Source organism: Pelmatolapia mariae, linkage group LG16_19 (genome assembly GCF_036321145.2).
Source record: "Pelmatolapia mariae isolate MD_Pm_ZW linkage group LG16_19, Pm_UMD_F_2, whole genome shotgun sequence".
Taxonomy (NCBI): domain Eukaryota; kingdom Metazoa; phylum Chordata; class Actinopteri; order Cichliformes; family Cichlidae; genus Pelmatolapia; species Pelmatolapia mariae.
The window spans coordinates 25,448,489-25,592,667 of NC_086241.1; the positions used below are offsets into that span (position 1 = coordinate 25,448,489).

Below are 144,179 nucleotides of genomic sequence, written 5' to 3' on the forward strand. Positions count from 1 at the left end.
ACAGGACACAGGAATCTTTGGGAGCATTCTAATGTTTTCTAGCTAAACAGATAGCAAATGTTTTTGGGGACACAATAATGTGACGGAACATCAGCGAAACCAAAACATGCAGCACACTAAAAACACTGTTGCATCACATTATTGTCTCCCCCAAAACATTTGTGTTGTGTTTTCTGAGTTGAATCTGCAAGATGATTCATTCAAACTGAAAGTATCCCTGAATGGAGCCTGCTAACAAAGTTAGTGAATCTAATTTCACTGTTTACTTTTCATCTGACTCTAAAATAAACATTTTAACATGATTTATGTAAAAATCACATTTTTACCTTCACTACGACGGTTCTGTGATTGATTTGGTTTGTTTGTCTGGCTGCTAGCAGGATTACTCAAAAAAGTTAAGACATGAAAAATGTGCCTGAGGTGGAGCTTAATCCCACATAGAAGTGATTAAACTTTGGAGTCATTCTTTATCCGGATCTGGATCCAAGAATTTTTGGAAGCATTCTTTACAATTTCAAAATCTAACATTTGCTCTTTAAACAGATTCAAAGCAAATGGAAATAAATAAATAATGAAAAACAAAAACTAGGGGCTGTTTTCTCACAAACTAGTCCAGATCCACACACCCATTTGCATCTTGGGACTTCATTTGTGCACTATGTGGAGGGAATTTTCAACCTTGTGATGCAGTATGATGCAGCCAGTGGCTTGTTACCCAAACATATACATTGTTTTTCTTTTTGTTTCTCCAGGTCTCTGCTATACAGTAGCCCAATTAATGGGACCTAGACCAGATTAAAATAAACTAGAAATCTCCGTTGTCTACGAGGCTGACCATGGTTGGTTAATGCGCTCTAATAAGATGATGTGACACTAATCTAGATTTAATAGTGTTTTCTCTGGATGTTACTGTTGTTAAACTCTAAAACATCTTTGGTAAAAGAAACACATTGCAGTAGTGAATATGGTTCCTGCATACTGGTGTGATGAAGCAGTTCATTGTCCATCTGTCTTCTGTTTAACTCGCTCCATCTGGTACAGCTAAGCAGCTACAGAGCAGCTGATTCATTGTTTCCTGTTATTCAGTGTTTCTTCACTGTTGGATATTTTTATTTTCATTTTTTTACCAAAAAATGGAAAAAGACATTTTTAAACTGATGTAACACCAAAACTGTTTACCAATCACTGTTCAGACTTTGATCACGGAGCTTTGTGGGTAAGAACATGATCCTGGTCACTGCAGGTGTTACACTTTGTGCCTTTAGAAACAATCGCAACATGATCCATCACTTTGGGGAAGATAAAAGGCATCTCTGTGCGCTATCATCTTGGCACTTATTATAATCATCACTAAGGGCGTTAAGCAGGTGGATCAAAATCAGTGTTTGCACACAAATGAGCACTTTTGCTGCTTTTATGTGCTCTGCTTTGGGTAACCTTTAGGTTTACATAACAGCTTATGAAAGTGAGAATTAACCTTGAACTCATCCAGCAATAAGCCATACACGCAGTCGCACACACACACACACACACACACACACACACACACACACACACACACACACACACACATATGCACACAAATTTCCAGGAATCCTCCCATCCCTCCAGCTCACCCCAACTCAGATGTCATATGTGTGTTCTCCCCGGATCAAAGGGTGGTCATGTTAATTAGCGAATTTCACACTTCTTTGCCAGCACGCACGCACACAAACACACACATAGACACACACACACACACACACACACACACACACACACACACACACACACACACACACACACACACACACACACACACACACGCATGCTCCACTGTCACACAGACATGTTAATTAAAGACTTTAGAGCACAGCAGTGAGCGCTAATCATTTCCCATAGTCCAGAGTAACACGTCTGTTGTACGATGAGTTGTATACGATGAAGTCAAGTCTGACTGTTGATCAGGTGTGACTTAACCTGACATTTCCCTCAGCTGATTCTTCTTTCCCTAGTTAGCAACAATCATCTGTGTCGGCATTCACAGGTATTTTTTTCCTTGTTGTTTCTTATAGAACAATAGAGAAGTGGAGAAACAAAGATTACATATATGAAGTCCTGCAGCGCTGTCATAAAGCTTTTGCCTAGTTATTAAAAGGCAAATTATGTGTGCTGGTGTTATCCTTGCGCTTGATCGGGTGTGCCAAAAATGAGGTCACAACTTTGGGCACGTGGTGCGCTTTAGTGTTGTTTCGCCTTGTTGGCAACGTCCTGATTTCTGTAACCTGGGGTTAAGGTCTCTGTAGGCACCCATGACCAATCAGGGAAGGAGGACAGAGATGGACAGATGGAAGAGGAAAAAACTTTCTGCAAATAAACCCTTTACAAACCCCTCTGTGATCGCTTTGTTTCCAGTTTTCACTTCTTCTGCTCCACCTGTGAAGTTTTTTCTTTTTTCTGGGCAGCAACATCTGTGGTTAGAAGTCCGCAGAGAGGCAGAGCCCAGGTGTGAGTGTAAATGGTTACTGGCACTGTGAAGACATGACTTTGTGCAAGGAATGGCCAATGTGACCATAACCTCGGAATAAATGTTTGTTTGTTTTTAATATTTGACTGAAAGTTAAATTGAGGTATTTGTATAATACCCTGATAATCGTGGGTGTTCAGTTTAAACCTGGTTATGTCTATGGCCTGTCAGGTTCAGTGTATTGTAGAGGCATTTATTGAAAACATCATCCTAATGGAAATATATTTTACTGATATTCACTGAATGCCAAAGAAGTTATTGATATACATAAAAAATATGCAGAAATATATCTGCATAGGGCTAACAACTGCTACAGAAAACTGCAACATCATGAAGTTAAAACCACCAGATCTGACAAATCAATTTTCCAAATTCCCTCCCAAACAAAAGAGTTTGAAACCAATATGTGTTTTCAGAAACGGATTCAGATTAAAAACGAGAGTTTTGGAAACCTTCCCTCAGAACATTGAACTGTTGTTTTTACATAAACTTCTTTTGTCATCTAAAACTTTTTCAATTAAGGCAGATTTTTTAAAAAGTATGAAAAATAATAAAAATATGGCAGACAGTTCGCATGCCTGCTGCATGATGCTGTTTACACATGTGCATATGAAAGACTCTGGAGACTCTGGCCATCTGTGCATTTGTTGTGTCTCTGCAGGATCCACACCTGGTAAACACTAAACCCCTCTCTCTCTCTTACACACATTCACCTGCATGCATAAGGAAACAAAGACATGTCGAACATAGATATGTGCGCTCACTGAAATCGGGATTTTCTCTGTTTTATGTTACATTTCCAATATTTCATGTGAGATTTTGCTCGCACGCAAACTCTCACATCACCTACACGGTCCAGTTCTCTGAAAGCGTGAGTGGAATCAAGTCAAACAAGGCCGAGCTGCATTTAGTGAACTTGATATGCCTAAAAAAAATATTTACCCTTTCACCATTACTAAAGTGTGCCCTCATTTCTACAGTATACTGAATTGTGGTTTTATTTCTCTAGGTTTATCAAAACTCCAGAAAAGTATCTGCTTTTCCTTCTGAACACATTTCTTAGTAGCTGTTTAAAATTTGAACATCTCAAGGCAAGGCAGAGAGATATTTAAAGAACACTTGGCCACTGATGAGGTGTGTGACGTCGCCAATATAAACTAAGGCCTCAGGCGTATATACTTGAGAGAGGGGTTTCAAGTGGGCCTCTGTAGGACTGTGAGATAAATCCAAACGGTTCGTGAATTGCATAAAAAAGCAGAGACAAAAGAAAAATGGTTCTGCACTCCAATTACTTTCTTTCTTAAAATATGTTTGTCTTCTGATTCATTTTATGATTAAATAAATTATTTAACCATTTGAAAAATGAAGAGTCATCTTTGGTTGAACTGCTTACAGCTTATAGATAAATGTGACCTACAATCAGGCGATATAATTACACTTTACTATCTATGTATCGACACATGACACAACAAACCAGTGTCTTCTCCCATAATACTAATATTGCTACGAAGAAAAAAATTAAACCCCACATAAGTAATGACTCTTAATGTTGCAGCTATACTCTGAGCTCTAAATCTGTAGCATGTTAGCTTGCTGACATTAGAATTTATCTGAAAGCATCACCTTGGCAAAATACAGGCAAACATAGAGCTAGCAAATCTAGAAAAAGAACTACACTTTAAATGAGTCTTATTACCTAACATATGGTGCTTTACATGCGGTGCGGATTTTGTGCTATGAGCATACTTGTTGGTAAATGCAGTGGTCTGATTGCTCAGATCTAATTATTCAAATGCGAAAAATCTGACAAAATGAGCTTGATTCGAAAAATAAATGCTGCAAATTTATCTTGCAAAATTACTTGGTCGGTGTGAATGGATGCATTAAGAACAGGTCAGTCCCCAAAATATTTTTAATACACATAATATTTGCACGGATTTTACTCATTTGGTGTGTAAAGGCCTTTACAATTAAATGCTTCAGTTTTGCTCACATTTCTGCAAACCCTCCATTTTTTGTCTTGCATTAAAACTGCATCAGTAAGCTCGGCCTTCAGTCCTGATTATCTGTGGTATCACAAGAATCTACAGTCTGTGTGAGAAGCACAGTCAAAATGAATTTTTCACCAAAGCTAATATATTTTAACTCGTGCAAATGTGGATTCCCCTCTATTTGTGTTGTGTGGTGCAAATTCTTGTCAAATCACCTCAATGCATAGACTCTGTATGTAAGTGTGCCCTGCAAAACGTCCCTTTGCATTATGTAAAAACACAGAAAACAAATTAAAGTTGAACCTTTTATGTCCTTTCATCTTCTGTTTGTCTGTGCAAAGTTTAGAACTTAGAAAATTTTCCCTCAATATTCATATAAATATTGGCTTAAGCTGTCTGTCAGACACATGGCTTTGTTTAACAATGAAATAAAGCACTAAACAATATTTATCAGTACTGAAAGCTTCATCACCAAATACAAAATTGTTATGTGACTATAAAAGCTCACCATGCTTTCTGTATGAAGATGAAGCACTGCAGCTAAATTCCAGACATGTTCCCTCATTGATCCTGCCAGCTCTTCTCTGCGGTGTCTTCACTCATTTTGCCGTGTTAAATTGAGTGCTGTAACATAAAGGTCAGAGGTCAAACCCTCAGGATGCTAAACAGCCTCGTGCAGCTGCTGCTCCCTTCGACCCGGGGACCTTGATGAAAAGGCCCAGAGGATGGAGACCAAAAAGGGGGACAACAAAGCACGGAGAGGGCAGAGAGGAGTGACTGATAATAAATCAGCAATGTGTGTTCAAACACAAAAAAACATAAAACATTGTGATCATGTACACAATAACACAGATGCGCTTTAAAATGATCATTTTCTCTCCAGTTAGGCCTCCAATCATCGCTCAGTGTGCAGAAGGTACCCCGAGCTTTTCAAAAAAGCTCCTCTTGAACAGATGTACTCTCAATGGAGACCAAAACATATCACATGAGAGGAGTGGATTATAAAGTACAAAGCAAAAACTGAATAGGGTTTAATATGTTTTTAATATATATTTGCAGTACTGTGCCTACAGCCATCTGTAAAACACAATAGAGGTGCCATTTTTCAGCTTGACAATGACAAACACATTGACAATGCAGGTAAGAGCTTTCCTTATTAGTAAAAAACACACACAATGGAACACTATCAGTCATGGATTGGCCTCCACAGAGCCTGAACCTCAACATTATTGAAGCAGTGTGGCATCATCTTGACAGAAAACTGAATATAAAGGAGCCAACATCCAAAGAAGAGCTTTGAATGTCCTTCAAGAAGTCAAACGAACTATTCCTCAAGACTACTCAAAGACATTACAAGTTTGTTAGAATTGTGACTCTGGTTTTGCCTCATATACTGCATCTCCATGTATGTTTGCATTTTTTCAATAAACTGCTTCACCTGTTTTCCATTTTCCTAGCAAAATATAAATAAAAGAGGGGTAGTTCAAGGCTTCCACTCAGTACTGTGTCTATTCAAAGTGTCCTTGTGCCTCAGTACAGTTACAAGTAACCATTGGTAACAGGATACTGAGAGGCAGGGATAAATCAATCGTACTCTGGAGCAGACCAACAGTTATATATGCAGCAGATGTGCGGGGAAACATAAGTTACAGAGAAAGGTGGAGACACACTGAGGACATCTGCTGGACAGGTGGAGAATGGAATATGTGTCTGGTTACACCATGATAACGTAGCAGGTATTTCTCCAGTCATGAAAAGTATCTACCAGCAGGTTATTGAAACAAAAGTCAGTCTTGGGAGAAGACTAATCCTAGACTGGAATCAAACTTTGAGCTGGGACAACGGGCCTGTGTGGCAGTGCAGGGCAGATCCATAAGTAAGTATTTTATCTGTTTGTTATCTGGACCATTTTCTACAAGGGCAAAACACGAGTAATAGGTCTGCTCCTCATTCAAAGATACAAGGATAAGCATTGATCTGATCATATCAAACTTGTCTCTATAAAACTTTTATTACTGGAAGTGAAGGGAATGCGGATTTGACATCATACGTTTGGAAGAAAGACAAAGTGTGGACGGGATGGAGAATTTCTCTTTCCAGCTGATTAAAATTAGTCTTCTCATAACAAAAGAACATCATGCTACGCTGCTTTTTCGACAACTGCATGTCTGAAATGCTAACACCAAAGCATCTGTGAGGAGCCCTCTCCAGACTGTCAGAGAAGGATTTTCTGCTAAAAGTCTCCTACGTTAGAGCAGCTCCACCACATGTAAGTGAGTGATACCGGCATCAATCTGCATCATCCATGCCTTAAAACTTAACCGAGTACAGTGACTGGCATTAATCATGCTTTAGCTGCCAGAAACAAATATTCTATGGAATATAAATGGCACACTGTATATTGTCCGTCAGCATTTACGGATATGTTGCTATGAAGATTTTGAAACTTTGCACATTTTCTCATTATATTGATTATATAAAAAAACGGTTCAGGCAGCATCATCACTTCTTGCAAACTAAGAGCATAGAGATGTAATTTCCATAAAACAGAGCTGACAACAGTGGAGCAGAGACATGAATGCACAGCTCAAATAAGGAGGGGCACAATATAATAATGCAGTCTAAATGATATTAAAGTAATTGATTTTAGTGTCCAGATTTCCTGTTGTAGTGCTTTATATTCTTAAATAAGAAAAACACAAACACTTAGAAAAATCTGGGCTCAAGGCTTCAAGTCCCACTGTTGCCTTCTTTGCTGATTTTAGCCGAAAACAGTGACTCTTAAGAAACAAAATATAAAAATGCATGAACATCCTACAAGCTTTGGTTTAAAGCTCTGATGGTACAGCAAACTTTAATGGAGCAGTTTAAAGAGAGAAGTTTCTTCATCTCTTCTTAACCTCTCATTCAACACAGGGCTATACTGGAGCTGGAGCCTAGCTCAGCTGACTTGCACTATGAAACGCTTTGCCAGCAGTGCTAACCACTGCACCTCTGTCTCTCCTATGCCCCTATCAGATTACATAACATTTGTCTCCGCTACCATGGTTACAGCATCAGATTAAATGGCCCTAAAATCACATAATGTTGCTTTTTTGACTGACAGGCATGACATTTTCTTCATTGTTCCCCTATCAACCATATGGAGAGCTATAAGTTGTGGATTGGCCTCCCACCAGTCTGAACCTTAACATTATTGTGGGATCTTCTTGACAGAGAACAGCACAGAAAAGTTTTGAGTGTCCCCCAAGACGCCCAGAGAACTATTTTGTGAAAACTACTTGAAGAAAAATTGACTTTCAAGCTCGTTAGAATTGTATAAAGTGTGTTATTGTTTTATATACTTTATTATAGGAGACGTTTTAATACATTTCTACACCTATTTCCCATTTTCCAAGCAAAATGTAAAGAAACGAGGTGTATCTCAAGACTTTTGCACATTTTAGTTTTGTATAGCAGTGAACTTGTGTGAGTGGCTTCAGCTGACCTGTATCTATTTCCCTTTAATTTACTCATATCTTTCAGCCCGACACTTGAGGCCAAACAGCTTGTCAGGCCACCAGTCTGTGCCCCAATGACCAGTCTGCTTTTAAATGTAACAACAGTTGACATGGTGTTTGCACTTGTTGCTGTACTCTGAATTAATGTGCGTGCTCATCCGTGACTTCAGTACCCGATTAAAGCTATAGGAATGCTTCACAGCTTTATATGTACCTTTCAAACTGCAGTCCTCACCCAGCAGTGGAAGGCATGGAGTCAGAATGCAGAACAAGGTTACTGAGCTGCAGGAGCATCAGACTGGTAATTACTGAGGCAGCTACACAAATACACACGCATTCAGACACACACACACACAGGCATCCGACATCTGCAGGCAACTGGTGCCATGGCAGCTAGCAGCTAATTGGATCATTGTCTGCAAAGGAGAGAGGAGGAGCGAGGGATGAGGGAGGAAAAAAAAGGAAAAAAAAGAGTGGAAAGCAGGCAGGGGAGAGAAAACGAGATTAATGAGACCAACAGCTCTCAGAAGACTGCTGGGCAAGGTGAAACTCACCAGGGATAACAAGTGCTGTGGATTCATCTGTTTTCTACCAGTTATACGAAAAATAATTTATATATGATAGCCACGCACATCACCTGGTTTTCTGCTAAATATATGCGACATTTAATCATTCCGCTTGGTTTGATCCCAGAGAAGCGGCGAGCTAAAATACAACGAGATTACTGGCTGAGCAAAGAAATATGAGAATTTCACATGAAAAAATATGCAAATGCACCGTTACTTAAAAGCTCTACCAATCAATATTTTTCAGTGAATCGAGCAAAAGTGGCGATCAGATAATCCCACAGCTCAGTGTAGCTGTTCGGGCCTCTTTTGGTGAGTGCTTTAGGTTTTATGACACATTTACTGTTTCAGTCTCATAATGCTCGTCAACATTGTTTACGGCAACAGCAGGCAACTCTTTTCAGCAAACAAGCTCTGTTAAGCCCACTATTTTCTGTCCAGCGCCAAACAAACAAACAAATAAAAGCCTATTGAATGGCCATAGCATTTGTGTACATACCGCCATATCGTCCACCAACCAGCAGGCTCAGTGGGCAGTTATTACCTCATAAAATGAGTAGTGAGAAAAGCAAGATGAGAAAAAAAAAGAGCACAGGGAGGGGAAAAAGCAAGATAGTGGTGAGTGGAGTAGATAATAACAACTAAATACAATACTAAATGCTTTTAGTCCAACCTTAACTGTGAGAGAGACATGGATAGAGACTTGGATAAAGTTAAATTTGAATAAACTAATTCTTTAGTTGACTTTGTTTAGCATTAGTTAACTCAGATAGTTTGTCCACCTCTTCTGACCATGACTGATTTTAATGTTCACAGCTGAGAGTCAGAGTTGGGGCACCAACACTCAACCTGCTAGCTAGCTAGTTACAGTATTAACACTTCATAACCAGCCAACTTGGTGTTGGGTGTTATAATTCAATTCAATTCAAGCGCCAAATTGCAACAACAGCTGCCTCAATGCTCAATGTGCTTCATATTGTAAGGTAAAGACTCTACAATAATACAGAGAAATCCCCAACAGATAACCCCATATAAGCAACCACTTGGCAACAGTGGGAAGGAAAAACTCCCCTTTAAACAGGAAGAAACCTCCAGCAGAACCAGGCTCAGGGAGGGGCGGCCACCTACGGCCACCAGACTAAACATGGCCTCTGCCATTTATGGAGTAATATTTTCATTGTTGCTATTTTTGTTGCTTGTCAGATTGTTTATAACATGATAGTGATTAGCGCACATCAGGGAGTGCCCCCTGGAGTTTTTGTACGGTACTGACACTGTATAAGTGCTACTGAATTGAGATAAACCTTCATTTAAGGGCTACACTGATTATAAATAATTTCCAGCCAGATTTCACTAACAAAACTTCAAATGAGTCATTTTATAATCTTTCTGCGAAAAAAAAGTCTAATCCAATAAAATATGAATGACATATTGAAATTCACTCACCAGACAATTTATTTATATTGGATTGAGATGTGGTGACTTTGGAGGACATCTGAGTACAGTAAACTCATTGTCATGTCCTAGAACCCAGTTTGACATGATCTGAGAGCAGTGACATGCTGCCTTATCCTGCTGGAAGCAGATGGGTACACTGTGGTTGTAAAGGAACGGTCATAGTCAGCCTACCAACAATACTCAGGTAGGCTGTGAAAATTAAACAATACTCAATTTGTACAGAGGGGCCCAAAGCTTGCCCCCACACAATCACCCTACCAGCATCAGCCTGAGCCACTGATACAAGGCATTATGGATTCATGCTTTCATGCTGTTTACACCCAATTCTGACCCTGCGATCCAAATGTTTGAGCCAAAATTGAGGCTTATCAGACCAGGCCACATTTTTCCAAACTTCTGTTGTCCAGTGTGAGTCAGTGCAAACTATAGCATCAGTTTCCTGACAGTGATGGTGCTGTACTCCTTCTGCTTCAGGGGTTGACTTGTTGTGCATTCAGACGATGCTCTTCAGCATATCTGGATTGTAATAAGTGGTTAAATTAGTTATTATTTATCTATTAGCTTAAAACAATCTGATCATCCTTTTCTGACTTCTGGCATCAGCCAACAGAACTGCTGCTCATTGGATAGTCTCTCTTTTTTGTCCACTTCTATGTAAATCCTGGAGATGGGCAGGAAAATCTGAGTAGAACAGCAATTTCTGACATTCTCAGATCTTTGTTCCTCATTCCGATGCTCGGTCTGAACACCAGCAGGTTGTCTACACGCCTTATTGCACAGACGAGCAGTTGAACATTCGTACCAGACAAAATGACTGGTGAGTTTCTATTAAGGAGACAACTTTGCAGTTTCTGAAAGGTTTATACGAGCTACACTAGCATCTTCATATTGTGTCCCTGTGTGTGTTCTCTTTTTGAACTGTCTGACATTCACAGGAATCACCTTTGAGCAAGTAGTGTTCTTCATTAAAATCATTAAAATCTTAAAGCAATAAGCCACAAACACGATGGCTATCATACTTTCTAGTCTCATGATACTGTTGTTTCTGGCAGTAAGAGGGCCCAGTTTCACAGAAACTGTGGAAAGTGAAGCAGACAAAAATCGGATTTTGACAAGTGAGGAGGAAATACCCACTGCAAGGGGAAATCATGCCCTTGTATGCAGTCTGTAAAGAGCTTATTTTGACTACAAGTGTTGATCTTTATTGTTAGTGAAAATAAGGGACAAATTAGTGTATGTGTTTTTTTCTGGGAGCTGTAGGGGCAGTGTGACTCATATGGATCGTCTAGTGAGACAATGAGGCCCGCTGGAACCTCCATTTGTGTGTGTGTGTATGTACTTGCGTGTTGCAGTGCTGATTGAGGGAATGTCACAGAGCACTGAGAAGGAACCAGGCCAACTGCCACCAGAGTGCTGGCGGTCAGCTTTGGACGGACTGTCACAGAGGCCCGCTTCTCTTCCACATTGCCTCCTTCTCCCTGTTGCTCTCCAAGCGCTAACAGCAAACTGTCTGGATGATCGGTGTGTAAGTGTGTGCACGTGTACGTGTGTGTGTATGTGTGTTCACTGGCCTATATTTGACATCGGTATAGCCTTATAGCCAGATGGTAATGATGCCCCACTGGCCTCCATGTGGAAAAGAAACGCTGACACGTTGTGAGCGCTGTGAATGTGAAGCAACTATGAGCAGTGACAGGTCCAAAGCTTCTGCTGTCACCGCTGGACACAGCAAGGACAGACGGACGGCACACACATGCACCAACAGCACACACACTGACCGAACAATTAAACTGATATGTGTTTATTACTGTTGAAACTCCATTAAACTCATTTTGTTAAAAAAAAACAAAACAAAAACACAATACGCAAATCAAGTAAATGTCTAGAAACTAAAAGCCTTGCTGCAAAGCTGTATCTCTGGTTCACAGGCCAGACATGAATCAAGATGATTAGCTTTCAGTTCCTGAAATGCTGGCCTTAAAAAGGAAATGATGTTTAAACGTTTTCCCTTTAAAGTTGTGTCGCTCTGTTCTTGTAGTTTCTCATGAATTCTCTGCTCTGAGGTCGCACGAGGTCAGAAGCCTGACAGTCTTTGCTTTTAAATTCTGAGTCAACTTTAGAGAGTTAAAGGGCCACACTGACATTTGCTATGTTTTGGAAATATAAATGGAGGAAGTTCCATCACCTTACATCTGAATATGCATTTTGTATGTATTGCCCAGTGTATGGTTAGTAGTTCATAAATCATTTGCACTGAAGCAAAATTAAGATTTGTGCACATTTTTGTATTTGGGGTTCTTTATTGTGTTGCTGTAAGTGATTGAGGAAGCAGGAATTCAGAACTGTATACAAGTTATTGGCATTATAAACTCTGATAATACTTCTCTTCTTTCTTGAAGTCTTGAAAATTACTTGTATGCTCAACTTATATGTCATATTAGTAGGACTAATCTCTTCCTGTTTGTCTCTTGAGCAGACCGTGGGACAAGTGCACAGTATTTTGCTGAAATAACAGTCTAGCAAAATAAAAAAGAACTCATTTGTTGAGTTAGTCCAGCGAAAGAGGATTCTTTAAGATTTCACTTTTTTGAGTACCTTGCATCAACCTTGATTATTCTGACGGAAAACAGTTGTGTAGGGGAGATTTGTGTTGTTGTGCGCTTTGTTCCAGTTCTATCAGAGCAGATCCTCCATCGCTGACCTGAGACCGGAGACCCTGACTCAGAAGCAGAGGATCATGCATGCATGTGAACCGAATCGCTCTGTGTGTTTGTGTGGTAGAGCATGCTTCCTCTTCCTTTTCCTCTTCAGTGAGGGCCGACACACAGGAAGCACCAGGTGCAGAAAACAGACAAATGGACTCGCTCTTGCGCTCTCTCTCTCTCGCTCTCTCTTTCTCACACACACACACACACACACACACACACACACACACACACACACACACACACACACACACACACACACACACACACAGTGTTTAAAATCTGAACAAATTATCAAACGGTTCGTCTTCCTTGAGTTTCCCTGTTAGACCAAAGAGCGGCTCCTTCTCCAGATTAACATACCTGTCCCCCCGCCGAGCTGGTCCTCCCTCTGTTGAGTCCTTTATCTGAGATCTCGCCACATCGACTCACCTGCCTGCTCACCCTCCTATGACTCTGTTCACCAGACTCAATCAGAGCAGCGGTCCCCTTCTAAGAGTCCTCCTCCGATCGATCAATTAAGCAATCGCACATGCCTCAGACATGACACACAAAATCTGGAACATTCTTGTGGACCGCTTGTCTGTAGACTCACTTAGATTACCTTAACTTCTCTCTGTCAGTGACACCAGTCCCCATAAACCAAATTGTCCTCTGGAATCCTGTTGTCCTGTTGCTGTTGTTAGTAAATCCTCTGAACCTTGACTTGGTCTGCTTTGCATTTTGCTTTTGAGTCCACTTTGCTAACTGCCCTTTGGCACATGACATCCTCTGCAGCTAGAAAATGTTGGCATGATGAGCTTCTAAAGCTCAAGCTTCTGAAGCCAACTTTGTCTAGAAAGAAATACCTGTTTCCCTTCAACCATCTTCCTGTGAGGAGAACCGGGTTCTTCAGTAGCTCTTTGGTTTCCTCTTTTTTTTTTTTTACACTGTTTCAAGTTTGATGATTACAGACTGACAGAAGAGACACAAAGAGCTCGAGGCTTTTAACTGCACAGACAGGAGGAATTCACAGTGCTCTTTCAGGTCTTTTATCAAAGGCTAGAGTCTGATGAGAATCATTACCTTTTTGATTAAAGGAAAATTCCCGTGTTTCTTTAGAACCTACAGGCTCTAACCTCTGCAACAGCGCTAGCACCAAGTCCATTAGGGAAAGTAAAGCAAGCTGAGAATCGACAAGTCTTAAAGAAATCCTGGCCTTGGTGAAGAAGACTCTTCCCTTCAAAGCCCCACCATCATTAAAGTGATGTCCAGTGTTGTGCACACTGTGGCTACAGAGTGAGAGAGTTTCATTTCCATGATGGACCACAAGCTTCTGCTCAAATGCAGTTATCGATTCAGCCGAAAGTACCACAGGGCACAGAACACTTTACAATATAGTTCGTAAGTTTCTCAAATACAGTTTGGTGCTTATAGCAGAACGGGCATTACCTTGTAAGTTTAGCTTGTTTTTGCTTTTTCAAGCAAAAAATAGGCTTGTCTGTAGACAAATATCACATTTTCACATGTTTTAGCTGATCTGCTGTGCAATGACTTCTATGTTTACACCAAATGTTAGCTGAACACAGTGTTTGCTCCACATGAACGTGCATGTTAAGTAAATTAGTGGCTATGAATTAGCAGCAGGAGTGAATGTAAGCCCGTTTGTCCACGTCAGCCCTGTGATGAAATCAGTGGTTGGACAGATTATAATAAAACTTGCTAAAGAACACTATATATTAGCAATTATAACTAATAATAATAATAATGTTACAGTTTTTATCTATTTATATCCAGTTAATTGTTAGATGGTTTATAACTCAGTTATAAACTAGCTACTACACATTATTAGTTATGATTTAATTGTTTTTTTGACAATAAGCTGGAAATTAAGTAATAAGGCTCTCTTCCTCAGCATATCTTCGTATTGTCATCCTCTCCTCACTCCAACTGCTCCCAACAGATGGCTGCCCCTCCTTGAGCCTGGTTCTTGGCATTTCTTCTTCTTAAAAGGAAGTCTTTCCTTCTCATTGTCACCAAAGTGCTTGCTTTAAGGGGGTCATATGATTGTTGTGGTTTTCTCTGTTTTCTTTGTATTATTGTAGGGTCTTACCTTACAATATAAAGTGTCTCGAGGCAATTTTATAAATAAAACTGAATTGAATTGAATGTTTAATGTGCTTTTAATTTCCGATGGGTGTTACTGCAGTTTATATATTTGATGTTCTTGGAGCAGTGGTCTAAATGTCGATGGTCTGAAACACTTGGAAAATAGGAATCACAATACTTTATTAATCCCTGAAGAAATTAAGTTTTCTCAGTCATGCACTGCCGTTCCCTGTAGTGTCCATTGCTATGTCCATTGGTAGGTTGCAATGACGCTTTGACCCCCAGATCTCAATGCCAGTCCATGAGAAAGCATTATGAATTGCATTACAGTCATTAAAGTTCTGATAAGCGTGTATGGAGTAGATAATCCACAGCTGTTGAGTAAAGTTACCACTTCTGCTGGCTATGGATTCATCTCCACCGAAAAACAAGGAATAAGAAACCACCCAGAAGACAGGAGAGAAGAGGAAGGAGGACAGGGTTTATTCTGGTAAACACTGTCTGAACTGATGTGCAGCGAGACGGAAGAGGAGAAAATAGAAGCTGTTGTTGAAGACAGCACCTCGCCCTCTTCCCTCTCTCTCCCTCTGTCTCTCTCTCTCTCTCTGGATCTTGGCATGCACTGAATAATTTAAAGCTTTACAGTACAGCCGGTGATAAAGTCAACCAAACAGCAGCAGCTCTGACTGAGACAGAGAAATGGAGGTAGAAACATCACTGCTCGATATTTGACTCTCTGTGATAAGCAGAACATGTCGCGCTCATCGTCTGCACAAAGAGGACAATTTCCAAGATTACTGTTCTAGATAAACCTGTAATGGCACCATATCAAATCTCAATTTTACCTTGTCATTTTTGGGAGCCTTATTTGAGCTGTGTGTCTGCTTCTGGGTGTTCGTCCTGTGCAAGGTGGAATGAGAACAGTATAACAATACTGTGCAAATACAAAAATTAAAAATGAAATCTTTATATTTTTAATTCATTTTAAAAAAATTTAAAGAAAAATGAGAGATGAGGACACAAGATTATCTTGGGATTAAATGTGGAAAGAATTTTTTTGCTGTCACTGATGATGACTATAATTTTTAACTAATGTGGTTAATATGTTTCCTGCACAGAAGACTGAGACCCTTTCAGACTGATGCTCTGGTGAGAGCAGACGCTCAGCAGTGAAAGAGTCCACAGGTTATCCTTTTTTTTTCTTATTAAAAAATATTTTACTGTGGAAACCTTTAAGTTTTAGATAAAATTGAGGTCCCTTTGCCGTGTACATGAAAAATCCTCAGGTTGAAAGCTGCTTGCATTAACAGAAAACCTGCGAATTTGACTGAAAGAAATCAGAAATTAGTTTTTTTTTGTTGTTGTTTTTTTTAAAAAAAAGACTGTTTTGCAGGAAACCAAAGACAAACTGGCTTTTCGAATGACATTCACGCACCACGTATGTGCGTGTGTTTAGGTGTGTGTCTCTGCAAGAGAGTGTGAGAGAGCTATTGAAGTGGAGTGAGGAGGAAGAAGAGACTGACAGGGAGACAGAGATTAGCAGTGATAGCAGGCTAATGTGTGTTTGACCTCCTGAGTGGCTGTAAGCAGCAGATAAGGTAAAGACTTGATTGCCTGTAGACCTCTGCAGACACTCACTGTAATTAGTTCATCTATCTGAACATGTAAAGACAGAATTTACACAGACCACTTCTCTCTGCTCCAGTGGCCCATGGGAATACACACTCCTGACCTTTGGCCTCTGCATAGTTAGCCGCTAAAGTCTCAGAAAAGTTGTTTGACCCTTTTTTTCTCCCACTGTTAGCATCCTTATTATACAGGCACACTTCCATATGTATAAAAAGAATAAATGGTGTTGGAAAAATCTAGAGAACACTTTTGTTTCAGAGTATAATGACTGGGCAAAACTCAAACCAAGAGACGAGCAGTTAGATGCTGTCAACCTTGACTTCTTCACCAAGCTTGTGTTTAAAACTTAGGAAGACAGAGTCACAGCTAATCAGAGTTCCCACCTTCAGAGGCTGGCAGGCGCTGTATTGAGTCTGGCAGCGAGAGATGAACCAGAGCACCAGGAGACCAACAGCAGAGAAACACACCTGTCCAAGGGCAACACAGTGGGAGCTCTGGGTTCATTTATTGACTGCAAACACTTTACAAGGGCAAGATACTCCTCCGCAGGCCAAAGGAGTATTTTATTAAACAAACTGTTAGTATAGCTTAGAAAAAGTTGGGTGGAATCGACCTCTAAATTTTAAAGGTCAAACTGACCGTCAAGCTACAGAGCATCTGGTCAAAAGATTTTTACTAATGTTTCACATTATTTTTAACTATTAACTTTTAAAACTGTAAATGGACTGATATCACTCACTGCCATTACTGCCCACAACCCAGCTGTTTGATTTTTTTTGCAATTAATTCTATCTGCTCACCAGTTGTTAATCTATGAAGATTTAGTATCATCACATATTTCCAACGGTTTTGAAGAAAAAGCTAGAGCCCACAGAAAGTTAAGCACTATTTAAAAAGTTGTGGTCAGTTCATCCTTTGCTTTTCGTGCCCCATAAAGACAACATTTGATGACCTCCCCTGTACTTGAATTGATGCATTTTGACACCTCAGTACATATCAACAAAGATGTGGTTTAATAACCATCAGAATAGTTTCTGGTTTTTGCAGATGTAGCTGCTAGCAGAGTCCACCATCACTAACTTCTGATGCACACTCAGTCATTTTGTTCTATAAGCAGGCTCGAAATGTGACAGAAAGCACTCAAGGGCTTCAAGGGTTTCTCCTTAAGTTAAGCGAAGTTAAACTGTCTTTGGATTGGTTGCCCCTCCCAAAAAGAAGGTTTGAAGAGCAGGTGGGTGGGTCTGCTGTGCTCACATGCAGAGCTGTGTTCCAGTGATTAGGGATGTCCACTTCCTTTGACGTCATTCCGATGCTTTTAAGATTTTTAAGATGTCGATGACTTTCAAATTATAAACGAGAGTACCTGATAAATATCATGGTTTGCAGGGTTACACAGCTGGCCCAACATGTTTGTGCTTTAGTTCTGGTGAATATAATTCTAGTATTTTATCTGTATTTTGTGTTGCTACCACCTGTTTCTGTGTGATGCACCTCAGTGTATGGATGAAAGTTACTAATCAAGCTTTACCTGCTACAAGTGAGAGACATGAATAATTATGCTTAACTGACTCCTTACCTATCTCTCTGTCTTTCTTTCCCTTTATCTGCAGTGGAGGATGCCTCAGGGTATAACTATCCACCCCAAAGCGAGATGCTGCAGGAAGAAGCTGAGAGTGAAGCAACACCTGTTGGTCTAATTGGAGGTTGTTTGTTGCAGTTAATTTCACTTTGATCTGGGCAAAAACTAAAGAGACCTCCATATCGCCTCCATGAGGTCACAGGATGCCAGATCTGAATGCACTGAGGAGCCTATAATGTTTACATGTATAATGTTTGACGTTTAATATCTAAATAGCAGCTTCCACAGCAGACGGCGTCCTGTCATTGGTACTTCACACATCACTAGGCATCTCTAGGCAAGAAGACCACTTGTCTGATTTCTGTGGCTTAGCAAAGAAAGCTGATAACCACAGTTCTGAGACCAAATATCTCGAAATGGGCTTTTAGGTTTTGTCAAGCTTAATGCAGGGAAACCCTGGCTATGTCAAACTTGCTTTGTAGTACAGTCTCTTACTTGTGGCTTATTTGTGGTTCCCGGGATATTTAAAAGTATTTTACATTTTTCTTCTTCACTCAGTTGTTTTTGCTGTCTACATGTTTAATGCATTGAATCATTAGTTATTATTAATCTCTGGCTCTCTTCCACAGTGTGTCTTTTGTCCCGTCCATATTGTACAATATCTGTACAACACATGTATGATCCTCTTTCATCAGTCCTACTAATAGGATTGTTGGTATTTGTTTACTGAATGCAGCTGGACACAGTGGCAGGATGCACTGATTCCTGATCCTAAACAACATCCACACGTTACAAAGATCAGATTTAGCCATTGTGACATCACCCACTGGTTTCATACATTTTTCAGCCAGAAGTGATCATATTTCCAAGAGAGGGTGGGCGATAAGTTATCAGCCAACTCATTATTGATTGTTTATAAGTTATACACGTACAATACAAAAACACAAAGCTGTTTTCGGCTGCTCCCTTATTTACAAGGAGTCGCTAACACGGGCAGCTTTGCACATTTGATTTACACTAAAACCCCAAGACATTTGTGTCTCCTCCTCACACCAGAGATCTTTTGAACTGCAGCAGAAACTTCTTGGGCTGATGGTACCTTGAAATAAGCCCCAGTATTTGTCAGATAATCCTATTAAAATGCTCCAAAGGCACCGACAGCACAAACAGCTTCAGAGACTCCAATTAGTGGAAGTGGGGCCTAGTAGACGCCAACAGGCTACAGCTGAATGTGCTGGGACACCTTCCAATCAAGTCAACCACACCGCTAACTCCAGTTTTCAGAGCTATAACCCCTCCACCCCCCAAAAAATAACCCCTGTTTTTAAACCAGGTTGTAAACATGCTTTATAATATGAAGTTCGATATGGACTGACTTGCTTTGCCTGACAGACTTATGTCATTTGCGCTATAGTTTTTGGCATAGGCAGTTACTCTGACATGCCATGTGAAAAAAAGATGATCGGTTGAGGGTACATTCATTATAGCAGTCCCTTTGTGTGCTTTCTTTTTATGCTACAAGCTAGGCTAACAAGTCTCAGACCTGTGAGCCGAGCACACAGAAATGACATTTGTGCTGATATATTTTCATCAAACTCGTAGGAAAAGCTTACTTCAGAAATTTACAGCGTGTTTCCTTTTGTTGAGCAATCAGAATTCACTTTCTCGTCTCACCAAGGCCGCTTTCTGTATAAACAAATTAAAACAAATGTCGTGCTTCTTACTGCAGCGCCCATAATATGCACCAACACACTTACTCTGGCAAATTTCACAGCAGGCTGACTCCTTTCTATTAGACTCCAGCTCTGAGACAAAGAGCTGAGAAACGCTGCAAAGCTTCAGTGCTAACATATTATTTAAGAAGACGAGCATGCAGCGTGGTAGAGAACTGTAACTACTGTCTGTCACTAAAAGTTCATAATTAACTCAATTTGCAAGCATTAACTGTATGAACATCTTTGAAATCACAGCCACAGTCTTCGAGACATAGTTTTGACCTTTGAACCAGTTAGATGCCCATCATGGCTACAAAGTAAAATAGAACTTTATTATATTAATATTATTGAAATAAAAAACACTTATGTATTCCCTGCATCTCAGTCATTGCTTAGTTGGAATGGAGCAGATATGAGGGGCAAGAAGACGGCACATTTTGAGGTTGACTAAAGGATTTGTGCAAGTTCAGTAGACTCGTATCTTTCCATTACCTAACTTCACTAATCCGAACAACTGCAATCACTCTAAGTGGTGTCATGGCGGTCTTTATCAACTCATTAAGAAAATGAAGGGTTTCTAAATCATGTAAAAAAAGCCATTGGGTCTATATGACCAATCATAAAGGCTGACAAGCGTACATGCTTCATCTCTCTTCATTCTTTACTGTCATTGCACAGTCACACTTTGTAATCAGTACAATGAAGCTGCGGTATTGTCCCACATCAGTGCTCAAAAATGCAAGCAAATGACAATAATTAAATACCATGTATACAGAGTGGTTCATAGCCATGTCAATATCTCTGCCCTAACATTCATCATAATTACAAGTCTGTTTGCAGTTAAATGTATGTGTACTGTTGACAGTGAGACAGTTCATACTTTCACTTGCAAGCCAGGCAACATTCATCGGTCTAAGAGTTATAAACAGTAAATCAAGTAAAAGTAGGTAAAAGTAAATAAAAAAGAAAAAATAGTGATTCACACTGGTAAGTAAGGAAAAAAATGTATGTTCAAAGTTCAAAACATGCTTTGAAATGTTGCTTGCTTATAAAGATTAGAATCTAGATCTCCTACTGCCTACAGTTAGTTGTGAAGTAAAGCCAAAGGTGTGTGTATAGCTTTGTACACCACAATCCTTGGATCTTTGTGAATTATGGTGCCTTTTTCCAAAAAAATCAAACAACCAAACAAACAGCCAAACCCTGGCAGGTCAGTAGGCAGTGCTTTTATACAACCTGGCGTAATATCGCAGATTTAACATGTTTTGGAACAGGGTGAGACATGGTCTAATTACACTGGCTCTTTATATAAAGAACAAAAAAACACATACACATTAGATATTTCTGCCTGTTATGATTTAAGTTCTGTGTCATTACAGGAAGTGATGACACGCTGATTTTACTTGAAGTGGGAGCTAAAAAGAAGGGTGTGGCGATCTCGGGCTGCAGATGGTGTAGTGTTTCTTCCACATTCTCTGAAGTGTTTCAGTTGCCTCGTCCTCACAGTGTAACAGTAATAACAGCTACTCCTTGTTGCTGAACCTCTCATTTTCAATCTAAATACTTACATAGCAGTGTTGCTTGACAGATCTTCTTTCTGCTGCACTAAAGTGGCCAGAAGTTGGACAGCAATTGCTGGTCTGTCAGTACTAGACAGTGTATAAAGCTAGCATTTGAGCAGTGGTGAAACGCAACATTGAAAGTAAACTAAAGGTTTTGAATAATTGTGCAATACTTAGTGACGTTCCTAAGCATGTTGAGTTACTTAAACTCAGCATGCTTTTTTTAAAAATAAAAAATGCACTAGCATTCACACTATTTCAGCTTGTTTTCCCACCATCATGAATAATTTTAAATCTGCTGCTGTTGTTCTGTGCACAGCTGTTGTGATGATTTCCTCTTTTAGTACAGAGCAGCATTATACTGGGTGGCTGCTGGTGGGCAGTTGGGTCTAAGAGTCACTTAAATGAGCTGACACGGTCCTTCTGGGAGATAAGTATAGAGCGTGCTATGGGGCAATTCACCACATTTCTGTTTATTTCTGCTGTTAAGAAAGGCTGATGGTTGCTGTTTCTGTAAACACTACACCAACACTACACGGGCTAATGCTGCTGAATAAGATTATAAACAGCTCGCTCGCCTCCCTTCCCCACCTCTGACAAGAAGTGAATAAGCTTGCAAAACTTCAAAATGCCCACACTAATCAGCATTGTGAATTCCCATTTTCTAGCCAACACAGCCCACTGCTGAGAAATGATAATAATCCTCCGTGTTGGCTCCGCTGAGATGTCTTCATCGTCAGTGCTCTGTAAGCAAAGAAAACATGGGCAAATGTAGAAGTGCCAAGTCTGTATTTACAGTAAAAGACCTGTTAAGATGATTTAAATCCAAGGAATGAGCGTCAAGTCTGTCCTGCCAGGAAAATACAATCACACTTTGGTCCCTTTTAATTAGTTAACTGGCAATTTCTATGTAAGAGGACAAACTAACAGAGCAGATATGCTTTCTATGAGCACCGTATCTTCTGCTTAATTGATCCCCAGTTAGCCATTAATTATTTGATTACCTCATTTAGTCCGCATGACATCGGTTTGTGTCAGCTCAGTCACTGACAAGTTAGCTCTAATTAAAAACCATGAAGCCATTTACCAGGAGGGGCGCAATAGATATTCATGAGATTGTTTTAATTTGTAATAAAGAGCGAAATTATCACCAGTGTTGAGACTATGAGCTGTTCTGTCGCAGCTACGTGCCATTGTTCCTCCATACGTCTGTGCTCTCGCCTGCGGCCTGACAGGATGTGTCCATCTGCCTTAAATGGCCATTACGCAGGAGTAATGTGCTACCATGTTACTCATAATTACATCTGGCTGGCCACACCGGGGTGATTTCAGTCATTTTGTAGAAGATGTTTTCTTTTTTGCCTGTCTTGTCAAAGTGCTCTGGAACCGAACCCTTTAACAGAAGAAGATTTCGCTGGTTTTTACAGCTGCATTGAGCTTTATGGGGTACATAATATGGAAATCTCAAGAGTTATATTGGAGAGATGATGTTTATGTAGAATTTCAAAGCAAAAGGAAATCATCCCACACCTGCACTGTAAACGTGAAAGCCAGATTCAGACTCTGAAAAAAGGTGACTGAAATCAAACAGACCCAGTGCGGCCCAAGGGCATCCTGTACCAGGGGGATTTTATATTTCCTGCAAGCTAAAATTAAATAAGAAACGTCTCTTTGATTCTCTTAAGGATGGATGGATGGCTGTTGTTTCCTCGGTCGGTTCGTTATAATCTGCTGCTGAGCAGTCACAGACTGAAAGTGTTTCCGGAGAGAAAAATTATTATTCACAAACGTTTCTGACATTATCAAGGAACAGCTTTTCTGCACTCTGGTACATTGTGTTGGATTTTCCTTAAACTGATCGGGAAAAACGAGGTTTAAAGACATCATCCTGAGTTTTCAGAAAAACTGTGATGAAATATTTTTTTGTTTTCTCCCATTTCATGGATCCTAAAATGAAATCGGAAGATAAATCTGTAATGTAAACAAACAATAGTTTTTTCTTGTATCTGAACAGGAAAAATAAGTCCTGCTGTTTGTTGTTGAGACAAATCTTTTATTTGCTTTTTCTTCTTCTCTCAGCTACACTAGCATGACATAAATCCCTTTTTGTGTGTGTGAATCACAAAGTGCACAGTAAAAATGTCATTTTGACACCCGCAGCAAGCAAAATGTGTGCGTTATACGCAGGTACAGGGGCACAGTACAGAATTCGGGGTCCCATACATAAGCAGTCTCTGCGGGCCCCCTTACTTTCTCGATCTCTCGCACATCGTTAGACTGCTTTTGAAGAAATAATTGAACCAACAACTCAATATTATACCTTGTAATATAAAATGTCTTAAGGCGACTGCTGTTGTGATTTGGTGCTATACAAATAAAACTGAACTGAACTGAGCCTGCTGGCACATCACCTGCTGCTGCTAGCTCTCTCTGGCTGTTACTGAAATTAAGGCATTTCATGGTGCTAAGTTGTGTTGTTAACATTTGGCTTCCCTCAGTTTACTTCCCCTTGTTGCCCTTTCTTTCCTTTCATTTTTGATTGTATTTCATCAGCCCTCGGGCTGTTTTCACAGAGTGTGGGTTAACCTAAACCATTTAGCCTCTGTAAGGAGTAAAAAGGCCATCAGAGAACCCCCCACTACTTTTTTGTTTGGTCACCCAACCAATTTATTCAACAAATTTAATCGTGGCATTAATTGCTTAGAAATAAAAAGTTGTAAAACAAACTTTTCATTCCAGGAGTTAGGACTGAATTATCAGCTCATAACGCCATCTGTCCTTCAGCACATAAATGCATTCCTGTTTCCAGTACCATATCAGTATCAGATTGTGCAAAATAAATAACTAAATAAAAAACTGGAATTTTATGTTGATGTCATTGGTGATTCAGTTTGGGTCACAATGTTCAGCTTTTAATAGGAATAACCAAAAGAATATTAAAGAAAAGATTGTTCAGTATATTTGTCATTACAACAATAATAACCACTCTAATTAAACAGCAACATTAATGTGTATTCATGCTGAATCCTGCATCAAGTATCACTGTGTTTGTCTTTTAACCAGGTGTGTTGGGAGAGGACCAAACATTTCCAGGCACCGGTAACAGCATGCAAATAACGTGATAAATTTCAGGTGCCGTATTTTTCATTTTAATTTGAACTTCACCAGATGGGATCACTTTTTGCTTTGAATCGTCTTCATTAATGTTAAACGCTTATGTGAGGTTTGACTGAACAAAACCGAAAAGAGCCAAAAGCAGATTCTACCATTTATTACACATATTACATTCTTAAATAAAAATGCTCCACTTAACAGTTCTTGCATAGATATCTTACAATACCAATTTAGAAAAGAATTATGAAACAGACCAGTAACAAAAATAAATTTTCTTCTTCCTTAATAAAGAACATTACCATACTAACATCATATAATACAAATAATATTTTAAACACTTTGTACAGCAAAAAATCGTAAGTAAAACAAGAGAACGGAAAAGAAACTCAACTCAACAGAGGTGACAGTGAGAGAAGAGAGGAGGGCGGGGTGGAGTGAAGGGTCATGGATCCAAGGTTGATATGAACGGAGTTACAGAGCCCTTGCAGGGCAGGTGAGAAGGATGTCGTGATGGTGAAAACACATCTGCTTGTCTTAATTCACTTTTCTACATGTCCATTCATCCCAGAAAATATATAAGTGGGATCCCTCAACAGCTGTGGTTTGAGTACACACAGTGGGTCATACAAAGGTGCTGAAATACCACTTACAGTTAATACAAATATTGGATTGGCCACACGATATGTGGCACAAGGATTGGAACCAAATAAACTTTCTGTTAGCGTGGACGGTAATACTTGAAAAGTGCATGTCATTTCTACCATGTTACTTACAACAAAGGCATATAAATACACAGTCACTTTGAACAAGTAAGATCTTTTCTGAAAGCTAAGGTTAAACCTAAATTACATAAGTCTTCTGTCTGGCACTTGACCTAAGATTTTAGGTTGCCTGGCAGCATGATTGCATCATTTTAACAATTACGTTATATTTCCTTCAAAATCATTTTGCTGTACTATTTCAGAAATGTAATCTCTAAGGAATACGGTTGATAGACTGCTAAAGCTATAGACTTTTGTAGACTGAAATGTTGATGGGAAGTCTTCAAAAGTGACTGTAACTAAAATAAAGATTGTATAGATTGCATCTGATTGCATAAAATTGTCATAAAATAACATTTTTAAATTTTTTTAAACAGACAATAGCCATTCTGGACTAAACATTTTGATATCCTAAAAAAACATAATGTGCCAAAAATCAAATATTTCAACGCAAACTTGTTAGTCAGTGAAACAAATATTACCTTGGCTGTGACAGGGCACTATTTCCCATAACAATATAGCACAGAGAAACCTAATTCTTTGGTACCAATCCTTTTGCCACATACATACTGACAGAACAGGACAGACTCCAAGAAGGAGTCTGTTAACTAAAAGCATCAGGCATCAGGCCAACTGAGCAGATGAACTGACAGAGTGTGTAAAGCACCTACAAGGATGGGTCATTTGAAAAAAAAAACAAAAAACTGTACCCAGTGAGGACATTAAGCTGGTAAAGTTGAAAAGTTATTGCAGTCTCACCAAAGAACTGCTTGGGGATCCCAAGCTGCATAGCTCTTGAGAATACTTCTCAGAACAGCTGGATATCTATGAGCGTGTTGGGTCCCAGAGGGCTCTGATGGTTGTGGTTTTGGTAGAGAGGGTTTGGTGTAGGTGAAGTGAAACATACAGACACAAGGAGAAGGGTTAAGATCTGTGAATCTCTTATATACTGACACATCAAGCATGGACAAACACAGTAGTTACAGACAGCGTCACTCTGGGATGCCACTGATACCAAGAAAGTTCAACCAAGTCACAGCATGACTGAGTGTTTTAAGAGTACGACATATTCCTCCAGAGAAAGAGTGATGAAAAAGGCATTTAACTGGAGTTTTAAGCAGATATGTCAGTCTGATCTGCTGCAAGGTGACCTGTGGAAAATAGTTCTTGGTGGCCATGTGCATCCTGGTCATGTAACAAATGTTAAGTGGATATTTGACAGAGTGCTCCAACAGACTATGCTAGCAGTGCGCGCACATGAAGAGTGCAATAGCTAAGTATGATCATGTAGTGCAATGTTTGCAAGAACTAAAGCAGATCTATAGAAACGCTGAAATGTCTGAGCGATGCTGTTCGCCACATATGGTTAATTACAGACAGAGCGGTCTGCATGAAAGATCTCACGCTATTTACAAAAGCTGCCAGAAGTGACAATCCTTCATCAGGACGATATGGTGGAAAACTGTGAAAACTGAAGCCTTATCCCTCAAAGGACTGTGTCTAAACAACTAACTGTGGCTACAGAGAATGTCTGAAGGTTGTTTTCACACTGGGTTTGATGCCTTTTTCTCTGGTCTGCTTTTATGCTTTTACACTTGTACATAATCAGTGCTCGCAAGCTAGTTCTCTAGCTACATATGTTTTTATATAGCTAGTGCTTTTTGGTATAAAAGCACTAGTATTATATATAGCTAATGCTAGCTAGCTATTTAGCCAGCGAATACTAGCTATATACATAGCTATTGCTCTCTTACTGAAAAAGCTTACACTTAATTTAAACAGCATTAACAGGCTAATCATCTAAAACTGAATTTCAGGTCACTAAATTTAGAATTAGTAAATTTTCTTTGTCAGAGAAAAGGTTTATTCCCGTTAACATAACCAAGGCTTTTAGAGAGCTAACAAGATTCAGACTCTTCCTTCAGTGTGAAACCACCTTCAGCAAATTCTCCAGATTCTCCCTAAACTCTATCCATTTAATGAAAGGGAATGGAAAACCTGTCTGAAGTTGCTTATATAATGGTTAAACATTCCCAAAGACTCAAGCCCACCTTGACTTTGAAATGAGACTTGACAGTGCTATCTGCAGTGTGCTAAGAAGCTAACTTAAACTAAAGCTACTTCACTCCTGCTTAAGCTGCTAGCGCCACTATACCAGGCACCCTATAAGACCATGAAAACGTTATTTTACATTTGTGAACAATGAGTTCGGCTCCAGCTGACAGTAGACGAGAGGACCGAGAATGTTATGAAGCATGAAGCGTTGGAGCATACCAGTAATTAAGCTTTAACAGGAACGGTTATGTAAGATCAACAGTCCCTCTCCTCCCACCGTCCATCCATCACTCCTTTTCTGCACCTCTGCATCTCAGCTCTTTCCACTACATCTACTACATTCACAGCAGTTAACTTGCAGATATGCAAATCTTTGGGCAAAACGTGTAAAGTGTGCATTCAGCATTCCCGCAGCTGATAGTGCATGGACAACTGCTGTGGACAGAAAGGGAGAGATGGGGTGAGGATGGAGGGAGAGAGGAAAATTAGAATGGCACTAACTGTGAACCACGGGGGAGGATCGGGGGACGTGGAGTGGATTAAATATCTGTTGGGACTTTGCAGATAAATGGTAATTTATTTTATCTGTAATCCATGAGATAAAATGCAATGGCTGATTTAATGATCTGGATATTCATGTAGGTAAATGATTTTTTTTAATCTGTTTTTTTCCATGAAAGTTCAGCCTCTTCAGTGAGTATCTCACCGTCTCCTGATATTTCTCTGCGCTAACAGGACTTTCTGTTTGTTCTACATCAAATGTGTCCACTGGGTGTAAGTCGGGCTCAAGGTCCCTGTTGTTGTTTTTTTTTTCCTCTTTCTCCAGACCACTAAATTTCCCTGTGACCCAGAGCTATCTCATTAGCTGAACTGCAACTTGAGAAGAGGACCCGAGAGTTAATGCTAATCAGAGCTGTGGGACGGCAGCTAGCCGGGCCTGGAGGAGCCTGAGAGACGACAGGAGACCCGGGCAACACTGTGACAGAAAACCTGCTTTGACAGGCTCAGACGTGAAGGGAATGAAATGTGAATTTGTATCTGAAGTGACTTTGCGATCTGTCAAATGTCAGGAGGGGTTATGATTTACGAGGAGATGAACTGTGAGTTGCAATCGCTTCATGCTGGCAAGCACTACAATCTTTAATTTTGTTTTTGTAACAAACAATTTAGCTTTTTTGCCTGTGTGGCGAGTGGCACAACTGCTCAAAACCAACACAGAAATGTGCTCAAAGCGACAAATCCTCTTAGAGAATCCTTTAAGCACAATGTTTTTGCTTTTTAGCATTTTTTAATTCAAAGTTTGTGAAAGATTAATTTAAGTCAAGTTTAAATTAGCATGAATGCAAAATGCTGCTTCCTATTTTTTATAAATAGGCACAAAAACCACTAATTGATTTTTTTTTTTTTTTTTTTAGTTTTTTTATAGTTACATATAAACATATAAACGACAGCCGTCTTCCAAATAATTTGAACCGAATGCCAACTAATCTGTCAGGCAGTCTGATTTTACATGGTTTAAGATAAACCTGTGTAGTGCAAGGCATGACTTAGTATCTCTTTAATGCGATGCAAGTCATCAAGCTCAATGACTTGTATGCATGGATGAATGAATAACTGGAGGGTCAAAAGGAAAGAAAAAGAAAAAAAACCCTAATAAACACATTGTCAGCCATTGCTTTGACCAAAGAAAAAAATCCAACAGCAAATTCATCGACCAGTTCTTCCCTCACACAGCCGCACACTTGTTTACCAGTTTAAAAAGTCAGTTATAAACCTCTTTGCTGAATGACTGCTTCCCATCACAGTATGCCTAACAGGGACACATACATGCACACATAAACACATTCATGCCATCAAAAGCCTCACAAAAGTGCTACAATCCTGATCCCTCTATGATTGTACGTTGTATGGGAGGGCCTCTTTGCATGCCTCGACGCCGACGGCATGACTTTGCATTATCCAAGAACGACGAACACGACCATCGACACAGCTTCTGTAACGGAAACCAGCAAACGGGGCAAATGAAATCAAAAGTGAAACACTGGATTCGCCTCCCACACGGGCTGCTTTGTCATATTTAGAAAGAGAGAAAGTTAATAGTGAAAGCTGCCGCTAGATACACAGAATTCATATGGAGGCGGTCTCCCACTGATCTCTCCTGAGCGGTGAGACTCTGCCCGTGGCTGAAGGGCAGTTCCACGCTGGAGGTTTTTGGTATCGATTGTTCGAAGCTGCACCATAACCCCCCCCCAACATTCCCCATCGGAGGGGAATGTTTTCGCTGTTTCACCTAATGAAGGCTGGCGAAGCCAACTGGCACGATGACTGGGTACACTGGGATGTGAAAACCTCCTGCCAGCTTCAGGAACCTGCACCCTCACCCCAACTGCACCCAGTCAGTAGCAGTGAATAATGGACTGTTTGCACGTGCTGCGGGGCATATACAGTGGGTGGTGGTGGGCGGATGCAGCGGTAGCGTCTGTCGGTGCCGAGTGCCCCGATTGCAAGGGGAGTGCATTTGTTCTTTTTTATTTAATTTTTTTCCCCGTCAACTATTGAGCAAAGGAAGCAGGCATTGTGGACACACGTTTACCTCAGTTTTCTCAGATCCATCTTTTTTTCTTTTCTGTTTTTTTTACATTAAAATTGTTGGTGATTACTTTCAGGGCACAGATAAAAGTCAGTGTTTTCATTGCACATTATGAACCTCAGGTGATTCAAACCTTACTGCGTGTGTTAAATCAGTCAAATAGCATGAAACGGATGCATCTATATGGTTGTGGGTGCTGAGTATTTTGTCAAAAATAACATAGTTTTTACACAGTACCATCAAGTTGGAAAATAAATTTGATTTGCCAGATCAAAACCAGAGCTGGAATTTCTGCACATCATGCTTTGACATCCCCAACAGTCTAGCTAACAGCTTCAATTTTCAGGCTACATCAGGGGTTATCCTGAACGTTTCAGGCAATTTTGTCATCTTGAAGCACTTTTTCCCACGAGCATAAACCATCTTTAATAATAATACTACACGCCTGCTGCTGGTTTAATGTTTCAGATCTGCCGCAGCTTATGATTATTTCCGATGAAAACATTGACCACTGACTCAACTGTAACCAACAACGTAACCAAAGTCTCTGAAGTAAAAAAAAAACGACCAAAAACCAGAAAAAACGCTGATTAAATGAGAGGCACAAGCTGTAGTGAGGGATATGTGGGTGATTGTTGGAACTGAGAACAAGCTGATTTCTCACTTCAAAGGATTTGGAATCATTTGTTACCTCCAGCCGAGAGCTAAGATACTCTTCTGCTAAACAACAGTTGCTAAATTCCTACTGTGAAAAAAGATTTGGGAGCAGAACATATAATTCCAGGAAGAGTGTGCGTGCGTGCGTGCATGTGTGTTCATGAGCTAGTGTGTGCGTTTGCAACAAAGCCTGCCATGCAGTGTGTGTTGTTTCCCCCAACTCTGTTCATTAGTTTAATAATTATTTTCCTAAATCTTATTAGTCTTATCTCAAGAGGAGCCGTGAGCGTAAGAACTGCAGTGTAAGTGTGTGTGTGTTGACGGAGCATGTGTGCTTGTTCTGTATGCAGCGTGTAGAGAGAGACAGAATTGTTTTTGTGTTGTTTTTTTTCCAAGTCTTTTATGATTTTTTTTTCCTTTGTGTTCCTTTTATCCTTATTTTTTCGCCGTAGAAAAAGGAAAAAGCACAGATAACATTGGAAAGAATTAAAAAAAAAAAAGTCAGTGCAGTCAGTGGATATGAAACAGGCAAAATTTGACGGGTCGATGTGACCGTGTCTATTCAGAGCCACCACACAAAGGTCGGCTGGCATCTTTAGTTCCACGTGAATAACCAAAAAGCAGCTCTTGAGCTTCCATTCTCGCCCCGCAGTGCTGCCAGGGAGATGAGATCTCAGAGTCTGTGAAAGCGCTCGAGGATGACTTTCGGAATCAGAATGAAAAAGAAAAAGAAAAAAAAAAAACGAAAGAAAAACAAATAACCAAGAAACATATTTCCAGTTTTTAAGCAATCCTCTGCCCGGCTGCTGTAGAGTACGAGACCACAGAGGTCATAACAAGGTTTTGTTTTTCAGCTGCAGGGAGTCACAGGGCAGAAAGAGCAGCACACAAATGAAGACCTCTCTACTTTCTGCTTTTTATTTTAGTCCAAAAAAAAAAAGCACAGACACAAACCCCTTTTCTGAGAGTCTGTGTGATTCTGTTGTTTGTTCATCCACTGATTTCTTGCAGTCTGCAGATGCAGAGTCGGTGCACATGGGGATTATAAAGACCAACAACGCTCTCCTTCTCATCCCACACATTCTGTTAAAGTCTTTTTTTAAAGATTTTTTTTTTAGTTTTTTTTTTTTGTAGTTTTTTTCTTCTCAAACACATTGCTGTGAGTTTTAAGACATTTTTTTCCTCACAGAGAGAAAAAAAGTGTCATTCTTTTTTTTTTTTTTAAATAACAATAAGAAGAAGAATTATCGTCCTCTAAGTAGAAAAAAGGGAAGAAAGTGTCGCTGCGCATTTCTGTCAGATGGCCTGCGGAGGCGGCAGGCATCTCGGTGAAGGTGAGAGATGCAAAACACCCACTGGAGGAGAGCCTGAGAGCTGCAGCGGCACCCGCTGACCGAGGCCCCGTGGGCGCACCAGCGGTGTCCCGGGCCCTGGGTTCGATTGTCACCCGTGTTGGGAGTCAATCCGTACAGTCTCTCTCCTGCAGATTTGGCATTGTTGTTTTCTTCACAATGAGTACTGGAGCTGACTGCGGCAGGTGATGGTTCCGTGTGTTCCGTGTATGAGAAACGTCGATAAGAAAAGAGCAAAAAAGCTGAAAAAGAAAAAACAGTCGAATATCTGATTTCAAAAGCCGGTAAAGCACTAACAGCTGACTACATGGATATTTAAAAGTTTCTGCTCATCCAAAGTGACTCGATAAGTTTAACACACTGACTACGGAGAAAGTCTCAAAAAAAAAGAAAAAAAGAAAGAAGGCGGTATAATGTTTTGTCAAGCAAGTTGAGTACATGTTGATCTGGCAGTGTCCAAGCCCCCAGAGCTGCATGAAAGTGTCCGGGGTTCACCGGGGTGATGCATTCAAAGACGGGTGTGTGTGTGAAGTGTTTACTATTGCAAACGTGAGTGTGTAATTTTAAAGAAAAACAACAATCTAGCTACTCCTCGTTTTTTCCTCCTGCCCAACTTTCCCCCCGATGGCTGTTTGAGCCTACTGGTGTTTGGATTGGGGGAGGGGCGGCGGGGGGGATATGACGCAGGCAGTCGATAGCATGGCTGCCCATCCTTCTGTCCTCCTATCTCTCCTCCTATTTCTCCTTCTGCTCCTCCTCTTCCTCTTCGTGCTCCTCCTGCTCCTTTTCTTTTCTTTTCTTCTTGTCCTTCAGATGTGCCTCTTCATGTGCAAGGCCAGGTGATCCGACCTAGAGAAACACCTGTGGAGAAACATAGAAATGTTCCTTTTAATATCCAAAGAAAAGCATAAAATATGCATGTGAAATGAGAGCTTGGGCAAAGCAGAAGATGAATTTTTAAAAATGAATAAAAAAACGAGTTATATAAATGACAAATGTGCAGCTGTGCAAAGGCTCAGTTAGCCCTCTTTCGTTGTATATTCGCACTAAAATAACCACAATGCATCAGGTTGGCAAGTGTTGCTAATTGATGCCACCGGCTCTGTTTATTATCTGAGAATAAGCCACAGTCCCAGGGCCCTGAAATACCCACTGGCTCTGTGTAATTTTTGGAAAATCCCTATAATCACAGGCTCCTTGAACTTCCCACTGGCAATGTGTACTTGCTGGAAACTCTCCACACGTTTCGCACCCTGATGATAACCCCCACTATGCTAATGTCTCTGCTAGCTTCTCCTCCTTAGGTTACAGCTTCTCCCAGAAAGGATAAGGAGGGGAGAGAGAGAGAGGGGGGAGGAAGAACACACTTATTTCTGTGCTCTAAGAAGCCTCTGTGCTGCTTGTCTCTATGAGATGCATTTAAGGGTTTGGAAGTTTCTTCAATGATGGCAGAGGGGATGTGAGGACGTCAAATGAAAAGCATCAAGTCTACAGACCTCAAAGTCCACTAAAATACTTTTCTGTGTATTTACAAGGAATACTTGAAACCCAAACTGGCAGAACTACCCAGCCTCTACTGTGTTATCCTGTGTTTTTCTACTGTGCAGTATTAGAACTTCAGTCCTACGTGACCAATGATGCAAAGTACCAAGTTATCTTTATTACTATGACTAGCCAGGCCTGTGGCACTTTTTCAAATGTATGAATATACAATAGCAATGGAATTAGTTATCAGTGTTCCACCAATGATGGAAATAATTTTATCAGTAGAACAACTTTGATGATCACACATAATTGTTATTTCAAAATACGTGAATTTTCCGTTATTCTAAGTTGTAAAATTCTTGACGTTTTCTTTTTTTTTCAACAACAAATCAGCATCAGCTTTCTCCGACATAGAAGTAATCATTTTTTCTTTTCATTTCTTTACCAACTGTTGTGCAAATGTTAGCATTTAACACTTACAAAACTCTTGACCAGTGTTATTGCAGTTTATCCAAGTCTGTTTAAGGTGATGGAGAAACATGTACCCAAGAAGGAATTACCTTTGGAACAGGCCCCAGTCCCAATGACCCTGAACTGGATAAGTGGTCAAGAAATGAATGAATGAATATTGGTTTCATGTACAGTTCTAAACACTGAATTTCAAACTATTCATTTTGCAGTCAACTGGATAAATTCAAATAGATACTTTCTTAAAACATGGTTTTGACACCTCCAAAAGCTCTTTGTAGAGAGTCGCATCTGAATTAGAGGTAAAAGTAAGATTTCAACATGCAACCAGAGAGACACAGACTAAGAGAAGAAGAAAGAGAGCTAGATTACTACTTAACCACAAATCTACAAGTAAAGAAGCACAGTACTTCATTTCAACACCATGGTGAATTTAAGCGCTCTCGCTTCACCGGGTCACACCAGTGAAGCTATGATGTAAAGATGAATAGAGGCCAAGCCAGCCTCGGTGATTTCCTAAATGCGACTCAAACACCGCCATAAATCACAGCCAGACCTCTGAAGCTGAAGTCAGTCCTCCAGCTCAGAGTAAAACAGTACTGTAGAAACTAATTAGATATGCACCGTGAACATGGACACTAATGCAGACAGGCTGGCAGTGCTTTCTGATGCCGGACCATTTAACTCAGTACTGGCTGCACCTGATGCAAGAGAGGGACACAAAACCAGGTGCTGGCGATTCATAATATTAAAGTGACAGTGTCACAAGTATTTTCATTTTATTGCCGGTACTTTATTAATTGCGAGGACATTAAAGTTGAACATCCAGTATAGAACAAATCACAAACGATATGACTAAAGGAAAGGCAAAACAAAATGTGGGCGAGACTAAAATGAGAAAATTAAAAATTCAATTTGCCAGAGGCTTTATTCATTATTAATTAGTCAAGCCTATTCTTTGTGCGAGCGTGTGCACGCGTGTGTTGTGTGTATAGGTAGTTTGTTGTTCGTTCCAGATAGAGACAACCAGACACAGCCAAACACCCAAATCATTAAACTGCAGCACGACCTGCTTCTGCTGAGATTTATTCTGTGAATTTCAGCCTTTAGATTCTTCAGCAAACCTCATTTGAAGGACGCTAAGTTGTGTGCTGCCTTGAGCTGGATAAGCTGCTAGAAAGCCAGATGAAAATAGCAAAAAAACGAAAAGATCCCAATATGAACTGAAAGCCAATCAGCTCAAAGTAAAATACGTGATCAGACACTTTCACTAAGGGGCGAGTGATACATTCTACATATATTGCTGTTTTCTCATACAAACCTCTGCTCCCCAGCTCTAATAAAATAATAATCTCTACTTCAAGGTTTGACAGTAAAAACAACAAAAAATAAGAAAATAAGAGAAACACTGTTCCATGAAGCAACAGTGTTTGATGCAGAGAGATGCCAACAACAGGTTGACTAGGATAAGATGCCAGCCGCATTCGCTAGAATCGTAAACCTGCCGCTTCCTACTGGGTGTCATTAAATCCCTCTGACGATTGGTTTGAGTCACACCATCTGTCAGCCACTTTTGCTTTTTCATCTCTGCTCCTGTGTGAGATCCTTCTAAGTTGATTTTAATAAAAGTCATTTTCTCTCTCTCTCTCTAGTTTTGGCCTTTCAGTCCACAGGATTCAATTTTGCTTGCAGACTTTACCAACGCACCAGTGCGCATTTAGTCAAGGTTGCTGGGATGCTGTTGAAACAAAACGTGTACGTCTAAAAAAAGAAAAGAAAAGTCAGCTTTTAAACTCATGCCAGAAGAAGACTACTTCTTCTTGTATTTTTTTCTTTTCTTTGGTTTTTTGCTCTTTGCTGTAGGTTTTCTGTATACGTGGACCAGCTGTTAATTCACCTAAAATCTAGCGCGGAGTGAGTGTGCAGCTGAACTTTGCTCCTTGTTGCTTTGTGGTCTAGTGTTTCCCCTCAGCTCTAAGCTCGCCGTGTGGTACCTACTGTACACCTGCACCAGTCTGTGTGTGTGTGTGTGTGTCTGTGTGTGGCTGGACAGATGGCCATGTAAGTTACTTTGTCAATGTTGGGGGGGTGGAGTCTCAGGACCAGCTGGTAACCCCCCACTCCCTTGTTTCCTCCTCAAAACTCTGCTTTCTCCCTTTCTCCTCCTCTTTTTCCCCCCCCACCTCCTCTGTCCAGCTCCAAGGAAACATCGGGGGGTCCCCGCTTGATTAGGCAGGATTAATAACAGACCGCCGTGTGTATGTGTGTCTGTTTCCCCAGGAGAAATTGTGTCAGATTGAACATTCTAGCTAATGTTAACCTCTCCATGCCTGCCACTTCTTGCCATTCTCATGGTAATATTTGGCTGGCTCCACCCACCACAGATGTGTGTGTCTGTGTCTGTGTGTGTGTTTGTCCACTACTGTACAGATCAGGGTGCGCCCTCGCTATGTTAACCTTGTAATTTGAACACTAAAAAGCCAAAAAAGGAGACGTGAAAACACGAGTAAGACGAGCTGGTCTGAAAGGCAGTGACTTTTTTTAAGATTAACAAAGAGAAAAAGAAAAAAGGAAAGTGTTGGACAAATTCAAACTTTTACCTAAAGATGGAAAACATGCACGGCGCCTGCTGCACAAAGAGTCTGAATCCACGTCTGTAGTTATATTTAAAGGCAAGGACTTTTAATCAAAGCAGCTGCTATTTTTTCAATGTGGCCGTTCATGCTTTGCATTGATGACTCACTTTGGAGAGCCTCAGCAAACATCTGCGTCAGTGCGGATGAACGGCGCCCTTACCTCACGCACTGAAAGCCCTCACTTCAGGTAGAGCCTCAGCTGTGCTTATGACTGAATCGGCTTACGTCTGCGCCATTGTGTGTCAAAAGTGTTGCGTTTATACGCCCGGACATTTAAATATTCATGCAAGTCGATATGACTTTGCATCTAAACATCTTTGCGCTCAATATGCATGCGAGTGTGAGGTGTCTGCATACTGTGTTTGTGCATTTATGCATGTGCCAGAAAAGAGCTAATACAGTCCCAGCTCTCAGTCTGGATTAGGAAGCTTTCCAGCAGGTTTCTGGGGGGTTTATGTCTAAAATCCTAACTAGAGAGAACCCACAACAGCCAATTACACTGTCTCTAGGGCAAAAGTTTGCATGTGTGCGTGTGTTTCTTTCATTCGAAAGGTATTACAGGCGCATACACATTCAGAGAGAGTGAATGTTAAAGTGGAGCTGGCATCTGGTGCCACTCAATTAGCTGTAGCCTGCTTGCCAATAGCCAGAATCCATTTAACTGCCAGCACAGAAGCATGAGTAAGCACACACACTTTCAAACACACACACTCTCTCTCCTCTAAGAAGCAAACACAAAACAGTGACAAGATGACTCTCAACAGACTCACAAACACATCCCTGGTTGTTTTCTAGCAGGAGACTTAGACTTTAGTTTAAAGCGTACGCCCTTTCATCTGGTTCTCTTTTGTTTTCCTCTGTCCACATCAGACATGAGTTGGTAAAGCAGGATCAACACACACACACAAAAAATACAATTTAATACATAACATGACCTACAAGTTAGTACTAACATGTATTCCTCTGGGAACTGATTTAATTTAGCATTATAGCATATTTCACCATTAAATTGACGATGCTATAAAATAAAGTCGTGAATCTTCATCCTGACACTTTATCCTGTTGTCACCTGAACTCCTCTTGCACACAGCTGCTCACGTTCCTTTAAAATCTCTTTTCAGCATTTAATATTTGTGCTTATTACCCCCTTGTTTGTAATAAAAGAAGGTAAAATTTGTTAAAGTTTAGATCTACAGTAATTGCAGGAAAAACATGTTATTTATTTATTAACTTTTTAAAAAATGACCTGACTTCGTACTATTTTGGATGTAACAGCCAGCAATGTTCAGAGGTCATTTTAGTAAAGCACTGTGATACTGTAGCCAACTTTTCCTGCATTTGACAGTGAAGATGAAAAGTAGAAAACTCATTAGCAGCTCTTGTCTTACCAGATGCAACTTTGATCATTTTAGTGATTCTGATAAGGTATCTCTGTGATATATTTAGCCTACATTCAATGTGCTAAATGGTCTCAGTTATACTTTTCGAATACGTGAATCCACCGAGGTCCACTCATGTCCAAATGATGTAAATTTCATCATCAGACGTGAGCGTGAGGGTCTGTTTTCTATATATACAATGCACCAAGTACTCATCCGCCCTCTGTGGAGGATTTCAAGCGAACTTCACAGAAGCATAACAGGAATGACTGCTCAGCTGTCATATCTCCAGCTATCTGTGTCTGTGCCCAAAATGGAGTATAATCATGACTTTACATACTGGAAACATCTTTTTTGGAAACTATAGCAATTAAAAAAACAAACAAACAACAACAACAACAAAAGTTGATAGGAAGAACTAATATAAATGGTTCCATCACAGGCTACTGCTCAGACCTTAAACATGCCCTTAGGTACCAGCTGTTGCAAATATGGTTGGCTAGCAAACTGTTGAGGCTGGGAAAAATGGATCTCAAGAGTCAAGGTCCAAGCCTAGCTTAGTATAGTATTAGTACTAAACTGTTAACCTACTAGTGAAAGACTAAAACATTATCTTAGTTTTCATACACTTACATCAGTGATCTCACCTCTTCTGCGAGAAGGTTTATAGTGTCATTTTCCCAACGTTGATGGATGTGTACTAGATGGCTCTGACTCAAACTGATAAAGCTGTGCTTCAACTTGAAGACCTATTCATTTGCAACTCTGCAAATGAATAGGTCTTCATCTAAGTTTTGGACTGCTTGAACATACAACGTGGCCTATGGCGAATCCTGAGAACTTCCTACCGGGACCGGATAACGAACGAAGAGGTCTTACAAAGAGCAGGCACCCGCCCTTTAGCCGATGTTGTCGCAGAAAGGCGCTTTGCTTTGTGGCCCATTTTCTACGTCTATCCCCTTATCGCCCGGCCATGATTGCCATTACATGGTTCCTGCGCGCTGGCAAGCGAAAGCGAGGCTGACCAAAGATCACATGGCGTCGAACGTTTATGGATGATCTGAAAACTGTCGACATGTCTGGGGATTGTTAGCTGCCCAATGCGCCGCTCAGTGTAGGTGGAAGTTCTAAGTAAGTGAAAGTATGACTAACAATCAATGGATTTAGAGGTTTTTGGTGGAACCTAACGAGGGAAATAGCCTTTTTTTTCCACTAGGCATCTTGACTTGTCCCGGCAGAAGAAGCCTTCAAAAATGCCAGAAACCATGACATTGGTCATGTCATGGGTTACACTGAAACACTGAAGCAGCTCGATGGAATCACCATCTCTGATTTGGCTTTATGGAGGCAGAAGAGACCATATTTGGATAAGACAGTAGTGTGCAGTCAACTAAGGAAGCTAATTTGTTTTGCAGGGTGCATCAATTGACTGTATGGGTGGTTCGCACAGGAAGAGATACCTGCTAATTAGTGCTAAGTTATACATAGAAATGTGTCACAATGACCAAAAACAAGCTGGAAATAATTAGTTGCAAACAAAACCTTACAGATACACAACTCTTTGGCTTGTATATTAAAAACTATTTTTTATCCTGGCCAGATAAAGGACATCAAAGTCCTCCAAATGTAAACTGCACTGTGTGTTTGCTGTGTTTGTGCCGCCTATCCGTTTACCTGTCGCAGTGGTTGCACTTGAATGGCTTCGCTCCGGTGTGTTTGCGGTAGTGTCGTGTCAACTCGTCACTGCGGGCAAAGCGCCATTCGCAGCCCTCCCATGAGCACTTGTAGGGCTTTTCACCTGCAAAGGAGAGACAGAGAGGAAGAGAGAGGGGGAAGGTGTCACATTTTATAATCATTTTTACATCTAATTTCACACGTCTAAACTACAGCTGTTCGCTAATGTACAGGTTACCACCCCTGGCTTTTTCCAAACACACACACACACACACGCACCCAGACAGCCCAGAGGCCAGCCAGGCAGACAAGTTTTAACACAACAGCCATTTCAATGAGCCAACACACTCAATTAGCTGTAAATGAAGTCTTTCAGCACAGCGGCGTGTTAATTCATAATCCCAAATTCACCCTGAAATGAATCTCGTTTTGTTCCCTCTATTACCCCACAAACTCACCACCTCCATCCCACCACACACACACACACACACACGAACACATATGCACACCCTGAGGTGGGTTGGGGTGGGTCTGAAATGTAAATGAAGTTTCATCCCCCGGTTCACCAGATGGGAGAAGAGATGGTCTATTGTTCTCAGCCTGTAGTTATCTCTCCATGATAGAAAGCCTTCCAGCTGTGCATGTGTGTATTACGCTGAGAGGTGTGTGTGTGTGTGGTGTGCAGGAGCAGACTGCCTTCAGATGGGACCTGAAGATGTCCGACTGTGTACATGCTTGTATGAGATTTCTCTCTCTCCGTGCGTCTGTGCGGGATGAGCAGATAAAGCAGCGAATCTGGGCCTTCTAACAAAATTCCCCTGCAAACTTCCACAAAAATAAATAAATAAATACCACAACTAATAATAAAATGAGTATTTAGCTATGTTAAAACAGAGTTTCAGAAGTGTACATGAACAGCTCCTTTATTTATCTCCTTTGAACATGGAATTCATACTTAGGATCCTAATAGCATCAGTGCTAACGACCGGTTCTGGATTGCAGTAAATGTTGCTTTAGTGTCTTTGTGTCTCTGTTCTGTACATTAGGCAGGCTGAACTCAGAAGTTTTCTTCTGGCATTACCCAAACTGTGAGTTCAGTTAGCGTGGATTGCTCTTTCATTTCATCAGTGCCTTGGACTTGTAGCGGTGCTGGTTTAAAAACTAAAGTAGTTTGATAGCTGCTTACTAGTTATCTAATGTCCATATGCTGTGTTTTGTTGGAGGATTTTGGCTTGTGATAAAAGCTCAGCGAGGCTCATTATTTTTGCAGACGACCTTGAACTTTTATTTTGTTTCAGCGCTCCTCCTGCTTCAGTCCAGTATTTAAAGAAATGCGGGACAATGCTTTTAAATATAAACCAAAACTGGGTTTTCTCCACTGCACCCTGTGCAGGAAAAAAAGACTGTCTGAATGTAATTGCAGACCCCCGGTGTGTGTGCGTGTGAACTGTGGGGTGGTAACTATAATTGGGGTCTTAATGACTCTTAATGGGAAGTAATACAGCAGCTTACAGTCAGTTAGCCAGATGTCCCTGCAGCCCCTCTACTCTCCTCACAGCACACACCAATCTTCTTAAGGAGACAAACACAAACACGCACCAATTCAGAGCTAAGTGGAACTAACGTGAAGCCCGAGCAGTACACAACATGGACCTGAAAGTCAGCTGTCACTGCCATCAAAATTTAGAATTTTCAACCTGGAAAATCAGACTAGAAATACACAAAGCCAAGATGGAGAAACTAGTCTCATGCATATATTTAAAAGAAAAAGAAAAAGAAAACCTGGTGCCAGACCCACCCACAACTTGGCTTTGTCAGTGATTCAAATAAGTCTGGCGTTACAAAAAAATAAAAAAATAAAACCAATCAGAATTTTGTTGGCGGGATTCACTTTAATCATCATCATCCTCTTGTGTCAGAGCCAGAAAAAATGATGAAAAGCTTGAGCAAGATTGAGACAAAGTAACTGCTGGAGGAACAACAGATTCTGCCTTAACTGAAATGATGATGGTGAGACGCTAAGTTGCTCGCTTCTGACGGGCCGAGGGATGAAGAATGCGTGCAGCATGAAAGACGACTAAATGGTTGGTTTACCAGGCTGCCCACTAAGGTACCATTTTAGGTGCCTAGCACAGAACTGCGTGAGTTGAAATGGCAATCTGGTTTGAAAATTAAATTTGAGTAGTTGAAAGAAACAGCAAAATTTCAGACATTTTTACATATACAGCTTCCTTCCTTTCTCTCAAGTTATTTATCTTTTTTGCTTTTTATGTCCTCAGTCTTACTGCAGGCCATAACGTCTCTGTCTTATAATTTTTTTATGAAGTTTAATTGTCTCAATTCATCACCTTGAATCATTGCAGCAGTATAGTACAACTACAAGAAAGTACACCTTCATGCGGACCAGGATGTGAGGTGGCGAGCCGCTCTGACAGCAAGGTGATGCAACGAGAAGTAAAAGATGATGCGCTACAGGAACATCCGACTGTGAATGATGCCCTTCTTCCCCTTTATTTCCCCACAGTTAGCGCGTCTCTTTGATCGGCGGCGTCTTTTCTCCGTAGACACAACATGACTGCAGTTTCAGTTGGACTAAATTAATTCCAGATCACGAGCTCTGCTCTCCAGGATTTGCATATTCAAATTCTCCAGTCAAATCTCATGCAGCCTGACGATGATTCCCACAACAGGGATCTGGGTTTCGTTCCCGTCTCTCTGCTGTAAATTTTTAGCGACAGCTCTTCTTAACCACTGTAGTTTCTGATGTGTTGTGGATCACTGTGGACAGAGTGTCTCGGGGGGCTCAGAGCAGGGTAATCTCATCTCTCCAAACTTCTGCAGCTGCCATCTGTATTTCATTGTGTTTTATCATTAGGAGTTCACTATAATGCTGGAGTTTGTTTCCATAAGTGACACCACATGCCTTGAGACAGTACAGCTTGTTGGCTGGACCTAGTAGGGTTCACAGAGCACATCTACCAATGGTACTGCTATAACTGGTCTATATGAAGATTTAAAGTTTTTTTTATGAATGAATCAGTGCAGTTTCTGATTTAGAAACTATGCTGATGACTTTGGTGTAAAATTCATTTGATCATTTAGTCTGAGAAGTGGCGATGACTGAAGGTAGCATAAATAGTAGAAGGAGGTATGACTAAAAAACGTAAGAGCAGCTCATTTAAAATACAAGCTACTGCATTTCACTCCTTGTAAATTAAACTCTCACCAGGGCACTTGAATAAATGCATAAGCACATATATCACAGGAAAGCAGCCCATGAGCTGTGATGAAACAAAAACATGCTGAACATTTCCAGACCAATTATGTCAGATGCCAAAAGTAAAACCAGGCACTTGGACTGGATCATAGTTTTGAATAGATTTAGCGCGTTTGACTATCTAATTCAAAATGCCACCTAAACTGGACAGGTACTTTAAAATATGTGAACAACACATAAAAAAGATTTTGTACCAACAAGGTAAAAATCAAAGGGCTATTAGCTGAAAACATGGCATATCTTGCCATGGTGTGCAGTGTGTCCTTAAAAGATTTGAGGGAGCTGGACAAGTGTAGGACAAAAGAAGAAGTGGCGGAACTAAAAAAAAAGAAAGAAGAAAGAAATCTATGGTAGATGTGTCATGTTCTGAGTGAGTGTCTGCTGTTTTGGTATGTTTTTTCGTGCTGGCTTGTTTCCAGACCTGCATCACCCATCTGTGATGCCATCAGTGGCAATCAGCAGGCCACCGCAGCCTTCTACTCATCGCCAGTCCGTCAGCTACTCCTATCGTGGTAACTCAGCTCTTCTCTCTCTTGTTATTTGCCTCTTCGTATTCTAACTGCTGTTTCCTTGTGTCTCTACTTTGTTTTTGCCGTTCCTGGAACAATACTCAACTCCCCTGCAGTTCGCTTCGGTGGTCATCTGCCACTACTCACCTGCTCAGGCTGCATAACCTTCGCTGGCTGTCCGTCACAACTCATCCATTCAGGCTACATGCTTCAGCCTCGTTCACCTCACCTCCCTGCCCTTCTGCCTGCTGCTTCTCTCTGGATCTCTGGAAATAAATGAATGGATAAACCAACTCTCTCATTCTGCTCCTCAACCCAACACTGACTCTGTACTTCAAGTCATTCCTCCATTTACAGGCCAACTCTTTAGTTTGGTGTCGATGAAAACATGATCATTGGCCCGGTCTTGTCCCCCTGTCGTGGTTTGGGAACGAGGGTGCACTGGGCACGATTCAGCTCTGGCGGAGTCTGCAGCACTTGTTCCCCAAATATCTTCATCGAGACTTTAGAGAAAAAAGTTGAGGGTCGGGGTCCCTCGATGAACTCTGACAGGCCAATAATCCTGATGTTGTTCCAGCGAGTACGTCCATCTAAGTCAATATTCTTGTTCTTGAGTTTAGCACAAGCTTGAAAAATGGTGGCGCATGATGGTTCGAGGCCTGGATGCGTTCTTCTGTCAAGCTGGCTTTGGCCTTCAGGTCAGTCAGTGTAGCTTGTCCGTGTCCAGTTTAGCTTTAAGAGAGGCAAGCACTGCTTTAATGTCGGAGGACACGGTCGTTGATATGGACTGTTGGTGCTCCTCCAGTAAGCTGGCCAAGGCGGGCATGCTCATCTGGCTAGCTGAGGAAGGCGAGTCATTTCTTTTGTTGTCTTTTTATTTCGTCAGCCTGGTTCCAGAGGCCATGGAGCTTTTCAAAGAAATACTGTTCATTTAAATAAGAAGCCGATCAAGTTTGGGACGAAAAAAAGCGATGGTTTTCAGGTCAGTGCGGAAAAGCAAAATATATGCGCCTACTCCATTCTTCACTCCACCAGAAGTCAATTGATCTCAACAAGGAGTATGGGATTATCTTGACAGAGAACAGAACAAAAAAACCCCAACATATTCCTGAAGACTACTTACAGAAATTACAAGAAAGCTGCCTAATGCTTTGTTGAAGAGTAACGGTGGTCTTAAACAATCATATTTAATGTTAGAAGTGTACAAACTCTGTTTTTGTGTTTATATATATATATATATATATATATATATATATATATATATATATATATATATATATATATATATATATATATATACCTTTTACCAGTAAATATTTCTATTTCCCTCAGGGGTTCATAAGTCTTTGTTACAGCTCTGGTACAGCTGTAAAATATGTGAGTACATGTGATTCTACAGCAGATCACTTCAAGCTCTGCAAAGAACCAAAATACCACCCATGTTCAGCAGCAGTATCTGAATGTGTGAATCCTTCTACTTCACTCCTCAGAGTCCTCTGTGGTCTGACTATGGGACCAATATTTTCTACATAGAATAGAAAAGCACTTGGCAGCTTATCCTCTAGGCCTGTTGAAGAAATGTTACAATCTCAACCTACATGTATGTGCTTGAGTGTGTGTGTGTGATACGGGGTATGAGTGCGGGCCGCAGGTGCCAGACAGGCTGCCGTTTCACACTCGTTTTCTGTAATTGGCCCAAGCCCCTCGTCTTCCTTCAATAGGACCCCCCTCAAATACACACACACACACACACACACACACACACACACACACACACACACACACACACACACACACACACACACACACCATAGCACGCACACAGTGTTAGAGGAATGAAGCAAGGCCAGCTTGGGCCTGACGCCACAGCAACCATGACGCCAGCCAATTATAGCACGGCAAGGCAAGGATGCATGATAAAGTCACCTAGCAACTGAGAGAAAGAGAGAAGAGAGAAGGGGGGTAGTGATGTGTGTGTGTGTATGTGAAAGAAAGAGAGAGAGAGAGAGAAAAAGAGAGAGTGAGAGAGAGACTCGGAGAGAGATTAACAGGCATGGACAATCCACCAGCCACCAACCAATTATGGAAGAGTGTGATGCAGTTGCTTGGCAACCCAAACTGAATAAGCAAAAGGGAGAGAGAGTGAGAGAGAGAGAGAGACAGGTTGGAGTTTTGATTCTATGGGGATGTCGAGAGGTTACAGCAGGGCTTCTCCTGACTCCACATGAGGTTGTGGTGTCACCTATATTGGGTGGGGGTGGAGGTGGGGGGGAAGTGGAGGTCTCGACTTAAACCGGAGTGACCAGTGTTTTAACCTGCATGACAGAACACAGACAGAATACACCTCACATCACGTAATATTGAGTCACACAATACAAGCATCATAATTATGAGGTTATGCAGATTTCATTGAACATGCACCTCATTTCCATGGAAAGCTTCACAAATGTTAATGCGGTCCCACTTCTCTCGAATGCAGTGACTCAAGCAAGCTACAACAGTATGCTAAAGAAGTTTCCGAACCACACAGACCCGAGTGGAAAATAACGCCTCTCCTTAACTACATGAAACTGTAACCTACTGATTTGTTGTTGAGGAACTGCTGCATGTGAGATAGGACTGTTAAGGAGTGTCTGACTCTGCATTTACACACTGTCACCTACACCCGCCTGTGATGAACTTGAAAATGTTGACAAGTTCAGGACCCAGTCTGGGCGAAACGTGGCCAGCCGAAGTGTCACCCTGGTTAATTTTGTTTTGTAAAAGAAAATCTGATGGAGGTAAATTTTTATTTTATTTAAACAATTCTATTGCTTAATGTTTCCAAGAAATAACTAATTCTACAAACAACAAACTAACACAGGTAACTACATGCTTACCGAATCGTACGACATTCAGATATGAACTATACTATTGTACTATTTCTGTACTATTTCAAACTGCACTATAACTGTACTATTTCAAAATAAAAAATGTTATCTTGGTAAAAATGCACAAATTCTAATATTGTAAACAGTTCAGGATCACCACTATTGATACAGCTCACTTATAAAGGTATTTGTTGCATATTGTAGCTGGTGGTTGGTTGGTAGTGACATTCTGTGCTCTGGTTACACAGGTATAATAGAAAAGGTATAATGCAATTTATATAATTCATAATTTATTTACCATTCTATAATACGTCAATTGGTTATATACTCCCCCAATTTAAGGTTACATACTGACTTTACGTTTTTTTGTCGTTCTCCTCTCCTCCTCAGTAAAAATACTTCCAGGAGCTACTTTATTGCACACTGAGTTTATCTGTACACTTTATGGCTGTAACAAGGCTGCTATTCATTTGCTTCATTAACTATTTCTGTTGCTGCAGCTGCATTGCTCGGATACCGTGAAAGATTCAGTTAGCGCAACATACCTGCTAACTTGCACTAAATCACTCACACAGGTTTGGTTAGGCTGCTGTTACACTGAGTGAGGTGCTGGAGACTGCTGAGAAATTCATTTTCACTTTAACTACCATTTTTTTTTCTCTTCCTCCCTTGCTGAACTTATGTGGCCTGTGGCTGACAAACAGGCGTTTCTGCAGTTTGACGTTGGTCTGATTGACTCACTCATCTCTATTTTATACAAAAAAAAAGACACCAGTGATATATGCTAACACTGGTTCAGCCAATGTATCTTTTATTACTTTGTTTAATCAAACAATGCATTAATAATTGTAACTAAATTAAGTTAGGAAGGATTTTGACTGATTGCCTGCAAAAGCTAGGCATAAGATGATAATGACAATCAGCATTCCAGCGAGCTACAAAGTAATGCATGCAAATCCACATATTTTATTGCTCTTATGTATTTATTCATTTACTTTTTTGGCTGTAGAACAAAACTCCTCCACACTGAGCTCGTGCTCCTTCAAAAATGTGCAGCAAAGACTTTTGAAAGGCAAAGCCTCTTTCCAAAACTGGCCAACTATCCTGCTAACTTGGCTGCCAAATATGTAGTTAAGTATATTACGTTGAAGTGCAAAGTGATACAATTAGCTGTGTACTGCTTTTAAAGATCCAACCACATCCAAGAAACTGAAAAGTAAAACAGAGGAGAACTAGAAAAACCCTGGCTGCGACTCAGAACAGCGCCGGCTGGGCACTTTAGAGATTAAGTGAATTCATTTGCGTCTATCTGTTGCATCTATTAATGTTTCTGCTCACCCCTAATTGAACATTTCCATATAAGAAAGGGAAAAAAAGGAGAAATTGTTTTCAGTATGAACGCTTTAATATGTTTTCTACAAAAAAAAAGGAAATGAAGCACACGTGCAGCATAGCCGCTGACAGACCTCAATATAATGATGTTTCTAATGGCCTCTGGTGTGCACTATGTGACAGTAAGTGTATTGACACTGTGCAGGCTTTCTACTGCTGCTCCTCCCTGTAGTTTCTGCTATGCTAATCCCTCCCTACATGTATGTTCAATGATTTATGGTTATAATAACCCAAAAAGAGGATTAAGCTAATTAAACCACAGCACTGCGCTTGTAATGAACACATCGGGAGGGAATACACCACCCCCACATTTATGCCACACACGCGCGCGCACACACACGTACAGAGTGTGGAAGCTAGTGTGTCTTCAGGGTGTCCTCTTCGTCTTTTTTTCCCACAGTGAATGATTCTGCCTTTAAAAGCTCATCGTTGGTTAGCATGACTCGTCTGTGGAATAATCAGAAGATTAAAGATACCCGAGCTCGCGGTCAGGGCACCAGAAAACTAGCGGCTCCACTCTGGATTAGCTACAATAAAGCTACAGTGGTGGGTTCCCCCAGCTATGCCAGGTGCTGCCCTGGAATGTAATGCTATACTTAAAGCCATGCAATGGTTGCTGGGGATCATATAAGCCTGTAACATGCTGGATTTATGATGCCAAAGTTGCCGGTATTAATACAGACGAGGTCTTCAGGCTACGTACTGTGATCCTGGTGAAACTGCTAACACTGTATGATGACAACTGGAGGACATAAACCGCTACAGTAAATGATGGTGTGGTTAAAGCTAAAGTTGAATAATACTACCTTCAGGTGGTACAAATCTGCACATCCCCTATGCTGCAGATAAATGATGGGTTCAGCCCGAGTCACTCAGGCAGAAGTTTTTAAATCCAGGAGGCTTTTTTTTGTTACCTCGAAACTGATAAGTGGATTTGTTAGAATGTGAAAATCAACCGTGCACTGGTTCCTGTCACTAAAACTAGAGATACACTATGCTGCCAAAAGTATTCACTCACCCACCCAAATCATTGAATTCATGTGTTCCAATTACTTCCCTGACCGGAGGTGTATAAAATCAAGAACTGGGCATGCAGACCGCTTTTCCAAACATTTCTGAAAGAATGGGGGGCTCACAGGAGTGCCAGCAACTCAGCCATGAAGTGTTCGGCCACGTAAAATCACAGAGTGGGGTTAGTGGATGCTGAGGTGCGGAGAGTTTTGTTGAATGGGTTTCTACCCTGGAGCTTAATGATCCAGGTATGAGTCAGGTATTTATGAGCCATAAATACCATATTTCGGTTATTTATCTGTTATTTGTTATGCCTAATGATAAATGTCTTGGTAAAATGCGAAATCTTTTAAATCTGAATAACCTTCAGAAACATGGATCTGCTTCTCTGTCATAATTTACTTTGTGACCTATACAGATGGATTATTACAGAGTAAAATACAAGGAATATAAAGTTTATTCATCTTAGGCTACATCAGTCAAATCCATCTTTGATTATGAGTCTACTTCAACAAGCCAAAGCCTGTCTCCTCATGCTTTCACTACAGAAAACCCGCAGCTCCCTGCCCCTTCCTGGTCGCATTAGCCGGCGTGTGTTCTGTTTGAGGGTCACAGATGGGGCAGCTGCAGTAAGCAGCTAAAGCTGCACGTCAGACCCAGTTGGACACGGCTGAATTCGCAAAGTAATTTACTACCAGTCTATCAATCATCAGGCAATTACTGAGGCAGGGCCTTTCTGGCACTGAGGTGATATCAAGAAGCAAATGAATAATTCTGGAGGATCATCTGAGAAGCACAAGAAGAAGAAAAGAGCTTTTAATCTCTTTTAAAAATCCATCAGATGTTTTCTTTGCAGATTTCTGCGGAAACTCAACCAAATCATAGTGTGAAACATCATAAAACAGCACGCTAAGCCTTACTCAAAGCTTCCAGCTCCAGGCTAGAGTCTTTAATTCAAAATCAGAAGCTTCTAACCCACAGACATCATCAGACAACACCTCTTCCCTCCCTTGCCAGTCAGAGTTGTACTTTTCTTCCGCTTCACCAACTGAGGTCAGTTAAACAGTCAGGCACGTTTGTCCGAAACTTCTTAGTTGCCACGTCTGTGTACTGCACTTTACTAAAATCATGGGGAGCATTTCACAGTGACAACTTTGAGCCCACTCTGTGCCCTGATCAAATTGTTTTCAGTGTCGTGTTTTACAAGTTCTTGCATGCTTTCAAACTGCAGGAAAAGACGCCACGTGGAAAACTTTAAGTTCATCAGAAACACTAGTGGCATCGTGAATTGAATTCCTGGGAATGCAATTAAGGTTTTACCTGTGTGGGTCCTCTGATGTGCCTTCAGGTGGGAGCTCTTGGTGTAAACCTTCCTGCAGCCATTAAACTGGCACCGGTGGACTCTCTTCTTGTTCTCTGGTACGTCTCCTGCCAGACTTCCCACCCCTCCCTGCTCGCTGTCACTGAGGGCTCCTCCTCGGCCTGGTGGGGATGGTAATGCTCGCGCTGCTACCAGCTTAGCCGCCCCTAATCCCACCTTCTTTGCCACCAGTTTGAGCGTTAATGTGCCGTCTGCTGTTGCAGTGAGCGTCTGTGTGGGCTTAATAAGGTGTCGGCCAAGCTCCGGTGATGATGGCGGTGTTAGGGAAGTGACAGCGGCACTAAGCTGAGCGGCACTGACTCCTCCGAGGACTTGCTCCTTGCCTGTGAGGGTTTCAGGCCCAGCTGCTGTCTGGTTCTTGTTGGGATTGGGAACGTGTAGAATTTTGGCTTGCACCTTGGGGAGGGTCACAAGTAGCGAAGGTGGACTGGGCTGGTCAGGGAGGCTGGGAAGGAGGGGGTCCATCAGGTCTTCATCACTGTCACCCCCCTGCATAAACGCCGGCGTTAAGAGACAGTCCAGCTCATCGTCAAAGAGCTCTGAGAGTCGCTTGGGCTCGGTCTGTAGATACCGCTCCAACTCTAGACACGTCTGCAAGAGAAGCACAAACCGAGGGTCAATATTTGTATACCTTTAAAAAAACACAGTTTATCCAGGATTATAACACAAGTTTCCCATTTTACAAACGCTCTTTAAACGACTGTAACTGTTACCGTTAGTGCTAAAACGCAAAGGGTTTTGGAAAGAAGAGAAGACAAGATTTACGGAGGTTTACGGTGTACCAAAGCAACACAGGGGATTCACAAGCAGACAGAAAAATCTGCCCCACATGACTGTAACTCCTCAATCACTCTGGGCAAGAGAGAAATTCAAATGCTTTCCTAAAGATGAAAAATCATAAATAAGTCCTGCTGATCTCTATGACACTTGTGTGATCAAGAGTTTAAAAAAGTACATTTTCTCATGTCCACAACTGACCACCTTGAGATTTTTGCCTATCCTGGTACTTTTACTGCTGACATAAAGTAAGGACAGTTATTATTTTCATGCATGAAAAAGTTTGGCGTCAAATATTTGAACAAACAGCCAACGCACTGCGTGAGAAAAGTTTTGCCTGGCGTGATTTTTTTTGTTTGTTTTTTTGCACATTGCAATACTCAGTACGTTTTTCCAAACTGTAGACATTTCAGAGACCTTGTTTACCAGTCTATTTAAGTTCAGGTACCTGCTGTAGGCTTAATATTTCTCTGCAGCTGTTGACCATGTTACCTGGCACACGGCGGTCCTGCGAGAGGAGGGATTTAGCCTGTGATTGATTGCTGCTGCCCGGCCAAGCTCTCTGGAGCCCTGAACTGTGGAAGCCTTTCCTGTTCCCACCCCCGCTCACCCAAATCAACCAACCATGGACGTTATATCGCAAGACAGGGAAAAGAAGGGAAGTCAGATGACAAGAGGACAAGTCCAAGAAAGAAACAGAGGAAATAATGGAGACGAGGAGGGGAAAAAGTAAGGAAAGAATAAGCGAGTGATCCTAAAATTCTTTATTTATCAAGCAACAACAGAGACATCTGCACTTTTTTTAAAACCACTGTTCACTTGCTGTTGGCAGAGCACCATCACCACAGTTGTTGGTCTGCCAGCCTTCAGTGCCTCGGTCAAGGGCACCTGCCACATTATCTCAAGGGATCTGAGCCAAAAACCTTCCAGTCACTAACCTACTTTTACTACTGCGAGGCTGCACTTCTCCTTTGAAAACTTTTATGCTTTCTGTGATTCTTGTTTTGTCTCTGCTAAAAAACTACCTACTGCACTTTTCAGGTCTCAGAGAAGCTGTTCGATTGATCTTGTTGTTGCTTTGAATGTTCCGACCCGCAACACAGGTTACTGCCGAAATCCCGCCTGCATGTTCAGGCATGAAAAAAAAAAAAGACATGTGTACCACCTATAGAGGTGCATGATCTAAAGAGATACAAGTAAAGCTCGCACACCTGCTAATATGGGGGTTAGCTAAAAAAAACAGCCTTCATTAAAGAGTAAAAAGAGGGTAAAAGGAGAAACACTGAGAAGTACATATTACTGAATACAGAAACGGATACAAACCAGATGTTAGACCATAGGAGTTCAAAGCAGCAGCTACATTTTTATGATGTCTTATCACATTCTTTCATGTTTACAATAATAAGGCACTTTTGGTTTGGAAATGTAATCCTGAAAATACTTAAGGATGGAGTTCGTGACTGCTCAAAGTCAAATCTGATCCTGTTTTCATGAGCAAATGTTTTTGCTCTCTGTATTTTACTTTTTCATATTGGTGACACATCTTTCAATACACAACTTTAAACAACAGAAGCTAATTTGGACTAAATTGTAGCTTCCCTTCAGCTCAGACTCAATCATACTGCGGTAACAAGCAGTAAGTTAACTCAATTAAATTAATGTGCATAATTTTGGGGGCACTGAGGACTTTTACTCTCTATAAAGACCTTTGACTTTGTCTCTATTCTTTAACTTCTATTGGAATGATTTTCCTCATAACGGTGAAAAGTTTACGAACACCATCCACAAAATGGGATGCTTATCTCGGAAACAGTAAACACTGGATGCCTGGACACTGGTATATGTAGAAGATCAGACTGTGATATGATAAATGCAGCTAGTTATGTATCTCATCAGAATGTGTTTCATAGAAAATACAGTTGGAAAACCCGGGTTCAAACCATGTAGTAGACAGAAATATGTTTTCAATGTCTGTGTTGCTGTTTGGTCTCACAGGAACTAAACAATGTTTTGATCTTTTTTCTTTATGTCAAAAGTCCCCCACTCTGTCCACTCAGCACTTTCTGAAAGCTACCTGGCTGTGGCACTGTCTGTCCTGCTGCATGATGCATTTAATGTCTCCTCTTGGAAAATGAATTTCCTGCGTTTGGCCAACGGCCTTTGGCAGCCTCAAAGTTCTCATCCTGATCCTCTGGCTCCTTCCACCTCTGTCATTGAAGCAAATTACAGCTACTAGATAAATGTGTGTGTGTGTGTGTGTGTGTGTGTGTGTGTGTGTGTGTGTGTGTGTGTGTGTGTGTGTGTGTGTGTGTGTGTGTGTGTGTGTGTTTTAGCTGCAGCTGGTTGACTCCGTCCATTCAGACGGGCCGGCTCTGGAGCTTTACTTCGCTCAGCCTGAGTGATGAGACAAACCAACACATTTAGTCACAACATCTGTTGAGTGGTGATAAGCTGAACTTCCTCTCCGTCTGTCTTTTCCCTTTTTTTCCTTCTGTTTAAAAGAATGCCCTTTTCCCCCCTAAGGATGCACATTTGCATTTGAATAAAAATCAAAGATATTTCTTAGGGGGTGGGGTTGGGGGGGGCTTCCATAAAGAAACTTGAAAATGATAAGCATGTTTGTACCGACATCTTGCAACAATGACTTTTGTAAAGCTACCAGTGCTGCGAGGAAAAAACCTTCTTGTTAGCCTTTTGTCCAGACAGTTGCTTTGTTTTGTTAGCATTTGTGTTCAACTCATTCATTGCTGTGTGCAACACAACAGAGCAGGGCATGCTAAAGGGTCTGTTATATCTCCGTTTAAAGATTAGGTACCGCTAATGGTTCAGGAAGCAAATCGAAACTCAGGCTGCCAACTGTTTTATGGTGAGATAAAAGAGCCCCATGCCAGGATATTGGAATAATGATTACAACAATAGGAAGCTCTACAAGAAAAAATAATGAAATGACACATTAGTCACCTTCAATGAATTGAACAGGAAGAGGTTATTTGAGATGGCTTTTGATCTTTGAGAAAGCATTTAATTTTTTAATTTCTAAATAAAGACCAAACCAATAATTGTGGTAATTTAAACTGAATTTACCGTTCTTGTTTTTTGTTGTTCTGATTGGACATTAAGAACGGCTTCTGAGTTTAGTTGCTGAGATTTTAAGTTTTACAACAGAATCTGGCAGGTGCTGGAGAACTTGGTGCAATCCTGGTTTAATCCTAATGACACCCCTAGCATGAGCGACTGGAAGAAACAATTACTTATTTTCAACAGCATGAAATGAATTTGGAAATGCTTAAAAAAACCTTTTTCCTCCATCTCCACATGGATTTGACAAATGTGACAACGCAACGTTTGATAAATACTGAATGGAGAGAGAATATTTTCATATTTTCATGACAGGCCCTACTTTTTAACCTTTTTTTCTGTGCTTTTGCTTCTTTATTAAAAAAATCGAGTCTGTCTGAGTTGATTTTAATAACATTTTATAACTCAACGAGCTTAAGATGATATCGAGTTGTAAAGGTCATCTAAATGAGGAGCTCTGAATTTATGGGCTTCTTTGTTTGTGTGTTTGTTAATATTATTGGAGATTATGCCTTCATCCTGAGGGATTAGGCTCTTAAAGCTTGCAGAGTACATGCAAAGTATTACTAGAGATAAAAAGAAAAGTTTTGCAAGATTTTCACTAAAACACTGTTATCCTTTCCGGGTCTCAGCAGAATAAAGTTTGGCTGCTGTACTGTATGTGTTACATACATAATTCATCATCCTTGAACACAGCCGCCGAGCCATTAATATTAGCTTGCTTTGATACTGTAAATACAGCCTCTGTCAGTGATTTCTGAGAGCATGCTGTACTATTGTTTTATCTTGGACTAGAAATCAAAAATAGAAAGGTCTGCTTGTCTCCTGGTGGGGGCTGGACCGATGCTGACGATAGTGGGAGGTGGGTGGGGAGGACAGAGGGTAGAGGGAGCCCGAGGCTGTGCAAGAAGAGCGAGCGGCAATCAAACCCACGGCCAGCATTGAACGCGCCGCCTCTGACATCACACACATGACCTTCTCCTTCATCTGTCTCTCCTACACACCATGAATATCAGGTAACAATGACATGTTGGGCCTGCAGCATATTAGTGTGTGTGTGTGTGTGTGTGTGTGTGTGTGTGTGTGTGTGTGTGTGTGTGTATGACTGTGGATGCTGGCTAACAGCTCAGACTGATAGCATGTGCAGGGCTCACCTCCTGTTTCCCCGCTTAGTCCCACACCATATGGAGAAAGGTCACATCGAATAACACATACAAACACACACACACAGACACACACAAGCACAGCGTGGATTTTACAACGAAACTCTCCTTGTCGAATCATCAGTGCAAACAATGCAACGCGGAGCAGAAGAAAATCTCGTTTACTAAGAAAAAAAGTTAAAAACAAGCAAACCATTGCAGGACAAAGCCAAAAAACTCACTGTAGGATGGAGTTTCTGATCAGCAGCTAACACTGCATCCAGAAAAAATGAGCAGATGAATGGGAAACAAAGGTATTTTAACTTGCGAGCAGTTATTCCATTAAGATGCACTGCACAATACACGTCAAATTGCTTTACTTAAGTACAGCTGCAAGCAGCAAGGGCTTTGCAAACAAGTACGACAGGTAATAAAAGTCACTGTAAATGTGCTAATGCGACGGTAGAGCTACAGATTGGCTTCTTATCATTAGCAAAGGAGCCTCAATAATTTACAAACATTGTTGAATGATTCAGGATTGTCAGGTGTTTCTGTGAATTTGGAAGAAATACTTCCAGAAGCAGCAGCTCTGCTGGACGCACTGTTCATTTTGCTTTTTTTAGTGTTCCTTCATTGAAGTAAATGAAGTAAGATTCAAAGTAGTCAAGTCAAACAAGGTTAGGGGCAAATATGGGGGGCGCCGCTGCCGTGAGCACGGACCAATTTATTTGAAAGCCGTTCCGAGATTCTACAATTTATTTATCTGTAAAGTCAACTGCAGCGCATTGGAGTGAGATCAGCGAGTGGATGTGCTCCATGTGATCGAATGAAACAAAACAATCGGGAAAAAAAAAATTCAATCTTTGTCCCCCTTGAATCCTCTATTTTCCCTTTGTATCTGAGTGCCTGATTTAACATCTCTTCTAAAAAAGCTAGCACTAATATGCAGGTCCTGCCTCTGTGTGTGTGTCCTCAGCCTGCTGAGGTCCATTAATAATGAATGCAGAAAGCAGAGGGCTTTGGATGGAAGCGCTAAGAGCTTTTGACAGACAAAGGATCATCGAGGACGCAGCTCAACAAACAGACTAAAGTGGATTCAGCAGGAGATGCTCCGTCTGTGTTTACACGCGCACGGTTATCTGACTATTACCAACATTTCCATTAGGACAATGGCGAGATGCAGCCATTTATGTTATTCTGTAAAGTGATACTTCCAACAACGATCTGCCTCGCATGTGGTCAATGGCTGACTGAACGCCACGACAAATACGAAAGGCTCTTTGCCCTACGAGGCTTTAGATTTCACAAAGCACTGAAACTGATTAAGATACACAACATGTACCAACCAGTCATTAACTAGTTGGTGGGTGACACGACCACACAGTCTTTTACACACTCTATCATCTATTAGTCGAGTCAAATGAAGCATCGTTTTGCAAATTCTCAAATCTGCCCGGTTTATTTTCCAAACAAATTTTTTGATGGAGCAGTAGAGAGCAAAGAGGGCATGATGTGACCATTATTATCACGGATGTCAGCAGGCGACACACACACACGCACGCACGCACACGCTATACAAGGAATCTCAGTTAAAACCTCTTAATAGAATGAACAAGCAAATCAGGGGCACTAAAAACACAAAGGGTTTGACACCAGTTTCCTTAAAGCTCAGACTTACAGCAATAACAACCGAAGTCTTAAAAAAACCCTTGTATTTTTTTATTTATTTTTTGGTCCCATTGTGAGGGTAAAGACATCTGTCTAATGACAGACAGAATGCAGAGCAGCAGCTCAGTCAGCAGGGGATAAACATGCTGCGAATCACATGATGCAAATGTGGAGGTTAGGTAAAAAAATTTAAAAAACAACAACAAAAAACAGCCTTTTTGTCAAAGAGAGGCATTATTTCTTGTGATAAGCTGAGTAGCCATATTAGTTTTCCACATTCCAGCTCCTGCACCGTGTCCATACCTGATGGATTCACCAGTGAAACGTGGATCTTGTATTTGCTTGTAGCTCTTACATCCTTACACACACATTCCCAGTTAAACACAATGATATAAAACATGTTGGGTATAGCCAATATATCCACTCCAAATGTCTGCTTCAGGTACGTGAATGCAAAGCAACCACCTGGGTGATGTGATCATTTTAAAGTTTGCTGCGTTTTCTTTTTCTAATGCTTCTGGTTTAAAAGAACCCAGGGTTTGCATGATTGTTCTCGCCTCAGTCTCAGTAAAGCCCAGTGTTTTCTCTGCTTCCTCACATTAGTCACCATAAATATAGTGGTGCGACAGCTACTCTTGTGTAAACCTCCCCACAGACTGTTACTGCCGCTCCGGATTGTGGAATCAGTTTCCTCTCATGTTGCTGTAAAACACTTTCTCTGGTCTGATCCTTTCAGTTGGTTCCTGTCTCTCTTTATCTGCGCGTGTATTCCAATATGTTTATTCCCCTCCACATTATACAGCTTGTGGCTTCAATTTATGTTTTTCTCTTTACTTTCTCATACAAAGAGGTCCTAATTAAAGTGCTTTGGCTCCCATAAACTGCTCTTTGAAGCGCTACCTCTTGATGGATCTCGGTCTCTCCACGCAGCGGGCTCTGATGGCTAATTAGCCACTCAAAAGAAAAGGCAAAAAGAGGCTCTTTATTCAGTTAATTTGCTGATGTGACTGTGTACACAGAGGATGTGCATGTTTGTGAGAGTGAGAAGAGCATAATGACTTTTAACTGATGTGTGTGAATATGAGACGCCTCGTGCTCGAGAGTGCTTGCGCGCAATATCAAAGCTTCAGTGTCGGCAGAGTAGATGCGTGCTTGACGTTTCGTTGGAGACTGAAGCCGAGCTTGTGCGATGTGACGCTTGTTCAGCTGTGTCTGCACGGAGTTACGGTTTATAACTAGGCGATGGTGGTGATGTGGCCATAAAAAAATCATCCAACAACCTTCCAGAATCATTTCTTTTAATTTAGTGTGGCAATTTAGTAAATCTTCAATCTTAAAAATGTGAAACTTGGACAAGGAGTCTAAGATTGTTGAACGAGGAGCATTACTACCCAGGTGAGGGGAAGAATGGTGAGGGATGGAACAGCTTGACTTTTCAAGCTATTTTCCTCACACTACAGTTACGATGTGCATCTTAACACCTAAAACAGCTATTTAATTTTATTTATGTAGCGCCAAATCACAACAACAGTCAGCTCAAGGTCCTTTAGGTTGTAAAGATCCTACGGCGAAACTCCCAACAAGCATGGCAAGCAAGCTCTTGGTGACAATGGGAACGAAAAACTCCCCTTTAACAGGATGAAACCTCAGGCAGAATCAGGCCCAGAGGTTAGCCATCTGCCGTGACTGGTTTTGGTTATTTTTATGCTAATCATGCAGCTAATACAAGTCTCCAAATAAATAAATAAATCAAATACATGGACACCTGAACATCCCATATAAGTGGCCATAGATGTAATTTCAATGCCATGCATATTCACGTGCTGCTGTAACAGCCAAAACTCTTCTAGTTTCACTCCTGCCACATGATTTCTGAGCCTGGCTCTGCAAATTTGTTCCCGTTCAGTTACAAGAGCATTAGCGAGGTCCAACACTGATGCTGGGAGATAAGGCCTGGCTCACAGTCAGTGTCACAGATGTAGCTGAGGTCAGGATAGCACAACATCTTCTGGCATGCCACTTTGTACTGTTTGATTTTATAATTTTATAATTTCCTAAAAAGAAAAACTAAAATAATAATCCCAGACTAAATCTATATGAGCAGAGGTGGTCAAAACCATTGCAAACCATTGCGCTACGAAGTGTAACACAGCAGCATAAATAATGCAGTCTGCACCTCAGCATGCACACAGACAGCTGCCATTTTGGAGACACCAGTTTCCTCATGCCTGCACTGCACTGGCCAGCTGCAGTAATGAGCCAAAACTGCTGGATGGTGACCATTCCCACATGCCCCTGCTTCCAATAACAACACTGCAACTGTTTCCAATAGCAGTGAAACCTCTTTGACCGGGTCGCCGTTCTGACGTATCTCATGTGCATCGCAGAGGTAAAATATTAGAACGCAAAAGCCATCTGACTTTTAAGAAGTCTTACAAAAACCTGAAGTCATTTCTTTATTTTAATACCAGTGGGTGGGATTTCATACACTTTTACTTAACTAAAGCAGCAGGAAGCCTTTACCTTTACTGGTAAAGGGAAAGCTGAAGGATAGATTTTCATTCTGGTAGCACAACTTGAATCTTTATGTATATAACTTATTTATTTATTGCATATATTTATTAGAATCATAACACATAAATCAATTAATAACCAATCTCACAATTTGTAATACTAATGCAGCATAGTTGCCTAGGAACTGTGTATAAAAATGCTTTTTCCTGCTTGAGGATCGAGGCTCCTCCCACACAGATCTCACATCTTAAGACACCATTAAATCCACAAACACCACTGATTACTGGCAGTAAGTCCAAAAGAGGGTTCAGGTTCATCCTACCAAGCACACACACACACACACACACACACACACACACACACACACACACACACACACACACACACACACACACACACACACACACACTAATGAGCAAAGAAAAAAAAAGACACCACTCAATACTGCTACAGTGACAGAGCCGACTGTGTTTGCGCGAACACCTGTGTGTGGTGTTAGTGCATTCAGCTATCCTCTCACTCCGCCTTGATTGAAAACGCAGCACGATAAACAGAGAGTCCTGTGGGGTCTGATTTGAAAAGCAGGAGGAGGCTTCAACAAAAGAGGTTAATAGAGACGAGACCCGACGGAAGAACAAGGCGACATGAGTGAAAATCGCTCGGATCAAAGTCTGGGCAAAGGTTAAGGTAGAAAAACACGGCTCAGTCAGTCAGGGATTGCTATGAATGTATATTGTCTTTTTTTGGTTTTAATCGTTTAGTTGTAAATTTGCAACAGCCCCACTAGAGCAGAATTTCAAATATGCTTTTTTAAAAAATAATTTCTATATTGTCAGAGTTGAAATTCTAGCATTAAAACTGTTGTTGTTTGTGCAGATATATACTATAAATTCTTGGGTTGGACTAGTCACTAGTGGCAAAAACAAGTAACGCAAACGGCCATGTTTAATCTAACATAAGACAGATCGAAAGAGATGACTCGAACAGCTGAGAGGAAATTAAAAAGCAGTGAGCTCCAAAGAACGAGACAAAGAAATGTAATTAGCCAATGAGAGCGAGAGAGAGCGCCGGAGTGAGCGAGCGCATGAAGGCGGGAGGCTCTAAGCTTTTAGCGCTCACACACAGATGCACACACGCACACACACACCGCATCACCTCTGACCTCCAGCCTCAGCCAATGAAATTTTAATCAACGGTCTCTGATGGAGGAGAGCACTCAGACTCTCCTGCTGTGTAACTGCTCTCTCTCCCTCTAATTCCATCTTCCCTCTATTCTCTCCATCTTTTCATGCCTTTGAGCAGCCCGTCCCTCCTCCCTCTCCTCCCTCTCACCTCTATAAACTCCATCTTTCTCTCTCCCTCGCTCTCTCTTCATCGCGCACATTTCACTCCTTCCTTTCTCATTCACAAAGCAAAGGTCACCTGCTCCACTTGTCTTCCACTTCTCTTTAGCCGTCTCAGCCTCTCCGGTTTCTCGTTCTCGCCCCCGCTTTATGTCTCCCTCTGCCTATTTCTTAACATTTGAAGAATCTCATTATTCTTCTTCTGCTTCTTTTTTTTTTAACTTACAAGCATTAAAGCAAATCCTGCCTTCAACTTTAAATGATAATTATTAAGTATGATTGCTTTTTTGAGTTTTTCCATATGCACTCTGGCTGCAGAGTCACAAATAAATAAAAAACAAAACAGCCAAAAGCCAATTATGGATTTTTGTATAGAACTTAAATAAAAATTATAGAGATTTATGGGCTTTACTGCAGTGAAGGTGTCAAAAAAAGAACCCAAAAACAGATCGTATATCCAGTCAACTCCAATTTAAAGACTGTAACTTTAGGCTGTGGTCTGCTCGCTGTTATCTCTGAGTTATTAAGTCTAAATCTGCACATTGCTCCACATCATGACACCAAGAGTAACAAATATATCCCAACATCGATATCACTGCTACACAATTGCTCCACTTATTTACAGGAGAGGAAAAAAACACATTATCCTTCAGTTTAACTCACAACAGTAACTTCAAAATGATGCCGTGGACACACAAGTTAAACAGTTAAAAAAAAGCCCTCAGAATATAGTGTGTGTGTGTATATGTGTATGTATGTATGTGTGGGATTTTTGCACTCCAAACTGTCATAACAGACGCTCACCAGAACACACTCATCATCTCGTTGTCTTTCGAATAAATACACACACACTCACACACGCGCCATTTTCACTGCCCGTGGTAATTAAATACAAGGACATAAAATTAATTAACAGCTTAATCTCACACACACACACGTACACACACATGCGGAAAGAGAGAGGAAAAAGGGAGAGAGGGAGCTCTAAAAGGACAGGGCAGGTACAGCCTTTTAATTTGAGGAATAATTTAATAATGCTTAACCAGGCTTATGGCCTTTGTCTCCCTTTGTCTCCCTCAGTCTGTATATGACAGTGTGTGTGTGTGTGTGTGTGTGTGTGTGTGTGTGTGTGTGTGTGTGTGTGTGTGTGTTCTAGCTATTTCATTAATTGGCTAAGATGGAGGGATTGAAATCTGTGGCAGAATCATCTGTTCCTCTGTCTGTTGTGCTTTCTGTTAATGAAGCTGCTCTCTCTCTCTCTCTCTGTGTCTGCAGGTCATTACTCATGTCGGGCGGCCTGTCCTCCACCATGAGGCATTTGTCCAGGCTGGAAAAATTATGGGGTAGCTGTCCACACGTTACATTCGCACACATGCATGCATATACACACAGACAAACGCACACTGAGACAGCCGTGTAACCTTTAAGTGGCGTGGGTTCTTTCAGTGTTTTTGCATCTGAAGTTTAAAAAAAAAACACAAAAAACCCCTCAAACAACCCAAAACCCCTAAACAAGTATTTTCTCTTTTCTGTTATGCACATGTACTGAAAGATATTTATGTCTGAATCCCCCATTAACAACATTCTTATTTATATTCTATTGTCTTTGCTGCATCTCATTCCAGTATTCTGCTACAGTGACTCGATTTCCCCCACAGGGATCATTAAAGCCTGCTCCTATTTAATTTGAGAATAAAGCACTGAATAAAGCTTACCCATGTTTTTTCTCATGTAAATACCCTTTTTATTAGCCAAACAGTAACTGAGATACTTGAAACACTGAGTGGTTTTTCTCTCTGAGGGCCTTCGTTCTCTTTGATTAACACTACAGTTTGAGAGCCACACCCTGAAAGTGATTGTGCAACACTTGACTTTAGGAAAGCCATTGACTCCAGAACTTTAAAAAGAGTAAATGTGATAGCTAAAGAGTCACTTATGCCAAGTGCTTTGATAGAAGCTTCACGCAGCTCCCAGTGGAGAACAAAAAATGATGTAAATATAAAGAACATAATGTTTAAGGTTAGATTAAATACTATATGGTTTGGACATTACAAATGTATTAATTTACATTTAAGCTGCTGACTTTTACCCCACTTCTTGCACCAATTTACAACCAATTTACCACCAATTAACATCAATGTAAATTGGTGTAAATTTACATTGCAAATTAACAGCAACTGAAAAAATTAGCTTTGTCAGTGAAAGAGTTAGCTACTTTTCTCATCATGGCATTAAAATGTTTTCTGAACTCGACAAATTATTCTAGAAAAAATAGCTTGCAGCTGCTGAGATTTGATACAAAAACATCATGGCCTGAAGCAGCAACATCATGGGCCCAAACCTATGAGCCCACACAAGGAAATCTCAGAAGTTAACTGAAAGGTAATCATGCAGCAGCTTACTGTACATGCTAACTGTATGCTAACTGCCTAGCATGAAATGACGGATGATCCTTGATAGCTAATCGAAGGAAGGTCCGGCAACTGGTAATTAAGAAAATGAAGATATACAGACCTTAAGGGCAATGAATATTGGACAATAATTAATCATATGGATATAAACATGACCCTAAATCAATGGTAATGTGTTCAATGCTGGCTGTGCAGTAAAGCTTCATCATTAGCATGTTTGCTGTTAGCCTGAAAAAGGATTTAATCAGTCTTTCTGAAAAGCTAACAATAGCGCCATGTTTTTCTGTCCATATTCTACAATTAATTCGTGTTTGCTACAAGACAGGACATCTTGTTAACATCCAGAGTTGCATGTGACTGCAACAGCAAGACATGGCGAGATAGCAAAGATTTCTTGTGATATAATATTATTTACGTTAATAATACGGACAGTTGTTTGTCTTGTATTTGATGAACTTTTAAATTGAAATGAGCACATGAACAGCGATAACCCCCTGCCGAGGTCTATGTTGTGATTCACCCTGCAGGGTTCATTGAGTCATTAGGGCTTCCCATTAAGCTGCTGTTAAAACCAATGAACCGTTTCATTCAAACGTTTTTTCTGTGAATGTATTGTGAGAAGGCGAGAGAGGGTGGCGGGGGGAAACTGTACAACTCGATTCTTTTTCAGCAAACTAAAAATATCCTCCGCTGACTCTGCCTGCTGCAACAACTCTCTGAGGAAAACTGCAGTAACACAACAGAGAGACGATGCATAGGTTGAGAGTTTCTTTGTGTGCACGTGAAACAGAGAGCAGCGTATGCACGACTCAGAATACCGAAAGACGTGTGCCCATGTACTCAGGTTTAATGAATTGGCCATTCCCATAATTTGTCTGGGCTGATGGTGATGATACATTTACATTTACGGACGGAAGCTGTCACTACTACTAACAAAAAATACATACAATCGTCAATTTTAAGATCTTGTAATTTTGGTTTTACATATGCTAAATCAGTCTGTGATTCCAACTGTGTACACAGAAACTAAACTTGACACAAGAAGTAAGGAAATATATGTTTGGTCGTTTACTTGTCAATAAATCTTATTCTGTTGGAAAGCCCTTAAATGGTGCCACATCTGTAAGGAAAATGCATTTGTGAGTTGAGCAGCAGAGTTCAGTATGTGGGTTGCGCTCACGAAAACTTGACAAAGATCTTACTCTTTTGTTGACGCTTGTTTTGGGCTTTGGTACCCCAGGTATTGACAATCAGGTACGTACGGTCCATTCAGACTTGAATCATGTGATCTAATAAACAACACCAAACGACAGTGCTTTCTATCTAAGGCTACGTTCACACTGCAGGCGAAAGCGCATCAAATCCGACTTTTTTGATCCGACGTTTTCGAAAGCGACTGATGTTTGAATGGTCATGTCGCATTAAATCCGTCTTTTACGTCACTGACACAAGACAGACGCCAATTATCAGCACTCGAGAAGCGCCCGAGAAGACTGTTCGGAAGACAACGTTGGAGAAACGTGAACATTTTATTTGTACTGTATAATCTGCAGATTCTGACTATCCTCTCTAAAACAGCAATAAGGATAATTATTGGGCCATATGTAAATAACAAAATAACTTTATAACTTAAAGCAAAATTGGGAAACGTAAAGTCTGAAACAAGTCTTTATATTAAGGGCCATCAGTCAAACAATACTGTTTGGTCTTGGTCTAAACAGAGCGCGTTGTGTGTGACGGCTTCTTTTGTGCATGCGGGCCGCTTTGAGGGTTCACACTAGAGCGCGTTTGCTGTCACATTTTATTTGTAGTGTGAAGAAGCAGACAAAAAAATCAGATTTGATCAAAAAATCGGAATTGAGCATTAAGACCTGCAGTGTGAACGTAGCCTTAGAGTCACACTCTTACAAATGTATCAGGACCAACCTTGGCTTCAGCAACTTGCCCAAAATCACCTTGGCATGAAGACTGGAGCAGCCATGATTGAACCACCAACCTTCCAATTAGTACCAGCTTTACCTCAAGTGCCACAGCCAACTTGGCATTGCCTGCAGAATTCTGTGGAGAATTAACATGAGCTACTATTGTTTCCTAGTCTAATGGAAGCAATCGCAGTATTAAACCACATCCATTCTGTTAGTATAGAACTGCCCTATGCTGTAATGTGTTCTTTCCAAATCTGTTTAACTGTAGAGCTCCTGTGCAACAGGCAGATTTGTTTTGACATGAGCTGTGACAAGTCCGCTTTTGTGACCAGCCGCAAACTGTTGAGCTGTTTCACTATCACCAGTTTTAGGTAACCCCTGCAATGCCCTGCTCCAAAAAGCGTACTTCCAGTGAGTCAACTACATTAACCTAATGTCCCGTAAGCACCTGAGGGCACACACAGTCAGCATGTCACTGAGCTACCACCACCGTCTGTTTGAGTATTTTCTTTTTTCAAGCTTTGGTCAAAAAGCATTTCAGTATTTCAGGCAGTTCTTTTTTAAACTGCATTTTATTTGCTCTAATCTGCTGACTTCCTCTACTTTGTTTCTTTTTATACAAAAATTTAGGGGAATAGTAGTAAATGACTGAAGTCACTTGAGAATGTTAACTCAGTTCACCGTGCCTTGGGCAATCTAAGAGGAATAAGGTCCTACAGAAGGTTCTATTTGTCCAAATTTATACTTTGTTGCTTCTAGTCCATGATTACCAAACTTCTCTGGCTAGCTGGTGGCAACTAATTTTGCTCCTCCGCATAATGTTAGCACCTGCCAACAGCAGCTGTTTAGGTTTAGTTGGGTCAGATTTAGGTCAGGTTTTCACCACAAATGAACTGTCCCAAATTTTTGTTTTCTTTTTTTTAATATAATGCTGAGGCAGCTTCCTCTAAAAGACCTCACTGCTGTGTTCATCTGCAAGCGACGACCCTAAGAAAATTTATAAACCAGTTGTCATGGTTTCTGTTAAGTGCATTTTACAGGATCTGTTACTTATTCTCCTTGCACTGGATTACTTTTAAGCAAAGAACACATTTTCTTTTAGATCCATAATCACGTTTTTGTTTTTACTGGCGTTGAGATTTAATCGGCCAACTCATCTCTCCAGGTCAGATCTTTAAAATTTTATATATGACCCCCGAGGGCCGAATCATCCGGACATATTTGAAGATTAAAGGACATTTGGTCACACCTGCAGCCAGCTGTGCAAGAAGTAATAAAGAAGGTGATAAGACGGTTCCACGGGGAGATCAGATTTCATAAAAATAATGTCAGGCTTTATTATCCAGTCCGACATACCGGGGTCTGCAGTATTCCCCGGTGACTATTTTCACTGATATTAATCCTTAAAACTGCCCTGTCACATGACTACCTTTTATATGACAGGGATTATGACCTTTGATTGTCAGAAAATTTATTGTGCGGGTGTTCAGTCTATCTGCTGATCACATTTGTGAACAGCATGACCGCACTGGCACAATCACAAGTAGTGCAGCTCAGGAAAATATTGACAAAAACAGGCGTAACCCTGTCTAAAGCTAATAAGCTCATATCGCAGACAAGAACACACGCACACACGCTCGCACACTAACCTCCCCTATCAGGCCTTTCTCCTCTCTCTCCAATCCTAATTGACCATGAAAGTACCCCATAAATCGAGTTACTGCATTGTGCCTGTCTACTCATATAAAAGTGCTTTAATGGTTTTGCTAGAAGCTCTGTTGGGAACATTAGGCAGAACTCTCCACATTCATTAGCCCATTAGCCTGTTTCAATATTGACACTGTCTCATTTGTCCCCTCCCCTGTCTGTCAAGGCCGAGACACTCTGGGACCAGGTCGGAAATCTGCCCCCTGGCTCTTCTCTGGTCCGAATCAATTGGTGCTATGCCGCTGTTTGTGAAAGGATTTAACGGTATCGAGTTGGGAGATGTTACACAGATGAATACTGGTGAGAGAAATATTAAAAGAGACATTTTTTGTGTGATGTTGCCTGTTTTTTTAAGCTGAATTGAGGATAATTAAAGAAAGAAAAGGATTTATGCCATTTTTAATCACTGATGTCATCTGGTTTCAAATGAATATTACATCTATGAAACTGTGTAAAAAAAAACCTACTGGACTCATTTTCACACAAGTGCATTTTGTGCGTGCATAATGTCGGTGATGATGACTGAATAAGCCTTTTCAGGTAGAACTTGTCATGTTTTTATCAACCAAAAGGAAAAATGACCCGCAGTCAGACTTGATGTGTTCTGGTACTTTTTTTCTTAAATTCACAGCGCTTTAGAAGAAATTATGAACGATTATGTGGGCAACTGTACTGAATTATGTACAATTACACTTTAATGTGTGATGTGTGCAGTACAGACTTAAAATTTGAGCATGGCAACAGGTGGCCCATATCAACCAATGACTCATCTGAGAGCCTTCTATGCAGCTAATTGGCAAATCTTATATAAGCGCCACTGTTTAAGTCACTTCAGCCTGCCCGCAGTTACTGCACATCTGCAAACATGCACCCTGCTTCGCAGCCTGCCTCCACCCCAGCTCCAACTCAATCAGTATCATAATGATTGTGATTGTAGCCTCCTCTGCTCTGTGCCAGGGTCTCGATGCCACTTAACCACCACTGCCTTTCCATAAATGCACATAGAAGAACAGGAATGTGTAATTTCAATGCCTCATGGTTTCCATGGACGTGTTAAAACCTGAGAAAAGACATACCTCGACATATGAATTACTGCACAATCTTCCCTTGACTGTAGCGCCACTGACTGAACTTTTATTCAAAGGTCACACTGCATGTAATACAGTACATACAGTTTGTGCACTATAAATATAAATCACATACACGTACACAATGCCTGCATCAAAGTGTATAAAATGTGGCTTAATAAATGGCGTCTAAGAGGTTCAAAATTCCATAAAAGCTTCAGTACAGAATGATATATGAACGCTCTTTATAAGAGACAATCTCTCCTTTGCATATATATGCATATGATTATATATTTTTTCAAAAGAACTCCTCATTATTACAGTATATACTATAGATCCATCAAATAAAAGAAAATCTGAATCACGAACAATGAAAAAATGAAGCTGCGGTCCACAAAGATCGTTTGTGTATCCGCCAGCTTTGCTGAACTACGCTGCAATGAACCCAATGAACCCTCTGGAGTGGAGTGGTAATGCTGACGTATGAGCCTGAATTCCTGCCAACCAGCTCGGGACGAGACTGCATGCATGTGACTCTATAAGTAAAAAAGGAAGAAAAACCAACCCACACACACTCGCACATTATATCTTCTACACCCATCTACAGCAGGTTTATTAAGGTGTGTGAAAAACACACTGCAATATGTGAATGGCAGCTGGCCCAATCATGATAAGTATGCAAATTATATGTGAAACTTTTATACTTGTGCTTTGTAGATTGCGGTGAGTTTGAGTCCATTATCAGCTGCTGTCAGCAGGTAGCACTGCTTTGAGCCCTGCTTTGGAAAATGCTGATATTACTGCCGCATTTTCTACGGTGTGTGACAATATGACAACCCATCTATAACTGAGTATGTGTGTGTGTGTGTGTGTGTGTGTGTGTGTGAACTACACGCCTGTTTAAGGTCAGTCAAGCTGTGCTGAGCGTGCCCTTTACTTTCCCGTCCCACTGAGGAGGGTCCTGGAGGGCGATCTGCATTGCGTGACCGAGTTCACGGACATTTTTTATGCCGTGTCGGTGTCACGAAAAAGGAGCGAAAGCGTCGGGCTGAGCCACCTGAGTCCTGCAGATGCTGTCAAAGGGCAGGGCCAGTGTTACATGTAACAAAGCCTAAGACTACAAACCTATCCGTGACCATACCACCTTAGTGTTCCCTAAGCTGGGGGATTTGGAGAGGTGAGAGGTTACAGTATTTGTTTTCCCAAGGACAAGTAACTTTACACAAGCAGCAGTAACAGCTTCAAAAAGTTGGAAATGAGCCACAACAGAGTATCTTCAAGTACTGTTACCGTAGAGTGACGACTGCCGCTTTAATCTTTGTATCTTTAATGAAGACACTGATTAACCCTGTAAAGCCTGAGCCATGAAATAACTGCCAGAAAAATTTAAACTGGTGTGTTTATTGAACCTTCTGACTCGATGACTTCGATTAAAAGCACTCACAGAAAGGTTAATCCGCTCCAAGACAGTAAGCTTCAGTTCCTGATTATTATTATTTTCCTCTTGCTAATTCTTCAGTTTATTAATGTGAACAAGCAGACGTGGCCCTGCACTCGCACAAACCAGCGACGCAACTGTATCCCTACCCTGGAGTGAGCGAGCTATAAACTAATGCATAAATAAAACAGAAAATTATAAATCCATTCTTTTCCAGCTGCAGCTCCAACTTTCTTTTTAAAAACGCCACACTGGCAGAGAGCTCATTAGCTCACCCTGCAGTTATTTGGTGAGCTGTCGCTCATCACCCATTTCTCACTCAGTTAAATGAGGTTATTGTTGCTGATGCTCATTTAGTTCAAATGGCTGCTACTCTGAACAACAAGCCTGATTTTATCACCCACACATCACTCTCAGACACCACAAGCTGTTAAATGATGTTCTTCATGATGATGGTGTTTATATATGATGTCAGCATTGTGGTGCTGTGGGTGCGTGTGGGTGCGTATGTGTATTTGCGTGTGTCCATATATACTAAGGCACACATGCTGACTTTTACCCCTGATGTATTCCTGGTATATTGCTGACAGCCTGCAGTCTGAGGAATACCTTCCTTTAATGATTGCTGGGTGTATACTGTATGTGTATGTGTATATCAGCAGGGCCAACAACAGCCTCCTAACTGCTGACAGAACCGCATGCGTGAAGGTCAGAGCACAGAAATCCGACTGAAAAAGATGGAGGAAACTAAACTGAATGAACTAGCACCAAGAACTCTGTAATTAACATTTGGGTTTTGCTTCTGGAGCCATTTAAACAATTATATTTTCAAGTAATGGAAGTGAGACTGTGTGTCTGTTTGTCAGCCTTTATATTACATCACATGACATAAATTAGGAATTATTCATAAAAGCACTTCTAAACATCACAAAGTTATCTATTCCCAGGACCCTGTGCTTGCCAATAGACGTGTAATTCTAGCAAACCCCGTTAGTCCAGCCAGTGTGTCAACGCAATGAGAGGCTGCATTTGATCTTCTTTCTTGGGGGGTCTTTTGTTGACCTGATTTCAGCCTAAATACACAGAGATGTTGGAAGTCTTCTAGTGCATAAACACTGTTCTGTTTATACAAGAGTTTGCATACACTCACGAGTTCACACAGTTGATGACACATAAGGTACCACAGTTGTGTATCTGGAGCATTGATTTGGGCACTCATGGCCCCTCGTGTAAAAGTGGAAACTATAATTTAGGCGTCATCCTGAGTTTGGAGAGATCGTGTAAACTGTGTCACAGTTTGCAGATGGTAAGAATTCTAAAAATAAAGCTGAATCAATCAAATACATAAAAGTCATCGATGCCCTCCGCATGACTGGTGACAGCAAAGACTTTGCACGCTTCTTGTCATTTCTGTACAGTTGGTTACCAAAACACAAAAGGCAAAAGTGCTATAAAAAGACATCAGTGCCGTTTGAAACTCTCTGAACACCGTCACAACGACAAGCAGCCGGGAAGAAGAAAGAAACATCCCAAACTCTTAATAACCCGAAAAACAGACAGAGACGAGCAAGGGGTAGAGTAAATAAAGTACAGAAGTGCGGGATGAAAAGGAGGTACCTCGTTGCAAACGTGCGTGTGTGTGTGTGTGTGTGTGTGTGTGTGTGTACGTAATCTATTCAGGATATGGAGATTACCATTAAATCGTCCGGCAGGGATTACACTCCCTTTCACTGAGCTGATTTGCAGGCCACACTTATAAATGGGGGTTAACAGCTTGTTATAAGACCCTCGATCGTGTGTGTGTGTCTGTGTGTGTCCCCGTGTCCCATGTGTCAAGCTAATCTTCATTGCTCAGAGCGATGTGAAGGCCAAAGAATAGCAGCCGGCAGGGTGAACATCAGTGAAACAAAGACGTGACGAGAGATGGGAGGAGAGGGAGCAGAACAAAAGAAAACACACACACACAGAAAATTAGTTGGATGCACTCAGCCAGGTCACATCAACAGCTCTGCAATGTCTGAATTAGAACATATAACTTTGTTACTTCATGCCTGCACTAATGAACATGTCTGCATCTTATAAAAGAACAGTTTTAAACTCACTCCTCACAGCAAGTCTTTGATCCTAACAGGACTGCTTATTCCTCAGACACACACACACACACACACCCACACACACACACACACACACACACATACGCACGCACCCACACACACACACACACACACACACACACACACATACACTCACACACACACACACAAATAGGTAACCATCTTACAAACAGTTCAGCAGTATTCATATCAATTTCATGTAGCTATGGTTACATGGGTAAAACTTGTGCTTGTTCCACAGTTGCTGACGTGTGCGTTAGTGCTGTGCTCTCACCTCCGTGGGAGCTGCAGTCCAACAGTAGTTTGCATTGTAAACAAATCTACAGGAATCACAGCTGAAAGTCATCTGCCGGGAAGCATCTATTTGCAGGCAAGCTGGATAAGAGAAAATTGTTCTGTGTGGCAACTAATCGACTGGCCGAGCTGGACACCAAGAGCCAATCATCTCGAAGGACTGACTGACTATTGTTTGCCCTTTTATAACCTTTATAATTAATCTGCTGGGAAAAGGGAGGAGGGTTCTGTTTAGAAGTACTGCTACAAGTAGAGAAGACAGACCCGCTCCCCTGTTTACTTAGACACACATTTCCCTGCACTTATAAAAGCAAGGCTAACAGGGGGAGTGCGCAGAGGAATTGCTGATGTCTATCAGCGCCAGCGAGTCAACAACACCGCTGACCTGCCGATGATGCTGTTTGAACTGTTTACAGATCAAAGAGGAGGAGAGCGAGAAGCTTTAAGTCAACACTTGAACCGACTTGAAAATCCGGGCGCGTGTATTTGTAACGCAGCGCTCCATCTCGACATAAGCCGCTACCCTGATTTCGGCACAGTCTGATCGAAAAACAAGAGCCAAACTCTGAGAAGCAAAGTTATGGAAGCTTAAGCACGCTTCCAAACGCTCCTCCAGTTTGCGAAAATGTTAAGTCTTTCATCCCAAACTGTCTTTCTGTCCTTTTCATAAAGCAAAGCACATCTGGGTTCACATCTGTGCTCTGACTCAGACATCACCTGGCAAACACATGCTGCCGCTTCACGCTCGATAACAGAGGAAAACAGAGTTTCCACTTAGCTTTCACATGCTGAACTGTTGATGGAAAAAGCAAACTTTAATAGTGGTACTGCTGCCAACAAATTAAAAAACGAGCATAAAGTCAATCAAATAGGAAATGATACAGACAAGGCTCGCTGCAACATGAAAAACCAAAATAAAAGGATTATATAAACATGTATGGTCCATTCAAAGTGAACACACCCTTCAGTATGTAAAATAATTGAGAAACTAGTTCCACCATCTAGATTGTTCCAATTAGATTTGCATCACTCACAACATGAAAATATCAAATCCCCAAATTATCAGATTCATCTCAGCTTGAAATGAGTTTATAGAAATGTAAACGGTGAACAGCTGATCATAATCAATAAACTTTTGCCACGTGGCACTAAATCTGGACACGCAACACTGCAGTTTTGGGCCTTCTCACGTCTTTATTCACGCACCGAAGCTCAAGCAAAACTGAAAAAAGCTCAAGTTTTTCTTTCAGGCACATAGATGTCAAATTCACAATAAGCATCATAAGTGACGTGTGATCGTGACTTCCTTTGTTTAACAGCAAACAACAGAAATAGGTAATGCATCATATTATTGGACGAAGAATCATGCAGTAGCTTCCTTGTGTTTTGAAGTTTTGTGAGAAGTGTCCTAAGCAACCGTATCTGATTTGAGCAGAGTAAAATAAAAATGTGATAAAGTGACTTTTTGTTTATGAAATAAAGATGTCAGTTATGACCTCAGCGTCCAAAATCGCTGCGATAAGACTAGAAAATTCTCTTTGTTCTTTTTTTTCTTAGCCTTCAAAGTGGTAAACACACACACGCCCTCACACACACACATACACACACCTAACACTGATCATAAATAAATGCATAACGAATGAAGTCATCATTTATACACACACACTCACTTTCAGACGCCTTTATTTCACACACACAAAGAGTCACGCATGCTCACACTACACTATGACCTCATCCCCCACATCATCCCTCCTCCATCCCATCCCATCCCATCCCACCACACACACACCCTCATACACAGAAAGGGTCAATCCATTAAGACGCAACAGCAGCTGATCCCTTCCTTTATTTTCCGCTTGTTTCATTTCATTGTCTGCGCTAAATGTAAATATATCAAAGAGAGTGCTTAGGATATCAGGATTAGCAGCTGAGTTGGTCTGAACCTGAATATGTAATCACTAACATGATGTCAAACAATTTCATAAAGCGTGATGTTGTTTTTGCTTTATTACAGCACAAACTGTGAGCGGGGGGGCGGGGTAACAGACTGGATAGATTAAAGGCACCACGAGCTTCAAAAACAATACATCTTATCACACTGAATCATTTAAAATACTGTTACGACTTCAAGAAGCTCCAAACAGATTTTTATCAGAATCTCATCCCAGAGCGCATAAATTAACCAAAATCACCAAAGTGCTGCAACAGCGGAGCAACCACCACCTACCACGCCGAGACATCCAGCGTGTTTCCATTCTGCTTTTACTGCGCTGACAGGCGGAGGAAACTTTTCATTTTCCTGTTTTTACTTTCGTTTTTAAATGCACCAGTTGTAGCGAATGACTGTTTTCAGCTCTTTTCGGGTTGTTTTCAGTATCAGCCTTCTGCTCGTTGGCTGTAACTTGAATATTCTTGCTTTGGGATGATTTTCGAATAAAACAAAGCACAGATATTTAGTGTCATAAACACCAACTCCATATTAAGCGTTTTAATGATGGGTGTGGAGGGCACAGGTGGTGAGTTCCTTTGAGATCGTGACTCACATTATTTTCCCAAACGATTCAGGGAGCCCTGGTGCCCACGGGGGTTTGTTAGGGTTCTTCGCTCAGCTTTTAGTTTTCCCCCGTTACTCCTCTGTGTTCAGGTACTGTATACGAGAAGGCTTCTTTTCTGCACTGATACTAGTACCAGTAGGGATCTCAACACACATGAAAAAGATATTTCAAACCTGATCCTGGGAGAATGAAGAGCCTTCTTAATGCTGCAGTACTTGCATCCCTGCTACAGATGTGTCCATGTAAATTCAGCCATGGGCTTTCTGAGGAAATGCATACATCCTTTCTTTTTGCCAAAGTATATTAAATACATTTTATATGTAACTGGGAGTGCTGGAGCTCTGATAGATTGTTTTTTTTTTTTGTTCATTCAGCACCTGTTAAGATTCTTTTATTTTGCATTTACATATGGGTGTTTGCCTTTTAACACAGATGAGATTAAGGCATTAAAAATGAACATTAATACTGTTTTGCTGAGCATTTAATGGTAATAAAAACACCTGAAAGTAGTCTATCCATACTGCACTGATTTCATGTTTCTCCCTTTTACACGGCAGCTACTTTAACAATAAAAGTTATTGCTACAGGTTTAATAGTAGAGGAAAGTTTTTCACTAGAAAGCCATCAGGGAGGATACATGTATGAGATTGTGAGCGTGTGTGTGCATTTATGACTCCAGGGAAGCTGCTACTGTCATCACACTTTTTCTTTTCTTCGCTGGGGTCTCTGTCTCTGTTTTTTACCTCCAGAGGTTTTTGTATTTTGAGGTAGTCGCTGATCTCATTGGCCTTGCTGGAAAAGCCAGGCGGGTGTACGCATGACTCATACATGCCTGTGTGTGTGTGTGTGTGTGTGTGTGGTTTACAGACCAGGCCGATAAAATCCTCTCTATATTACAAAGTCTTGGGGGTAAAAGAGAAACACTCTGTTTCTCCACTTTCCTGTGTCCTGCAGTTCATCCCTGAATAATTCAGATGTCTTCCCTCTTTCCCTCACTTGCACTCAGACACACACACACATCATGTCTTCAGTTGGCATCAAAGTTAATTTTCCTTTGATCTGGATGGAAACAGAGGTCATGTATGAATCGGAAAATCCATCTTGGGTCATAATTTTGGCTCCAAGCTGTTTTCTCTGTAACTCCTTGTAGTACTGCCACACTGGTCTACACTGGTAAGACTCAGTTTTTTAAAATAGGATTGATTGATTAATGAATATATTCACTGATTAACTGATCTAAAAAAAAGTATGCTTTTATTTTTCAACTTTCAGTGTTTGATGATTAATCTATGGAAGAGGATTAGGGCCACTGGAAGAAAAAAAAACGTGGGCATGTCTTTTTTTTCTTCTTTTCCAGAATTCTGAGAAAAAAAAGTCAAAATTCTGAGATTAAAGTCAGAATTCTGACTTTTTTTTTTTTTTTAGAATTCTGACTTTTTTTTGGAATTCTGACTTTTTTTTGGAATTCTGACTTTTTTTTTGGAATTCTGACTTTTTTCTCAGAATTTTGACTTTTTTTCTCAGAATTCTGGAAAAGAAGAAAAAAAAAAGACGTTCCCAGTTTTTTTCCCCCCAGTGGCCCTAATCCTCTTCCATATTAACCAGACCAACAGCCCCAAACTGAAAAGCTTATACGAACATAAAACAGCCAAAACCTTACCACTGGTACTCTCCCAGTATGTAAGCACATCATTAAAACATCTGTAAACTTATTTGACACATTTTAAAAATGAAGAAATGAAGAGACTTTCCTCTAATGCCACACGTTTTCTCAGACATAAACTGCCTGTCTCTCCTCTGTCCTTGGCCCCCTACATGCACATGTATATATGGATTGGATACACATGTACCCACACACACACACACTGCAGCACTTGTCTATTCCCCCAGGTATTCCTGGCAACATTGTGGATTAAAATAGCTGGCGACCCACATATCCCCTTATAGCAAGCATTGCAGTGTTTCACCAGACAACACAAGTATTTGTCCACTTACAGCAGCACAGCTGGCCCGATTCAACGCCTGCTATTTTTAACTAACACTGAAAAATGGTGTTGCTCGAACACTATTATGAATAGATTTACTTTTGATATTTGCTGAATTCACATTGGTTGGTACGTGGAGATTTAGGCCTTAAAGACACAGATGTGGAGACTGGTCTGTAACACCTTGGTAACTTCAGTGTGGAGTGTGCTAGCACTCCACACTGAAGGTTGCTAGCAGTTACTAGCATGAAACTGGTTGGAGGTTTACAGTGCTGCATGAAAAAGCAACGCTCCTTTTGATTGCTTTGGTTGCTAGCAAGCTGCTAATTTGAGTTAAATGTGCAAATGTTTAATTTTTTGCTCTTCTAGCATTATTTATACGTTAGCACTAATGCATCCATTCAGTCTATGGATGTGCCTTGTTACTCATGTATGGTTGCATTTGTTGATAATACACAAACTTCACAAACAAATGGGCTGACATCACCGAGTCTTTGCCCATCGTTTATATGCTGTCTATGATAGTCTATGATTAAGCTTTGCTAAATTAACCAGTCAGTTATATTTTAGCCCCAAACTGAAAATTTTTCATTCAAAACATGATTACATGGTAATGATAAGAAGTCAACTTAATGACTCAGACATTTTACATTGATGGCTCTGGATTTTTGTTCATGTTTAGTAGTTATTTGAGGAGATGAAAACGTGAAATAAAAAAAGCCAACACGGCTGTTTTAAAATGAAATCAAAATCATGTAGTCATAGTTTTCTTTATTTAGTTTTATTTAGCTTTTTTAAATTCAAAGCAGGTAGAGGGAGAACGAGACCGGGTTTAGATTTACTTCAGCACAACAAGACTGTTGGCAACATGAGAAACCCCATCTTCAGTTTGTGAAACGATGGTCTGCGTCTCTTCTTCACTGTACTCAAAGTTAAAGGAAATCTCAATGCTACAACACACAGTTCTACACAGTCGACATGTTTCCAGCTTTGTGGAAACAGTTCAGTCAGCTTTGCGTAGCTCTGGTGAATCTATTGTTTCTGAGTTGTCTTACCTCCCACCACACCCCCAACCCTAACCCAAGACAAAGAGTACAGTCGTGAAGAAAAACAAGACAAATTCCCAAGGTCATCCCCCTCACTGCATCTGACCCATTTACTGTCCCGCTCTGCGCACTCACTCACACACCAATCATGCATGCATAAAGGCGCACTGAGACCCTGGCACGATCCGTCCCCACTTCAACTCTGTCTCAGCCTCAACACAGACATCACAGTCATACCTACACACACACACACACACACACACACACACACACTCACACACACACACACAAACACACACACACACAGAGCTGTGCTGGTATACTTTATTATGGCCTGAAATCTCTAATAAAAACTTCATACAGACACATTTTAACAGTGGCTTTAAGTGGGGTTTGCTAACTATTCAATATTTTTTTTTTTTTTTAATCTAACGCATGTTTCTAAATAACAGTTCTATTCAGATTATGTTCAAATATATATTGTTAATCTGGACTAAAAATTGCCCTGCTATAAATGTGCCATTCATATATACTATTTTAGTGAAATCATGCTAATAGATTTTTGCCAGCCACCCTCATATGCAGCAAACAAATGTCAGATGGCTGTTTGTCACTATCACTCAAGAGATATGTGATGAACTCTAATGTGTACTGGTGAAACCCAAACAAGAAGATGTCAGGAATAATCTGTCATTAACCAACCGAGGTGGTTGTTGCAAAGGACTTTCCTTCAACAGCTGGATGAACCTGCACATGTACATTAGTCTCAAACATTTAGTTTTTTGCTAGTCTGTCTCAGAGCTTGACTGGTGACACAACAAAATACAGTAACAGAGGATGGTGTCCTTTGACCTTGAACATAAGTGGCCAGCTGGGTACCTTAAAGACACGTGACTGACAAAGGTGTAAATGGCCACGGATTGCAGCCGTCCACTTGTGAAAAGAAGCAAACAAGTGTTGATATGGTCCATAAGTTGACACTGATGTGTAGCCACGCCAATGCACCGGTGTAGGTGGGATTTGGGGTGTGCAGAGAAGTGAAGTAAAATCAATAGGAATAGCAGCAATTCGTGGTCTCTTCTTCTTCTTCTTCTGCTGTTATTGCTCCTCCATTGTTCCAGCTGTTTCATACCTCAGTGTCAGATAAAATAATTCAACTTGCTGGAGTACACATATTCAAAGCTGGAGCCAAATGGCCATCTTTGATGATATTTTGAGTAACTGAGAAGTAGTATAATCTATTTAATATAAATCAGGGTAAATCTGACTATATTCAAGCAAAATGGGAAAGACTTCATTCAATTTAAGTGACTTTCAACATAGCATGGTTGTATTTCAGTATTCAGAGTACTTCAGAAACTGCTGATCTGCTGAGATTTTCCCACATAACCATCTCTCTGGTTTATAAAGTAAAAAGAGAAAATATACAGTGAGCAGCAGTTTTCTGGAGAAAAAACGTCTTGTCAATGCCAGAGTTCTTCGAGCTGCTTGGAAGGCAACAGCGACTCAAATAGCAACTTGTTACAAGCAACACTTAACATGTCAAACTTTGAAGAAGATGGACTATAGCAGCAAAAGACCACACCAGGTGTCACTCCTGTTAGCTAAGAACAGGAAACTGAGGTTACGATTCTTAAGAACTTAAAAACAAAAACTGGACAAAACCTGACGAGCCTTGAAAGAATGGATCCATCCTGTCGTGTATCAATGGTTCAGGCTAGTGTTGCTGGTCTCATCTGTTGAGGGATTTTTTTTTGGAACATTTTGGGCCCAAAGTGAGAATTGTTTTCTTACATAACTTCATAAATTGTTGGTTTTTTTAACTAACAGACTGAGTTACAATTTAATAAAAAATCTAGTGGCACATTTCAAAGCCATATTTTGGTGTAAGTCTTCACTCTATTATTGTGAAATCAGCGGCGATGCATGCATGTGTAAGTCCTTCCTGGATGGTGTACTGCCAGCTGTTGGCCTTGGCAAGCTAGCACACACATACACTCATTTCCTCAGCCACTGTCAACATCCTCTGCACACTACGAATGATGTCATTGCCCAAACACACACACACACAAACACACACTGACTGCATGTGAGCACCCAGGTGGCTGATGGTTAAGTACAAACTAAAGGCTAGAAATTAAAAAGAAGCGAAGAGCATGCAAAGCTTAACAAATCTGGAAAATAGTGCCATACAGTTAAAAGTAAAATTTGACATTTTGTGCATTTATTGGCTAAAATAAAAGGGAGACTCCCAGAAAATTGCATTATAAAAGAGCTGCAGCAGCACTTCTGGAACATCGTGACATTTCAGTGCTGCTGATTTCAGTGCACGAAAGATGTTTCTGGCCAAACACGGCATGTTTTTGTTAGCTGCCCTTTTTGGGATTTCTACCAATGTTCCACTTTTGTAGTAATAAATGAGAAAAAAAACCAGAAGAACAAAGGGGGAAAGGGAAGCTGGCCCCACAGTGTCATTGTTTATTTGGAAAAATAGGTTTCTGTCTGTCTTTATATGACAACTTTATCAACTTTTCCACCTCGGTCCAGCGGAAAAACCCTTTCGCTAAAGTGAGGCATTTCCTCGAATTCCTAGCATCGCACTTCCATTTTAAATGTGCAAATTCAAAATGTGCATAAACAAAGAGGCGTCTGGAAGAGAACGGGGGGAGCAGTAAAGGAGGGAGGTAGGCAGAGAGAGAGAAAGAGAGATGGTTGAGTAGAGAATAAGAGGCCTGGATGGATGCCAGGTCACAAGTCTTTATCCCTGAGCCAATTGGTCTGCAAACACTAGCTCAGCAGGATGTGGAGACACAAACACATACACAATACAACACACCTGTGTGTGTGTGTGTGTGTGTGTGTGTGTGTGTGTGTGTGTGTGTGTGTGTGTGTATGTGTGTACGGGTTCGTACTATCCTGGTGGGGACCAAAATCTGACTTTTACTATCCTGGTGGGGACTTTCTGCACCGTGGGGACCAAAATCCAGGTCCCCTCGGGGTTGAAAGCAATTTTCACACTCAAAATGCGGTTTTACTGTCAGGGTTACAATTAGGTTATGGTTAGGGTTAGGCATTCATTTTTAATGGTTAGGGTTAGGGTAAGGGGCTAGGGAAAGCATTATGTCAATGGGATGTCCCCACGAGGATAGCAAACCAGACATGTGTGTGTGTGTGTGTGTGAGAGAGAGAGTGCGTCTCACCCGAGCTCAGCCTGTGATCACCACGAGGACTTCTCTTAATAAAAGCGGATAAAATCAGACACTCCTGGTTTTTTTATTTTCAAATAACATCCCGAATACAAGTGCATTTATCTACAAACTCCATTCTAAAAGCAGAAAGGAGAGAAGCTAAAAAAACAGACCTGCTTATTGTAATTATTGCGATACACTGTATCCTGTAATCCATTTAAACATCTGACAGAAAGAGCTGCTTTGCAATTAAACTGACATATTTTTCTAATGTAAAAATCTGCTTATTGAAAGATAACAGCGCTATCAGTTACTGAGGATGGAGTCATAAAGTTTTCAGGTGTCAAATCAAGCTATAATTAAAAGAAGGCAATGGGAACGAGGCACAACATCATCAGTTATTTCGATGGGGTCTATTTAAATAAACAGCTTCTGTTTTTGTTTCTTTTTAGTTCTGATGTCCTACAGAACACAATTATATAGAATTTAAATGGTTATAAATCGCAGGCTGTTCTCAGGCTTAGCACCTTCAGTGCTGCAAAGCGTGTTGTTAACTTAGCATCTTAGCACCCAGTCTCCCACTGCTTCCAGTGCTCTCTCCACCAGAGCCACAGGAAACCGATAGCTCTTCAGATCTGAAGGCAGGTAGTGCAGCAGACAAGAACCGATCCTAAAATACCACAAAAAAGCAAGTGGGAAATCAATATATATGCAACACATGACATATAATAGGATGATTCACTACACAATAGCACATTCCCACTGTGCGCTTGAAGCATGAAGATATGAATGGGTAAATCTCCTTGTAAACTGTAGTAATCGCGCTCCATGGTGAATACTGCTGGAGAGTTGCCCTCCATAGAAAACCACTCATCTTGAAAGATCAGGGCTATGGCTTTCACAGTATAAGCTCTCTCCATCACGAGTGCAGTTCATTTGTTCTGCTTTCCTGCCACGGCAGTCTGACTGCTCACTTTCTTATCTAATCTCTGCCACCGTAGACTGAATGCCTTATTCACTTACTGAATTATGGGTTCCCGGGCAAGTGCCTATGTGTGTGTGTGCGTTTGACTCGAGTGATTTCAAATTATGAGGAAAAGACAATAACTGTGTGTGTTTGGAGCACGATAAAAAAGAAAGTGAATGAATGCAGTGATTAGAGCGGCTCATACTGAAGGCAGAATTGGCACCAGCTTCCACACTGTAAGAAGTGGAGCAGCGTGCTTGTGTCTCAATGCCTCTGTTTACTGTTACAGCCTTAAATGCTTCTCTGATTTGTGCCGGTCACTGGATTGTAATATCTGCAAGTACTTCCTAATTGTGACTGTGTCAGAATTTCATAGTGGGGTTCCTTTTAATCATCTGTTTCCAAATTTTACATGTTTGCCTTCCATTCTTTGCAGAACACCAGGGTATTGTCACAAACAACTGTGCTGTGATGGTGTTGGTCCTTCAGCCAGCTGAGGAGAAGAGCTGAAGTGAAACGGAGTGTTAAGAACAACGAAAAGTGTCACTTTTTCACCCAATCAGCACTTCACCTAAACGCATCATCTATGCCGAGCTACGCGCTGTTGGTTTTTTGGAGGACTGCAAACAACTCTTCTGCATAGGCAAATACCTACGCAAACAGACACAGCCGCTGTACCATAAAATTCCCGGGTAGTCCATCCCAGCATGCAGAGGGCTAATAGTAGGTCAGCCTAGACTAGTCGCCAGGATGAAAAACGAAGACAAACAGGGCTTCTGCCAATCAGCCTGAGAATGGCAAGTTTCAGTTAGGAATGGAAACACTCGTATTAACACGATGAAGTCTGGTGCTTCTAAAAGTTGTAGCTGCAGATGTGAAATATTTCTGACAGCTACAATATCAGCAAAGGTGTCGAAAAAAAGAAGTGTAAGAGATGTATGAAAATTGACAGAAGCACTAACACAATTCAGCTGGAGCGATCACGTTTTATATATCGTGGAAGTCACAGCTGCTTTTGGTTTCATTTCCAGTAACACAATCTTCCATCACAGAAGAATTCTGGTCGGGTCCACTGGAACTGGAAGAGTGTACACCTGGACCTACTGGTGACACAAGGCTCACTGGCGCACGTGAGGAGTGAAGGCTGTACCGACCGATTCAAAAGATGAGCTACTGTAGCTCAAGCTGTCGAAAAAGGTGATGCTGGCTCTGATAGAAAGGTGTCAGAATACACAGTGGATCACAGTTTGCTGCTTATGGAGTTGCATAGTCACAGACCAGTCATGATGCCCAAGCTGGCCACTGAAAACACCAACATTGGGCACTTGAGCATCAACACTGGACCACGGAGCAATGAAAGAAGGCAGCGTGATCTGATGAATCATGTTTTCTTTTGCATCATATGGAAAGCCGAGAGCAAGTGTGTTTCTTACCTGGGACCAGGACACAGTATAGAAAGAAGGCAAGCAGGCAGAGGCAGTGTGATACTTTGGGCAATATTCTGCTGGGAATCCTTGGGTCCTGCCATCCATGTGGGTGTTACTTTGACATGTACTACATACCTAAGCATTTCTGCAGACCATGTACCCCTTTCATTCCATGAAGACTACTGTTGAAAGCTAATTATAATGTACCTGGATAATGCACCTTGCCAGAAAGCAGAAATGTTTTAGGAATGACTTTGAGGTGTTGACTTGGCATTCAAAATTTCAAGATTTCAGTCCAATCGAGCATCTGTGGGATGTGCTGGACAAACTAGTCCGATTCACGGAGCCTCCACCTCACAACTTACAGGACTTAAAGAATCTGTTGCTAACATTTTGGTGTACCACAGCACACCTTCACTGGTCTAGTGGAGTCCATGCCTTACAGAGTCTGAGGTGTTTTGGCAGCATAAAGGGGGACTAACACAATGTTAGGCACATGGTCATAATGTCTGATCTGTTTCCCTCTAGACTAAAGGATGGATGCTGTATGAACAGCAAAACACTGTCAGGTTAAGATGTGTTAATAAATAAGCATAGCCTAAAAAGAGAAAAAGAAGGGGTGAAAGGGATGAACTGTAAGGATAAAAGAACATTAACTAATGTTATGCATTAAAAGCTGTAACCGAAACATCACAATTTTTATTCTTCATCTCTGTCTCTCTTCCACAGTGCGTCTCCCTCCTCTAACTCCTCCAGCCGGTTATTAGAGATGACTGTCTCTTCCTGAACCTGGGTCTGCTAGAGGCTTCTTCCTGTTAAACGGGAGTTCTTCCTTCCCACTGTCACCAAGTGCTTACTCATAGGGGCTCATCAATGTATCAGTACTATTCTAATGTCTTTATCTTACAATATAAAGCATCTTGCGGTGACTGTTCTTGTCATTTGTCGCTATATAAATAAAACTGAATTGAATAGAACTTATCAATTCTGTTTTAAGTGGCTTTTTTTAAAAAGTTGATTTTCCGACATTTGAATCAGGCATTACACAAGCCACAGCTAAATTTCTCTGTTCTGTTGTCTCTTTCTTTTTCTCTTCATTTCTTTGTTTTTTCCTCACTCATCTTCTTTTTGCGACTATGAGGAAGCAGCTGTGTTTCACATACAATTACATAACTCTGTGTGTGTGTGTGAGTGTGTGTGTGTGTCTGCATTAACACACGCCGGGAAATGACACAGGCAAAAAGAAGATGAGAGCAGAAAGGCGATGGACAAACATCTTCTCTTCTCTCTGACTAACTTTCATCTGCCTTTATTCACTTTATCTGTCTTCTGGTGTCTCTCTCATCCTTTCCTCTCACTCCGTGTCTCGCTGCCCCTCTGTCCCCTCCATTCTTTCCTCCACCGCCACATACAGAGTTACTGGGCTGTGAAATGTGAAAAACTGCAGCATGCATGGCAATTCATTATCTTGTCAAACTTCCCCGGGCCTGCCCCAAGCCACGGGCAGACACAGAGAGACGAAAATAGGAGTGAGAAAGAGACATAGACAGAAAAAGGGGTTCATGTAATGGTCCATGCAGTAGGTTAACAGGTTACCAAGAAGATGAGGAGAAAGACAAGTTTTCGAGCCGAGTCGGTCAATTATTACTGGCGTGAGTTTTGATGTTCACGAGTAGTGCTAATACATTTTATGATTTGAATCTCTGCTTCTGAATTTTATTATTTCATATTAAGGCAAGCAACGGTTAGATTTCTGAGGATTCATTTTGAAAAGGCACGGACTGATTGGCCAGAGCTATGTTTCATGGTTAAATTTACACACACATAGGCACAACACTGGCAGACAGCATCCCTGAAAAAGATACAGGGTTGTAGGCTGGCCTAATGGAGACACTGTATCTCAGTGACACTGAGCTTGCTGGGCCAGCATAGTGCTGTAATGGTACCACAGCAAATAAATCAATCAGCCTGAAAGGAATTATGGACACACAGAGCATGTAAACTAAGGGATGAGATGAGAAAGAGACCGTGCGAGTCGGCCAGTTAAAAGCACCGTTGGGCGTTGGAATAGGCTCGACACCTGCAAAGATTGTCGACATAGCGCATTAGACTGTAAACGCAGATTTACAGTAACCACATGAAACCTAAACGTCTGCTCCAGGGTTCAGTTTCGTCGTCCCTCTTTTCTCACTGTGTCCATTTCCCCCCTCATTCATCAGATTTTGGTGTAGCCTTGCTTTGAAATAAATGGATTACATCTAATTGGGGAGCCTGCATTTGCTATTTGATCCTTGAGCCACTCGGCACACACTCACAAATCCCTAAAGCCCATCACATCATCCCAAACCTGCAAAGATGCAGCAATTACACACAGACCATGGGCTCAATACTGTCAGAGGCACTAAGGCGGATAGGCAGGAGAGAGAGAGCGAGAGTGTGTTTTCCACATGTTTAGCCATGATGCAAAGAGCCTGATAAAAGAGGCCTGTATGAGGAAACAAAGACCAGGAACAGGGACAGTCAGGAAAGATAAATGACATCCACAAATCTGCTTCCTTGTGTGTGTTGTTTGCCTGAGTGTGTGTCTGTGCGTGTGTGTTGTTCCGTCCATCTGACAGCAAACGGCCAATTACTGTCGAAAGTGGCGGGATGAGTCCTGCCAGACCACAGCTTTCCATTAGTGCATGCCAGCCAAGCGTGTGTGTGTGTGTGTGTGTGTGTGTGTGTGTGTGTGATGGAGTGAATAAGGGGATAGAAGAAGACAGAAGGAACAAGAGTGGAAAAAAAAACGTGGGTGTGCCTGGTTTATGTGTGTGTATGTTTGTCTTTCTCCCCTCTGCGTCCCCACTTGTGCAGATAAATTCGACAAAAACACATTTACATTTTTTTTCCTCCCTCTTTCGAAGCTTTGGCCTTCCATCCATAATCACCCAGCGCTTTCCACAATGAAAACTGAGTTTTCAATCAAAAACGCTCCCTTTGATGAATATGAACTCTTACATAGCTGTTTGTACGGCTAAACAGCCGCAGGGTAAGTAAATAAATTCTTAATATTTTGGATGCTGTTTGAATGTCTTACCTGGAGGCATAAAATAGTATTTGCAATTGTTTCTGTGTGTTCTGTGTAGAGAGAGGTCAGGGAGGTTGCTAGCATAGCTTAGCACAAACACTATGAGCAGGTGAAAACTGCTAGCTTCCACCAAAAGAAAAAGCTTCAAGTTAGCCTTCTTTTCATTTAAAATGTTCCTACTAAGAAAACAACAGCAAATGCTTTGTACATCAAAAAGTAGCTCTAAGCTATGTAGCTTGCTATTTGCTCATTAACTACAAGAGACTTCAGTATTTAAAGCTAATGAGACATGTACATGTTATAACTTTGATAACTTGGAAGGCAACTTTGCCTTAAGTATTGGTGATGGGCTAGGCTAAGCATGTTTGGAACAATCACTGCAAAAAAAAAAAGAAAACCTACTGATTAATTTATATGTTATTACTAACCAGTCCTGCTGATTGGCAGGAAGTGGCTCAAAGCTAACTAGCCATAACAGGAGCGAGCTAATTAGAAGAGCCTGCTTTAGACTGGCTCAGTAATACTGTAGATATGAAGTGGCTGACCTACGAAAGGCTTTGAGTCTTCTACACATCTTGTAAGCTAAGTAATGAATGACTACATTTCTGTTGCATTTAGCATCAAGTTAGCGCTTCTGTCTTGGAAAAGCTTTAAAAAAATCTCTTGATTACCCTAATTAACCTGATTACTGTGTGCATTACCTTGCACGTACAGTTAAGGACTTTTATATGCTCAGTTTGTAACACAAGAATGAACATGTAACTATGATTTTTGGTATGAAGACACCACATACACTTCAATGGCAAAGAACACAACAACCAGTACAAATTTTACCCCAGTGTGAAGTACAGTGGGGGGGGTAAAACTGCTCAGCAGAGGGCAGCGTCAGCTCTTTTTGTGTGGCAACTATTTTATTTACCTAGATGGTATTGCTTTTGTTGCTGTGGAGTAGCTGTGTGTGTGTGTGTTTTATGTATGTATTAACCTTTATTTTTTATTTTTGCCCCAGATATCCAAGCAAATATTTGCAAGAAAATCAATAACTCAGGTGTCCAAGACACGATGGCCTGGACAGCAAACAGGAATAAAGACTGCTCCAAGCTCACCAGACTAGTCCTAATTAGTTTTCCTCCTCAACACTCTTAATCAATTAACGATATAACAGACAGAAAAAATAGGTTACTGTGGCTGGAAGTGTGTGCTGTTTGCACTAAAAATAGGACATTGTGAATTTGTGTCAGTAAGACAGTCATAGAGGAGAACCGCAGTTTGGGCTTTATTCAGCACCGTGGGAATTATCATGGTTCTACTACTCAAATACATGAAACAGAGCAATCCGGCATTGTCGGAGTGGACTGTGCCATGCAGGGGTCCACTGGGGGATTTTTGATGGACTGATTTACTGAACATTAGATTTCATATAAAGGCACCCACACACTTACAAGAGGCTGTAAGGTGGATTCCAATTAACAGAAATTTCCATTTCTCAAATTCAAGCAGGGAAAACTTAAGTGAAAATATCACCCTGTGATTGGTTAGCAAATCATAAAACATGACCCATACGATATACTGTGTTGCTTAGCCTTTTAAACATTGCCTCTGTCTGTGAAACAGAAAGAAATGAAAGATGTGGTACATCTTTCATTTTGTGGTACATCTGGACCCACAGACCACAAAACTCGCGTGGCTGTACGTACTCCGCGCAGAGAAAATCGCGCTTGATCTGTTTCATGCCATTAAAATGAAGATTTTACATTTGAATAAAAATGTTATAAAATAGTCTGCGGGCTCGCATGAAGGGTCCACTGTATGTTCTATAGAGGGTGACGTGCTTAATGCATAATTCAACAGGATTATCTGCAAACAAACAGTGGCAGATGTGGATATATTATTTAAGATCAAGTCACTTGTTATTAAGCATGTGTCCATTTTCCACAGCTCCCCTCTCTCTCCTCCAGTGTGTGTGTGTGTGTGTGCGCGTGTGTGTGTGCGTGTTAGTCCAAACATATCTGATCTATCGATCACATCAGCCACACTAAAGCGGCATCACGCTCTCGGATTCAGACACTTAAATGTTCCATCATGGGCTCAGACTGCAAAGACACAAATTTCACTTTCACCTTCACTTCGCGTCTGACCCTGTCAGTTACATCAGTGACAGCCTACAATTTTGCCCACAGTCTACAACAGCGCAGATCAATCAAGGTTTCCCAGTAAAGTTACCAAAAAAAAGGTTAATTTTAAAACTACATAAGAGCGCTCAGACTTTTCAGTCTAGCGTTAAAAACAACACTGGAGTAACTTTAAAAGGGTAAAGCATCCTCATCTGCTTCTCATCTGACAAACTGAATGTCGATCCCTTTCTCTCTGCCTCGTGGAAAAAACCTATCATCACCAAAACTACAAGCAAAATTAGACGGAAGCGGCATTTTTCACTTTCAGAGTTTCATCCACAGCATTCAAACGTTGGCACTATGCATACCCTGGATGTGGCCACATGTTTCTCACATTTAAGTTCAAAATCATAGCGGTGGATTTCACGGAGCAATAGCGTCATGCTTCTGCTTTTAAATGATTAATAAGATGCTTTAATGAAGCCGAAAGTGTGGTTAAAGGGAATGGACGGGATCATTGGTATGACTAGAGGGTTTTTACGCATTTTTTGGGGGATACTGTTTGGCTATTAGTGCTATTAGTGCGTAAAGCTCCGTGCTTATCCCCCCCCACCCGCGCCTGTTTTCCATGCGTGTGCGTGTTTTCTCCTGTCAGCGAACCTCGCCGTGCTCCATGTGAGCAAAGAGAAAAAAAGACGCAACTACACGGGGCTCTCGCTGGCGCTCATGAGCGCTCCGCTGGTGCAAAACACTACAGGCACACGCGGAAAACAGCAACCCAGCGCACGCATCCCAGTTTCTAAGCCCGTCAGTTTCCCGGAAAAGACGAGAAAAACGCATCGTCTCTGACCTGCTGCCAGTTCTCCTCCAGGGAAGGCATCGCAGAGAAATAACCAGTGTCGTGGACGAGTTGGAGTTCCTGGAAAATACTGTAATTCGCCAACACATCCATGCTCGAAAAAAAAGAAAAAAAAGAAGAAGTCAGTAAAGAAGTCCAGAATCCAAACGATAGAAACGCACTTCTTCTTTCTTCTCCTCACACTTGACAGATTAAAGAAACAAATTTTAGAAAACAAAAACCCCCAAAAACAAAACAAAAATGCAAAAAAAAAGCCCAAATCTGGTGCGGATGAGCGCACCTGAGCACTTTGATGAAAAAAAGAAAAACAAAAAGCTGAGAGGGAAAGAAGAGTTGATAATTTGATCTCTGTCACTGCTATCCCGTCTCCTCTCCGCTCGCTCTGTCACGCCTCTCTCCTCAGTCCTGGCTTGGGGGGTGCCAGATCTATTTCCGCATTGCCAGATTGCCAATCGGTCTCAGTACAAGCTGCCAGGTTGCCAGGTTTGCTCCTCCAGCAGCAGACTGGACCCCGCTGCAATTCCAAGCGACCGGTGCGAGAGGGGAGGGGAGCAGAGGAGGAGCCACCTGTCAGTCAATTTCATGCGTGACCTTATAAGGTAAATAGGGTTGATGATGTCACTGGCGTCCAATTAAGGAGGCGAGGAGAAAGCGTGAGAGGGGCGGAGCATTCAGGGGATTCAGAGTCGCTATTGGCTGGAGCGGGCTGTCAGTCCGGCTGTAGATGGAAGTGAGGGGTGAGTTATTTTTAGAGGCCTATATAAAAGCGCCAGCATTCCACTCTCAGTCATTAGACTGCACAAGCAGCGAGGAGAGAAACCACGGAGAGAAGCCACCGCCGCTGCGAGGAAACAGTGACAAAATGATGTAAGCCGCCCTATGAAACTGCAGAAAGAAGTGGAAGTAGCATGAGTAATGGGATGAGGTGTGAAAATAAAAATGTGTGTGTTTGTTTTTTTCCTTGGCGGTGTGACAGCTTCACCGCAGAGAAGCTTCCATGTGGTTTTCACGTGGCGACGTCTACACAGAGAGCACTGATGCAGAGGGGAGAGCTCAGCGCCATCCACCCACCTGATCAGTTTACATGTTGTTGTTTTTTTAGTTAAAATAAAGCTACATTTTACACTTTTTTTCACACAATAAATATAACCTTCACAGTTTAACACCCACTTCTTCAAAAATAAGTTTGCCTGCACTCTACAGTTCAGTTTCCCTTCCTAAGATATTTTTTGATTGAGTGATTACAGGAGAATATGCAGCTTTTGAAACACATGGTGCATCCATACCTCCTCTATAAGTCTCACCTGTGCAACATCAGGTCCTGAACATAAGACTGGATGAGACTCCATAAAACCACTATGCAAACCTCTTCACCCAGCTGCAGCCATTGCTTGCTGTAAATATTATTCAGTATGCAGTATTCTGATTGGCTTCAGGTGAACCTGAGGCCACTCCTCCACCAAATTGTTCTAGTTAGGTCTGAATAGTGCAAATTATATGTAAATAACTTCTGAAACAATATGCTGGAGCAAGCAGTACCCTGTGGAGAGATAGATTTAGAGAAATGCTCTGAAAGCATCATTTTGTTAATATTAGGGCTTAGAGAGAAAGAAAAACATAATCAAATATAAATAGCATTTTACTGTTTCTGTGTCTAATGTTCATTGTGATCTATTTGATATGACTAACTTTTTTTTTATTATTACTATTGAAAACTGAAGTAACTGTCTGTCTTCAGGCCTCAGGATCCGACAGACGGGATCCGCTTGACTTGTTATAGGCTTTTAAAGGATCAGATGGCAGAAATAATTTCCACGCTCTGAAAGTGTTTGATGGGGAGCACCGTTTTATAAAACCACTATGGGCAGTTTTTCTCACAGGATGATTGGATCTTTTGTCACATCCTTCCTCTCTTCTCTGCTTAATTTCTTTCTTTGTTTTTCCATCACTTACCTCCCGTCAGTTCCTCTGCTTCTCTTCCACTTTCCTTCTTCTCTAGCTACTGTGACAAATGACAGTAACTGCTGGCAGTGGCGGATCTAGAAAATTTGGTGCAAAGGAGGGCCAAGATGTCTAGGGAGGGTGGCACATACCACTTCAGAGAAGTATGCAAAAATCCCCCATATGTAAATGCAGGCAATAAAATATCCACAAAAACACTTTAAAATTATTTATTGTATCATTATCTCTTCTAAGAAAAAACAACTATAAGAGACTTTTGGACAAACAAGCAATTAGTTTTCACAAGTATTTTAACTTATAAAGAGGGGGCTTTACTGGAGGGGCAGTTGCCCCCCCCCCCCCCCCCCCCCCCTTGCCCCCCTGTAGAGTCAGCCCTGACTGCATGTAAACGTGACAGATTGATAATCAGCCTTAACAAATAACGCTGAGGTCACTAAAGTTCAGAAATTTGAAATCCAAACATGGATGGAAAGATTGGCTATGATAAAGAAGGAGTCATGAATGATCTGAAACTGATGGGCAGTGTGCTGAAACAAGAACATCATGCAAAATTACTTGAACGTGTTCATCTAAGTCATGGTAGGACAGAATAGTGCAAAATCAAAATCCCAGTAGAGCAGGTTATTTTCCACTAAATCGATTTCATGCTCATCCCACAGCTAAATGAGTGAAGGGCCAGATCAAATGTTCCTGAAATAAGCTTAGATTGCTTCCACCTGTTCTCTTATGTAACAGCCACATAGTGAGGATTTACGTGGCGCCCAGTTAACACTTGCCTTGTGCGCTTGTGCGTCTTCTTGCTCTGTCCCCGCTTCTTCTCCGCATGTCTCATCTCTGGAGACCTGCGGCTTGTCTCGGAGGAATATGGGGGCCAGATGGCTTCTAGATCAGCTGTTTCAGGACACTTTCCCCATTGATTTTCACAGCTCTGCCTGCCACTGAAGGAAGAGAGGAAAGAGGAAGGAGCAGGAGTCAGAGAGCAGGGAGCTGGGGGTGGAGGAGTATGGATCAATATACTACTGACCCTCTATAAGATGCCCTCAGAAGATTTGCATGCAATTAAACAACAGAATAAAAGAATCATTATCATGTTTACTTTGAATAACTTCCACTCAATGCTGCTTTCACCCCATCTGCTGCCTGTACTGTTACCATTAAAGTTACAGCTGCACTTTGCTTTCTTCTTCTCTTGTTGTAAAAAGGATGGAGAACAACAGAAAACAGGAAAATAAAAGAAATGGAAAATGATAAGAATAAAAAAATGAAAAGAAAAGAGAAAAAAGAGAATTTTTTTCATTTAGTGGCGAGATGAATCTAAGTGGTTACATGTTTTCAGTTTCTGGCTAAAATTACCAAGCTCCATAAGAGGAGAAAACAAAGGGAAAAACAGAGAGAAAGTGTGTGTGTGTGTGTGTGTGTGTGTGTGTGTGTGTGTGTGTGTGTGTGTGTGTGTGTGTGTGTGTGTGTGTGTGTGAGTGTGTGGGCTGCATTTTTGCCTACACACAGCTACACAAAATCTGGGCATTGCTTCCTAGATCCTCACACACTCAGTGTTGTAATCTTATTATTGTGTTGTGTTGTTTTGGCAAAAAATGTTGTAATGAGAGGGGAAGGAGAAAAAAAAGGATTGTTTCACTGCACTGGAACTTCATGCTTTCAAGGATGACATTTATAATCATTACCAGACTTAAATGATTAAAAAATACAGAACTACAAGACTATCAGAGGAGATGAACCTTCTATTGCTAAGTAAGTCTAAAAAAAATAAACATTTTAAGGTTTTGCATTAGACATTTATGTTCACCTCATATTCATTTTAAACCTTTAGAAACTCAGAAAAGCCTCCATGCTGGTAGTTACTTGTGTTTTCACTGGTAAATGTCAGGAGAACCGTCATTGTCCAAAGTTTCTTGTTCTAAAATGTATCGCACAGGAAAGGACTTTTCCTGTCATTCAACTTCTCACTACTGGGAGGATTCTTTTTGGTTTAGGCTAGAGTGCCATCTGGGTAGAGCGTGCAGGAGGCAGGACACGCGCTGAACACTTTGTAGTTGTAAATTCAGTAGACTGGTACCTGAACTAATGTCACAATGGTGCAAATCAACTTTTGTGCTCACACACACCACCGCTGTCAGGTAAGCTCTGAAAGCTCAGAGTGCATTTGTAAAAAAGAAGAAGCAGCAATAATCAAGATGTCAGTGAGGAAGGTAAAAATTTGATCCAGGGTTTTGATTGGTGCCTGCTGCAGGATCTGCACTGAGGCAACAAGAACCTTTTAAATTTCTTTATTGACATTTCATCAGTCATCCAAGAGTCTACTGCTGGCTGGCATAAAGGCCCATGCTTTAAGAAGGTATATTTACATGTCTAACACTGTGGTGAGAGGGCCAAAGTGTAGTTTACTTTGTATAGTGAAATCTATAAACTGCAAAAAAAAAAAAAAAAAGGGAAAGTCTAAGAAAGATCTAAGAAAAAGAACTGTAGATTTACACAAGTTAGGAAGGTCTCTGGAAGCTGTTTCTAAACAACTCTATGATCATTAGTTCAACACATTTGACAGTTTGAGTCTGGAAGAAGACCCAAACTGTCACCCTCAAATGAGAGGACATTGGTTAGGATGCTCAGGAACAATCCAGAAACCACCAAGCCTCAAGCCTGCCGTCGATTGGAAACTGCTGGAACACCACCGTCACTCACCACTGTAAAAGTAAGTTTTATATTTGTATAGGCTGGCTGTAGCCCAGGCTGCTCTGCAATGCATTCATAGGAGTATAAATGTGTGAGAATGTTTGATAGAAAGTAATTACACATTTAAAAAGAGTACCTGTATGAATAGGTGTGAATGGGTGAAGGGGCATGTTGTTCAGAGTGCTTTGGGTGCTCAGGTAGAGTAGAAAAATGCTATATAAGAATCAGTCCATTTACCATTTATGTCACCATGAGCTAAGAGAGTGCAGCCCGAGAAAGAAGACTCTGCTTCAAAATCAATACTTTCCAGCACGACTAAACTTTGCTCACATGAAGAAAAGTTTTATTGTCAGACAAAGATTGGCCACATTGAGAAGAAGTATATTTGGAAGAATAAAGGTAAGGGTTTCAAACGTAAGGACCCTGTCAAATCCTTGTCACTGTCAAGAACAGCTGTCAAGCATGGTGGTGGTAGCATCACGTTCTGGGGCTGTTCTGCTACCAGCGGAACTGGACCATTGCACAAAGCAGATAGGATAATAAAGAAAGATGGCTCCCTCCAAATACTTCAACATCACCTCAAACTAGCATCGAACCAAATATTAGTGGAGGTGTTACATTAGAGCCTGCATGTATAACTTTGATCCTGTGTAAATGATAGAAAATCTAAAAATAAATTCAAACTTGTTTGCCCAAGTTTTGTTTTATAAAGTCATTAAAGATGTATCCTGTACAATCGTTCCATCCTGGAAACAAACATTTCAAAGAAAACACTTAATGTCCAAAATTACACTGACATTTATGCTCAGGATTAGTGAAAAGCATTTCTCTATTCTAAGCCCATTTAGGAAGGTACAGAAGAAAAATTGAGAGCTAACATATACTGTAGTTGACCACATCAGCCACACTACGGTACAGTATCTTACCTTTTAAATGATACAATACCATCTGTCTGTATTTGTGATGTCATTTCAGTCACACTATAGTAAAAAGAGGATTGTTATTTCCACCAGCAGCAATTTATATTTAGCAATATAGATCTGTTGTAGGACCTCCCTATTCCAGAGGAAGAGACAGAGACAGGGAATCCAATACTAAGACCTAAATATGTCAAAGAGCAGGCATGAATGACAGCAGATATCACACTGATTAAGTCAGGCTCAGCATGAAAAAAGGATCTAGGTGGGTTGCAAAGTATCTTTCAGACTTCCATCAACTATAGGCTAAAGTAGCTTTAATGGTGGTCCCTATGGGAGGTATGTAACTTTTCTGTAAGTAATGCCAGTCTTTTTAAAGAAACCTCAAGAAACTGGCAGCAAATAAATGAGAAGATCAACAATTATCTTCTTTCAACAAATCTTATTGTATAATTTTATCTTGGCAAAGTTGGGAAACGGCTAATAGAAATCTATCGACTGATGTGAAAAATCAGAGCATGCCTGAAAAAGTTAAGAATGAAAAACTAGAGCAACAGATGTTTGTATAACCCTGGGGTGGGCCTGAGGTCTCAGTGCTCTTCTCTCTCCTGGGATACTCCTCACAAACACAGTCCTCCTCCCTGCAGAGTGGAGTGCATCTCAAAAAACTCCCCGATTCAAGGTGGACTACACACCAAATAGAGCACAAACACGCCTGTCTGTCTGGCTCTGGCAGAAGGAGGCGACACAGACACCATGTTCTGCTGTGAGAGTCACAGCTGGATCACTGAACCAAACATCACGAAGCAGCAGAACATTTTTGTGCGCCAGAGAGAACCTGGGGTGAAACCACAAGCTGTGAACCGTGAGCAGCAAGGTGGTCTGAAGGCTTCAAAACAAGCCATGAGCTCCTTTGCCTAGTGAACAGCAAAAGAAACCAAAAATGACTCTTTACTTCAAAAACATATGACTCCATATGTTTGTATTCTTGTTATCTATCCACTCATCAATTTTCTTAACTACTTACCAAACTTAGGGCAGTGGGTGTGTGTGTGTGTATAATTATCTTTTCAGTCAAATGCCGAGAGAATTTTCTCCAGAATTTCCAGCAGATCTATCATCTATTAAAAATGCATTCTTTATTTTTTTCTTCTTTCCACTGCTGTCAATATTATAAATTGGGCACACTACGATGAACAGATTGTGGTACTAAATTTCCTTTTGGGTGCCACTAAATTAAAGGCAAAAGAAGTATGCAGAATGTGACTGGATAATTATGAGAGTTCTTGACAAAGTTATGTAGTAAATGTGACAGAAACGTGGAATTTGTGTATTTTTCATGTATTAATCTAGGGAAGTAAAGTTTTGTCTCTATTTGAATTTAGTTTAATTCCATTTTATTCACATAGCGCCAAATCACAACAGCTGACATGGTCCCAGGGTCTCTGTAGTTCTGTGGTTTTCTTAGAATTTTTGAGGTTTTTGATGATTATTTAGAGCTGTTTTGTTAATTATTGCCATGTTTTTAGCTGGAGCTCCCAGTTCTCACCAGCGTTTCCTTTTGTGTATACTGGCATTGTGTTGTGTGTTCTTACTCCATATTTGTTACTTCCTGGTTTATTTTGACAGTGGTTGTTTTCTAAGTCTCGTGTCTATGTTTACTTCCCATCTGGCTCATTAGGTTAATTGTCTTGAGCCATGTTTTCACCTGTTCCCCATTTCCCTCGTTATCTGGTGTGTTTATATTCCCCCTCTGTTCATTGTCACATCATCCGTCTGGGCTGTGTGGTCCTTTGTTCTGTGCTTCCCCTAAGTTTCCTAGTTTTGGATCCCTTACTCCAGCTGTGTTTTTGATTTGTATTGTTTGAAAGTACTCGTCATTAAAGCTGCTTTTTGAGTTTACCTACTGTTTTCCGAGTCCTGCGTCCATATCCTATCTGCCATGTAGCAGAACCTAGACAACAACAGCTGCTTCAAGGCATTTTATACTGCAGGATAAACCCAACAAGCAGACGACCCCCTATGGGTAAGCACATGGCAACAGTGGGAAGGAAAAACTCCCCTTTAACAGGTAGAAATTTGTCAGGGAGAGGCAGCCACCTGATGCGACTGGCTGTGGGTGAGGGGAGGGGGAGGGAGGGAGACAGGACAGAGACTCACTGTGGAAGAAGTGTTTATATGCACTTTGCTGTATTTTGTTTATGAATAAACCAAATTTTCTATCTCTAATTTATAATAATTAATAAAACAAAATGCAGTTTCTCTGATTATGCAAAGGTGAACATGTACAATACAGTATCAGTGGGGAAAGCAGGCCAGTGGAAGCAGAAATGACACAATTTTAATGGTTGCAGTTTCAGGGATACGACATCAGGTTGAAAAACTGCCATGAGACTGTCATACATACACATTTCCATGTCAGTCAGTGAGGGGCAGACACCGTCGTAGCTCACGGACCTCAACGGTCGTAGCAATAACTGTCGTCATTGTCATATTTCACATGTAATGCCTGCGTCTTATACTATATGGACACGTGCAGTCTTTCCACCACAACACATTTCCCAGCCTCCACTTGCTAAACATGAAACTGTGATATTTCCTGTCTGCTCCCCTCCTCCGCTCATCTGTTATTTTTTTAATAATGGAGAAGAAGAAGCAATATATCCTCGAGCTGAGGGAGCGATACAGGGTTAAGCATATTCTGCAGCTAATTGTGCTTTCTGGTTTTTAATAAAGAAAAACCACATGCCTGCAGGCTTGTGTGTACGTGCATGTTTGTGTGTGCACGCGCGTGCGTGTGTACGTGTGTACGTGTGTGTATTCAAGCGCCAGGGATGTGGAAACAGTTAAAAAGTGATATATTGTTTGGCTATGTGTGTGTGAGAGTATTATGCACAGCAGGAGCAATGACTATCATTTTCTAGCAATTGGGGAACAGTTGTCTGTTGCCTATTTTCAGCTTAGTTACTATTAAATAGGGCTGTTAAGGTTTTGAGCCAGAACTGCTAGACGTAAAAATGTTTTATTCACATTCGAAAGTATCTCGGAAACATGAGGCGACTCTAAAAGTTGCTGCCGGTGACGATTTCCACAACGATTAGGCAGCGAGTGGGTGGAAGAATAGTCCTCACATGGTGCAGGTAGATGATAGATGATGATGAGCAGTTGTGCCAACCAGGAATCCAGCACGAAGTGGTGAGTAGCAACACCAAGAGGGAGGGGGAGAAAAAAAGAAAAGCAAGATGGCCCCGGGTGCACAAGGAGACCCTGACCATGCATTCATTACCAATTAGAGGGTTTAAAACCAGTCAGGCAGTGATTTAGTCAATAAATCCCACACCAAACACTTTTTGGTCTTCTTTCAATCCCCAGTGGATTAAACATATATTGCAGTGATGAACAAAAAACGTATAAAAAAGAAAGAAAGAAAATTCTCACATCTACAGAAGCAGCACAATTAGATTTACTCGGTGATTAACCCAAGTGATTAATTGATCAATTATATTAGACAATTAAAATTATAATCATTCCAGCATAACAAATAATGGCACACTGATTAAAGTTAAATGAGCGAGTTTAGTCCTTGTCTCTGCAGAATGTTTACTTTCAGACCTGATTGGCTGCCTTGGTAAGAGATATTGGCCTTAACACTGCGATTATTAGTGACTTAATGCTTGCTAAAAATAAAAAGAGAGAAAAAAACAACTCATAGGTAAAGCAGCGAGACAACTGCCGGTAATGTAGCTGAGCATGTGGAAAAACAGGGAAAGACAGAAAGGCGAACAGAAAGTTTAACATAAATTCTGGATTAGCCTGCAGCCTGAATTGGTTATAATCGAACATTTGGAGCATGCAGGGAGTAAAAGTTCAAGGTCAGTTCTGTAGTCTGGTTGTAATATATTTAATAGTTCCACCGACGTAAACGTGTTTTTTTTTATAGTGTTTGCATGCATGCGCAGTATTCTGTCTGTAAACGCGATAGCTCAAAACGTTTTAAATGAATTCTGATAAAACTTTGTAGGGGTGTAGAGTGAGGTCATATTTAAAGTTCATTAAAATTTGGCTTATATCCACCAAGGTCTGCAAGGTCAACTTAATGTTTTATTGGTCAAAACCTGACAAGAAAGTCTTATAACTTAGAAACAACATAGAAACTATGGTTCTACTGGATAAAGATTGAATATATCATTGGGGTCAAATACGATCAAACTTTCATAAAATGTCTTTTATCTTCAAAATTATGCTTAAAATTCTTACTACCTTTGTTTGTACTGTCAACATTTGGGAAATGATCCTGGTTTAAGGGGATTCTACATATTTAATTATAGTTTACATCCGGGTATCATGTCACATTTGACCTCTGACTTCAGCTTTCTATTTCACGTGTGCCTTTTGAGTTGACAAGTTGACCCTGAAATGTGTTGCATCAATACAAAAGTATGGTCAAAACAAAGACAATGAGCTGCTATATTTAGTTAGAAATATACTGTAGTAAAATATTCTATAATAAGCTCAAGTTATTCATGTCCAGTTTTATAAATCAATAACTATCATCCATTACATTCTCCTACATAATTTTTGTGTAATCAAGGTAAACATCAGTCATGCTACACTTATCTGATTTTTACTGCGCTACAAACTTCTCAAAGTATCTTTAAAAGAACAAAGAAAATATACAAAATACAGTCTTACCAGAGATGTGCAGTAACACGTTAAAAGTGACGTGTTACTGTAATCCGATTACTTTTTTCAAGTAATAAGTAAAGTAAAGGATTACTATTGCAAAAAAGGTAATTAGATTACTGTACTTCGCGTAAGCATGCTACATTACTGTAAAAAGTGACCAAAACATTAGCGTCTGTTGTACACTGTGTGGGAAGAAAACTTCTTTCTGCAGTGAAAAATTAAACTTCAAATCTGAGCACCTAACACGCTGCCACGGGAATGTGAAATTCACAGAGAAATCCCCGGATCCCCCCACTGACATGACCGCTGCGGCAAAACTCCACCAGGCCCACTCCTGCTAAACAGGTGACAATAGATTTAAGAGCAACAGGACTTAGTGCTGCTGAATCTTTGATTTTATTTATTTTTTTACTGTTTTACTTGCATCTATTTTATTTGTAAGTGTAAACACACAAAAAAATGTTTTATATGCTGGAATACGCAGAAAATAGGTTTAAATGTTAAATGGATTTTTTCAAGTCAAAGACTGTTGCATATAAGTTAATTTTTGCTTGATGCATGAAGTTAAAAGATTAAAACTAATAAAACAATTTTTAATTTTTTAATTTTAATTTGATTCAGTTTTATATGATGGATTATACAGAAAAATAGAATTGGGCTGAAAGGTCCATTGCTTTATAACCTATTCAGGATGCACATTAAAAAGTAATTACTTTAATAAGTAATCAGTAAAGTAACAGGATTACTTTCTTGGAGAAGTAATCGGTAATTAGTAAATAATTACTATTTGCAAGTAACTGACCAACACTGAGTATTACACACAGTATAGTAAGTATAGTAGTAAGAAAATACTGCTCAGAAAGTGAGCTGCCTTAGCGGTGGTTTGGACTCTTGGAGTGCCTCTTGTTTAATACCTATAGAAAGCTCATTTAAGTATAATTTCCTATCACTCAATATATATAAAATATTGAGGAAAGAGGCCAAGTTAAAAATTGTCTTTTGAGAAATTACCACACAATATAATCCAAAACAGCATTTAGGCGGAGCAGAAAGCCTCCCAAATCTCACAAAACTTAACAATAAAGTGAATATGTAAGTTTCCTTCACCCTCTGTTATTATTCACTACTTACTGCTTTAGGGCACAAAGACTTAAGACTTCATTTGCAGAAATGAAAATATGTGAGTGTTGAAGCTTATCTTTTTGTGGATTGTAGCTGCCGTTTTTATCTGAAGGGAATCTTAGGAAACAATAAGGAAGAAACACAAGTGTGGGAAAGGAAAAGCCATGAAACTGAATGGTGGGTGGATGTTGGATGGCTAAGGAGCCCATAGAGACATTATGTTCTTTATGAAGCCATAAAACAAAAGGCTGCTGCCTTTCCCTTCATCCCGTCACCAAAATGACCTTCATTTGATGACCAGCCCACTTCACGGGCTCTTTAAAACCCCCGGTAATGGATGTTTATACATACTGGACATATACCACCACATATAACCATATCATCATCCTTGCAACAGCACATTGCACTGGGCAATAATCTGCCTCAGGCCCCGGAGATTATGATTGACAGATCTGAATAAATCTTCTCATTTGGATATGCTGTGACAGAAATTAATTACCAGGCAATTGTGTCTAACATATTAATTTAGAGAAGATTATACAATGCATTAGTGCAGCGCTTATTAAACATGGTTATGTACGCCTGGGTTTGTGTATTGAAATCACACAGGCGGAAAATTCAGTCCAATTTGCCATGCTTGGCTCCCGTTAACACACTGCTGTGTCTGAAACCCTCCTTCCTTTTTCACATCCTCTCTTCTTTCTCTCCTACTCGCCTCCCCCCTCCCCCCCCCTCTTCTGTCACTACCCCCCCCCCCCCTTTTTTTTTTTTTTTAACTGTCTAGCATCCCACATCTCAGAGATAAAAGTGTACTGAAACCCTGAGGTCCTAACTAGTGTCAGATGGGCAGAAATAAATTTTGGCCAGGCTTGTGAAAAGAATAGAAAGAGCAACTTATTGTTTCTCACCTCAAAGAAAGCCCACATTTTCCTCCCTGGAGCTGTAAGCATTAACCCTCTCAGGCTCAAATTAAGTTTTTGTTGCTAATGCACAACCAAGTCCTGCAGTGGTACTTCTGAGTAAAAAAAACTCATAAAATATGTATGTGGGGTAATCAGGTTGTTAGTTTGTAACTGTTGCAAATCAGCAACGCCTGCCTCGAGAGGGTTAAAGAGGGAAGACATCATCCAAACTTTCCGTCTCCATCATAGAATTAGTGTGTGTGCATGGAAGTAACTGAAGCAAAGTTCCAGTTTTCCAGATGATGATAATTGCTATACGGTGATGTCTGCATATTAAAATGCAGAACCGGCTGACAACAGAGCCGTAAACATCCTGGTTTCCGTTTATAGTCCACTATCATATATTGACCAGTTATATTTGATTAGGCTATGACTGTCACAGAGGTAAACAGACACTTTATAGGACAAAAGCGAGAATGAATTGATGAGTCAGTCTAATGATGACTGAGTTTTTCATTACTCTGGAAGTCAGATATTGAATTTGGCATTTCAAGTTAAAATTAGAAAATGACCTTTACCAAATAATAGATGATCTGAAGGTTCATGTTTGTCCTGGTATCCATGGAAACATACACATGACATGGCAAAACATAAAAATGAAAAAAAAAAGGTAGTGTGAAATCAATTTTTCTCATTATAATACTTGCATTAAATGTGCATATATGTCTATGTGTAATGTGTGTTAAAGGATTGCAACAGTGTCTCAAAGCTTACATGTATATTTTCATGGCACACTGCTGCTACCACTACACATTTATAACAACGCCCATCTTCCTGTGGTGTGAAGAACTTTGTGCCTCAGAATAAAACTGTGCTGTATGATGCTGCTGTTCGAACAACATTAACTATGAAACGTCTGTTCTGCTGGTTTCTCGTCACCTTCAGGACGACTGACAAACAAATGAAGGTAGAATTGGGCGCACTGCTCGCACTGAGAGATGGTTGCTGCATCGCTGAATAGATTAACTCTTTGGAGGCTGTTGCCATGGTGGTGTACTCTGCTGGGATGTGTGTGAGGCTGTGTAGTCGGGTTTGTGTGCAGCTCTTGTAGAAGTAAATAGTTGCTGTCTGCATTTATATGTCCTCCGTATTTGGGGGATTTTTGTGCGATATCTTTTTTCTGTGAGTGCGTGTGTGTGTGTGTGTGTGTGTGTGTATCCCTTGTGTGTTGTCAGTATAGCGTGGCGTGTTGCTCTAACAGGCTTGTCCTCCATTAGTGGCTCAGCACTGGCTTAAAACTGTGAGGGAGAAGAGAGGAGGGAAGATGGACACACACACACACACACACACACACACACACACACACACACACACACACACACACACACACACACAAACGCACACACACAAACGCGCATGCACACACATGAATGAATGGCAGTTTTTAAATGTAATAGCAGCATGAGCATTCAAGATACACTACATGGACAAAGTACTGGGCCACCTACACATTACACCTCCAGGAACTGCTCGGCCATGGAAAGCCATGCCGTGAAGCTCCTGGGGCGCAGTGTTTGTGCTGATGTTAATGCCAGAGGTCTGAGTCAACAGAGCGTTGGCGACTTTTACGCACTATGTGCCTCAACACTCTGTAACTTTGTGGCTGAGTTATAGTTGCTATATGTTACCACTTTGCAATACTACCACTACAGTCGATCGTGGAATCTCTACAAGGGAATACATTTCTGGCTTGTCCCAACACTGGCATCCTATTACAGTAGAATTTTCAAATGGACTCTTTAGACAATCCATTGTTTCATAAATGTTTATATAGGCTTACTTCATGGCTGGCTACTTGAATTTATACACCTGTGAGAACAGGACAGAAAACATTAGGAGCTCTAACTTTGATACTTTCATCCATAAAATAAGTCTTTATTATTCTGCTATGATTGTCATCTGCATATTGCTTTGTTTAAAAGATGAAAGAAGGTATAAAAATTATCCATCCATTTTCTTTCACATATCCAGTATGGGTGGTGGGTGGGGCCAATCCACCTCTGAAGTCTGACGTTTTGAGCCATTTCCAGGTCCAAACTCTTTTCAGTTCCCACACTCAAGCAAACACAGTGGTATCACAGTTCAAAGTAGCCCAGATTCCTTCATCTCTAATCAAATGTTCAGTGTGGCTGCACTCCTGTTGCAATAAAGTTTTACACCCAGGCAACCATAAAAAAAGAGGATTTATGAAGTTTAATGGTGTTTGTAGTTAGCAAGAAGTTATCCCGCTAGTTTCCATCTGAAGGTGACATTCAGGTCTGCTATCACTTTAGACTAGTGCTATCAGCATTAATCTTGTTAAAACGACGTTAACGCCATAACCGCATTAACGTGGCAAATCTCCGTTAGTGAGTATGTGTGGATCGCCCCGTGCGTGGGGCTGCACGGCATCAACGTGTTAGCGCGGTTAGCTCATCAACGCTAGCGCCGTGCAGCCCCACGCATGCGGCGATCCGCGCATACTCACTAACGGAGATTTGCTGCGTTAATACAGTTATGGCATTAACGTCATTTTAACGAGATTAACGCTGACAGTACTACTTTAGACATAAATGAAGATAGAAAAACAACATTTGTAGGGGTATTGAATTTGGGGTGGCTGGTGGCTAGCTACAGAGCTATGATTAGAATAATACAAACACATTAGCAGAGTGACGATGTTAAAGTCAGCATGAGGGTCCCTGATGGGCGGAGACAAATGTGGTCATAGGGAAGGGTAAAGATGCTTCAACGAATACTGTAAATACTGTACATCTCTAAGTGTATTGCAGTTTTAAGAGTAAGTCAAAATTATATGAGCAATTTTTCAAATATTTACACAGTGAAATTCACAAGAAAGAAAATATACAAAAAAACATGATATGAGTCCACATCGCATCCCATGTTGGATAAACTGATGCGACTGTGATTAATGTTACTGTCTGATGAGATTTTCCAAAGTTACACCATGTTCAGCTGTTGCAGTATGAAGTTCATGTTCAATCTTTTTCTTCCCTAAATCAAACTATCAACCTTAAACCGATTTCCACAAAAAAGGAACATTTTATTGATTGAGTTAAAGCCAGAGGGCAAAAAAAGAATTTTACACGTTGCCTTATTTTGTCAGTTGCAGCCATATAAATGTGTGATGGATTAATATAGTCTAATGTGGCGCCCGAGGCCAGTTACTGTACTCCATAAATCCCATATTTACTGACAGTGAGGTAGCTGTCAGTCAGACACACAAGGACAGTTCATTGCACCAGAAACATACTGACATCCCTCTGTGTGTGTGTGGGTGTGTGTGTGTGTGAAACTAGGGTGTGACTTTGAGTCTCAGTTTGACAGAGAGAGATGGAGGTGTAATCACTCCCTAGATGTTTCATGGAGAGAAAAGTGAGACCAAGGAAGAAATGGCAGCAAAGATATATTTAGAATCAAGCTTTTCAGTTTTTTGTACAAAACAAAGAAAAATAAACCCAGATTTGGGTTTAAAGGTGTTTTTAAATTCAGCAAAGAGTTTCACTTAAAAAATGGTGCGTTTGAACAACCTTCAGCTTCTCTTGGCTGAAGGTTGTTCACGGTCGTTCATGGCTACTAAAAGTAAACAAGCTTTTGGTAGCCATGATCCTATAGTTGACAGTAGTGACACTTTTTTCACACACAGTGGTTTGATATTTCAATAATTTTCACTATTGCTTTCAATAATGTTTCTTGGCACAACTATAGAGAAACAGCTTCTTACATTATACGCAGTATTTAGACATCAAGAACACCTGTGGAGCCATGCTTCTTCAAACTTTATGAATCCAAATTATATTTAGTCAGCTTTCAAAACAAGTAATGAATACATTTGCAACATAAAATCTTCAGGTATTGCCGTTATTTGTTATTGTTGTACATTTAAGATGACTGGTACAGGACTCTGCATGGCTTTCATTAAATCCAGGGAGGTAAACATGTTGCTTCTGTGGTGCCTACCAACAACATCTACCCATCTGAATGCCAACCTTCCTAAAGAAGTGTACAATATTCTACTTTTAATTAATATTCAATTTTACACGCTTAACAGTTTCTAGGTGTTGTTCACAGGTTGTTCAGTAGCATTTCTTTTTTATTTATCAGGCTGTTCTAAAAGCTCCCTGAAATGCCTCCAGTTGATCCAAAACACTGAAGTGAGAGCACTAACAGAGCCTAGAACAAGAGATCATATTTCCCCCATGATAGCTTTTTCTTCCCCCACTGGCTTCCTGTTAGATTCACAATTGAATTAAAAATGCTTCTTCTCACTTACAAAGGATCATATTATCCCAATGGGATCTGGATATAGGGATACTTGTAGTTCCTAGAGTTTTCAAAAGTAGAGTGGGAGGATCCGCTGGAATCAGCTCCCAATTTGGGTCCAGGAGATTTTAAGATGAGGCTTAAACTTTTCTCTCCACCAAGTCAGGTTTTGCTTGTGAATCTAATCGTTATTTCACTCATATAAATCATATAAATCAATTTAGAACTTTTATGTCATGTATTTGTTTTGGACTTTTAGTTGATATTCTGTTTCTCTCCATTAAAATGAAACTACCATGAAAATTAGAGCTAGTTTAATGTCACAGTGCATGACTGGGTCATCGAGAGAAATAACCATTACTTCAGTATAAGCAATAATCGTCATAGTTGCAAAAAACTTGAGGGACAAATGTTTTAAAAAAAAAGAACCTCTAAACAAACACACTTTTTTCCTTCTGGGTCAGGAGGAGGGAAAAGTTTATTTATGGATGGCATCACATGTAAAACACCAGGAACCAAAAGTTTATTATCACCACCAAAAAGCATGACTGCTGGAAACTTCATCAACCACTTTACGTAGCTTCCTCTCTACAAAGCTCCACAATGACTGACCACAGAAGTCTAAGTCAGCCATTACTGTGGGCTTAACTCAGTCACCTATGTATAAAAGAGGAATATTAGGGGAGAGAAATAAATTAGAAAAGAGGAAAGGAATAAAGGTATGTGTGTAGAAGAAGATGTAAAGAGAGAAGGAGGATAAAAATATTTGACCCCTTTCTCCTCAAACTCTCTTTCTGAACACACACATACACACACACACTTCCCAAAGGTTAATGTGATGCTAATGTGGCCTATATTGAGAGGGTGATCATTATTTTCAGACCTTTGGTGCAATCCTCACCTGTGTGCGAAAATTATTTGCAGAGGTAGAAGTACCACCTTCACTTCACTTAAGGCTTAAAATAGCAACACCCAGATGTGCATTGCAAGGAATACTTTTAGCATTCAAGTGCTATCAGGGTGTTATTTTAACTCATTTTGAAATCTGCCCCTTTTAATCAACAAATCTCTTTATAACAGTTAAACAATGGTCTTGTTATCAAGTGTTTCCTGCATAGCCAAAGTCTGAAACAGAGTTCAGCCTGTGACTGAACAACAGAGAAGTAAAGAGGCTTTAAGGTAATTATTGTATATTAATTATTTATTTTAAGGTCTGTTTTTAATGAAAGTGTACCCATTTGGAGTTTTTGTCTTGATATTTGTTGCTGTGTATTTTGTTACCCAATGCAGGATGATTTTCTCCTACCAGAGACAATAAAATAATCTTCTCTTATCTCATATAGCTAATTCCCAATTCTGCCACAGAGCTCAACTACTGCCCAAACATATTACAAGCTAATGAATAAGTCCCACAGCAGTTGATAAGAACACTTTCACCACTTTTGACACAGCCCTAATGTCGAATATAGGCTGTTTTTTAATAAACTGTTATTGCAATATTAAAATCTATAGGGTTTTTAGCAGCAGATTAGCATCCATGTAATAATGTAACATATCAACCGGTGCATTATATTTGAATGAAAGGAGCTCCTGATAAAAGCAAGAAAACGCAGAAAAATTATACCGGATTTATCCTTTATGATTACTGCCTGTTTTATAAGCAAGTAGGGAGAAATATCAGCCTGCTACCGATTTGACTGTGGTAGGTACAGCGGGGAAACGTTTCTTCATTAAATAAATCAAGTGCTTGGAAAAGGTTAACATTTGCATTGCACCAATAAAAAGAAAAAAAAATCTAAATTTTTTCAGCGGTAACATTTCTCTGTCTGTGCTGTCAGACTAATTAAACTGAAAGAAACAGTGCAGTGGGTTAAAAATGACCAACTATAAGGATTACTCGAGTGTATGAGCTTGATTTATTTCAGTACAAACAATGAAAGAGACATTGTATATTGTAAGTTCTCAAAATAATATTGATGTATAAGGAATGTGTGTGTGTGTGTGTATGTGTGTGTGTGTGTGTCACATGCAACATAATTACCATTTGGCTGGGAATAGCTAGAATGGAGTTCATATGTCACAGCAGGTGTTGGTTTAATTGAATCAATCAGCTCCCGCTGTGGCCAATCACCAACTTAACAAAATGCCACAGAACTCCCCCCATTTCCCAGCACCAACATGCTGCACTGTGAAGGCTGCAGGTTCACATTATCATTTTCTTCTCATACTGAGTCCAAAAAATAAGTGGAAAAAAGGAAAAATCTGTCTGCAGACTTACTTTTTCTTTGAAAATGGGAAGTCTTGTTTTACCATCTACTATTTTTTTTACATCGCGCACTGTGTTTTCTGCTGATGTACAGTTAGGGACAGTGTTGGTCAAGCTACTTGAAAAAAGTAATCAGTAACTAATTACTGATTACTTTCCCCAAAAAGTAATCCCGTTACTTTACTGATGACTTATTTTTGAAAGTTACCTAGTTACTTAGTTACTTTTTAAAAACATGATTTACACCCTGAATAGGTAATGAAGCAAGAGATCTTCAATCGCTTCAATCCCAATTCTACTTTTTCTGCATAATCCATCATATAAAATGTAATCAAATGGAAAAGTCTCTTTTTAAAACTTGTTTTATTAGTTTTAATCTTTTAACTTTATGCATCAAGCAAAAATTAAATTATATGCAACATTCTCCGACTGGAAGAAATTTGTTTAACATTTAAACCTATTTTCTGCACATTCCAGCACATAGAATAAAATAGTTTTTTGTGTTTACACTCACTCTTTCAAGTACTTGCAAGTAAAACACAGCAGAAAATAAATAAAATCAAAGACTCAGCGGTCCTTTTGCTCTGTTTTCACCTGTTTAGCAGGAGTGGGGCAGGCGGAGGTTTGCCCTGGTGCAGGTGTGCCGCAGCCGTCATGTCAGTGGAAGAATCTGGGAGTTTCTCTGTGAATTTCACATTCCCGTGGCAGCGTACTCGGTGCTTGTGTGGAAGTTTAGGGGTTTTTTCGCTGTAAAAAGACGTTTTCTTCGAACAGCGGACGCTAATGTTTTCGTCACTTTTTACGGAATCAAACTCAAAGTAAGGTCAGTACTTCCACGCTTTAAACGCTGCACGCTCATACTCTCTCCCACACTCGATATATTATCCATTGTTGATCTGCACACAGCTGTTGCCACGAACGTCGCACTCGCTTACGTCACTGTCATGAGACACTCGCAAAAAAGTCACGGTTTTAGTAACGCAGTAACGCGTGCTCACGGGAAAGTAATAGTAATCTAATTACCTTTTTTTGCTATAGTAATCCCTTACTTTACTCGTTACTTGAAAAAAGTAATCGGATTACAGTAACGCGTTACAACACATTACTGCCCATCTCTGGTTAGGAACCATAATTTATCGAACAAAGACACAATTTTTGTAGTTTTGCTTCTTTAAATCAAACAATTAAGGTGTAATCTAAAGGGTTTACAAAAAAATTATTTTTTAGGTTGGTGGGTGTAACCACTTGCCACACAAGACATCATGAGCACCACTGCATCTATGCAGTCCAAATGGTCACAAGACTAGGTATTTCCCATGATTCAATAGCTTGTATAGCCAGCTTTAGCAGCAGTAAGTTGAAGTAATGGTTTTCTATATGACTGTATGTTTATTGCACTGTGCAATAATTGTAAAAAATCTCCACTTTGGTTTCATTTGTTCCAGAAGTCTTGTTGTTATGTCCAGATACAACTTTGCAAACCCAATCTGTGCTGCCATCCTCTCAGTAGAGAGAAGAGACGTCCTCTTGGAAACCTTTCCAAACAAGCCACACTTGTTTAGATTTCTTCTAACTGTACTGCCATGAACTTTAACACTTAACATGCTACCTGAGGCCTGTAGAGTCTGAGATGTTGAGATTTTTCATTTGGTTTTGCAGTTTTTCTGATTGTTGCACGGTCTGTCCTTGGAGTGTATTTGCTGGGATGTCTGCTCGTGGGAAGAGGGTGGCCTTGTGTTAACACACACCTGAATGCTCCAGATCAGCAAACTGCTAAAACCTGTGTTTTTACAGAGCTGCTCACACTTATCACGCTGATGATCAGTTAATCAAATGCATTTGATTATAAGCACGTGGCCTGACACAGGATCAGAACTCTGCATTAAACGTGTTACTGGCACATATTTGTATTCCTGCTATATAAACAGTTCTGACAGGGATTATTGATTGTGAGCTCCCTGCAGCATAATTACCAACCTACAGTTCACATCTCTCATCACTAAATATTTTTCTTAACCTAGCGTAATACTTCATGGCTTGTGTGAAAGGAAACCTTTTCACTGTGTCGTATTCTGCGAGGTATTGATTTATCCTCGCTCTAATTGCTCTATAACTGCCAACCGCTTCAGTGTTTGCATTTTGCACTGGAAGATAAAAAGACAGTAGCTCTTGATCTGGGTTTTCTGCCCCGAGGCTGCGAATATGTTGACATTTTCTTCTCTGAAAGTCTGAAAGCACCGTTATTACCCATAACTTTAACTTTTTTTTACACTAAATCTGTGTCTCTTATCAGTTTCGTGTGTCTGGCAGGTTATTTATTTGCCCTTATTTGTCTTTTCTCACATTTCTTCTACACAGTGAATCCTTCAACCTGCGAGCAGGAGCGGGAGATAAATCATTATTAATCGGGTCTGTGGGTAATGAGTGCAGCTCTCATAAAAGCAGCACCGTCTGAAGGCGGCATTGCGTGTGGCCTGTTTACGTTTTGTAAATTGGGGAATTTTTCTTTGATTCCCATCTGAGTACGAAAGCACGTGAAACTGCTGCAGTCTGACCATTTTCACATGACAGACATAACATTTGTAGACCTTACAGCTGCACAATCACTTTAGGGTTGTGGTTGGAGAGTTCATGCAACCTGCTTTACAATGTGCAAAAGATCCAATCAGAATAAAACTTTGAGTCTTTAACAACAGCTTGTTTTACATTATTGAATATGCTCCTGGAAATAAATAAGGGATGACTTAAATCACACATTGGATTTTAATATTTACACTTTATTATTTTATTTTATTTATTGTTTTTGAGAACAAAATGGCAGGACAGCAGCAAGGCAGCAACACTTTGAGGGCTGGATTCAAAATCCATTCAAAAACACTCCTAATTACCCAGCCTGTGATGAACTTGCCTATTTACCGAAGCCTTATTTGCTTAATTTTATAATCTCTCTTTTGTGTTTCGTAGGCATCTAACTGAATTGCTTTGATGTATTTATGTATTTTTTCAGACGGGAGAGAGGGAAGAGACCAACAGTTATTTCCAGAGTGTTTTACTGTGGGAGAGGACGCTAATTGCTAACTAACAGCCAGTTAGTGTTGAACACTAATTGTGAAGAACAGTAGAACTAACATGGGAGTAGAAAACTAGGTTAAATTGTGGCATAAATTGACTGTAGATAAATATGAGGCAGAAATACACACAGCGAATCCAGAAACCTGAAATTACTAGATAGCAGCTTCGCAGCAGCAGCCCGTAGGAAGACGTCTCTGAAGACCGAAGGAAGCAGCTGAAAAGGGTGAATTCCTTCGAAAGACAAAGAACCTGAACTAAGCAGTCAGAGAGGAAGAGGAGTAGGATTGAATACAGGATATGTCACAAGTTTGAGCATCACTTTAGCTACAAAAAAAATCAAAGAAGCACCAATAAAAATCTAAAATCTCACTGAGATGCTCTCTGTGCATAATCAAGTTTACTTCATGGTGCGATCTGCTGTTTTGTTTTTTCCAATGCAAATAAGTTCACCTCACCACTGCGCTCAGTGTTCAGTGATCTTCACCCCTGACCTGAATCTGAGAGAGCTTTTAATGCACAGTCAATGAGACACTGGGTTCATGTCATCGGGGACGAACAAAACAGGTTTTTCTTTGTTTCATAACATGATCTTTGAAGGATGACTACGCTGCATTACTCCCGCACACTGGTGACCTAAAATGACTCCACACACCCTGTGGTGAGCACTGCTCATTTTACCGATTGTGTGCAGAGGGCCCAAGGCATGAACTGACAATAACAGTGAATCCTCTATAGACTGTAAAATTTGGGACGTGCAGGTCCCCCCCCCCACCCCCACCCTGACCTTCAGCCCTTAAGGGCGAGCTGCTACCCTCACAGGGGCAGGAGCCGGAGATGGGACACAGCTGCATGCAAAAAAAATCCCCCCCAAACACAGCTCTCATTATAACCTCCTTTCTCTCTTTATTTCAATCCTCAGGATCTGAGTTGGAAAAAGGGAGCTTCCCGTGGTTTCTGTCCCTGGGGTTACACTCTCTCTAGTCACTTCTGCAGCAACTCAAAAGCATCGCAACTTTGGGCTGTTTGTCTGATTCATCTTTGTTTTCCCATGAATACATTTATGATTCTGAAAGCACTACCCCCTTCTTTCATTGCAATCTTCAAACATTCACCCCACCTAACTTCTCCGAAATTAGAATTCAGTAGCTCCGCCACCTTGGCCTCAGTGAGCTGGCAGTGCCGAAGTGTTTTGACTGTTTACCAGGTTGAAGTATCATTAGCGCTGACATTATCAGCTGCCACCTCACAGCCTCTGAACTATAAAGACTGCTGGGGTTCAAAGACTCTGCCTTCATAAACAGATCTTTGGGAAGGGAGCGGTGGGTGAGTTGCAGGGAATATCTGAAAGTGATTTGGTGAAGGTGAAACAGGGCAAAGTTGCAAAACTTAAAAACATAAAATAAAATAGTAAAAAATCCCCGTGGTAGCACAAGAGCTGCCTCACAGTAGGGAAATAAGCAAATATATATATATTAAGAAGCGAATAATTACAAGCTGTTCGCTTGCTCCTGATGACATGTCGTAATGGCTACATATCTGGCTAATTGCATGGATGACTTTCAAGCATGCTTTTGAACATGGCACTGGAAAAGTGTGGCGTGTGAGTGCATGTTCTGGTGAGTGCTGGTGATGGCGTCCATTTAGTCCATGTAATACTTGCAATGCCAAAAAAAGTTTCTTTCCTCCAAAGTCTTAACACTTTTAACAGACTCTAAATTAAAAACACGCCACAAACATAGAAACAGTGTTTCTCTGTCTGTTAAAACACGGCTGCTCTTCTCTTTCTTACACTTTGTCTTTATGGCAAGAGCTCTAAAAACATGGGCTCTGACATGTGATCACATCTCACTGTCTTATAGATGCAGTACATCAAGTATAGGATATCGCTGCAGTGGCAAATAAGCTTACTAAGAATAATTTTAGATAACAAATTCAAACTTATTTCAAAATGCACTAGGAAGTGCAGAGCATGACCAAAATTACTGTAACCGTATACAATGAACTTGCGATTTCACTGCATTTGATATGGTTGCTTCGTAGACCAGGTCTGCGACCACTCAGTCTTTAAAAAGTAACTTTGGAGCATCGAGATGTTGATAAAAGGGCAATAAGCCAGAATTAGTCTGCGATCAGTCTGTAACTGATTGGGTTAAGTTGTCAATAACGTGCACTGTTTACAATACTAGGGCAAGTCACTGTGATAAATAGGTGAAAATTAAGTCATTTTTATGTAAACAGGAACAGATTTGTAAAGTTTGGAACAGAAATTCAGGAATGCTTCCACAAACAACCTTGATTTTATCTATCTATCTGTCTGTCTGTCTGTCTGTCTGTCTGTCTGTCTGTCTGTCTGTCTGTCTGTCTATCTTTTATCGGCAGTCTCTCTGCATTTGTATATTAGATTAGGCAGTTATTTGGAAACCTTTCGCCAGTCTGTCCAAAAGTGATCGTAATCACTCGTGATTGGTAATCCGATCTGTGGAGTCACCTTGGAATTAAAAGATACTTACAATTGGTTGCCGAACCCAAAAAGATCAGTTTTACAAAATTATGATTGTTTACCATTATTCGATACCACCCTTTAAAAACAGCACAGATCAGCTTTGGTGCGTCTTTGCTCAGTCTTTCAAGACTTTGGCAGGTAGGGAGTTTAAGCGTTTAGGAACACTTAGCAGCTCTTCCAGTGGATTTAGGTTGTCTCATCTCCTCTCTCCTCTTGTCCATGACAGTTCGATAATATCTGCTGACAGAACTCTTATTTTATGTAGCTGAAGACAGACTAACAGCACTTCTGGGATTGTCATGCTTCAAAATGAAATTAAAAAGATTTTTAAAAAATCCATCTCTTTGTGTTGGTATTGTGTGATATGTTAGAATCCTCCTCAGGTAAACTACCTAAAACCTTTGTTCAGTGTTATAACTGACTGATCAGTGCTTCAGAATAACGTAAATCTTTTTTTTAAATAATACAATGTTCTGCTGGAAAACCTTTGGTGATTGAACATACGTACAGGTTTTCATCAAGTACTTTTCATGTTTATTATATAAAAAGTGGGAACTCTCTGTTTTTAAACTAACAAATGTTTTTGTTAAACCTAAAAAGGTCATTTTGAAACGTGAAGAAAACACAGCTCGCATACACAGTAGTGAGAACGCCTGTATGTGCCTGCATGAAGTCATGGGCGCTGTGAGAAGAAAGTGGGATTAACAAAGCTGATTTAAAAGGATTAGAGGGTCCAGCAGAAAACAGAGGACCACAGGACAACTTCTGATCCACACACGTGCACATGCGCACACACACATGCGCTTGTCATGTATCCTATAATCTTTTTCAAGTGCATTGTCACAAATTGTTTGGCCGTATAATCATTTCAGTGCAATCCATAAAAGCTAATGCAGTTGACGGATATGAAAGCAGAGGAGGAAGAGGACAACATGGAGGACATCATGGGAAGATTGTAGGAGATTACTGTGGGGAAGAAGAATGACAGTCATTGTGACTTGAAATGGTGCAAGATTATCACAGACGGAACAAGAGCTGCTAATGTGACTCAGACTGGAGACACTCACTTGAGAACATGTTGCAGTGTCTTTGGTCAGTGTGGGCACCATTGTCCACTTTTGGTGTGGGAAGGCTTTGCCTTGGCAGTGGTTTTAAGAGGCTAGGAGAAGCTCAGGTTCTCTAAAATGATCATAGAAGCAACAACATATAACAATCTTTTGGAGGCAGTAACACAACAAGTGCAGACAGTAGATGAGTAGTTTAAATACATCTTGTAATGGTTCAGAAACAGGATCTCTTACCTACTGAGCTACATATATACGTTGCACCACATATATATATATATATATGTATGTATATATATATATATATATATATGTATGTATATATATATATATATATATATATGTGTGTATATATATATATATATATATATATATATATACACACATATATATATATATATATGTGTGTATATATATATATATATATATATATATATATATATATATATATATATATATATATATGTGTGTGTATATATATATATATATATATATATATATATATATATATATATGTGTGTGTATATATATATATATATATATATATATATATATATATATATATATGTGTGTATATATATTTAACGTGTATATATATATGTGTATATATATATTTAACAGACGGTGGGGTGATCTTGATGTAGCGTGCAGAAGCCCATAAAATGCATGACACAATGAGACAAGAATGCAATTAACATGTAGCTATGTATAACTGCACCTCCTTTTACTGTTGTTTCCCTATGCCCTGGCACCATTGTCACAGCTTAACAAGGTACACAGAAGGCTAGAATAGTCATGCAAACAAGGTTTTATTTCCAACAAATAAAGGAGTATAAAGCAGTCGTTTTGCTTACAGGGTAAGCCTGTAATGAAGAGGAGGAGGTGCTGGGGCTCAGGAGGTTAACAGAGAGTCACCAATGGGGAAACTGAGACAGCTGAACTGAGCCAGGTGCAATGAAGAGGAAGAATAAAAGGTGAAGCAAAATATCTATCTATATGTGGATGTGAGCATTTTTTGTCTGGGAAGCTGTCCAGGGTCTACCCTGCTTCCTGTTCCGTGATAGCTGGGACAGGCTCCCCACCCTCCACCCTTCTCTCTACAACCCCAAAATGGATAAACAGAAGAAAATGAATGGGTAGATCCTGTAAGACAGCTAAATGGCCTGTATTTGTATAGCGCTTTACTTAGTCCCTATGGACCCCAAAGCGCTTTACACTACATTGAGTCATCCACCCATTCTCACACACTGGTGATGGCAAGCTACATTGTAGCCACAGCTGCCCTGGGGCACACTGACAGAGACGAGGCTGCCGGACATTGGCGCCACCGGGCTCTCTGACCACCACCAGTAGGCAACGGGTGAAATGTCTTGCCCAAGGACACAACGACCGAGACTGTTGGAGCCAGAGCTCGAACCGGCAACCTTCCGATTACAAGACAAACTGCTCTTGAGCCACGATCGCCCCAAAGGTAAAGTTAGGTTTACCAAACTATTTTTCCTGCTCCTGAAGGTTTCTCTTTCTGATGCCTTAATTTGCAATAGCGAAGGAACAAGATTCTGTAAACTTTAGCAGAAACTTCACTGGATGAAACTTTTCTTTGTGTTCAGCTATAATAACGCAGGCCAGATTTTCTTGTTAATGTCCACAGACAAATCTTTTCGTCTGGCACTGGCAAAGAATCCAAGTAACCTTGCAATAATATTCACAGTGGTGAAGTTTTGAACTGAAAGCTCAAAAAAAGTTTTCATTTGAGGTCCTTTAAAAACTATTAATCAGCAAACGAGAACAAAGCCAGGTGAAATGGAGGTTTCACAGTTACACTGTTTGGCCTGAAAGCTGTCTTTTATCACTGTAAATATAATGGAAGCATTATAAAACTAAAACACAGGAGTAAAATTCAAAGTATCCAATGCTTACATGGAGTATTTCATTTCAGGACTGTTACAGACTGTTGAAAGCAGTTTTCAATCAGTATCCGGCTGAGTGTTGGAAACTCAGTGAGCTGAGTCAAAAGATGTTTTGCTTTGACTCCCATTTTGCCTCCCAAGATGATTCTTTGCTAATAAGATGCAGCAGATTGTTTTAAATTACCTTCTAAAAGACAAAGAACCTGACTTCACTGAAGCCAGCTAGTACCTGCAGCTTTAAGCCATTCCTCAAAACACTCAGAACAATCACTGCTGAACGGTATATTCACTCAGACACTCACTGACTCTCCTCATTGACTAACTGCTGCTTGACAACCGGGAGGGCTCCTGGGGGAAAATCTTCTCATTGCCATGGCTACAGGGACCGGGTATGACGGCGACAGCATTAATTATTTTAGCATCGGGAGCGACAGAGGCTGACGCCCGGTGGGACAGCAATGGAGGACCAATAGTAATTAACCACTGCCTGCTCTCACGTGTCACTTCCTGTGCTCGGGGTGTGCACGCAGGAGGTCGTGATGTTCTCCTGTAATTACTGCATGTTCAGTTTCTCCTCTTTGCTCTCATTAGTTTGATTAAAATGATCAGCGATGAAAATGACTGAGAAGGTGTAGATGCTAACTTTCCAAGCATAAATGACTTTATTTCGGAAAATTTAAATGATTTTTCTTCACCCTTTCTTAAAATTTGTTATGATGTGGTGCTGTAAACATTCAGTCTGTTTGCACCTGCACAGTTTTGGGCTTGAGGATGATTTCAAATCACTCATGGATAATTTTATGATGCCATTGTTGCAGAAAGAATGAGCGAGCTGGCTGCACATTATGCTTCCATGGTCATTACTGGTTTTGTGTGTGTGTAAGAGGTACTACAAAGAGGGACTGGTGTGCAATTCCCCTCTTCTTTCAAATATTCTCCCAACCAAAGCCATGCAAATTGTTCTTTATTAGTTGCAGTTCACATGTCACCCCTTTCTAAATAAATATGAACAACAAATACATTGAAAGGAAATGCAAACATGAGTTATTTTTTTTATATAATGAATGAAACACTTCCAGTACTCAGAAGGTGAGTCACAAACACTTTCTCACTAAGCATATCGACAATATATCCACCACCACATCCACTCCTTTTCCTATGATTAGGGTCAGGGCAACCGTGGGGCTGTCAGAGGTTTTAAAGGCAGGGTAAGACCTGAAAAGTCTATTGCAGGGCTAACATGGGCAACTAATCACACCTATAGCCAATTCCAAATCATTAGCTAACCTAACATACTTGTCTTCGGACTATGGGAGAAAGCTGGAGTTCCCACGCAGGCACAAGGAGACGATCCAAACTCCAGCGCAACAGAAAGGCACCAGTCAGCCTGTGGATTCAAACCTATGAGGTGACAGTGCTAACCGTCACACTGCAATACATCAAGCAACCATGTATTTTTTAAATTTTATAATATGTGCACCACATTATCCACTTGTAGTGACTTCAATTACCGTATTTTCCGCACTATAAGGCGCCCTTAAAATCCTTTAATATTCTCAAAAATCGACAGTGCACCTTATAATCCGGTGCACCTTATGAATTCTGGTTGTGCTTACTGACCTCGCACCGATTTTATGTGGTACACGGTGCTCAGAAATCTGTCAAAAAATGTTTTAGTTCGACTTTGATAAGCTACGAAGCCGTACTGCTTGATCGATTGTCGGAGCATTACGGCTACCATAGTCAGGACCCAAAGTCAAATGAACACTGCGACATCACTGAGAGTTAAAAACCATCTAAATTCTTTCATCTTTAATAAAATGATCAGTGTTGCTGCTTTATCAGGTGTAACAATTAAGTTTAACATCTAGGTATCCATGAAAACAGAATTTATTAAATTGAACAGAGTTAGAAGTTAGCAGGAAGTTAGCTCGCTAGCTTCCACCTAAGCATGATATAGCATGTTCTGACTGAGAGATTTGTGTAAAAATTAAAACGTACAGCTCTGCTATCACTTCCAACATAAATCAAGACAGAAAACTAAACAGCAGTGACATTTGTAGGGTTACTGAAGTTGGGCTAGCTGTTATATAATGATGTGCTATGTGATCGCTAGCAACACAGCTATGTTAGCATAACATTACACAGTGAAGCTGGGGGATGAACGCTAACTTTTTTCCACTCGATAAAAGTTAGTGTGAGGGTTCCCGATGGTTAGGGACAAATGCAATCGCATGGCAGGATGCTGTAAACGGACCAAACTTCAGTCAGTAGAACACCTGAGATCATTCACAATACGAGGTTAGTCATTAATATACTGTAACAACATGGGAATAGAGCAGCTGCGAGAGAATTCATCATTAATGAATCAATGGTACGGAAGTGGAGGAAGCAAGACGAATGAGTTGAGTAAAGTTTGACTTATCTGACTCTTTTGTTTCGCTTAATGCGCCTTACAATCCGGTGCGCCTTATGGTCCGAAAAATATGGTATTTAACTGCTCACAGAAATGTATTGAAGGAAAGATTTTGGCGTGGTTTAATACATAGATGAGGGACAGAAATGGTTATTTAACACTGAACCACTCGAGGGACTCACCTGCAGTCCAGTCTCTTCAGGGCTTTGCAAGCCCACCATCAACCCCGACCACCACCCACATAGCAGACGGGTCTGGCCCGGATCTGGTGTCAAGCCGGCACTGCTGGCTGACTTCTGGCATGGTAAGTGGTATGTCATCCAGATGTGGGCCAAGTCTGGCATAGATGGCACTGTCTATGTGATGGCATGCCAAATCTGGCCCGATTGTGGTTTGGTTTATGTGGCCCAGGCTCATAGAAAACAGGTATGGCCCGGATCCGGCATCAAGCTGGCACTTCTGACTGACTGGTGTCATGGCATGATATGTCAACCAGATGTGGGCCAAGTCTGGCAATGATGGCACTATTTATGTTCCTATTTTCTTATTTTAGTTAGAAAACCCAAATGCCATGTTGCAATACTATACTGCTATGGTAGCCAGTGTTTCAAATGCAGGTTTGACAGGTTAGTGAGTGTACACTTTATCCAAAACCTAGTGAGGGTTTACTCATGTTTACCAACGGGTAGCTGTAGCTGAGGAGGTAGAGCAGGTCACCTTTTGATCAGAAGGTTAGTGGTTCGATCCCTGGCTCCTCCAATCTGCATGTCAGGAGTGTGAATATAGTTAGGAAACACTCAGTTTAGAGAAAGTGTATGATTGGGTGAATGTGGCATGTTGAATAATTGAATTGAGTAATCTGTGAGAGTAGAAAAGCATTATATAAGAATCAGTCCATTCACTGTCTGAACAGAGTTTCGTCATGTTACTTTTGCACTATTATGTTCCGGGACATGTTGTTATTACATGGCTTGATTAAGGTACACATTAGGCTGACATCTGGGGCCAGAGCTGAAAATGTTCTGGGCCAGCAGAGGGCCAGCAGTGTGTCTGCAACTGGCCTTGTGCTGGCCCATGTGTGGGCCACCTCTGGCAAACCAGAGTTGGGCCACCAAAGGGCCATCACTCTTTGCGGTGTGTGGGCCATGTGTAAGCAAATTGTGTGGGCCAGATCTGGGCTTTGCTATGTGGGCATCTGTGCCTGTTTCACTGAAAAAAAAGTTGCCTTCGAACAAAATTCAGCCAGCGAAAACAACTAATACTGTATGTATAGGATAGGAAGGTGGACAAGATTTAAACATCATGTCTCCAATAATACCAGCAGATGTTTCACGTGTGTCTGATTGATATACAGGACCAAAGTCTAACTTAGCATAAAGACTAGAAACAGCATTTTTAGCTTTTTAACTTCACCCATGGGCATGGATTCAAAGATCTGGTGCAGCTGTTGAACCCTTTAAAAATGTCTGACACAGTCAGCGAGTGCACCATTAAGTTTTGATGATGGGTTATGAGTCATTCTGCAATCACAATGTGTGTGCATAATGGGTCCAAGTGTGTGCGAGTTGCTATTGCATTTTAAATGCATTTTAAATGAAGTCACAGTATATTTGAAGATGTGATACGGTGTGATGACAGCGGTGTTAAAATCTTTTTGTGCCAAGCAGAAGATTTTTTTTTTTTTGCTTTAAAACGATGAGATCATTCTTCCAATGGAGAACTCTTGCTCTGCTTCGGCATGTTTTATTCAGAGATGACATCATGTTACCGGAAGACTTTGCTTCCCTCTTCACTGAAGGTCATGTCAAGCAGAAACCAGCCTGAAAGCAAAGCATGTGTGGTTGTATTAAAAAAAAACACACGCACAAACACACACAATTTTGTTTCAAATGCTCTAAAATAATTTTTTCTAGTTTTGTGTTTCTGCTGCTTTTCTCCAAACTTCTGTGAACCACAAACCTTATCGCACATACTGTATCCACCCACTCACATACTGTACAGACACACGCACCTACACACACACACAGTTGAGCTTCCCACATGGATAGACACAACTTGAACACACATGCCTATTTGCCCCTCTGAAACTCTTCGCTGTGCAGTCTGAAAGCTCCCAAACTGCTTCCCGCCTCCTCACCTCCTGTCTGTACTCCATCTCCATCTATCCTTCCATCCTCTCATCCGTCTTTCGGTTCATATCTCATGTATCGTTCTCCTCTCTTACTAATTCCTCTGCTGTTTGAGGTCCTGGCACGGAAGTCTCTCTTGGGAATAGAATATAGAAAGCACTGATTGCGGCATACGGTGTATCAGTATCGAGATAAAGGAAGACAGATGATTGATGATCTCCCCTTAAATTTTAGACCGTAGTAGACCCAGTGAGCAATTAATGAGTGGTCTTCTTAAATGTAATAAAGTTTGGTGGCTCCTCTGTACCTGCTTCGAAACAACAGATGCATCCAACCATTTGCCGCATATTACCTCATACTGTGTCAGATAACTAAATCTCATTTATCCAGCAATTGTAAAAAAACAACAAAAAAACCCACTTGCACTAAAGCACTTTGTGTAAAAGAGGCAACATTGTTATTTTCCAAACTGTTTGTTGGCGCAGAGTTGTAGAGGTGGTAAAAAGCGGCATAATGGACCAAAAAGGGGGGGGGGGGGGGGGGGGGGGGCTATTTAAAAGTAATGAGCCTTGTGGGTGGTTTTTATACCAGGCATTTAAACTACTGATTTTATTACATATATTTATTTCTATGTTTTCAGCTTAACGCTATATTGGCTCTTACATTTTCTGCAAAACAAGAAAACAATATATTATTGATATTGTAATTTCAAGAAAAGCAAGAAGAAAAATCTAACATATGGAATCTTTATTGATTTGTACTGACAGTTACGATACCTGCACCATCCTTTGTAGCAGTACTCAAAGCCAACAGTTCATCTCCTCTGAACTGTTCGCCAACACTGCCGTGTTTAGACGAGGACACCAGACAGACTCTACAGATTTCTTATCTCCTCTGTGCCATCTGTAATTCATTTGAATAAATGCCACAGGTAGTTAGCTTTTATTTTGGTATCTTTGCCTGAATATCTGCCACAGCTCTAAGAAAGACACTATCGGGATATAAAACCATCTGCTTCTCAGATGCATATGAACACACTGTATTTTCTCAATGCAGGCTTGGCAACATTACTTGCTTTTCTTATACAATGACTAATATTTAGGAATTGAATAAATCAGCAAAAATGATTGAAACAAGAAAAAAAGAAAAACAACTAATATGTCTTTGACTTGCAGAAACGATTACATAGCAGGTTTTAAAATTAGGTACATAAAATCTCACAAGAACAACAAAATATGACATATTGCAATACTTCTCATGTATTAATCAGTAATTTCTCATGTATTAAAAATGATAGATATTTATTATTTAAGTATTAATTGAATCATGTTCTATTTAAGGTTGTATTTACTTGATTTTAAAATTATTTTATCTTGTCCTAAAACATAACTGCCACCACCATGACTGTACTAATGAGGTACAGCAGAAAACTCCACATAAATGAAGTAATGCCACGCAAATAAAGGAAAGAAAATTTGAAGCTGGAGAAAAAGAAATCTCGAACTTGAAATTTTTCTTTACACATTTGGCTCGTTGCTCTCTCCTTCAAACCCTCACAACCCTGCTTATGTCAGAGCTCTGAAGGTATAAAAGCCTGACATGAAACACAACTATTGTTGTAGCTTGAAGCTGTTCTGTGTTAAGAATTAAAAACATTTGCTCCTATATTCTACAGTAAATGTAATTATATTTGAGCCATAAGCTGGCAGAACGTTCATCAGCCCAGGGGTGAAGTGCAGCTTTTCGTAGCAAAACATTAATCTAATAGGTATCTGTGTGTGTGTGTGTGTGTGTGTGTGTGTGTGTGTGTGTGTGTGTGTGTGTGTGTGTGTGTGCCTGTTAAGATGGACCACAGGCTATAAAATCTGTCTTGTTAGAAGGATAGCTGGAGGTTAAAGAAGAATCTGAAACAGAAGATGGAAAGCTCTTTAATTCCATATGAGCGAGGCTGCAGTGGTATTATTTTTTTATATTTTTTTTCTTTTGCTGTTGTCCCTTAGGACATCACCATTGAAATCTGTTTCTGTGTGTGTGTGTGTGTGTGTGTGTGTGTGTGTGTGTGTGTGTGTGCGTGTGTGCAGCCACCTGCTGAGCAGTGCATAGAAACTAGACTGGGATTTTGGCGTCAATACTTCAGGGTCTGTCTGATAAGCTTGGCCTAGGGGAAGAAACTAAACCAAAATAACAACCCAGAGACAGAGAGAGAGAGAGTTACACTAAAGAAAGAAAAAACATGTCAAGGGACAAAGATGACAAGACAGCACAACAGCACAAGTATAGCTAATTCCCAGAGTGCTTGGAGAATGTTCCTTTTTTTCCAAATTAAGACAAAATTTCACTTTGACTTTAAATAAAAAATAGTCCACTAATATGGATTACCATGAATAACCACGCTAAGAGCCTGTTCTTTGGTTCGTTTGGGTCCGCTGTTGTTTCAAAGTATGGGGATTTAAAGTAGTGTGATCTTTAATGGACGTATGTTAACCACACACGAACAGCTAAATAACAGACTCTGGATGACAGGAATCTTCTTATGTGACTGTTGATGTTGTTGCTGTTTGTTTCCTCAGAGGGTATCTTTCTGGGGGTCTACCAAACGACCAACAGACCACAGTGTGATACACGCTGATAAACTAGATCTATAATCATAAAACTGATGATACAATGTTTAAGAACAAATTTTATGATTCTTAAGTAAGAATCCACTGATGTAACAAATAGAAAAGTGAATTTAATTCAATTCAATTCTATTCATATAGAGATAAATCACACCAACATCTGCCTCAACCAATGATTTGCAAATTTGCAAACAGGCTCAATGCTACGCGGTTCCCCTTCCCCACATGCTGCTCACAGCATCCCCTCCCAAACCCAACCAATACCAGGGAAAACCAAGTTGTTGTAACTTACCCAGCGCGCCATCATGGAGGTTGATTGTTTAAGGATTTTCTTCTTTGTTGTAGCAATGTCAGTTCAAAACAACAGGACGGGCATCAAGGAGGAACAACAGTGATCTCCTTTAGAGAAAGATATCAAAGATCTTTTTCAACTCCTTTTCAAAAGAGGTGATCTAAAGGGAAACGGTCAAAAGAAATCAAAGAGCTTGTTTCATTTAAATCTGGCCCGTCTCTCCTTCAAGGTCATCTTCTCGTGCGCCTGCGGGCCACTTTAAGAGTGGCTGCTGTATTTAAAAAGCTCTGTGGAAGCATACTTGATTAACTGAGAAGCACTTTCTAAAGAAGGAACTTTAATTACTAAAACAAAAAAAGTTTCAGTTGACTAAATATGTTAATTCATAGTTATTCGCATGTGGTTATATATCTTCTCTGCCAAGGTCTGCCAGCTCAACATTATTTTAGGCTTACAAAATAAGTGTCACCATTACGCATGTAATGAGCATCTTTATTGCGTCGAATTATGTATTCATTCATTTTTGTGTCTCTACAAGCTGTGGAGCAGGTCATGGAAGGCATTTTACAGCTACAAACATATATATATAATTCTAATTTTCCATATATAATGCAGCTAAATAACATTCTCTACAATTTAGCTCAAAAATCTCTAGTGCATGTACTCTGTCATTTAATGGAGAGAGAAAGAGGAAGAGTAAAAAGATTTTTAAAAATGTAAGTGAACAGACAAAAACACTTTAATCCGTGGAGTTATTCATATTTTTTTCTACCCTGAGTTTAATTTACTTCAGAACCATGGAAGACCTGAAGATGGAGCGGCGTTGTGTGTGTGTGTGAAGGAGGGGTGATACTGAATAATTCAAGTGTTCTGTCCAAATTCTTTGGTGAAGCCAGGCAGAACGAGGACAACATGCAGTGCCTGTTCCCCCCCCTCCCCTCTCCGTGTGTGTTTGTGTGTGTGTGTGTGTGTGTGTGTGTGTGTGTGTGTGTGTGGGAAGGGGCAATAGAGAAGGTCAGTGACGTTGGGGGGCTGGGGTTGGAGGGGATTTAAATGGGATTTCAGCTTTAAAAAAGGTTCAGCAGAGACACAGCGCTGAAACTGGGTCAAGGAAATGGGTGAAGGTGAGTGTATCTACCAACAAAACACACACCTACACACACAGGATGTCTGCAGGAAGCCCCCAGTGATGGAGAGATCACTTCAAAAATGATTGCTCTTCATTTATTTAAAAATGTATTTTGGGGTCTTGGTTGTTTTTTGGGGGGCTGAAAAAAAGAACATTAAATAAACTACCAGAATTTACATTAATAGGACTAAACAACCCTCAATGCTATTTTTTAAAGCGTTTCTGTGCCTCTCCTCTGTAATGAACAAACCACTGATCAAGCTTTTTCCCTGTTACCTAGTCGACAGTATCCATGGATGCAGTTATAAATGTCTGTGAGGGTTGTGTGTGTGTGTGTGTGTGCTTGTGTTTGCTTTGTGGTTTCAAAATAAAGAGGACAAGCTTGTGTTAAGATCTGCACGAAACAAATTCTGTTTACCTGTGTCCTGTACAAAATGTACCACTCAGATATGAAGACAGAGATCAGGGCTGAGAGTATACAGAAGACCAGAGGAAAATGCAATGGTTTGACATTATTGGAGCCAAAAGAGACCAGCGTAAAGTCTCTTTTACTGAAGGTTCAATTTGTCACATGATTTCTGATGATAGCAGCAATTTGACTGATTCATCAGTGCAGCAGAACGGGGTTTACTGTTTGACTGGTTAACACATACAATTTATGAGCTGTGTTTAATCACAGTTTTTTCACTCATCAAGTTGTCTGATAATGCAGACATAAAAATGTGTAAATGAGAACCACTGAATAGCGAGCCCGGCTGCTTTAAAACACAGTGACAGGCAGCAGGAATGTGAAGGAGAGAAGGAGCTGACATCAACAGAGGAACTTGACTGCGAGTCCCGCTTCTTAACCGGACGGATCAAATACGATTCAAAGGAAGAGATTTATCTGCTTTCATTTTGTTCCAGTTTTTCAGTTTGGGTGAAGATTTTTCTGAACAACAACCTGAAAATTGGTTTAGTAGTAGCTGGGGGTTGAAATATTTCTACCACAAATCTTATCTCTTCTTTGTTATAGGGACCTGTGCACTTCAGAAAAACAGTTAAGGCCAGGGGAGGATGGTACTTACCTGCAAGGGACATTAAAAAAGCCTGTTTGATGAGTTTGTTGGGGGGGGGGTTGTATTCTTTGGTTCCTTAAATAAGCCTATATGGGTCTGGTAAGAACAACTCTCACTCTTTTCTATTTCCTGTTCACATAAAAGCCAAATTTTACACTGGTTGCTAAAATAGAGGAGAATGTTCTTGCCTTACAAAAAACTCCCCCAAAACAAGACCGTCTCTTAATGGTATTTAAATAAAAGGAGGACTAGCAAAGTCAAGTTCTCTGTATTCATTTTGCACATTTAAAAAAAGAATCAAGACAGATGCTCTAATTGCACATTCATTTGGAGTGGGCTTAAAAGCAACCATGAGGGAACTATATTATGTTAAGAAAAAGAAAGGAACACGGGGTGGCTAAAAACTAAATTAAAAGGACTAAATTGATCAAATACTATGACTTTGCTTTTAATTATCACTCCCAAGTGGACATTTACACCGATATGTGCTCCAGTCTTGATTAAAATGACTGACCAGGGCAGGTAACATTAAAATCACCCCTGCTACCCCTGGAGAAATAAAGCCTATACAAATGGAACACTTATCCAGATGTTTCCTCTTTGTAAACCCAAACACTCAATTAATTAAATAAATGAATTAATGTAAACTTAATCATTTAAAACAGTCCTACTAACTTAAATAGCACATTAAGTCCTTCTAAGAAAATATAATTTAATTTTACTTATTTATTTCAATTACATGGCAGTCAACTTAAAGGATATTCATCTTTAGTCTGACATAATGCCTGATTTAGAATCTAAGAAAAGACAATGAAAAAAAGTAAACTATCTTTGTCTTTTATCAGTTGCTGACAGGTTCTTCTTGCACTTACATTGTGCACAAAATTTAACAAATTGTGTTTTTTATTTGTTTGCTTTCTGATGCTTTTATTTCTTTTTGAAACATTACATAAACATTTTAAACATTTAAAAGCCAATATATGACTTCAACATAATAAACTTACTATAGTAAATTTATTGGGGCATACCTTAAAAAGAGTCAACTAAACTTTTTATGTATGTATATAGTTTATGTAATATTCAATACTGAACTGTAAATTCATCCATCCATCCATCTTCATCCGCTTTATCCGGGGCCGGGTCGCGGGGGCAGCAGCCTAAGCAGAGAAGCCCAGACCTCCCTCTCCCCAGCCACCTCCTCCAGCTCATCCGGAGGAACACCAAGGCGTTCCCAGGCCAGCCGAGAGATATAATCTCTCCAGCGTGTCCTGGGTCTGCCCCGGGGCCTCCTCCCGGTGGGACATGCCCGGAACACCTCACCCAGGAGGCGCCCAGGAGGCATCCTTGTCAGATGCCCGAACCATCTCAACTGACTCCTTTCGATGTGGAGGAGCAGCGGCTCTACTCTGAGCCCCTCCCGGATGGCCGAACTTCTCACCCTATCTCTAAGGGAGAGGCCAGCCACCCTTCGGAGGAAGCTCATTTCTGCCGCTTGTATCCGCGATCTCGTTCTTTCGGTCACTACCCACAGCTCGTGGCCATAGGTGAGGGTAGGGACGTAGATCGACCGGTAAATTGAGAGCTTCGCTTTTACACTCAGCTCCCTCTTCACCACGACGGACCGGTGCAGCGTCCGCATCACTGCAGCCGCAGCACCAATCCGTCTGTCGATCTCCGGCTCCCTTCTCCCATCACTCGCGAACAAGACCCCGAGATACTTGAACTCTTCCACTTGGGGCAGAAACTCATCCCCGACCCGGAGTGGGCACTCCACCCTTTTCCGGCTGTAAATTCATTCTTTTTCAAATACATTTTTATTCAGTGTTTTCATGAAAGCTTCATTTTTATGCATTGGCTAGTACTGAGGAGTACACACACCAGGTTTAAGGCCTCGTTTGAAACCTTTTGTTACACTCATGGTTAGAAGAATCACTAAAAATAAAAACGGGTATCCTTTTAACCAGCTTCAAATTTTATAAAATCTGCACTCAGCTTTTGCAGACTCCATTATCAGATGCTGTTCACTTTACGTTTTCGCTCTGACTCCCTGTTTAGCTGTGTGCCTAGCCTTTACCACTACACTTGCTATCTTGTATCGTCTGCCCCCCTTCCTCCTTTCACATAATGGTATGATCCAAGTCTGTTGTAGAATGTGATTGGCTGCATGGTGAATAAAGCAGATGGAGACAGTGTTATTCTGAGATATTAGATTTTTTTTTCTCCTTTTTTGATACAATACTCTCTATTGCAAACAGACATTATAACAAAGTAAAATTCTTTCAAATTTAAAGGGGTGGAGTTAATGAAATATTCAGAAATGATGGAAAAGGCCAGGAGTAGTTGTTAGGTAAGTGGTGTGAGCTGGTTAAAGCAAAGAAAAGCTAATCAAAGCTAATTTTGTAAATCTTTTATTCAGGGAAGTATGTTTTAAGCGGCCTCATGAAAGTCAGGCTTCTTGATGTGTACTTCTTATATAATCACTCACTCATCATTCTTCGAAATGGATCTACTTTTGTCAGACTCAAGCGAATGAACTCCGATATGATTTGAGAATGTAATCAAACTGTTTGGCAGTGGGAACCATTAGCTAGCATAATGTTAGCTTATGAGCAGTGGTTGTTGTTGTTTAGCCGGCTTGGCTCGCAGCAATATCAGGAGTAAATAGATATGCTTTAAATGCAGATTTACATGTATGTGGTCGTCAGCCAAACTGCTGTGTGCATAAAAATGTTGACTTCTGCTCAGTGGCGTGTCTAGAAAATTTTTTTTGGGGGGGGGGGGCAGGTAGGGGCACAGATTTGGAGAAGGGTGGCAGATGTAATTGGCAGATAATATTTAAAAAAATTCTACCAACCGTTAACCATAATTCAATAACCCTATAAACCTAATAACCGAATGCGCTTTTAACTCTTATTAGAATGAGATTTTAACCACTACGGTGCAAAGTTTCTAGATACTGCGTTGATAAAGTACAAGAGATACAATCAGTGCTTTGTCAGTGTTTATTCAGCATTCAAGGACAGCAATATTTGCATAGTATTTTTACTGACATATAGTGCACATATGTTTTGGGCAAAAACATTTTTGAATATTAAAATACGAACATTTGTAACATACAATTGACAAATTAGCCAATGTAAAACTTTATCTGCCTATTAAAAAAAGAAGATAATCTTCTCACAAACTGGTGTTTGATTTTGAAACAGGAAAAAAGTGGGGAAACAAATGAAAAGACTAACATTTGAATGAAACCTGAAAGCAAGTAAATACTTTCTATGCTGCCTTATGGTAAACTTTGGTAATATTGATGTATAAAGAACAGCACTGGCTGATGATGAAATACAGTCAGCTGGCATGGTGACACTGCCAGTATTAACCTGCAGGGCTGGACTGGGACAAAAAATCTGGCATTTTGACTAGAGACCGGCCCACCAGGTATTAAAGCCATAAAACCTTTGAATGAAAACAAACGCTGTTGTGACAGTGATGTACAGTCTTTTTGGTATATGTATGATTTCTATACATTTTACGTCAGATAAAAACTTTGGTTGTAAGATTCAGATAATTATTTAATAAAAGCTAGATATTTTAAATGAGAATAAGAAAGAAAAGTATTTCTTTGTGCCCCCCCTTTCCTTGTTAATGCCCTACCTGGCCCCCTGGCAAAACTTTCCTAGACCCGCCCCTGCACAGTTACCAGCTGTCAGCTGCTTAGAAAAGGATCCTGGTGTTATTTGTCTCTCAGAAACAGTTCATAACTTCCCTTCAACTTATTCATGTCACCTAAAAGGTAAACCTGTTTCTCCATCACCTGTTCAGCTCTGATGATTCAGTAAGGACATCTCCTGGTTTCATCTTCATGTTTCCCTCTCACCACATATCCAAACCGACATCATGACCAGCAGCTTTTACAGCTGTGGCTCCAGCAAACATCAGCTGATACTAGAAATTAATATTAAATAAATTCTAACAACAGCTGATCAAGCTTAAACGTGCTGCTGTTGTTTAGCGCAACATCCGGCGGTTTCCTCTTTCTGGCGCAAAGTGGGCGATAAATAAACAAGAGAAAAAAGCCGATCAGCTGATCATTGATCAGTTTCATGATTGAAGTAGCAACAGGAGAGGGAGGGGGAGAGAATGAGAGAATGAGAGAAGAAGAGGCAGCTGTGCAGCGTAAAGACAGAATAACTCCAGCTTTGTGTCTTTTTTTCATTATAGCGAAAGTACGGGACAAACTGCGTCTCTTCTCAGCACAATACGAAACGTGTAATATTTTCTCTGAATGAGGGACCATTCCATTTTTTAAGGAGCCGTTGGCAACTCTACTAACTAAACTTATGAATAAAATAAAGTTCACTATCAGTAACATCATAGCACCCACCCAGCTGTATAGAAACTTGGTCATGCTAGCTAGCACGCAGTACGAGTTATTGTAACTGACTGTAAAAAGTTAGCACAACGAAAATAAACTACACCTAAACTTGGTTTATATCTGACCCAGATAGACTGCAGGTCATAACTTCTTACCTGAAGTTCAGTTCACCTGACACTCGGACTGGCGGCTGCCTCGGGTCTCTCCTCCTGCCTCCCCTTCCCTCATCCACCTGCTGGCCTCTGTGGAAGCTCCGCCATAGCCACCACCAAGTGGTGGCTATGGCGGTTTTTACACATCGACCTGCATCTGCCCAATCCACCACCTCTCATTGTTCATGCCGTTACAAAAAAAAAAAAAAAAAGTCATCAGCCCACCGGGCAAATGCCCGGTATGCCCGATGGCCAGTCCAGCTATGTTAACCTGCAACCAAATCTGCAGCTCCATACAGCAATGTTACGACTTAGATTATATCTTATAACTCATAACTCTTATGTTAGCTCCCCCAGTAGCCTACTGTCTGAAATATTCGACGGTTGCAATAATTCTTTGTGTTATTTTTTCCTTGGTATTCTAATTTCACCGAAGTTTACTAAACTCAACAAACTTAATATCACTTACCGGGACATTTATTCTGTCCTCATTTTCTTTCACCGAAAAATTGTTTCCTGCGGTGCCGTCTTTCGTGCTTGGCTCTCCTAACTTTGCTAACGTGATGCACATAGTGCAGAAGCCAATGCTGCATTCACTTACACTCGGATATCTGAGCTTCACCGTGAAAACATGATCGTACATTTGATATTTTATTAAATTTTATTGTTTTAGCTTTGGGGTGGCCAGTCTGGTTAGGGGGATGGCCTGTGCCCACCCCCCCAGGCCACCCCGCTGGACACGCCACTGCTTCTGCTTGTCTATAAATACTGTGTAGTTCATTATTGACCAGAACAACAATTCTACCATTCTTTGTTTTCGCCAACCTAAAAATAATACACTTTCTACTATTTAACCAAAATTTTCCCAAAATTTCATCACCTTGAAAACCAGGATTGTTGTGTTGCTGGCCTTCAGAGTAAATGGGCCTGCCACACAAAAGGCTAAATTAGGTTTTGTGTGTTACACTATACATCCTTTTAGCTGTGAGTACATGCCTGTTGATGTCTGTTTGCGCGCGTGTGTGTGTGTGTGTGTGTGTGTGTGTGTGTGTGTGTGTGTGTGTATGTTTTTCTTTGTGTGTGTGTGTGTGACAGTGACAAATGGAAGTAGCCTCCAGTCCATCTGTAAAGTGGCTGCTGCTTTGTGTGGTTGATAATAGCTAACAATAATTGTCATGAGATTTAAAATGACTCGTAATTATATTGCGCATTTCATAACTAGGTCCTGAGCTTGTTACACGGCGAGTTTTGTTTTTTAAGTCACGTTAACGTCATCACTTCTGTGGCACTGACGAACGACCGAGCCTGTGCAACGCTCAGCTCGGGCCGCATCAGCACAAGGCCTAATTCAATTTAGTTCAAATTTGTTCTAGCGAGCTGCTCATTAAGTTGGAGGTTTGTTTGTCTTCAGAAAACATTAGCTGAAAGTAGCTGTATGCGCTGTAATTGAACTCCTGTGTAAACCAGGCGAACACAAACTCATCATTCAGAGTAATGACTTTCATCTTTTTCTCTGATAGCCAAGAAGACAAGCAGGGTGCACTGGCATATGAAGATAATTAATGTTCTCCCGGAAAAGTGTTTGGTGGTCAAAATCTCCTGCTGAACTGTACGTGTCACTGCTGCTCAAAGCCTCAGTCCTCCTACGGGCTTCTGTCTCCTCAACAAACAAATTAAATTAAGGGGTTTGCAGGCTATTAAAAAGCTAATCTGGGAGTTTCTCTCTCTTCCCCCCCCTCCCCCCCCCCACTGATGAATTGGATGTTGAAAACAAGTTTCAGGCCTCTAAGAGACAAACAGTACTGAACTTTACTTGCAAAAAGCTAAATGACAAGAGGAAGCACTGATGCACAGTAGGTTAAGTATTAAATGTTTTAAAGGCATATGAATAAATTAAAAAAAAATTTAAAAAGAAGAAACCTACAGGAGTCAAAAAGTAGTCTTGGCTAACAACTGAAATGAGATTGTTTTTATACCTTGATTACTAATGATCAGTGATGGGAATAACGGCGTTACAAGTAACGGCGTTACTAACGGCGTTACTTTTTTCAGTAACGAGTAATCTAACTAATTACTATTCCTATCGTTACAACGCCGTTACAGTTACTAACAAGGAAACGCGGTCCGTTACTATTTTTCAACAAACAGACGGTTGAAGCTGTGTTCAGCTTACCGCATCTTATATCAGTTGCACGGAAGTAGCTGACTACGTAAGTACAGCTTTAAGCAGCTGCGCGCTCCCGCGAACGGTAATCACGATCACTGTCTAGCACAACACCTGGAGCTAAGGGGGCAAAACAATCGCATGAGTGCTGCTGTTTGACTGAGGAAGAATAAAGTAGTCGTGGTAAGCCAATCACGTGACCACTTAAAGACAAAGCAAGGAGGTGATATATACCCGTTTTAAATTGTGTTGATAGGCCACGTAAAACCAGAGTCATGATAAACAATATATACGCGGTGTTTTTTCCTCAATAGTTTCGCCACGTTAGCGCTAGCAAGCACTCTCTGCTATTGAGCAAAAAAAACAAAAACACAAAGCACAGGGGAAGTTTTAGGAGTGACGGAGAGAGAGAGAGAGAGCAGAAAAAGAGAGAGAGCGAGTTTTGAGATGTGAGAGATTTGTGACGTTTAGTGTGTTTGGAGTGTGTAGTTAATGTGTTGTCTTGTGTAGTTAGTGTGTAGTGTTGTGTGTCAGAACAACGAGGCGACTGCTGTCTCCAGGTAGAAACAGGAGTGATACACCTGCTGCTGTCAGATCTGCAGGTATCAGGCTGTGATGTTCTCCTTTATAGTGGACAGAAATTATTTTTTTGGAGTGGCACAAATAATTTGTGTGGCATCTTATTGAAGAACAGCTGATTGTTCTGTAAATAGTTTGAAATGGTTATTTAAAAAATCAAGGTAAAAGGTAAATGGATGCAAATAACTTTGTTGTTTGCAAAACTTGTGCATAGGATTTTAAAATTGACAATTTATATTTGCATTTAAAGTTATGAAATATGATTCAATAAACATGTTTGTGGTTGTTACAGTAAAATATATACCTTTTTCTACTCTGATTTTATGGTTTGTCTGATTTTAGATCAATTGTGTTAATACAGTATGTCAACATGAAAACATAACTGTAAATTCAGACACGTGAGGTTGTGCTGAAAAGGATGATACCAAACAAAGCAAAGTAAATAGTTTTTAAAGGTAAAATGTGGAGGGAAAATCAAAAGTAGTTTTTTTTTTTAAAGTAACGCAATAGTTACTTTTCAAGTAATTAATTACTTTTAGAATATTGCAACTCAGTTACTAACTCAGTTACTTTTTTGAAGAAGTAACTAGTAACTATAATTGAATTACTTTTTCAAAGTAACTTGCCCAACACTGCTAATGATACAGGTTAAGAATTAGAAAGTGTTAGTTATGTTCAATTCACTCTAATGGATGGATGTGGTGTTTGTTTGTTAACTCCTGTTATATAGCACTGAGTTTGGATTTTTGCCTGTGGCCATTGTAATTGTTTTTCTTTAACGGCGTCCTAAGCTAGCTAGCACAGTTGGCTAGCACAGTTGGCTAGCAAGCTTGGTTAGTAAGATGCATCTGTTGACTTGAAAAGGTCATATTTTATGATGGTTCACTGGGCAGTGAAGCTTCTTCCCTTTTTAATAATACATAACAGTAAGTAATTTAGACTTACATGGATGAGGAATGGGACAGGATATGTAGGTGCATTAAAATGTGTGAATGTCAAAAGATGCAAGGACACAAATTGTTCAGTTTAAGATCCTACATTCATTCAAATACCAAACAGGTTATTTAATCGTACGTGAGGTACAGCTAGCAATGTATCTCACGCAGATTTGGTTGTTAAAAGGCAGTGGAGTTTCTAGGATCACACCTTTAGGGGGGCTCAGCCCCTGATATGCTGTTTGCAAACGTAGTTGATCATTTTCACATTCACAAACCTTCATTCAGGTGGGTACAGATTAGAGTCTTGCCTTAAAAACAGGCTCATTCGTTGGATGACCTGTTGCAGTTTCTAAGAATAGAATCGCACTATATTAGATAAAATCAAAATGGTGTTTTCAAAAATGATAATAGTGATAATAGTTTTAATCTTTATGAAGACAAAAATGATGGCTCTTAATTTTTTTAGTTTTGTAAGAGATCAGGCACCGTGGACACCACAGTTTGTGAATGCTATAACTCAAGAATGAGGCGATGTAGAATTTTCAAATCAATACCATGGGTGCATATCTTGGTATTTTCTTATTAGCATAATTTTTCAGCTGCGGAAGTTGCTGCTTGGAGACAACATACAATACTAACTAAAGCCACCACCAGAACTCATTAATCTGCTCCTGTTAGACCACTTCCTCTTCCTCTCTCTCTCCGACAGCAGCGCGTCTGGCTGTATTGATCTCTGCTGCTCTCTGTGTCCATTAGCGACCCAAGAGGCAGACGCTCTGTCTGTCTGAAGTGTGCGTAGCTCTGTGTGAGGGTTCATCAGATCCTCATCAAACACTCCAGAAGTCTCCATAGCAGAGGCCTCAAATATCACAAGTCTTTTAGAGTTAGAGATGGGGAATTATAGAGATTAGTTAAAGTAAACTGAGTTTGAGTTGATCAGTCTTAACTGCATCACGTACACTCTGATAATCAGAGAAATTGGGTTAAGATGCCACAATTCAATGGCTGGGCAATTCAATATTTGAGGGAAAAAGCTGAAAGTAAAATGTGCTCAGTATTTGTTATTTTCAGCAAATCTGCAATGCTAGTCATTTTTCATAAATGATGAGGTATTTACTTTTCCCTTTAGGTTAAAAGGCAAAATAAAGGAAAATACTAATGTCCTGCTACTGAAATGATACCAGAATCTGAATCATTTATCAGGGACTGTAAACCCTCCAAGGGATCTCCGAATCTCTGACTTGGAAATCCAAGGACTTCTCTATTTTGTATCATTGTGCACGTATGGCCTTTGTGTTTTGGTCTGTTTTAGATAGTCTGACAAAACATGACATTTGTAGCTGTCGCCTTGGGCTCTTTTTTCTTTTTTTTTAAAAAAAAAAGGATTCAGCTTCCTGGATTCTTGCACTCTGTCAAACAGCAGAACCTTTTTTTTCCATGCTAGATTTAACCACTAAAGCCGCTTGATTCTCTGCCTGCCTTATATCGCACAGTACAATTTCTCTCATTGGTGAATTTTAGCAAATGTATTTTGCTCATGACAATTACAAGAAAACAATCTATGGCACTCTGTTTGCTTAATGCAACAAGAAGCCGGGTAGGAGGAGCAAGGAGTATTTTCTGACTTGCATTTTATTTATGTCTCAGTTTAGATAGACTTAAACACAGAAACAACTTGGATAAAATTAGCAGTGGGTTAAAACTGAAGTCCTTTGTTGTCATTGTTACAGTGTCAAATAAACCAACATAGGTTAAAATAAAAGCTGACTGTGGCTTGAAACAGGAAACACATTGTTATGGCTCAGACAGCGTCTTTACTCAAACACAGGACACCAAAGGTATAGGTTTAACAGCTTTATTGCAGGTTAGCAGATCAAACAGTCAGCAAAGCAGGACTGGTGAGTTTTCTTTGGGTTAAAATGAGAGCTTGAGGTGAGAGAAGACAAAGATATCACATCAGTAGTCGTTTTTAGGTCTCCCAATGACTCATCAACACACAGACTAGTGGACAGTCATGGTTAGAAGTGAATATTGACTTATTCTTCAATGCTGGGAAAAAAAAGAACTCTACTGGTTTTTGTCAACCCATCTATCCACCCTGAACTCCTCTCCATGCTGACCTAAAGGTCCCATGATTGCACCACTTTAGTTGACTCTTTCATAGGGAGCTACATGTTGTGGCAAACTCCTTGCACAGTTGAACTATGGTATTGGGTTTTTTTAAGCAGGAGAGAGAAGTTATTTGTGCATGTGCAATAGCACCAGAAATCACCCTGATATTAATAGACTGAAACGGAGCTTTGTTAACTGATGCTTATATTATTCTGTGTTTCAACAAGGCATGAAATAGAAAGAAAGGCAATATCAATCCATCACGCTAAGGGAAAGTTACAAGGACAAGAATTTATTGTTTTTGACTTCCCTTGTCACAAATGTCCCCCACCTGACAGCATGAAAGATTACACTGAGTAAAGAAAAAGCAAGAATTCTGCACTTAATCTGTATCATAGAGGAAGAGGGGTAAGAACCAAAATCAGGAAAATAAAAAAGCGTGACTCTTCCAGTAAACTTTTCGGGCTCATCAGCCTGATACAACACTTAGTAATGTCCAGTTCTCCTCGCCAGAAGATAATAGATTAAACTTCTAGGTGCTTTTATATGTTTCCAAAACTTTCTTCAGCTTTAACAGTTGGATTTATGCTTTTCTACACTTGTTACATGAGTGAGCCAAAGACATCCAAAAATGGATTGGCTTGGTGAGAATAATTTCTGTTTTTTAATCCAATCCAGTTCCTCATTTAGTGGATTATACTATGAAAAGCACCCAGAGAGCAAGCACGCTTGTTTCAAACTCAACCAGTGCTTTTACAAGTGTATCTTACAAGTGGCTTAGAGCCAGAAACAAACAGGCCTACTTAAGTGGACATCATGTTTTCCCTTGACCTAATATCACTTGTATCGACTGACTTGCTTATTTATCTGAAAGCAGCAGTAGTGTGTGAGTGAGAGAGCGAGAAAGAGAGATGGAGAGAGAGAGAGTTACAGTAGATGCTGCACTTAAAACACAGCAAATATTCAGTGCAGTTACAAGAGGCTCATTAAAATTTGATGCTCTCCTCTCTGTGCAGCTCTTATCCAAGGTAATGGAGGCTAATTAGTGCTCATACATACACAGCATTGCTAATGGGGAGTAACAGGTTCTGTCCTATTGATTCAGATGACTCTCAGTGCTTCCTGGACCAGAGGGAAAAACATTAGTGCTGAACGCCTAAACTGTATCCACCAAGGAAATGTTGAATCAGGACGTATGGATGTTTTCTGCAAGTAAACAGCATAAGGTTGTGCCTGTATGTTCTTTTAAGGTCTTCTCACACCATAAAAACTTTTCCAAGTGACTGTTTTAGGCACTGAGCAGTTTTACCTAGATTTCAACAGCAGGAAAGCAGCTCTAATGTTCATTCCTGTGATCCAAATTACCCTTTCTCCTGAGATACTGCTCTCTGAGGGCCCAGGAAGTAATTGGAAGGAGTAAACAGTGTTGAATTTCACTAATTGATCCAGACTGCCATGAACAGCATTCATTCAGGCTTTGATCAAGCTGAATGTCAACATTAGGAATTCCTTTTAATGTTATTGATGTTTAAACAGAGGGTTGCTGCTGAGAAAGACTGCGGTAAGAGGAAGAATAAGAGACAACAATTTAAGACGCGATGAGATGAAGTACTGAAGCAAAAAAACAAACAAAAAACAGTTGAATTCACAAAGTGGTCCATACAGTAACTGATACAGCAATGGTAATGTTGATGTAAAGTAAGACAGTAAATCAATGTCAGTGCCACTATTTTTCAAATTTACTAGGAGAACCGTCAACTTAAATCTATTTTTCTTTTTTAAACTATGTAATATACTCACATTTACAGAGCTCTTTTCCAGCCTTACTGACTTTAGACCAGCGGTCCCCAACCCACGTTGTTGTTTGGTGCCGGGCTGTGAGAGTTCAGGCTCGGGTGTGAAATTCATGGTTTTATCGTTTTTTAGCGTTATTTTTTAATCGTTTTTATTGTTAACTCGGTTTCCCTGGGTCTTTTCCTGTGTGTTATTAATAAATCTTCTTTTTTTTTGGTACCGCTACTGGTTTTATTTGGTTGTATTTATCTGCTACACCTTAAAGGCCGGTCCATAAAAATATTGTTGGACATAAACCAGTCCGGAGGACCGCTGCTTTAGACTACAAGTCGCATTTTAGCAGTCCATTCATACAGCACTTTATTCTATACACTTTAAGTAAGCAAGTTTTTCAGCTCTGGAAGGAAGTGGGAGGAAACCCACACAGACACATGGGCTACATGCAATCTCCACAGAAGATATGAAACAGGAAGCTTTTTGCTGAAAGGCGAGATTGTTGACCACTCCACCATCATGCTGCCTGGTGTAAACCTGATCTGGGAAAGCACAAGATGTGCATCAAATGTTTAGGAGTTACAACTATTTAAAAAAAAAAAAATTTAGTCTCCCATTTTAAGAGGCTTAAGACGTGTCATGTCTGAGATAAACAAGGAATAAAAAAACATGAACTAAATGTGTGAGAACAGCTAATGTCATACAGTTAGGTCCATATATATTTGGACAGCGATACCTGCATCTAAAGTTTTTTTTTACTTGTTTCCTAAAACATATATTACAGCCATAGTTATATAATGCACATGGACATAATGCGTAGACTCACAGTTTTCATTTGAGGGTGTCCACATTTAAGTTGAATGAAGGGTTTGAGAGTTTGAGACCACAACATGTGCAACCCTAAAGGGACCAAAGATAATTGGACATTTGAATCAAAGGCTATTTAATGCACAGGTTTGGGCAATTCCTTTATTATGTCATTATCAATTAAGCAGATTAAAGGCCTGGAGTGGGATTAAGGTGCTGTGCTCAAGTCAGTCAAACTTTGCTAAAAAACATCTAAAGAAGTCAGGACATTTCTGGAAAAACATTCTTTGGACAGATGAAACCAAGATCCCCCTCTACCAGACTGGCAGGAAAATAGTATGGTGAAGGTGTGGAACTACTCATGATCCAAAGCATACCACATCATCTGTAAAACATGGCGAAGGGAGTGGGATGGTTGGGCGTGCATGGCCGCCAGTAGCACTGGGACACTAGTGTTTATTGCTAATGTGACACAGCACAGTGTTCAGAGACATACTGTCTGCTCAAATCAAGATAAATGCTGTCAAATTGGGCAGCGTTTCATAATTCAGATGGACAATGATCCAAAACATACAGCCAAAACAACCCAGGAGTTTATTAAAGCAAAGAAGTGGAATATTCTTGAATGGCCAAGTCAGTCACCTGATTTTAACCCAACTGAGCATTACACTTGTTGAAGCCACATTTTCGGACAGCAAGGCCCACAAATAAGCAACAACTGAATGCCGCTGCAGTAAAGGCCTGGCATAGCATTAAAAAGAGGAAATCAAGCACTGGTGATTTTCATGAGTTCAAGACTTCAGGCTGTCATTGCCAGCAAAGAGTTTTCAACCAAGTATTAGAATTGAACATTTTATTTTGAGTTATTTAATTTCTCTAATTACTTTCTTTCTAACCCCCCAAAAAGCTGTGATGCTGTGTAAATTTTCAGAATACTGTTTCTCTACATAAAATTGCAAAGACTTTAACGATCTCATAATTCTTATAATTCTTATAACGATCTTATAATTTACACTACATAATATCATCGAAAGAATTTGAGAATCTGGAGAAATCTCTGTCTGCAAGAGACAAGGCCAGAAATCAAGATTGGACACCTGTGATGTTTGGGCCCTCAGGAGGCACTGCATTAAAAATGATTCTGTCCTGGAAATCACTGTATGGGCTCAGGAACACTTTCACAAATCACTGTTGTGAAAACAGATGACCACACCATCCACAAACGCAGGTTAAAGCTCTATCATGCAAAAAAGAAGCCATATATGAATGAATATACCCAGACATGCTACTGTCCTTTCTGGCCTAAAGCTTGTTTAAATTGACTGAAGCAAAGTGGCAAACTGCTCTGTGTTCAGACAAATTCAAATCTGAATTTTTTTGAAAAACATGGATGCCAAATCTTTGAATTAAGGAGCTTGGCTCAAACGACTGTCTGATGATATAGAGATGCATTAGTGCCTGTGGAATTGCCAGCTTGCACATCTGGAAAGGCACCATCAATGATTAAAGGTTTAAAGTTTTATAGCAACATATGCTTCTATCCATATGCAAGACCTTTTCAGAGAAGACCTTGAGTATTTCACCAAGACTATGCTAAACCACATACTGGCTTCATGTGTTGGTGCTGACCTGACTGACCTGCAGTCCAGACTTTTCACCAATTAAAAGCATTTTATTATGACAAAGACGACTCTGGACTGCTGAGCAGTTAGATTCCTATATCAGACAAGAATGGGAACACTTCTCTTCCAAAGGTCCAGCAGCTCCTACCCAGTTCCCCGACGTTTACAGACTGATGTTAAAAGCAGAGGGGATTTTCATCGCCCTGTCCCAACTTCTCTGGGGAGTGATGCTGTCATCAGTTCAAAATGATTTTCTTATAATGGCACATTTTCTCAGTTTAAACATTTGATATTTCTTCTACTTTTTACTGTGAAATATGTTTACGACATTCACAAACCATTTCATTCTGTTTTTATTTACATCCAAGTCCAAACTTGTTGGGAATTTGACAAGTTTTATATTGTTTTGCAGTTTGTTTCATAAAAATGTTTCACATTTTTCTTGCCACCACACAATGATTACATGTCGGATTGAAAGACAACACCGTGCTTCCCCAGATAAAGTATTATTTTCTATTGTTTATTTTATGTTCTGCTTTCATCTCGTTTGCCATCTCTGATTAAATATACTAAAAGCCTGGCATCTGACATTTTATGAATTGTTGTCTTATATTTCATTTATTATATTCCACTGGTTTATCTATTTTATCATGCCCTGTCTTTATCTTGACATTCCTGCAAAACATGCTACACAAATCTTATGATGTGTGTTATAGTTCTGCTTTTATAAGCAAGTGAAAGATGTTGATGAAGAGACAAGGATCAGACAGTTTTATTATAGGATGTCATCACTGCTCAGAGCTGAAAATCAATGAGAAGTGACATCCTTTGCCTTAACTGACCTTTTATGTAACCAGCAAGTTTCTATAATTAATGTGTCTGTTTACCATTGTTGGGTGGATTTTTTTGTTTTGTTTAACTGAATTCATTTTGGTTTAATAATTTTGTGTTAGGATAAACATATACAGTGTATTAATAAACACATTGTTAATGTCACACAGTTGCAAATTAAAGCTGTTTTTGGCAGCATTGTGAATTTGTAAAATGCATAGCCATAAAACAGATTCAAAATGATATCTTCATAGCCAGGAGTGTAGGAGTGTAGGTCAACCAGGAAACTGACAGCCTCTCCTTCGTCTTCACCTTCCTCTTTATCATCAACACACCGGTACAGCATCCACATCACTCCAGATGCTCCTTAAACTCATTGTCTTTTCACCCCAACTCGGAGAGATGCATGTCAGGCATGAACCTCTTATTGTTTTGTAGTCATGACGCTGATTAGCTGAGCTGCATCGGACTCTCAATGGAGTTTTATCTGAAAACATAATTCTCTATTTCTTCCTTCCCTTCTATTTCCTCTTTTATCATTTTTCTCCACTCTCTTTTGCTCTTTTACCAAATTTGACTTGATCGTTTTTTGTGAACGAGCAAGTCGGATGGGTTTAGCTCTCTCTCCTTATTAGCCTCAATAATCCAGGATTTAGTCCAGAGCTTCAACATACACTGCAAATTTTTAAACCCAGCAGAGAGAGGCTTTCTCCTCTGGTCTCCATGTGCAAAGTACTTTTACCCAGCAATGCCTTACATGCCTGATGGCTTCTATGTAAATGAGTACATCATAGTCTAAATCTAATCACTATGGTAACAGAAAGCCATAACTGTGATTGGTTTTTGTGCTCAAGAATACTTCTGTGAACAGAAAGTGGTGTTTACTGAAACCTGTGATTAATGAACAATATACAGAAGACCCTTAATCTAAATATTTATTGCTTATTCTACTAGTTTGGTTAAAAACTCTCAGTGTTTATACACCATTTTGCATTGAATCATTAGTTAAACTCTGGCTCTTGTCCACGGTGTCTCTTTGTCCTGTCTCCTTCCACTCACGTACAACCGGCTGTAGCAGATGGCTGTCCCTCTCTGAGCCTGGTTCTGTCAAAGGTTTCTTCTTCCTGTTAAAAGGAAGTTTTTCCTTCCCACTGTTATTCTTTACACTACAATATAAAGTACCTTGAGGTGACTGTTGTTGTGGTTTGGCACTATAAAATTGAATTGAATTGAAACCCATCTCCTTTTTCTTTCTTTTTTATTTTAATATAGATTAGTTTAACTTTGTTGCTGATAGGTCTAAAGTTAACTCTGTTGTAGATCAGGATTCAGCTGCAGAGTTTGCATAATTACAACAAAGTTCATTCAGAGGCTTGTGCATTTTCAGTTTCTCAAGCTTCTGCACGTACATTTATTCATGTAGTGAAAAGAAGGCAAACTAATAAACTATGCAAACAGGGACACCAAAAGCTCATAGATGTACAAAACAGTTTTGTTAGCAAAGTGTAACTACAGGTTATTCAAGCAATCTGTGTGCGCGTTTATAGTTTAGTTTTTCTGGCCTTTTTCAGCTTTTTATTTGATAGACACGGTGACGAGAGGACAGGAAAGCAGGGGCAGAGAGATAGATGGGGGAAGACATGCAGCAAAGGGCCGCGGGTCGGACTCGAACCTGGGCCAGCCACACTCGCCCGCTCAACGCATTGAGCTAAACTGTCAGCCCTACTTTTAAAGTTTTAAGGGAAAACATTTTGAGATTTATTATTTATTAGTGTATAATTTACTGCAAAGAAATAATGCTATTAAACTGTGGTCATTAGTAACATATGAATAAGCCACAATTCTTTGCAGTCCTTTTACACTGTCAGGACAGTTTGCAAATAGCACAGGAAGATTTTTTGTAGTCTTTCTGTTCTTAACAGAAAGAAAAAGCTAACCATGTGACATTAACTTGTCCTCCATGTTGGATATATGACAATGCAGGATCACGTGAATAAGGTCCCAGGTCAACAGAGAGAACTGAAGAAGCTTCTCAGATGAGAGGTGAAACATCTTCAAGAAACTGAAGGAAGTCCTGTCGCTTTTCTTTCCAAGCTCCTTATATCTCTTACTATGTTAAAAAAAAAAATCACAAACAATAGAAGTAAGAAGGTCACATCATCAGCACATCAGCTTCAGGTTGCATCTAAAGTTATCTATTAAGATTAGTGCCATACACTTGTGTTTTGAAATGGAAGCATTGAGAGATCATGAAGATTCTGGTGCTTTTCTCCAAACCTGTTCAGCTGCTCTGAGCTCACTTGCAGGATGTCCATTACCTCGTGACCTTTACTTTAATGGATTTACCATGTTCATAGCCTGATGACAAAACCAAGTCAGCTATGCACAGGGACTCTTGTTACACAGTATGAACATGCGACATTCACTCACTGAAAAGTTCAAACATTTCCTCAGTGTGCTTATGCGGGGCATGAGATGAGCATGTTCCCCTCGTCATCTTGCCGATTCTATTTTCTTTCCTTGATCTGTGTCCACTTTCTGCACATCTGTACTTTCAGCATCCAAAGATCTCACGTTACTTCCTAATTTTCCAGTATTTGCAGCACCATCATTCTTTTTTCCTTCGTTTCCAAAATATTACCTCCTCTTTATTTCTTGTAATAATTTTCCGCCCAAATATATAAATGCATCAGACACACAGCAATCACATACTATCCGATGCAATCGGTGTTAATATGTTATTATACTATAATATGGTGAGTATTTTTCTTTGTGTTCCCATTAAAATGGTTCAACAATCACATCATTTTGTATTTTGTTTAAACTTTGCTAAAACTACAAGACTAAACCTATTAATGGAGTTAGATTTTGATGCTGAGTGTTTGTTTGTTGTCCATTAGTTGTCTGAGCTGACAGCTAATGATCCATCATGTTTGGCTGCATGCAGGTAAATAGTCCCAGTGATGAACAAATGAGGAACACTCTGATTGAAATGCAGCTTCAGAACTATCAGCTTATCTGAAGATGACTCAGAGTTTATAATGTATCTGCATTCAGAGTAAATTATTCTCTAAGTGCACTATTAATGCAAGGCTTAAAATGCAGAACAGGATATTGTAGCCTGGATATCTGAAGGCTAAATCCCTGAAACATTCATG

At 40.4% G+C, this 144,179-nt stretch overlaps 1 protein-coding gene across 1 annotated transcript; it reads right to left on the reverse strand.

The window, feature by feature from the left end:
* Positions 1-24,566: 24,566 nt before the first annotated feature.
* klf7b (Kruppel like factor 7b) lies at positions 24,567-89,095 on the reverse strand. The gene is made up of 4 exons (XM_063498356.1): positions 88,591-89,095; positions 49,850-50,501; positions 39,471-39,594; positions 24,567-32,689 (listed from the first exon to the last, which is right to left on the reverse strand). The coding sequence occupies exons 1-4, from the start codon at positions 88,690-88,692 to the stop codon at positions 32,638-32,640; spliced, it is 930 nt and encodes a 309-aa protein (XP_063354426.1). The 5' UTR covers positions 88,693-89,095; the 3' UTR covers positions 24,567-32,637.
* Between the last annotated feature and the right edge of the window lie 55,084 nt (positions 89,096-144,179).

What these genes read in the sequence shown, in the direction of transcription:
- klf7b (XM_063498356.1), bottom strand. Translation starts at nt 88,692, where the DNA reads ATGGATGTGTTGGCGAATTACAGTATTTTCCAGGAACTCCAACTCGTC. An exon ending in ACATCAGAGGACCCACACAG is followed by an intron (nt 39,595 to 49,849) that starts GTAAAACCTTAA and finishes TCTCCTTTGCAG; the next exon opens with GTGAAAAGCCCTACAAGTGC. An exon ending in AAGTGCAACCACTGCGACAG is followed by an intron (nt 32,690 to 39,470) that starts GTAAACGGATAG and finishes GTTTCTCCACAG; the next exon opens with GTGTTTCTCTAGGTCGGATC.